At 40.6% G+C, this 144,179-nt stretch overlaps 4 protein-coding genes across 14 annotated transcripts; 2 read left to right on the forward strand and 2 right to left on the reverse strand.

Annotated features, from left to right (window-relative positions):
- The first annotated feature begins 2,802 nt into the window (after positions 1–2,802).
- Positions 2,803–48,174, forward strand: tp53bp1 (tumor protein p53 binding protein, 1). 8 transcript variants are annotated; one of them, XM_049471391.1, is made up of 29 exons: positions 2,803–2,908; positions 5,476–5,684; positions 6,094–6,175; positions 6,655–6,736; positions 7,933–7,994; positions 8,099–8,245; positions 9,632–9,686; positions 9,773–9,936; positions 13,155–13,278; positions 17,482–17,576; positions 17,658–17,851; positions 19,211–20,486; positions 20,620–20,736; positions 20,906–21,106; positions 21,423–21,489; positions 22,214–22,297; positions 30,241–30,550; positions 30,628–30,708; positions 31,315–31,464; positions 32,489–32,709; positions 34,423–34,566; positions 35,350–35,741; positions 36,367–36,558; positions 39,563–39,733; positions 40,328–40,516; positions 44,695–44,789; positions 44,874–45,070; positions 45,581–45,717; positions 47,862–48,174. In XM_049471391.1, the coding sequence occupies exons 2-29, from the start codon at positions 5,505–5,507 to the stop codon at positions 48,044–48,046; spliced, it is 5,394 nt and encodes a 1,797-aa protein (XP_049327348.1). In that variant the 5' UTR covers positions 2,803–2,908; positions 5,476–5,504; the 3' UTR covers positions 48,047–48,174. The 8 variants fall into 8 exon arrangements, with proteins under 8 accessions (XP_049327348.1, XP_022520853.2, XP_049327345.1 ...); XM_022665132.2 differs by having other exon boundaries at positions 2,808–2,908; positions 5,434–5,684; XM_049471388.1 differs by lacking the exon at positions 2,803–2,908 and adding an exon at positions 4,784–4,891 and having other exon boundaries at positions 5,434–5,684.
- Positions 48,175–48,226: 52 nt separating this feature from the next.
- Positions 48,227–69,364, reverse strand: tubgcp4 (tubulin, gamma complex associated protein 4). Of its 3 annotated transcripts, none has more exons than XM_049471396.1 (18): positions 69,340–69,364; positions 65,170–65,298; positions 64,450–64,572; positions 64,316–64,369; positions 64,165–64,221; positions 63,989–64,068; positions 62,436–62,637; positions 61,465–61,630; positions 60,272–60,396; positions 60,141–60,191; positions 59,942–60,047; positions 59,747–59,854; positions 56,173–56,317; positions 55,485–55,662; positions 54,339–54,473; positions 54,137–54,253; positions 52,916–53,055; positions 48,227–48,367 (listed from the first exon to the last, which is right to left on the reverse strand). In XM_049471396.1, the coding sequence occupies exons 2-18, from the start codon at positions 65,233–65,235 to the stop codon at positions 48,355–48,357; spliced, it is 1,866 nt and encodes a 621-aa protein (XP_049327353.1). In that variant the 5' UTR covers positions 65,236–65,298; positions 69,340–69,364; the 3' UTR covers positions 48,227–48,354. The 3 variants fall into 3 exon arrangements, with proteins under 3 accessions (XP_049327353.1, XP_022520854.2, XP_049327352.1); XM_022665133.2 differs by lacking the exon at positions 69,340–69,364 and adding an exon at positions 68,445–68,634; XM_049471395.1 differs by lacking the exons at positions 48,227–48,367; positions 52,916–53,055; positions 69,340–69,364 and adding exons at positions 53,065–53,420; positions 68,445–68,634.
- LOC111191138 (CDKN2A interacting protein) lies at positions 69,268–76,833 on the forward strand. Of its 2 annotated transcripts, none has more exons than XM_022665134.2 (4): positions 69,268–69,376; positions 71,299–71,539; positions 72,203–72,330; positions 74,179–76,833. In XM_022665134.2, the coding sequence occupies exons 2-4, from the start codon at positions 71,301–71,303 to the stop codon at positions 74,757–74,759; spliced, it is 948 nt and encodes a 315-aa protein (XP_022520855.2). In that variant the 5' UTR covers positions 69,268–69,376; positions 71,299–71,300; the 3' UTR covers positions 74,760–76,833. The 2 variants fall into 2 exon arrangements, with proteins under 2 accessions (XP_022520855.2, XP_022520856.2); XM_022665135.2 differs by lacking the exon at positions 69,268–69,376 and adding an exon at positions 69,423–69,567.
- A 26,816-nt stretch (positions 76,834–103,649) lies between these two features.
- LOC111191146 (cocaine- and amphetamine-regulated transcript protein) lies at positions 103,650–105,247 on the reverse strand. Its single transcript, XM_022665164.2, has 3 exons — positions 104,998–105,247; positions 104,799–104,882; positions 103,650–103,951 (listed from the first exon to the last, which is right to left on the reverse strand). Exons 1-3 carry the CDS (start codon positions 105,175–105,177, stop codon positions 103,844–103,846), a joined length of 372 nt encoding a protein of 123 aa, XP_022520885.2. The 5' UTR covers positions 105,178–105,247; the 3' UTR covers positions 103,650–103,843.
- Positions 105,248–144,179: the final 38,932 nt, after the last annotated feature.

Genomic DNA, 144,179 nt, shown 5'->3' on the forward strand with positions numbered 1-144,179 from the left:
TATTCCAAACTTCTCCTGCTTACATCTTGTTGATGCTAAAAATTTACATTTTTAGGTATTAAACGTGATGTGGAGCTTGATGTGAAGCCAACACTAGCACTAGTGACTATCGAATTCATTCTATGACAGAGTTAAAGTAACTCTTTTCTGAGAGTCGGCCTTTTAACTCTGTTCAGGAGTTAAATCTGAACATTTATCCCATCTAGAGTGAAATACAGCTCTCAGTTGGAGTTAATTTTAACCTAAACTTTTTTACAGCAAAAATGTGTTATTACTAACATTATTAATATTATTTAAAAAAAACATTGTAATATTTTAAACCCTTGAACATTTAGTATGTCAGATTATTTTTCCGTTGCATAGCAACATCAGTCCTGTATTGCAGTTCTTAATACGTTGCCAGCACTAAGAACACATTATACAGTGCAGAAGATGGTAACTTGCTCTTACAGCCAACAACACATTGGCTAGGCAAACGACCATTATATAAAATATAACGAAACACCCCATGGAAGGTTGCTCTGGTGGGCAAGACTACACACACAGCAAATTTCTATACTTTGAAAATCTGGAGTTAAACAAAAAAGTTTTAGAGTGTATTCCAAGGTGTTGAGGAGCATGACTGAACTCTATAATCGTGTCCCCCCAGTCCCAGATTACCATCATTGTGTAATCATGCACACAAGAGCTCCTTCCATGGGGTGTTTCATTATATTTTATATAATGGTCGTTTGCCTAGCCAATTTGTTGTTGCCTGTAAGAGCAAGTTACCATCTTCTGCACTGTAAAGTGTGATAAAGTGCTGGCAATGCACTGAGAACTGCAATACAGGACTGGAGTTGCTATGCAATGGAAAAATACTCTGACATACTAAATGTTCCAGAGTTTAAAAATATTCTGACTCCCAAAAAAGAGTTACTTTAACTCATAGAGTGTATTCAATAGTCACGCATATACACTTGAAATGTGTTGATATTAACTCTCAAGTAATTTATTCCAAAAACAAAATTAGCTGTCTTGTAGTTTAAGTTGGAGAATAAACTCACACAGTTTGACACTTTCACATGTTTTTGTTCAACTCCAGACCAGCAGAATGAAACTGGTGTAACAGCAGGACCAAATATGACCAAAATCAACTACAGCATACACTTTGTGGCTCAAAATCAAATAAAATGTATTTACAGTGCCTTGCAAAACTTTTTTTTTTAACCTTTTGCCACATTTCAGGCTTCAAACTTAAAGATATGAAATTGTAATTTTTGTGAAGAATCAACAACAAGCGGGACACAATTGTGAAGTGAAACAACATTTATTGGATATTTTTAACTTTTGTTAGAAATAAAAAACTGAAAAGTGGGGCGTGCAATATTATTCGGCCTCTTTACTTTCAGTGCAGAAAACTGACTTTAGAACTTCACAGAAGATCTTTAAATGATCCAATGTTGATCTAAATGACTGATGGTGATAAATAGAATCCACCTGTGTGTGATCAAGTCTCCGTATAAATGCACCTGCTCTGTGATCAGAGTCTCAGAGTTCTGTTTAAAGCTCAGAGAGCATCATGAAGACCAAGAAACACACCAGGCAGGTCAGAGATACTGTTGTGGAGAAGTTTAAAGCTGGATTTGGATACAAAAAGATTTCTCAAGCTTTCAACATCTCAAGGAGCACTGTGCAAGCGATCATATTGAAATGGAAGGAGCACTGTAAGACCACTGTAACTCTACCAAGACCCGGCCGTCCCTCTAAACCTTCAGCTCAAACAAGGGGAAGACTGATCAGAGATGCAGCCAAGAGGCCCATAATCTAGGGTGACCAAACGTCCGTATTTCCCGGGACATGTCTGTATTTCATGTCCTGTCCGGGGCCTCCTGGGTTTTTTTCAAAAAGTGAGGAAATGTCCTGGTTTTTAAATTACCTTCATTGGACCATTAAATTTACAGGCACCAGGGCACTAGGTGTTCGAATGGCCAAGTCAAAGTCCAGACCTGAATCCAATCGAGAATCTGTGGAAAGAGCTGAAAACTGCTGTTCACAAACATCTCCATTCAACCTCACTAAGCTCCATCTGTTTTGCCAGGAAGAATGGGCAAAAATTTCAGTCTCTCAATGTGCAAAACTGAGAGACTTGCAGCTGTAATCGCAGCAAAAGGTGGCGCTACAAAGTATTAAAGCAAGGGGGGCGAATAATATTGCACGCCCCACTTTTCAGTTAAAAAAAATAAATAAATATCCAATAAATTTCTTCACGATTGTGCCCCATTTGTTGTTGATTCTTCACTGGTCTTTAGCTGGATTTATTAACCAGACTTATTACTGTTTATCTCTCTCCACCTCATCCACATAATCACCTCTTCACAAAAGCAGCAGCAGCAGCAGGGGGCGCAGTTCCCCTGATTTATATTATTTTCAGCAAAGCTCAGACATGAGCAGTTTCTCCAGTAGGAAGAATGGGTGGTGTGGTTTAAACCCTGCTGCTGCTGGACTTTATTACCTATATAATATATGTAAGCATAGTTTCAGTCTATCAATCCTGTGTTAGTTGTGATAAATGAATAAAGCGCGAGGCACACTGAGCTCTCACTGATGTGTTATAATGCAATAATAAACCTTGAGCGATTTTTCATTTGCATTTTGCACTTGTTAAATGCTTTGTTGTGCAGCATAGTGCGCACGCGCGCGCACGAGCACATCATACAAATAAATAAATAAATTCAAAATGCCAATGCATCTTTAACTGGCACCCATGCAGCCTGTCCCACACCCCATCATCACCATCATCATCATCACCACCATCATCATCCTCATCACCATCCGGCACAGCAAAGGGCAGAGCGCGCGGTGCTCCTGGTCCCTGCAGAGATTTAACAGAGGAAAATCAGCAGCCCTGAGGGTCTCAGCTTCTCAGGTAACGTTAAGCTGATGTTTCTTCGTCATCGTCTGTCTGTCTGTCTGTCTGTCTGTGTCTGTCTCTGAGGACATGTATTCTCTGCTGCGTAATGGCTGTATCTGAGCTGATGATGAGCTTGAATGTACTTTAATAATAAAATTTGTGGATGAAACTATGGGTTGAGATGCGTTGAATTTAAATCAGTAATAAAGAAAAGCTCCACTAAGTCTAATCATGTGCTCCATCGGATCATCAGTTCAGCATATTGCTAATTACACAGACTGCTATCAGTCATCACTGTCAGTCAAATGCCATGACACGTGGGTGCAGTGCCTCATCACCTCCATCATCATCACCATCATCATCAAAATCATCATCATCACCATTATCAAAATCATCATCACCATCAATGGTGATGTAACCTTGGTTATAAGGCTTTAAAATTTTACCAAACACATTCCCTTTTCATGAACTTTACAATAAAGGGCCAATACCATGGAACATATCAGAGTTTTATTATATGACAGTATTAATATGTAAAAAAATCAATTTGTAAATATCAGTATGTAAAAACTGCTGAAGTTTCCAAAACAACAAAAGTCTTAAACTGCTTTGATCCATATCCAGATCATTAAATGACAATATTTGTTAATTTGATTTTAGTGGTGTATTAGTTAATATAATGGACAATGATGATAATAAAAAAATCTAAATTTCAGTGTTGACTAATCGTTAATTTATAACAGCACCGCAATACACACACAGAAACGCAGTGGGGAAAGAGGTCATGGACTCACTTAACTCAGTCTGTGTCTCCAAAAGTACTCAAAAACAACAGATTACATATTTACATTTAAATATCTCATGGGCATTTAAAGGACATCCCATCCCATGGAGGGCATGGCAAAATAATCACAGACTAATTGATTAATTGAAAGATTAATCATCAGATTAGTCGAGTTCCAAATACGCATTAGTTGTAGCCCTAAGCATTGCCTTACATGAATCCCCACACACAGTAGCTGCATTCAAAAGTCTAGACTGTTGTAGAGGTAGAAGGCGAGAACTGTAACAAAACTTTGTTGGTGGCGTCACATGTGAAAAGCTCTATCTGGACAAGATTAGTCTATTAGGGGGACATTTGTGAAAATATTTCACACTTCTTGGTGATAAAACTCATGCATAGGCTATAGACTGAAATTGAAAAAACAGGAGGAGTGAGTTTTTTGGCTTTTTCGGTCACATGACATCACGTTCAGTAGCTCCTCCATTTCCTCTCACTCGTTGTGTTTACGTGGATCTCTGTGGAAACACGTGCTTAAAGTGTAATTATGGTGCATGGCAGTAAACAAATAGCTATTTTATTAAACGTGAGGTGATGAAACTCAGAGATGTGCGTCTGGACGGGTTTAAAAACACATACATGGTCGTTCCGGATGGAAATAAAATCACAGAGGACCCCCTTAAAAGAGAAAATGACCTCAGGATAGAAAAAAAGTCACATGATGACATGATGAGGTATGAAATGTGTACTTTTCATCAGATAAGGTTACATTTGAAATGTATTTGAGTCTTAAAAATTCAATTTAAAAAATAACTTTTTAAAACAGACTTGAATTACTTTTTTTAAAGGACTACACAGGCGAAGTGAGCTGGTTTAATTGTCTAGTTTAATTCTCTGGTTTGCTTGGCTGTTTTAATTTTCTGGTTATTTAATAGTTATAATAATATTATAAAATAAAATAATATAATATAAAAATAAACTACAGTTCAGATTAACAAAAAGGGGTTTCAACACTTTTTGGTGCCTAGATGAGTTCCTAGCCAATCAATGTCTATTCAATGCAGTTTCTATCCAATGAGCGTCTTCCTTGTAGATCTCTGACCAATCAGAGGGCGCCTGTGCGGGTGTTTTGGCGCTTGGTGAGTGTGCGCGGGGAGCAGGGCGAGGACGGCACGGCGCTGCGGGAGCTGCAGCCGAAGAGAGCGAGCGAGACCCGGGTAAAGAAGCACAAAGCGGCTGGGGGCAGCGGGAACGGCGGGAGCGGAGGGTTACCGGGGCTGGGGGAACATGTGGAGAAGTGCCGGGGGCCGGGTCTGCGGAATTACCGCTGCGTGCTCACTTAGCCAACTGTGCTAACCGGCTACTAGCATTAGCAGCCCGGCCGCGTTTCAGCCAGTGGGGGGTACTGAGAGAGGTATAGGGGGAGCTTTGTTTGTTATATGTTATTTAAAAGAGGGTTATTTAACAAAAATGATATAAAGAGCCCGTTCTGGCTGCTGCGTGAACTATATCGTTAGATGCAGTGTCTGTTGTTTAAGTCGCAGTGTGCAGTTCTGGATTTGATAGGGTTAAAACTCTGCATCACTTTATACTGTTTACCTGTATCTACCTGTATCTACATTTCCTTCACCATGTGTGTGTGTGTGTGTGTGTATGTATGTGTGTGTGTGTGTGTGTGTATGTATGTGTGTGTGTGTGTACTGAATAAAGCCTGATTTGTGTGTAAAGAGGTATTTTTTTTTGGACTGCACCTCCTCAGCCATGTGACCCAGGCCTGTGCCACTCCCCCTCTGTGCTCCAGCTCTGGCCTGCTGACCCTGATGCTGCCTTATGGATCCTGGTGGGAGTGATCTGGAGTCGAGTCTGCCTCAGGCTGAGAACCCGTGCCTCATCGTTGAAGATTCCCAGCCAGACAGCGTGGCCCTGGAAGACGACCCGGATAGCAGCTACCGTGCCCTGCTCGCCCGCCGCCTCTCCAACCTGCAGCCCACCTCCCACAGCCCTGTTCTGGTGAGCCTGCTGCTGTAGGAGCTTAGAGTGAGGCAGGGCTGCACAGTACTGAAGTACACTGTATTGTCTACAGTATGTACTTCATCCAAATCACTATTCAGGTGTTCTAATCACTTCAATGGCCACAGGTGTATAAAAGCAAGTATCTAGTCATGCAGACTGTTGTCAAAAAGCAGCTGTATAGTCTTTGAATTTTATATGATAATAATATAATAATATTTGATGATAATGTTTATTGTGTTTATTTTTTCACATATGTAACAGTAAACAGTTTTTTAGGCAATCATGCAATCACCAATGCTTTAACTGCAGTAGCTTTGATAGTAGACCGTTGTCTCTTTTCCCAGATCTACGGTCAGATAAGAGATGATCTTTTAACCTTTTTCTTCTTTTTTTCCTTCTACCCCAGGAGCTGATCTCTTCTCCTTCCAAAAGCAGATGCTCACAAAGTGACAGCCAGGCTGACAAGATTGACGTTGAATCACAAGCTGGTATGAAAATTTTCAGACACAGTTGAATTTGATGTTCAGTATCATGCATTAATGTAAATAAGTGTGTAATAAAGTGTATATTAGTAACTTGTCATCTCAGAGTATACACACACATGCAAAAATTAATAGTTTGTATTTTTATCTTTCACAAGTTAATGTGCATACACACTAGATTAAACAAGTTGTACCAATTCTCAGACAGATTTGCAAACACACACACACAGCATACTGCCAATGGAGTAGATCTGTCTGTAGCACATAAAGATGAGTGTATTGACATCCCCTAAGTCCCCTAGTATTGAGCTGTGGAGCTGTGGAACTGTGCTCTTTGAAATGAGGAAGCTCCATCCAATACTTTTGTTGGGGATGTCCCCTGATTTTGAAAAGCAATGAAAGGTGTTTCATTACCTTTGCTCATATATTTTTTTCATGTATTTTTTTATATATTGTAATAAATAAAATTTTCTGTTGTCTTGTAGATAATTTCCAGCCTAATCTGAGTTCAGCAGCTTCAAAGCATAGTCAGGTGTTTGAAGTGTGCTCTGGTCCCAACTCCAAAAGGTATGTTATCAGATCTATTCCAGTAATTTGAAACTAAATTCTAATCCTGTGCTGAAATCCTGTGAATGTTAAGGGAATGTGACAACTCTTTATTGTTCCACTGTGTGATAGAGCCTCTATTGTTCTAACTGTTCTAGTTGTCAGGTCAGAGTAGGGCTGCATTTTCACCGGATTTCTACAGAAGTCAGTGATCCAATATAGAATGCTGATAATGTGCTCAGTGTGTTAAAGATTGGAGTAAAACAAATGACACTGGGCCAATATAATCTTAAAAATGTAATGGTAAAATGGGAACAGATTTTCCTATTTATGTTTTAGGTTGTTTATGCCATATATTAAATTAGCCTCAGTTGAGATTAGACCTCCTGCGATGTGTACATTGGGATGATGATCATAATAAAAGTATTTTAGATATTATTTGTGTTGGTGTGCTTTAACATAGAAAATAAAGTATAAAATATATGCCAGGAGTCAGTGCTGGGCTGTGTAACGGTTTATCCGGTATATCGAAGGGGAAATTAAAACCGGTTGAAATTTTCACATACTGGCATAATGCTGTAGGTTTAAGCTACGCTGTGTAGAACCACCAAAGAAGCACACTAACGGAGCTCGCTAGCTAATGCTAGCCAGTTAGCATAACAAGCCAATACACTGGAAGCTCAGTTCTGTGGAGTCAAACGCTCGTCTCGCTCTGTCCTGCCTGGAGAGAAATGAGATCAGCACTTTATCAGAGGAGCTCCTGCTGCTGTTTCTCGCAATATGAGTAATTATAGCTTATGTTTATATATATATTAATACTGTAGCATGAAGGATAATTTTAATGCACATTAAATTTTATGTATTTGTTAACTGAAGAAAAAAGAGAATTGTGGCTGATTTCAATACTATAATGCTTCTAATTGCTTCAATAATACATTGTAAATTCATAAAATCTGTGTCTGATAATAAAGTCTGATTTCTATTTATATTGTATAATTTTGTAGGACAAAGTAAACCTAATACTAATCAAAGCCTTCATTTAAAGCCGTAGTGTTTTATATTATATGCACTCCTAACATTAGAGTCATAAACCTATATATAAAAACCCATTCATACAAAAAAACATTAGAATCCTGAAAAATACCATGATATGCATTTTTGGTCATACCACCCAGCACTACCAGGAGTAAACAGGCCTCTATTGTCTCTTCCTTTAGAAGTCAACAAGAAGACATGGAGACGGGAGCTGATTCCACCACTCACTGTGCTCAGACTGAAGGTGAGAATAAAAGAAAACAATAAAAAAAAAGCTTGTAGGATGTTACTGAGACTAAACGTAGCCCTCTTTCTGTCTGTGTGTGTGTGTGGATCATGTTTCTGCAGAGGGCACGTCTCAGTTTGGCCTTCTGGAGCTGTCGGAGAGTCAGGGTGTGTTTGATGAAGAGCGAAACAGAGAGAGCTGTGATGGGGATGTGGAGGTTACACCTGCCAACCTTTTGCCTGCAGAGGGCCAGAAAACAGCCAGCCAATGTAAATCAAACCACTATAACAGTTTATAACTATTATGTTAGATAGTAAAATTATTACAGCACATCATTTTATCCTAAAATTACACCAGTGAAACCAGTCCTAACGCAGTTTTGTTACCAAATTCATAATCTCTGTAATGTAGTTTATACTTGTACAAACCTCTTATTTTAGATATATGTTCTTAAAATCATTAATCATATCAGATCGACAGTATCAACATTATTATATCAAAATACTTTTACTAGTTATGTGTTTTCATTGATATTACTTTTCACTCTAATATCTATAATTACATGTTTACTTGTTGAAACTCTAGATAATTTCAAATATCTCTTGTGTAATTCTGAGCAGTTAAACATTTACATACAGTGGTGTGAGAAAGTCCTTCATGATTTCTTGTTTTTTGCCGGTTTGTCATTAAATGTTTCTGATCATCAATCAAATTGAAATATTATTCAAAAACAGCCCAAGTAAACACAAAATGCAGTTTTTAAATGAAGGTTTTTATTATAAAGGGAGAAGCCTACATGGCCCTGTGTGGAAAAAGTGTTTGCCCCCCCCCCCAGTTAAAACATAACTGTTGTGTATCACACCTGAGTTAAACCACAGTAACCACAGTGAACCACAGTAATGATCACACAAATGGTGAAAATGTGGAACAGTGGTGAACCTTCCCAGGAGAGGTCGGCCAAAAATTACCCCAAGAGCTCAACGACGCCTCATCCAAGTCACAAAAGATCCCACAACAAGAAAGAGACAGGGCCATGTAGGTTTTTTTTTTTTTTTCTTATTGATAAAACCTTCATTTAAAAATTACATTTTGTGTTGTCTTTGACTAATATTTAAATGTGTTTGATGATCTGAAACATTTAAAAATGACCAAAAATAATAAATTGTGAAGAGCCAGTTTAAAAAATTGCCAATTTTATTTTATTTATTTACTAGTAGTAATATGCATTTGTGCAGTTTTAGATCTCTACATCATTATCAGATATCTACAATATACAAGTTTTGAGTAGTAATGATGATAATACAAATATCTATAACTAGGGTTTTTACTAGTCAGATATACAGTGGAAGTATCTGGAACTATTTTCTTTTTACCTTTTACTAGTAATATTTTAATTATAGGTAACGTTAGTCATGTTTATACTGTGTGGGGGTGCCGTGTGGTCCAGTGGACTGAGGCACTGCCACTGTGATTGGAATCATCCTGTTTATGTAGCTTGTAAAAATGCTATGTGAAAATTGCATTACAAAGATCTATAGTTTGAGTTAAGGCTTGACCAACTGGTGTGATTTTAGGTTAAAATAAATGATCAGATAATGGCATTATAATAGAGAACCTTGTAAAACTTTAATTGTATGATTTATATTGTATTTTAGCTGGACTGAAGAGCTCTTTTAGAGAATCGGGCAGTCAGGAAGGCATGTCGAGAAGGTAAAATAATCATAAGAAGGATAAATAATGCCCAGTTCTTACACAGCCTTCCTGTATAGTCTTGTAAAACCCCTCTCTGCCTTCAGGGCAGAGGTGAGCTCCAGCAGCGCGTCTGAGCCTCTGAGGAAAGAGGGCAGGGAGCTGAGTGTTCAGGCCATTCTGCACTCTCAGGTCCTTGAGTCTGAGGAGGCTGAAGATGATGAGGAGATCATATCCTCTCAGGATGATCTGTTTGATGGAGAAAGGAATGGTGAGCATTGTGTTAACCTGCTTTGTACTTGTTACAAAATGTTATGGAAGTACACTGTGCTAGGAGTGTCTTGGGAAGTAGGACTGTTTACAGGTTTAAAAATTATGAGTTTCTTTGATTTAACCAAATTGTAATATATAATCAATAGGAAGATGGTAGAGCTTAGATTCTCTGCCCAAACCCGACCTGACCCGAGGCCCGACCCGAAATTGTGTCGGTTCGGGCCGAGATTTCCCACCACATTCCTCGGGCCGAGTCGGGTCGGGCTCCAGAAAATAGTCTGAGATGTAGGCATCTGTTTTTTAATTATATAGTTTATTTTAAAATAAAATAACGAAAACTGAAAGTGAAACTAAACTAATTTATTTATAAGCGCTGTTTTCACTCCCGCAGTTGTACAGCGGGGGGTGTTGTGCCGATTCTGTCCGCGAAGCGGGAGTCGGATTCAGCAGCAGATTTGGCACAAGCGCGGCGGCACCTCGCGGTCCGCGGTGTTAGTTGTAAGCGCTCGCGCTAGCCGCAAAATACGACAGAAAACACTGAGGGAGCTGCAGAATTATGTGTGGGACTAGAATATGAGCACGAGGAGATAAAAGAGAACCTTTACCTGTGAATAGCTCACACCAGAACACGCAAATCTTTCTCTCTCTCTCTCTCTCTCTCTCTTTCTGTCTCTGTGTCTCTCTCTGTCTCTCTCTCTCTCTCGCACGTGAACTCCTCCGCGTTTGACTTGCAGCACTGTGTTTAGCTGCTCTTAAAAATCTTTTTAATTAAATAATAGTTTTATGCTATGTTTCAGTGTTAATTAACATAATTCTGATCATATTTCGCTCATTCAAACAGCCCGAAAACAGACAGTTTATGGGGCGGGGCGGATCGGGTCGGGCTCATGATGACGGTTTATGGGTCGGGTCGGGCTCGGGCAGAACGTGCACGGGCTCGGGCTGGGTCGGGTCGGAATTTTGGGCCCGATCTAACCTCTAGAAGACGGATGATCACAAGCCATCAAACCAAACTGAACTGCTTGAACTTTTGCACCAGGAGATGCGTAAAGTTATCAAAAAGACTGGTGGAGGGGAGCATGTCAAGATGCATGGAAACTGTGATTAAAAACAGGATTATTCCACCAAATATTGATTATTTCTGAACTCTTAAAACTTTATGAATATGAACTTGTTTTCTTTGCATTATTTGAGGTCAGTAGAGGTTAGATCGGGCCCAAAAAATCCCACCCAGCCCGAGCCCGTGCACGTTCTGCCCGAGCCCGACCCAACCCGAACCATAAACTGCCGTTATGAGCCCGACCCCGGCCCGATCCGCCTCTTTTTTTCTGGGCTGTTTAAATGAGCGAAATATGATCAGAATTATGTTAATTAACACCGTAACATAGAAGCATAGAACTATTATTTAATTAAAATGATTTTTAAGAACAGCTAAACACAGTGCTGCAGGTCAAATGCGGAGGAGAGAAAGAGAGATTTGCGTGTTCTGGTGTGAGCTATTCACAGGTAAAGGTTCTCTTTTATCTCCTCGTGCTCATATTCTAGTCCCATACAGAATTCTGCAGCTCCCTCAGTGTTTTCTGTCGTATTTTGCGGCTAGCGCGAGCTCTTACAACTAACACCGCGGACCGCGAGGCGCCGCTGCGCTACCGCTGTTGTGCCGAATCCAACTCCCTGCTGAATCCGGCTCCCGCTTCGCGGACAGAATCGGCACAACACCCCCCGCTGTACAACTGCGGGAGTGAAAACAGCGCTTATAAATAAATTCTTTTTTTCAGTTTTCGTTATTTGGTTAGTTTTCGTTAACAATAATAATTGGTCACTTAGCAACATTGTGATTATCACACCAGAGCTTTATTTCAAAATAAAAATATAATTAAAAAACAGATGCCTACATCTCAGACTATTTTCTGGAGCCCGACCTGACCCCGCCCGAGGAATGAGGTGGGAAATCTCGGCCCGAACCGACTCGATTTCGGGTTGAGCCTCGGGTCAGGTCGGGTTCGGGCAGACAACCTAAGCTCTAGTCTGAAGGCTCATCTTGTTTGTTATTTCAGCCATTTCTCATTTTCTGCAAATAAATGTTTTTGTGCAGCCTCTTATCAAAAAGAAAACTATTGATCCTTCTGTACTGTCTAATTTCAGCCCTATTTTTAAACTGCCATTTTTATCCAAAATTTTAGAGAAAGGTTTTTTTTTTAATCAGGTTAAATCATCCTTAGCGGCCAATGATATCTATGAGAAGTTTCATTCTGGCTTCAAACCTTCATACAGCTCTGAAACAGCACTGCTGAGAGTTTGTAATGACCTAATGGTAACCATTGACTCAGGAAACCCAGCTATGTTAGTGCTTCTTGACATGACAGATGCTTTTGACACTGTGGATCATGGGATCCTTTTAGCACAACTAGAGCAGTGGGTGGGCATTACAGGCTCTGCTCTCTCATGGTTCCAGTCTTACTTGACTGATCAGAGTTTTTCTGTGCAGCTATGGGAATGCTCCTCATCATCAGGCCCTCTCTCTTTTGGGATCTCCCAAAGCTCCATCCTTGGGCCAATTATCTTCTTGCTCTATATGTTATCTTGCTCTATATGTCAATTTTTAAGAAACGCAATCTTTCTTTTCACTGTTATGCCGATGATGTCCAGATCTACCTGCCTTTGAAATCTAAATCCCTTATCTACACTACTTGATTGTCTGAATGATGGTCTGAAACCTGGTTGTCCGCAAACTTTTTGAATCCTAATGAAAAGAAGACTGAAATCATGGGGTTATTTATGAGGTAGATTCAAGAGTCTGGTAGCAGTGGGGAAGAAGACGTTCTTTAGCCTGGTGCTCTTGCATTTCACACTTCTGTACCTCCGACCTGAAGGCAACTAGGTCACACTTAAGATTTCCTTTTTAAGACTGGTGGTTAACTTAAAGCATTACAAACTAATAGTAATGTACTTTTATAGTGTAAATGTAACTCAATGTGTTTTAACAGAAACTGACTTTTCTCATTTAATTTAATTGAAGTTTTTCTCTGGTGTTCTGTACGGCTTACTGAACTATTGAACATTCACTGAACTGCCTTTATTAACATATAACTGCCGTTATAAACGTTCCAGACTTGGGTTGACTTGAGTTGTAGCTTACATTACCAAACTGTCTCTGTAACTCAGTGAAACTGTAGATGCATGTGTAACACTGTTAATTAGCTTTGTTTATGCTAGGCTATAAGGTTGACAGCACAGTGGAAGAGCCTGAGAATCAGCAGCAGAAGCCAACGTCCACTCCTGCTCACAGCCTCCGCCTGCTGCATCTGTCTGGAACACTGGTGCAGGAAAGCCTTTCACAGTAAGATAGATGCCTTTATAGGAACTTTTCCTAAAGATAAGCTTGCATTGTGAGGAGGAAATTACATAGTTATTTTGTTATTCTAGTTATGAGTCATACTGTGTCATAGGAATAAATAGGGTGCAATTATTTGATGATAGTGGGATACTATGCATGGTCTCTTCAGATCCTTAAAACCTCAATTTGTTTAGGTAAAAAAGGCTTAAAGTAGTCTTTAAATTTAAAGTAGTCTTTAAATAGTCTCCAAATATTATTTTTGTTTTATAATAGCTGATCTACTGGTTTAACTGCGGGCTGTATTAAGACGATACTGTAGGAATGGGGATGCAGAAATGTAAAGTTTGATGACTCCAGTTTTGCACGATATGTTATATTTGGTTAATTGTAATAAAAAAGTCTTAAGAAGTCTTGAATTTAGTTATCCCATAGCTGCATATACCCTCACCATAGCAACAAGCTAGCTGCCATTTAGGAACACTTGGGGTGGGTATCACCACTGATTTCCTTTGCTTTGATTATTAACAGTTCACAAGGTCCTGATTCCATTCAAAATAAATTTATTTAAAGTATTTAAAAAATATTTGTTTAACATATTAGTGTTTATATTATGAAGACTTTACACAACAGTTGCAATCCTTTTTAATATAATTTAATGTAGCTTAGTTAATTGCAACACCATGCTCTCATCTCTATACAGGTTTGGAATGGCCACTTTACTCAAATGTTATATTTCACATAATGTGATTCCAGAACATTAATGAGGCTTCAGAAGACATCCTTTTCAACAACACTGTGAGGACGTATATATTGATATTTTAGTATATACAAAAGCATCAACATGCTTCATAAATTTCTTATTTATTTGCAAATAAAAGTGTAAAATTTACTTACTGGTTCTGATGTGATATTACAAAAAGCATAGTGACAATCAAAGGACAACAAGAAAAATGACTAATGTTAAGAGAGAAAACCTTATTACATTTAAATTTATTAAACTCATAAAAGGAGCTAACGCTGCCTCCAGCCGGTCTGAGCGGAGCTCTTCTTCTCTGTTATACGAGCCTTTTCCCCGGCCTGGTAATCGAGTTCATCCCTGGGGACAAAATAATCTGAATTAGTAACAGCGCTCCATAGAGAACACAATCATAATTCCACTATTTACATATAAAATCAGGTTAATCTACAATTTTCCTTCTAACAGTTAAACTATTTACACTGTACGGCCGCCTGAAGCTGCTAGCGCACCAGCGGGGGTTAGCTTAGCGCACCAGCCGCTAACCCGCTAAGCTACCGATATTTTCAGCCCGTCAGGTCTTTCTTTAAATTAAGTACAGGTGAAAACACAGTGTAAACACAGTTAAAACAGTGCAAAATGTACTAGTTGTACATTTTGTACATACAATGTAAAATGTACTAGTGAACACAGGCAGCAGTAAAAGAAAATACAGAAGAAAATTACTTACATGTGTATAGAAATTCCCCCGCAGTGCCAAATCCTGGGCGCCGCCACTCGTGCTTCAGCCATGCTTAACTGATCACCCCAGCCAGAGGACGGTGCTCAAAAAAGGATGGTCTCGCAAGATAAAACCAGTGATGTCAGTAACGCGTTAATTAGTAACGCGTTACTCTAATCTGACCCTTTTTTTCAGTAACGAGTAATCTAACGCGTTACTATTTCCAATCCAGTAATCAGATTAAAGTTACTTATTTAAGTCACTGTGCGTTACTCTCTCTCTCTCTCTCTCTCTCCACCTCATCTCCTCCACACACACACACACACACACACACACACACACACCGCTCCCTTACCCATTCCCCCTCCGCTCTTCCCCAATCACACGCGTCTCGCTTTCTCCCCTGTCTCTCTCTCTCGCGCGCTCCGCGTGTCTTTAGTTTCCGCCCGTTTTCGTTTTTCGCCCGTCCTCGGGTTCCCTATCTCTTTATAAAGGCGTTTTTTTTGCGGCCGCGTCCCAATTCACTAGCCAGGGCAGCGGTCTGCCACAAATTTGATTGGCAGAGGAGAGCGTTTGAAGATTTTACACCACACGTGATTGGAAGTTCACTGTGGCGCAGAGCTCACATACCGTAAAGACAAGAAAAGTTCCGGTGCTTTAAATGAACACTGTCAGAATTACATCCTTCTCAGTAGTTGGGTCCGGTATGGGTCCATATTGGACAACGTCTGGGTCCGGACCCGGACCGCAGTCTGCAAATATGTGATCCCTGGTCTAGACCATATACACGGTTCTGTTTTATAAAACCACTCCTTGCTGCCCTGCAGAGAACAACAAGTTCAATGTTCAGTTTTACAGTGTTAAATATGTCAGGTCAAGAAAGACTTTCTTTATTTTATATATTTTTTTTATAAAAACAAGTATTTATGTTTAGTAAAATCAAGAAAGACCATATTTTATTTTATTTTTTTTAAATATGTTAAGTTAATTATTTTATTTTTATTAAAAATATATATATTTTTAGGAAATAGTTTAACCTAATAGAGATACATTGTTGCTGTTAAAAATGCATTTTCCAATAAAGGGAGTATTGGTAAAACTGGTTATAATGTTTATGTTAAGGCGGCGGGAGGTGGTGTCTGCAGCTGCTTAAAGTAACTAATAAAGTAATTGTAAAGTAACTTAGTTACTTTTAAAATCAAGTAATCCATAAAGTAACTAAGTTACTTTTTAAAGGAGTAATCAGTAATCGGATTACTTTTTCAAAGTAACTATACCATCACTGGATAAAACGCAAGATGTTAAAACTGTACTCATATACGGGGAAATTGGCTAATTCTAAGGATCGATCTGGGTTTTATATAAGTCTATATTGGATCACTCAAATGAGGATCAATTTCAATCTAAAGATCGATTTTTTTAAACACACCACTAAGGAACACCATAGCAGTATACAGTCGTGTGAAAAAGTGTTTGCCCCTTCCTGATTTCCTCATTTTTTTTTGCATGTTTGTCACACTTAAATGTTTTGGAACATCAAATCAATTTAAATATTAGTCAAAGACAACACAGGTAAACACAAAATGCTATTTTTAAATGAAGGTGTTTATTATTAAGAAAGAAAAAAAAATCCAAACCTACATGGCCCTGTGTGAAAAAGTGATTGCCCCCTAAACCTAATAGCAGGTCGGGCCGCATTAGCAGCAACAACTGCATCCAAGCGTTTACGATAACCTGCAATGAGTCTTTTACAGCGCTGTGGAGGACTTTTGCTCGGCAGGATGTGCAGCTTTTAAGGATCTTTTGGTGGACTTCACTTTGTCAGGCAGGTTCTATTTAAGTGGTGTCTTGATTGAGAACAGGTGTGGTAATAATCAGGCCTGGGTGTGGCTAGAGACAGTGTACTCAGGTGTCAGAAACCACAGTGACGGTATGTTTTAACAAGGGGCCAATCACTTTTTCACACAGGGCCATGTAGGTTTGGATTTTTTTTCTCCCTTAATAATAAAAAATGTAAATTTAAAAATAGCATTTTATGTTTACCTGTGTTGTCTTTGACTAATATCTAAATTGGTTTGATGTTTCGAAACATTTAAGTGTGACAAGCATACAAAAAAATCAGGAAGGGGGAAAACACTTTTTCACACCACTATAATTAAAGAGAACATCTTTTTGATAGTCATCTATATTACTAGAAGCTGTATTGAGATACATGGCTGTAACTCAGTGAACACTCAGTAACTGAAGAACACACAATATATACATACATACATGCTGCCTTCCATCTAAGCTCCTCCTGTTAAGAGGATAGCAGATGAGATGAAATTACTCCCTCTAATTGAGTTCTGACACCTTTATAGTTCCCTCTGTCTGTGATTGTTAAATATGCTTCATTACACAGAGAGACCTGTTGTGACCCTTCCTGCTTTGACTTTCATATGCTAAATACTTAATACATCAAATGGTCTTCCCCACTTTGGGGAGAGACACCATGGTATGTACCTTAATTATACTACTAAAGCCACAGAGTACTGTGAGTTAAGGCAGTCACTTTTTGGTCAATGTTGCAAGTCTTACTGCAGCCACCTGAGAATCTGTAGCAATCAGTTAGCTACCTAAGGGATACCATAACATCCACATATATATTAACACATGTGAATTACTAGCTTTCAGCTTTGTGTTAGTCTGTCTAATGCTGAACCAGCCCATCTATTCACTGAAAACTTAACTCATTTTTCTGTTACAAAAGGCAGTCTGTTGACTTTGTGGCAGCCACCCAGGACAACTTAAGCCAGACTCCCTTAATTGTTCCCAACTCGCCTACAGGACCAGACAATGAGCAAGGTACAGCTCTTAGATATGGAAATAAGGTCTGTGCTGGAAACCTCTCTCTCTCTAATAACTCCCCTTAATGTTAATATTCAGATTGTAATGAGGCTGCAGGATCACCTATGGACACTTCAGGCCCCCCTGAGGACCAGGCAGAGAGAAAGGAGGAGGAGCCTATGGAGATGGATCCTGTGCCAAAGCCTGTAGCATCAACTCCAGTATCCCAGAATTCCCCTGGGTTTACGCTGGAGAAGAGCCTCTCTCTGCCAACACAGCCTGAATTTTCACATGTGAGAATTTCACTTTTCAATGTTTTCATTAGGGATGTCCCGATCTGATCCATTACATTAGGATCCCTATCCAGTTCAAAGTCTTATTTTAACCGTGATGTCCAACATGCTGCAGTCTGCAGTGTGAAACAGTCAAGCATGAAAACATTTCATAATATCTGAAACTATATAATATTTTTTTAATAAGTGTGTTGTTAAAGCTGGTTTAAAAAAAAGTGGATGCTAATGCTAATACACACATGCTAGTGCTGGGTGGTATGACCAAAAATGTATATCACAGTATTTTTCAAGATTCTGGCGGTTTCCAGTATATCAAAGCATTTTTATTATTATTAAAAATTAAAATAAGTATATAACACCTAAGGGTTTAAATAAAGTCTTTTATTGATTCATTTGGAATTTACTTTGTCCCAAAAATTACACAATATATGAAGTTAAACCTAATTAGCAGAAAAACAGCTGAAGTACAATACACCTTAAAAAGAGATAAGCTTGCAACTTTAACACGGCTTCCTTTACAAAACTAAATACTTTAAATAGTTCCATAAACACTAAATGGACCTAAAATACTCCTGTTTAAGTATTCAAGAGATATTTCTCAAACGATCTGTTGCATACGACTGATAAGTTTAATATCAATTTACAGTCTATTATTATTGTATCTATTAGAGGAAATACAGTATTATAATCAGTCACAATTCCCTTCTTTCTTTAGTAAACAAATACATTCAATTCAGTGTGCATTAATAATATCCTTTAAGGTGCAGTATTAATGTATTTAAAAGGGCTATAATTACTTTTTATTTTTCCTTTGATAAAAACACTCATACAGTAAGAAACAGCAGCAGGAGATCCTCAGATAAAGTCCTGTTCTCATTTCTCTCCAGGCAGCACAGAGCGAGATGAGCATTTGGCTCCACAGAGTTAAGCTTCCAGTGTGTTAGCTTGTTATGCTAACTGGTTAAACCGGTATACCGCCCAGCACTAACACACGCTATACAAACACTATTCATAGCACATCCGTTAACTGTAAAATGATTTTACAGTCATATCAACACTTACACACACACACACACACACACACACACACAAAGTGACTCGACTGCATTGTTTTAAAGGAACTGGATTATAAGATATTAAACACCATAGTCTTTAAATAAATGAATCATATTTTCATTCCTATCTTATCTAAACTTTGTATGAGCATAATTTGTAACGAACACAGAAATTAAATTGGATCAGTCTCAGCTGATGTTTAGCATTAATGATAATCGAATCGGGACATCCTTGTATTTTGAATGTGTCTTGGTTTAGTGGAGTAAAATGATTATTATTTTATTTTTTTTATTTTTAAAATAGGATGTATTTGTTCCTACGCCGTGCTTAGAATCTGCAGACTGCAGTGAAGCTCTGGACTCTTCAAAAAGAAAAGAACCACAGAAAGAACTCCCGTCTACATCAGCTGATGCAGAAACCTTCAAAAAACCTGTCGAGAGCCATCCTTCTGAAGTGGCGGCATCATTCCAGTTGGGGATTGATAGTGAAAACAGTGTTTTTGAAAGGAAGACTCAGTCATTTTTGGGGGATGATGACAGCCAGGCCACACAGATAGAGGAGCCTGAAGAATCTGCAGGACTGCAGAAAGGAGAGTCTGGCCCTTCACAGTGCAGTGAGAAGGCAGAGAAAAATGGAGTGGACCTCAGCCTTAATAAAAGCTCTAATTCACAACAGATTTCCCAGGAGTCTGACCTGAAAAGCACACAGGCTTCATGCAGAAGGAAGGAAGAAAGCTCTGAAAAGCTGCTCTCTCAGTCTGCAAATGGACAGAACATGAACACCAGCAACAGCGTGACTGAAGCGCAGCAGTCTCAGGAGGTGCAGTGCATTTCCAACTCCCCGCAGATGTCCCAGCAGATGGGTAAAAGTGTGTCGGGTAAAGATCCGACTAACAGCGGCTGTTCCCAGAGTGCAGGAACAGCTGGAGAACCTGCTACCTCCACTGCTGTTGGCGCCCCATCTCAGACTCTGTCCCAATCTGTCATATCTTCTCACAAGGATGTAAATGAAGGAGGACAAGGACACTTGAGCCAGCAGAGACTAAGCCAGCCCGTCTCTCAGAGCCACAGGCTTGACAGCACCAAGGATGCTGAAGATTTGAATGAAGAAGAAGAAGAAGAGGAGAAAATGGATGAAGGTGGGATTCAAAGCACCAATAAGACTGAAGTTGCCTCTGTGTTTGGCCTGGAACTTTCTCAAAGCCAGGCTTGCTCTCCAGAGCCTATGGAGGAGGAAGGAGAGGTTGACCCCCAGCCGGACCCCCAGCCAGTCTCTAGCAAAGGTGAGGGCAGCTATAGTATAACGGTGCTGGAGGAGAGCCAGCGAGTATCGCAGGAGATTAAGGAGAAGGCAGTGAGGTTGCAGACATTAAAAAGTGCCTCGCAGCCAGAGAGCAGCTCCCCGAATGAGAAATTTGAGCCTGACAGGAAGATCAGCAGCTCCCAGCCAGGCAGTTCACGCCAGCCCACGATATCTGGCCCACAGAACACTAAGGCCACTCATGCTGGACTCAGCAAAGGGTCGCAGGGCCTGAATGTGGACAATGCGCCCAACAAAAGCCTGAGTGACAGCTCTGGAGGTAGGATTAGCAGCCGAAATAATGATCTATTCTCTTTATCTGTTATATAATGGGGATGTATTAAATCACCCTGAGGAATAGTGGTTTGTGTTCCACTATCATTTATAAAAATGATATTTTGTTATTGTTGCAGATATTCCATTCCACTTCACGCTGCCCAGAGAGGGGGAGCTGATCGGGGCTGCGGTGAGCGCGACGCCCCCGCACATCAGACAGCTGAAGAACACCCCGCTCCACAGCACTCCTATTGGTGGGAATACTGGTTGTTGCTTTATAGCTTTAAATGCTGGAGAGGGATTCAGAGGAGAACGCATACAAAAACTCACATGCACACATGCACACCCTCCCTCTGTGACTGGCCTGGCCGTACTGTAGTGTTTCTTGCTTGTGATTTTAAAGGCATTTTTTGCCTTTTGCAGAAATGAGTTCGTTCCGTGAGCCGTCTGAGCACGACATTACTAGGGAGACACCGATGGCGGCCAGCGAGATCTCTGTGGAGGAGAGCAGAGAGGGAGAGGAGCAGGCCGCTGAGGGGGCTGATGGGAAACTGAGTCTCAGGATGAAGGTGATCACCCCTGTGGAGGATAGCAGCCCTGGGTCTGACCGCTTCAGCCTACAGAGTAAGATCACCCCCCACTCATACATCTCTCATCTCTCATCTCTCAAAAGGAGTCTCTCATTACTCTCACTCTCCACCTCATTTCATCTCTCTCTCTCTCTCTCTCTCTCTCTCTGTCTCTCTGTCTCTCTCTCTCTGTGTCTCTCCTATTTCCCTGCTGTCTTATCACTTTTTTGTACAAATAATAATATATAAATAATTATGTAATTAATTAGTGTTAAACCTGTTTATTTATAAATAAATTGAAATACTCTTTAAAATTCGCACTGATCCTTATTACAGTGACTGATGCAGCCGTTTTTGTCATTCTCTTCCAGAACCACCATTTTCAGAAGAAGAAGGCTCTGTTTCCAAGGCTACCACTGTTGCCAAGGCTGTAACCAGGTAACGTGGAATGGTTGCTATGCAAGAAAGCTCATTTGTGTGAGTGTGGGCTCTCACAGCTGCTGATTCATCGCAGCTTAATGCTTTAGCACATTCCTGAAATAAAGCCCTGCTCATTACCGCACAGCTGCTGCCTTTATTGTTTTTCTGCTTTGTTTCAAGTCTGGTTTGTAAATTGACAGACCAAAATAATTAGGAGAACAATTCGGAATGTGGAACAAAAAACATTTAAAATAAAAAAAAAAATCTGATGTGGTATTGTTTTTTTCTGTACAGTGAGTGGATCAGGTACAGCAGTGCTGCTGGAGTTTTTAAACACTTACTGCTTAATCACTCCTACCTACAGCTGCTCCACCTTGTAGATAAAGTAAAGTCAGAGACAGAAGCTCATCTAATTCTTTATCAGTGCTCACCAGTTGCTGCACACAAGCTGTTGAATGTTGGCTGGATATTTTTGTTGGTGGACTATTCTCAGTCCAGGCGTGACACTGAGGTGTTTAAAAACTCCAGCAGCACTGCTGTATCTGTATCAAATATACGAATAATGGGTCTAGTAACAAGAAGATGGTCATAATGTCATGCTTGACCGGTGTTTTTAAGTATGTATATTAAGAATAAAATCTTGCATAGACCAGTACAAATGTTCCTGCTTAATGAGTTTTTGGAGATGCAAGGTTTTTGCATGCCAGTGTGTGATGTATAAAAATGTGTATCTGTCCTCTAGTTCGTCTGTGTTTAGCCGGGTGCGAGAGGTTCACAGGCAGCTGCAGGCGGAGGAGGAGGAGGAGTCCAGTGATTCACCTGTCAGGTGCTTTTCTTTAACACAGACACAGATATTCAGCCTGAGGAAAACTACCATCATTATTCAAGTTTGGATTTACAGACGGGGCTGGTTTAAAACAAATGAAAAACTAATCAACATCCTAAGTAAATCTTAAATTAAAAGATATCATAACGTTTAAAGAAATAAATTAATAAGCAAAACATCTTTTCCTTCTCTTTCAGAGAAATCAGTTTATAAGGTCCCTTATAAATGAAGAACAGTGAGTCTAAATAAAGCACATTTTAATGTAAGGAATAAGTGATTTAAAAAATAAGGGAGAAATTATCCTATCTCTAACTTAGTGCTGGACGATATGGCCAAAATTTATATCACGATATATTCCTTAAATTTCGGTCGATACGATATAATTTCGATATCGATAAATACTTTGAAGGCCTCAGAAAAAGAATCCCTGCACTCTCTGCAGCTTGCACTGCAAATTTAAATTATTATTTAACTGTGTATTTGCACTTTTTGTATCAATCTATCTAATGGAAATCTGTACCTACTACTGTATGAAAATGTTTTTTAAGTCTTTGAAACCTCCTTTCACAAAAACTTTAATACTTTAGAAATAAAAGTAGTCAAAATAAATCAATGCTCAATTTTATTTGCATATAGCAAAATAATAACATGACATCCCTGTCAAACATAAGCCTATATAACTATTACAAATAAAAATAACTTTAAATGACAAAAGAGGCAGAGCTTCTTATTCATTGTAAACAAATTTAACAGATTAAAACAAAAGTGTTTTAACTAGGATATATAATACAAGAAGCCTTTATATACATAAAAGCAACAAGATTTTCCCGTCAAATAAACAAACCTATAGGATTTTTCAACTATAAATAACTTAGTGACAACATAATCTATTAAAGTGCTTCAGCCAGAATACAAGAGGTATTCAACATGATATCCACGTCAAATAAACAAACCTAAAGGATTCATAAACTTTAAATAACTTAGTTTCAACATAATCTATTAAAGTGCTTCAGTCAGTATAAGGAAAATATTGTATGTAGGGAAGATGCTTGAGGTGGTGGAACAGATTAGATGTATTAACGTTACGCTGCTTGTCGGCTCCACTCACCGGCACAATTTGCAGCAAAGCGGCAAGCGAGCGGACCCGCGGCTGGGCGAGCGGACCCGCGGCTGGGCCAGCGGAGCCGCGGATGAGCGAGCGGAGCCGCGAATGAGCGAGCGGACGCGCGAATGGGCGAGCGAAACAGCGGCTGACCGAACCGAGTCTACCCTAGCCTTGGATCCGCTCGTCCCGGCTCCGTTTCGAGACATTTTAGATGCGTAGCGGAGCGGACCTGAACCTAACCTAGCCTAACCTAGCCTAACCTAGCCTAGCCTAGCCTATCTGGCTACGTGCCTGTGTGATTGCGTCATCACGCACTGAGGTAGCACAGCTATGGGGGCTGAATGTGTTTGGCTCTGCGGCGAGCTGACGCCAGTAAAAAACGCCTGTCCGTGACAGATTCTGTACATAATACATATCGATATACCACAAAAGTGATATCACCGTTATTGAAACATTTCTTATTGCGATAAATACCGAATTACCGAATTATTGTCCAGGCCTACTCTAACTTGTTGGAAAGGTTTAAGTAATACAATTTTAAACAACAGATGTATTTTTATAGAAGAACAGAAAAAGAAAGACTGTGGAAATAAATATATATTTAAAACCGTACAGTATCACTGGTGCCTGATAACACAATAGGATTTTTCCAAGTTCAGTAAATTCTCAGAGAACATCTAGTGTGTTCTTTATAGTCAGCATGTAGGTTCTATAATCTGGCTCCTGACTGATTATAGCCTTCAGATAAAATTATTCTACAGTGATCATATTGTAATATCGTGTGTGTGTGTTTTAGTTACTAAAACAGATACAGGTGAGTGTACAGGTCAGTTGTTTGGAAATTGTGTTAGGACTTGTGTTAGAACTAGGGGTGGGTAGCTCCACTGATTTCCCAGTTCGATTTGATTCCGATTCACAAGGTCCCGATTCTATTCAAAATTGATTTATTTAGGGAAATTTCAGTTACAGTAAAAATTTTAGTTTGCATATTAAATATTGTAATTATACGAGGAACACAAACTTCAATTATTATTATTATTATTACATTGTTTTCATCGTTTCCGCTGTACGGATGTATATACTGACATTTGAGTTTTTAGTTACATAAAACTAAAACATAACATGCTTCATAACTTCTTATTCATGTGCATGTGAAATTACCCATACCCACTAGTTCATATGTGACACTATAATAAGCAAAGTGACAAAAAGACAACAAGCTAAATTAATAATGTTTATAGAGAAAACTTTATTGAATTCAAAGGAAAAACAGCCGGTCTGAGTGGAGCTCTTCTCCCCCGTTATAAGAGCCTTTTCCCGCGTCCTCTGGGGACTAAATTAACAGTTAAACCTGTTTGGGTTAGCTTAGCGCACCAGATGTGTTTGGTGCTCGGAAATCTGGCTAAAGGGGTTTTAGCTTTCCATGTGATTTGGCTAACACGCTAAAACAGTCAGGTCTTACTTTAAATTAAGTACAGGCAAAAACAACACTCTAAAACTAACTAAAACAGTGTAAAATTAACTAGTTTGATAAACACAGGCAGCAGTGAGTGGAAATACAGAAGAAAATTACTTACATTTGTACAGAAACTCCCCAGAGAGCTGACTCCTGGGCACCGTCCCTCATACCCCAGCCAGAGGATGGTGCTCGAAAACGGATGGTCTCGCAAGATAAAACGTGAGACGTTAAAACTGTACGCATATACAGGAAAAACAGGATAATTTTAAAGATCAATCTTGGGTTTATATGAATCGATATTGAATCACTCAAATGAAGGTCAATTTAAATAAAAAAAATCAATATTTTTAAACACACCCGTACTTAGAACATGGCTTTATTTCACCAGCTCAAACATTTATCATTTTGTCCTACAAATCATTGGTTGTTTGGATCAGCGATTTCAGGTAAATATATCATATAGCAGAAGAACACAGTAATATTTGAGAAGTGAAATGAAGTTTATAGGATTTACAGAAAGTGTGCAATAATTTTTCAAACTAAATTAGGCAGGTGCATAAATTTGGGCAACCTTGTTGATTTATTGATTTGAATACATTTAGCACTAAATATTGGAAAAGGAAATTGCAAGTTTTTCTCCTCTTTGCATCTTCTCTGAAGAATGGAAACATTGGAGCCTCAAAACAAAACTCTTAAATAATCATGCTTTAGTAAAAGAATCAGTGATAAAGTTGAAGTTGTGCCGGAGATGGGTACTTTAACAAGACAACGACCCTAAACACTAAACACTGCTCACAATCTAGAAACAAGTACAACATTCTGGAATGATCATCTCAGTCCCCAGACCTGAATATTATTGAAAATCTGTGGTGTGATTTAAAGTGGGCTGTTCATGATCAGAAACCTGAATCAAACCTGCCTGAACTGGAGATGTTTTATAAAGACGAATGATCCAAAATACCTTCAATCAGAAGCCAGACTCTCATTAGAAGCTATAGGAAGCATTTAGAAGCTGTTATTTTTGTAAAAGGAGGATCTACTAAATACTGATGTAATTTTTCTGTAGGGGTGCCCAAATTTATACACCTGCCTAATTTAGTTTAAATAATTATTACACACTTTCTGTAAAACCTATAAACTTAATTTCACTTCTCAAATATCACGGTGTTCTTCTGCTACGGAATATTTAACTAAAATTGCTGATCCCAACAACCAATGATTAATAAAGGAAAATCCTGACAATTATCAGAGGTGCCAAAACTTTGTAATACCACTGTATGATACTTTACATTATACTCTGTTGAGGTTTTCCATCATATCTTGTCTTCATATCTATATTGCCCCATTTCTCTTAACCCCATTAAGGTGAGTTTTACTATCTGTTGTAAAGACGGTGAGAAGTATGTCAGATGTAGGAGTTCACTATATATTCTCTCTCTCTTTAATGCGCTGGTATTGTGTGAGTGTGGGGCGTGACTCTGATTTCCTGCTGGTGTCTTCAGTCTGCCTGTCCTTGGGATTTTTGTGGAGGTTATTAATAGCACTCCCTCAGTAGAGAGGGTATTTTGGGAAGGCATTAAGCGGGTTTGCTAGTGGCCCGTTTATTTGGGCAGAGTAGTAGTGTGCCCTACTTCCACCATCAGAGCAGCTCATCAGGAGGCTATTCTGGGCTGGAGCCAGCAGCCCACAGAGAGACTGGAGGACCTGCTGGTTTTAGGTTGTTACAGGGCTGTTGTAGAGAGACCTTCTTCAAGGTCTCCCTCTCCTCTTCTGTCCTCTCAACCCCTAAATATTCTCCTTCAATGGTGAACAAATTAGGGTTTTACTGATACCGTATTGGTATCGGCGCCTATACTGGTATCGATATTGCCAATGGGTATCGGCCAGATGTACAGACAAAACAAAGTAGCATAGCAAGTGCTAACCTACTGCAGCGTGCCTTTCTGCTCAAACAGCAAACTAAACAATCAAACCAGACTAACCTGCTAACTGAACGCTAATGCTAACCGAGCCAGACGCGAACCGAACTAGATGCTAACGCTATGGAGCAGGATTAAGGGTGCTTTCACACATGAAAGTCCGGACTGTGGTCCGAACCGAGGTTCATGTGTTGCTACATTGTATATATTTGGTCCCCTTATTTTTGTTTTCACACTGCAGTTTAGGGAGCGCACCAAAGAGCTTTGTGTGATACTCCTACATCCTTTCATCATCACTTACGAATCGATGTGTTTTCCTTAACTTGATGCTGATTGGTTTTAGAAGGACATGCGTCTGACATTGGCGTGTTGATAATTCAGAGGGGGGTTCATTCGGTGGAAAGCCTTTCCAGGTTCAGGATAAAATGAATGAACAGATATATTTCGTCTCCATAGTAGAGCTGCTGCTATTTTGTTTTTATACCAGCAGCAGCAACTTCAGCACAGTACTCTAGATTAGTTCAAATCTTTCAAACGAACGAGCTCGTCCTGAAGCAGCTGTATCCACGCCTCATTTTTCCTGCTTGTCCGGTTATTTTTCTTCTTCTGCTGCCATTGCTGAGGAACGCCTGCTCAGCTTCCTGTAATTGGTCCGAAAGTTCGAACAATCCAGAAAAGCGATTTCACACTGCAGGAGAACCGGATCATGGTTCAGAAGATCCGGACTGAGACCACCTTTCTTGGTTGGACCAAAATCTGGTCCTTTGGTCCAGACCGTGGTTCGCGACCCCTTTCACACCTGCTACTTTGGTTCGGACCAAACTGAAAAGTCAGAAAGTCCGGATCAAACGTGGCAGGTGTGAAAGCACCCTAATACTTGCCTGAGTAACAGTCTTATCCTCTTAACGTGCTCTGGCCCACCGGCAGGCCAGAAAAATATAATTATTATCTGGCTGTATTTATGAATGATTATAGGCTCAATATAGACACCCAATATGCCAATTTAAAGCTTAAAATGTCTGCTTTTCAGTTATCTAGAATATCTGGCTGTATTTCCTTTCAGAAAATAAACATTTAGGGCGACATATGCTTTTTTTATTAGAAATATTAATCATAATTTTAATATGGTTTTTTTTTCGTACGTTCCTATTTGATCCAATGTGGACATGTTCTTCATCATTCAAACCATCTAACTCTCAGGATTACAGAACCATTTTACTATAGGATGCACGGTTCCTGAATTAGAACCGGAAGAGTGCGTTAGACTTTTTCACCGCAGCGTTTTTTACAGGTCTCTACTCGGCGCACGCTTGCCCGCACACCCAGCCCCCATCCAGCGCTCACCTCAGACTTCTGCCTTCAAAATCGCTCCACATATCAGAATATCCATCAAACCAGTCCCCAGTAATCCTGATTTTGCTCCAAAGAGTGCTTGAAAATTGAGCCACAAAAATATATTTGTTTTAAAGCTTTATTAAAACCATCTGATTACTGCGTTCTATTGTGAAGTGAATAAAATCTGTCGGTCAATCGGATGGCGCGTTATGCTGAGAGAGAGGTTTGGCGGGATAAAAAAAAAAAAAGATGAAAACTTCGGAGCAGCCAATCAGGTTATTATATCTCATTCAGCATAAGACAGTTGGTATCGGTATCGGTACTCGGTATCGGCAGATACCAGAAAAGCTGTTATCGGTATCTGTATCAGTAAGGAAAAAGTGGTAGTCTGTAGTGAAAATAAAGTATTAAATGATGCATCACAATGTTTTACACATCTGTTGCTGTGTGTTTGCAAGTATTTATAATAGTAAGTATAATGCTATAGTGTTGCTATGGAGATGCTGTTGTGTTGCTGGACTGTTGCTATGGTATCCTTGGTAGTTTCTAGGGTGTTCGCAAGTGAATGAAAGTTGGTTGCTAGGTGCTGTGGTTGCTAGGCAGATTTTTACCAGATTTCTGTGAAGCTGCTTTGTAAAATAATTTGTTACATAAACTGTTTTCCTTAAAACATATCCTAATCTATTCTCATCTTAGGTTAATATTTATTATTGTTCTCATCGTATCAACACCTGGTTTGGTAAACTGATACATTTGGTAAATCAGGTGAGCTGCTAATGGAACTGAACATAATATACACATGCTGGCTAAGGGCATCCAGGAGAAATCTGGAACTACACTGTTCTTCAGCTCGGCTCACAGGATATAACGTAGTTAAAAATGAGAATTCCTTGTGTGCATGTGTTTTTGCATCTGTTTAAATCATATGGGGTCCTTTTTTCTGGTAAAAACACTCATATTGCTGACATAAATTAATTAGTGTTTGTGTGTATATGTATGTATGTATGTATATATATATATATATATATATATATATATATATATATATATATATATATATATATATATATATAATTAGATTTGGTTTCCATGGTGGTGTGTTTGTAGCATTCACCCATGCCACCACAGCAACAAAGAGTTTGGTACGGTAATTATATCTTTAGTATTGCAGTGTACCTGCTGCGTTGTTGCTAGGGGGTTGCTAGGCAGTTGTATCCCATATGCCATATGAACGGAATAGTGTCTCAGGTGTTGTCCCATAGTTGCTGTGCTATTCCATGGTAATGCTTAGTGTTGCAGATGTTTGTATTATTGTTACGAAGGTGCAAGGACTTTGCACCATATTTATTACATTCATACCGCATACCATTTATACCACATTTATTTATCTGCTGCTCTATGTCCAATCAGAAATGTGTATAGATGCACATACGCAATCATAGAGTCTGGAGTTGGAATGGTCGAAATTTACACAACAAGAAATAATAAGAAGAAAATGAATAAAATATAATATACATCTGATAACAATACAGTATAATATAAGCATGGTGGCTTCATTAACACTTCTAGGATTGACATCTGGTTCCCATTACCACCACTAAAAATAAATTAAGCAGAGCTCTGCAGAAAGTTATGCACGTTATTTTGACATTAAGTACATTTATTTCTTGTTTTCATTGTTAACTAACAGCATTAATTATTATTAGGGATAGTGCAATATTGTTTTGCCGAACTGTATTGACTTTCAAAAAGTGTTAATTTTTATTTATTAATTTAGATGAAAAGATTTACTGTTTGAACCCTGTCAACTAAATATCTGTTATACGCTTGTCTTTGGATTCTTCTTTTCTGATGGGATTAAAAATAAACTTGTCTTTAATCAGTTTTTTCAAATTGTTATAGTATGAGAGTATTAAAATTAGATTTAACAATCACACTATATTGCCTTCTTAACCCCTGTATTGATACACACTGAATGCGTACCAACCCCCCAACCCCCCCCCCCCCCCCTCCACCGCACTGTTTACTGTAAATTAAAGTTACACTGTTTCACAGCCTCTCCAGTATGAGTTGTAACACAGGACTGAAACTTGTGTAATGAGCTGTTCCTCCATTCCTCCACTAGGTGTCAGAGCCAGACCGTCCAGAGTCTCCCGAGTACCGCCGACTCTCCTGAGCGCCCCCTGGAGGCAGTACGTAACGGTGCAGCTGATGAACTCGATGGGGTCGTTCGCCAGCCGGCACAGCCCAACGGCACAGCTGTGGACCCGGACCCTGTGGCCACTCCTCTAGCTGATGTTCTGCCCTCAGTGGACCGTGAGCAGGAGGTCCCCAGCACTTCTGCACAGGCCCAGTGTAGGACACCAGTACGACAGAAGGCCGTGTCTCAGCAGACCAGTGTTGACCTGGCCTCGACCCCCAGCCCCTTCAGTAAGGTGAGAGTATGATAATTGAGGCTGTAGGGAATTTTTTATTAGTGTTAAAAGATGAAATTTACACTTCTGTTATGCAGCCTCTTTCTCCACTTCAGCAGAGAGCTGTATCCCAGCAGACCAGCTTTGATGCTTCTGGACCACAGGAATCCTCAGGCAGGGTGAGAAAGAGAGTATATATATTTCTTATTTATTTTTTATTTTTCTTTATTTTTCTTTATTTTAATGCTAATTTTTCATTCTAGTTTTAAGTTCTATTATTTATTTAATCACTTCATCATTTTTAACATTTTGCTTTACTTTTACTATTATCTATTTACTTATTTTATATTTTATACATTTTTTACCTTTTGTGTCAAATTAGTTTTTGTGTTGATATAAAATGAGTACTTTTATTTCTTATTATTTCTAAATTATTATTAAATGTGTTCAATCCCTTTGATGTTATAAAGGCAACATTGTAGATGAGGGTCACCCTCAATGTTTTTTTTCCCGAGTGAAAATGAAGGTTAATTGATTATCAAAGGTAATTTTAGGTGCTGCATAGAAACATATTCCATGAAAATCTGTGTACAAATGAGTGTAACTTTTTTGCTACCTGTAGTAAATTATAGAGCAGTGATGGGTCCAATTCAACATTAGCTGTTACGTTACTGTTAGATGAACACCGAAATGTGTATGAATCCATTAAGCTCAGGAACTGGAAGTAAGGTTGCTTTGTGCGGTTTAACCAGATTAATCAATTTAGTGCTGTTCCATTTTGAAAGGGTGAGCCAGTGACCCCGACCCGCTCCCAGCCAGGACCTTCTCACCGCCGGCACATCCGCACCATTCAGGAGGTGCGCACCACCATCACCCGCATCATTACTGATGTGTACTATGAAGACGGGAAGGAGGTGGACCGCAAAGTGGTTGAGGTAAGGAATGACTCCAGTGTGTGCTCTGGTGTTTCAGGGTCATGGACAGTAGTTGGTACTGAGTATGTGCAAATTTTATGTTTATTTTGCTGCTTGAGGTCCAGTGAATAACCTTATATGGTGCAACTCCACTTAACATAAATAGTACAAGTGTAAGCAGTAAAGTGCCAGGGCCTTTAATGATAAAAAAAAATGGAAGTAAAATGGAAAAAAGTGTATTGTGACTAAAGAAACTGTGTAAAAAAAAAAAAAAAAAAAAAAAAAAAAAAATTTAAATAAAGGAAAACATTGCAACAATATTTAGGAACACTTAGTAGTCATTAGTTAAGAACTTACAGCTGGTAAGTAGCAATTTACACAACACACAGCACATTCACACTTTCATAACTATAACTAGACAAAGACACAGCAACAAAGTTTAAAATCAAGTTTTTCTTGATCTTTTTCAGTAATCGATGTTATCGATATGGTACATAATAGGAGATACATGTTGCATATATTCAGGACTAAGCTTATGTAGGGCTTTATACGTCAGTCAATGGAGTATTTGACTGGAATCCAGTGCAGTGCTGATGGGACTGGACTAATATGGTAAAATTTTCTAGTTTTAGTAAGGTGCTGCATTGAAGTTTATTTTAAGTTACTGCTGGATCGTCCTGACAGTAGTGCATCACAGTAGTCTAGCCTTAATTAAAAGTCTTTTCTTTAGAGAAATTACAGATGAAGCCAGAGAGTGAAAAGTTTCATGCACCTTTAAATGACTTGAAAACTGGAGAAAACTAATGCAAGAGGAGATCTGGCTGACCCACATGGGGATGCCTTTAGCTCAGCTTATCGTAATTAGGGGTCTGACTCGTGAAGTGTAGTAATAAAGTAATTGCTAAGATGAGAACATAATAAAGCAGGTTGTCAGGGTCATGCATCACTGCTACTGGGCTACTGAACAGTAAGGGTGTTCTAAAACTTTTGAATGTTAGTGTATACTGTGCAGCTTTAACCTTTTAACATTAAGTCGTGTTCTCAGGAGTCTGAGGAGCCGGTAGTGGATCGCTGCGTGATGGACAGTGACATCTCCCCGTCCCGTACAGGAAGCTCCATGACCTCAGGAGATCTAGCAGATGTCAGCTCACTCTCGTCTAAGGCCTTGTCTCACCACAGCTCGAGTGGGACTAGCAGCACAGGAGTGGTTCCCGGCAGGACGCCTGACTTTATCGTGCCTCCTGTCCGAGGAGCTAAATCTGGCAGGTGTGTCCTCGTGCAGATCCGTAGAGTTTATTTTTTAATAACCTCTGCATGACCTCTACTAACACACAGCTCACTCTGATCAGCATTCCTGCTCCCTGCTGGAACCTGTGCACACACACACTGGACTTACACATAGATACTCTACAGAGATCTGAGAGTGTCTGCAGTGATGGAGGTCAGCTATGTGGCTGTGGTGGTCCCTGTACAGCCCAATACAAACAGATTATAATGTAGATGATGATGGGTGTCTACCATTAAACTTTGGGGACAGTAGCAGCAACTACCTGGCACACCATAGCATCCCTATAGCAATGACCCTGCGGGACTGTACTACTCATCCTGTCAGCACAACATCGTAGCACCATGAACATCATATTTTTCCCCATAGCTCCAAAACATTAATCTGGGATACTATAGCGATTTATCTAGCAAAACCATACCAACTACCATATATTTCGCACTATAAGGCACACCAGATTATAATAGATTCCCAGATTTCCACTAAGGCTGGGTGCAGCAGCATTAGCATCTATTGCTGGGTGATATGGGTAAAAATCATGTATCACGATATGGAATTTTTTATATCACGATAACAATATATAACAAACACAAAAATGAAGGTATTGAATCTGTAATTTTAGTTAAGTTTTTATTAGTTTCAGTTAAGGAGAATTTTCACTTTCAGTTTTCCTTATTTCGTTCGTTTCATTAACAATTATACTTGGTTACTTAGCTATATGGTGATTATCATGCCATAGATTTAAAACGAAATAGTAAACACACAGATGTGCATGAATAATTAATGAAATTACTGTAGAAACGATATGTATCGTTTTAGCAGCTAATGCAGCCTGTCAGCACTACAAGTGTTCTGGTAAGCCCGGGCAATATCAGCTAGCGGTCTGTCCCACATAGCTTGTTTTAACACTGTTAACACAAAGACTACAGCCTGATATACTGGCCTCTGAACGGTGAAAGAGCTAGCGCTTAGTGTGGTTAGCGGCTTATGCTAATGCTGTTCAAGTCTCGATACTGGAGAAACTTTACTGAAACTCCTGTATAACGCTGTACTTAATCTGACTGGCTTTACTTCTCCTTACAACCTAACTGATAAAATTCATACATAAGGAGCACCTGATTATAAAGCACACTGTCAATTTTTGGGAAAATTTAAAGGATTTTAAGTGCACCTTACAGCGCGAAAAATATGGTGTATCTTGGCCAACAAATCACAACCACTCAGCGAACTATAGTTTCCCCATAGCCAACATAGTAACTCCATAGCCTCCACTTGTTATACCATCGTGTATACCATAGCACTACTAAAGCCTCCACCAGGAAAAGCAAAGCAACACCACCAGTCATTTATCACAACTATACCAACCTCCATAGAGAGCTTACATTGTTTGACATGGGAATGCCAACTTTATATTTTGGAAAATTACAGTCTTGATCGCGCTTTATTTGCATCGCCTATTAAACAAATAGTGTACCTAAATAATAGCACAGAATTTGTTGCTAATATTGACACCATGTTTAATGATGGCAGTGCTACACTGATGGCTGTACACACACACACACACACTCTCTCACACACTCACACAAGAGAACAGACTTGGTCTACACAGCTTCCTCTCCGCCGCTGCTGCTCTACACTGGCTGGTTAGGGGCGTGTCCGCTGACCGTTTTCTGTCCGTGTGTGTGTGTCCTCAGCCCCAGGAGAGGGGGCAAGCAGCAGCCCCGGGCCGGTGTGGCGGTGGGGTCAGAAGTCACGTTTATACGGGGCTCTCCAGCTGCTGCACCACTAAGCCCCCGCGGCCACGCCCGGCGCGGACGGCCTCCGTCACGCAGCCCCAGGTGAGGGTGCTCTGCTGGCAGGGTCCTCACAGTCACCACAACCCCCCACCCACTCAGTCCCGTCACTTTACCTAACCTATAAACTCTTTAATTCTCTTCACTTCTCTTCTTCCTTCATTTTCTTTACAGTAGTTTTATTAGTTGTAGTAGACCTTTAATCTAAACTAACCCTTATTTTACCAGGTACTTTTTTTTATAAATAGGATGGATATGAATAAGGTATTTCACCTTTTAAAATTTTTAGAAACATATGAATACCCTGTGTTTATTACGGGACAGAGTCTAATCTTTTTGGGTTTTTTTTTAAGCATGTCATGATGGCCAAGACTAAGCAAATACAGATTTTTTTATTACAGATTTAAATATTAATAATAAAATAATATTTGATAAAAATAATGGTTAATATTTATTTTTACATTAGAACAAGTTTATAATTTATTTGTTTCTGTATACAACATTTGAACAAGTAACTAAGCTAGATTGTATAAGTATATTTGTAATCATAAATGTTCATTTTATTATATTCTTTTTACATCTACTTTCTAATTACACCTACTTTAAAACCCTCTTTAAAAGAGTGTAATTACATCATTATGCTTTTATCATTATAATATCAGTATAAAAATCTCTTGATATAACAGTAATATTTAGTAAAACAATTTCTTGGACAGTATCTTTTGTGTAAATATAAAGGCCTAATGTTGTTACTATAAGAGGACGGACGCTGCAGGCAGGGTGTATGAGCAGGTATTCTCAGGGTCTTCCTCTGCTGGTCTTTCTCAGAGGCGTGCGGGCAGGGCAGAGGGGTGGCACCCACGGGCAGCCTGGCTCATCTTCGGAGGAGGAGCCCTTTCCCCGTGTGAACGCTCAGGTCCCGGGCAGCCCGCCAGCTCGCAGCAGCAGTTCCAGCCACTCGGACTCCCTAAACACCTCACTCTCGGAGCACGGTGGGGGGGCCAGCAGCTTCGTGGGACTACGTGTGATGGCCAAGTGGTCCTCCAACTCCTTTTACTACTCCGGGACCATCACCCGGGACCTGGGCGAGAACCGCTTCGGGCTGCTGTTCGACGATAACCAGGAGTGCGAGGTACAGGGGAAGGACATCCTGCTGTGTGACCCCATCCCCACGGAAACAGAGGTCACAGCGCTGACGGAGGAGGAGTACTTTAACACAGGTGAGGAGAACAGCACTGGTTAACAACACCAAGTAAATATTTATTTATATAGCACATTAATGGAGATTGGGCGATCAGTCGGCTTTTTAAAACCATGTAAAACTGAGGAGTTTATTAAACTAAGCAGTTAATTGCTGAACTTGTTGTGCGTTCGATCATGTAGGTTCAGTGGCCTCAGCCTGGCAACCCGCGTGAGCTTCCTGTCTGTGAAGGGGTGGGCGGGTTAGACAACTCTCTCCCTCATCACGCACCCTTATTTCCTACAGATTACTCTTTTAATTCATTTATTTTCTTGTTTTGCGAATAAATTGCTGACAATGTATATCATTAATGTAATTTACACTATATGAAGGACACTGCCTTTTTCTATTATATAAGCTGCTCAGTTTGCTTAGTGTTTTAGGTTCATATTGCTCCCATGTCGAAGATTCGACACGGCAGAAAGTACTAATAAAATAGTCGATGTGTTGATTATTCCTAGTCCTAAGGGTGGTAAACACTGCAGACAGAAATACTCTGTACAGAGAAACATACAGATTATATTATTATAATATAATACATTGATTAAGTAGTAATCATAATAAATCTTAACCTTTCTTGTTTATGAACTTTGTGTGTGTATCAGGTCTGGTGAAGGGTCATAAGATGCAGGGCTCTGAGCTGCTGTACTGTGTGGAGAAGGATGGGCACAGCGTGTGGTACAGCAGGAACGCTGTGATTCTCACGATGGAGCAGGGAAATCGCCTGAGGGAGCAGTTCGCTCTGGGACCGTATGAACCCTCCACCCCTCAGACCATGGCCTCTGATATCAGCCTGGGTGAGTTCCCAGTCTTCTCTTTGTAAATCTTTATTTTTTCCTGGAAAAGTGATTATAATGGTGAAATGTTTTGATAAGTCTAAACCCTCAGTATCAGCTGATCTGATTTCTCTCAGTAGTTCATTAGTTTGGAAAAAGACACGTTGGGGATTAATATGAGTATGTGTCATTGGGGCAAAATGTCAGTCAGAGGCTTTTCTGCAACATGTCATAAAGGTTCTCAAACTGCTAGAAAGCACAGGGGAAATCCTCTATTTGAGGCAGAGTTTGTAAAGGGTGTATGTGTCAATCTTTTTGTAGAGACATTATTTTACTTTACTTTATAAAGCTAGGGAAGCAAAAAAAATAGACAGAATACTTGTATTCCTTTAACAGTTTAATTTAGTTATTTCGGACATGAGGATATTGTATTTTGACTTTTTATGTAAAAATACATTTTAGGAGAACGAACACACCCTGAACTCCTCTTCAGCTCTCTATATACAAACAGCTCCACACTTTTTCTCCATGTTTCCCTCAGCTATGAGGGGGTTTGGCTCTCGCTCCCTGTCTTCTTAATGTTAATAAACAATACAATTAAACAGTCATATTTATGTATGTGGTGGCACGCAATTAAACTGTTTTAAATGCTAGTTTCTCTGTATTTTTGTGAGGGAGACAGATAATGAGCCTTTATACTTTTAATGTTTGTGTGAAAGCAAGAGAAGAAATATAGCCGCAAGCGGCAATCATCGGGTTCAAGCACCAACTTGCACAATGGTGCCTACTGGAGCATTGAATGGTGATGTGTAAGAAGGTCTAATATGATTGGAGATGCCCTGTCACATTTAGAAATTATCAAGTTTTTCACCTGTTATTAATGTTGAGCAGAGGCCTTTCAACCTGATCAGTGCTTAAACTCACATGTACATCTAGTGAACTTTGTAGGATATTCATTAAGTGAGTTAGAACTAGTCAAAAGGTGTCTACATGTTATTGGTATTGATCAGGTGGCTTCAACCAGAATGTTCACAAAGTGGTATTCAGATTGACCTTTGAACCTTTGCAGAACAAGCTGAAATGTTTGACCAAACAAGTTTAAATTAACACAAAGGAGTGAATGTTCTGATATGACATGTAATTACGAAGTTATTATAAATCTAGTTCTGAATTAAATGGCGCTTCATCAAGCACCAACTAGCACAATGGTGCCTACTAGAGCATAGGATGGTGATGTGTAAGAAGGTCTAACACAATTGGAGACATTCTGTCACATTTAAAATGATCAAAAGTCTTTCACCTGTTATTAATGTTGAGAAGAGGCACAAAGGAGTGAATGTTCTGATATGACATGTAATGTCAAGTTATTCTTAATCTAGTTCTGTATTAAATGGCGCTTCATCAGAGTGATATTGTAAATGTCTTTAACATTGTGAGATTACAGCAAATACTGCAGAGTTACAGCAATTTAGGTTAGAAATTCCAAGGACGCACAGATTGCTTGATGCCTGGAGAGTATTGTATGTGAAATTTTCACAAATGTTTTTAATGAACATTTACCTAGAGACTCTACAGTGTGCAGCAAGACTGAAATGGAGGTGATAGGCCAAATATCCAGAGAGTAGTTTCAATATAGCTATTTTCAAACAATTAGCAATTATGAATGAACAAAGCACTTTTTAAACATAGTTGTATTGAGAAATTTGTCAGAGCCACTGTACTAAATATGGCAAAAACAATTAGATGTCAAAATAGTACAGCATGATTGACATATACTCGTTTTTTTGGAACAGCGCCCCCCAGTGGGCGGATTGTTTCAGCACTTTGCAGGTCACTACAGTGTCTCCACCTGAACATAACTGCCAAATATCATCCAGATTGGGCAACATTCAGCCTGCCAAAATGTCTGCTGAATGCTGATGGTGTTCAGCCATGTTGATTGATTAAGTTGCCCTTTGAACATCCTTTAGAGGCTGTATGATTCTGCATGCAAAGTTTCAACTTGCTAGGTTGCACGGTTGCTGAGAAACAGTGCTCCAAATTTACCTCTTGAAGTGAATGGGGCATATATCCGGAAGGACTAATTTGCATATGGCGGCCATATTGTTTACATATTTCAACTTTTTCTTAATGAATATTGAAGCGCATGCTCTCACGAGTGTTTTGATACCAAACATGCCAGGATTGGTCAAAATTCCTAGGACTAGTTTGCAAAAGTAGGTTTTGCATATTATGCAAATTAGCACAAAATCTATATAGACGGAAGTGCATGGTCCAAATTGGAAAGTTGTTGGTATTGACCCAAGGAATCCATCAAAAAAAGAATTTTGAATGTAGGTCTTATGGTTTTTGAGTTATTGAGAAAATTGTGAAAAATGAATTTCCTTGTTTATAGCGCCACCACTTGACCAATCGGTGCCATTTTTGTTGTCCACCGAGATGCACTGATCCTACATCTACCTACCAAGTTTCATTTCTCTATGACTTACGGTTTAGGCTGCACAACTGTTTTTACAGGAGAAAAAGAATAATAATAATAAGAAGAAGAAGAAGAAGAAAAATCTTAGCAAAAACAATAGGGTTCTACGCACCTTCGGTGCTTGAACCCTAATAAGTAGTTTTGAGATTTGTTTCATACTGTTTTAGACAAATAATAATTTTGTACCCTAAAACTGAACTCGAGTACTGACACAGTGTTTACATCACTAAATAAAACTGCTAATGCGTGGATTACTGGAGGATGTTCTGCCAAACTTGGCGTTTCCAAATCACGTGTGTTAAAGCGTTAAAGCTGACAGCACTAATTATATGAGTACCGGGATTCATCAGTTCTCGAGGACTGTGATTGGCCTTGATGCTCACAACAAACAGTAAAGCAAAAATAACTGGCTAATGTTTCATTAAAAATCGTTACAGGAACCCTCATCAGTGCAGTGTTTATGTAAACGGAGGGTCCACTCTGTCCTTCAGCTGTGAAACTGTGCTGGTAGTGTTGAGTGTTGAGTAGTGTGGATTATCTCTGTAGATAACCTGGTGGAGGGAAAGCGAAGGCGTCGGGGAAACGGGAACACGGCAGGAACTCCGACCCGCAGCGCCACCGACAGCCCCAGAACCCCAGGCAAGAGGAAGCAGAGCTCCACAGAGGACGAGAAGACCCCCGCCAAAAGAGGACGCAGAGGGGGCGGGGCCAAAGCGGGTACGGGCGCTGCTGTTTGTGTGGACAGAAATGAATAATTTCAGAAGAACATTTTGGACTTAAGAACATTTTATTATTAAAACACTCCTCTTACTGTGCTTTTAATAATACTGTACTTGTAATAGTACTGTGCTTTTTTAAATAATGGATTAATTTTTATATTCATAAAGGGTCCTATTTTTATGTACTATAATTTACATCATACATCTTAGTATTAATGAACTGCATACTTATATATTACTTATATTTTATCCTGTTTAAAGCTGTATTTTTTACTTGATTGAAATGACTTTTTAACCTGATGCTGAAATATATTTAGTGGTATAATGTGAAGCTGTTTATTATAAATCTGTGATGAACTGTTTAAAAGGGTTGACTGAGATCCCTGTGTTATAATGAGCTGCAGATCCTGTTCTCTTGTGGACGTTGGTATGTTACTGATTGTGTTTATTTGTGTCTTGGGAGCTCTGTGGTTATGGTCACTCTTGCACGTGCTATTTTTATTGTTGGCCCTAAACTTGGTGATTGTAGTCTATTATAAACTCAGTATTATCATCTATACACCCTTATTCTAGCTGTATTTGCGCATTGCAGGCTCTCGGCTGGCAGCGTGCAACACATCTGGGAGCGGAGTAGAGATGCCTTCTGACCCCAACGATCTGCTGGTGTCTCATGGTCCTCTGCCTGAGAGCAGTGACCTCTTCATGGGGTTTGTTTTCATGCTGACCACCTCCTCAGAGAATGACCGGGAGACCAACCAGATGACCAGTGATGGCGAGGAAGGTGAGAGACACTGTTATTTGACTGAGCTGTAGAATTAAGCTGTGGGTGAGTCCCTCTGCAATGGAAGTGCAAAGGTTGCAGCAACATGACCAAACAACAAGATTCAATTTACTAACGATTTACTTTAATGAGTTTAATCAGTTAATCGATTTGGTGTCAAATGAGAGATAGATAGATAAAGTTACTGCTTCATTACTCCACATGGTGGCGCTAATTAAATTAATAGAGTAAACCTCCGGAGAAGAATATATATACCAATAAATCCATAATTGCTGGTATTTGATTTAGGAGTATTTTATCCTCTTCAGAAACACAGATGCTGTGAAGTATCGTAGAGAATTGTCTTGTAAAGAAGCTAAGAACCACCAAGGAACCAATTATATCTTTGTTATGTAAGCTATACTGCCAGTACCATTAATGAGGCATTTGTACAGATAAAAAAAAAAAGATATATTTAATTATATCTCACTTAGGTTTGTTTTGCACAGTTAATTTTGTCCACAATAAAACTTAGTGTTAAACTGCAACATGTTAACACGTTAATCCAAACTGGACCAGCAGAAGAATTTGGTTTTATGGACAACACACATTTTTAAATCATTTTGGTATAGACGGTCCTTTGATTGGAGTGATGCTGTAGAACAGGGCTCGTCAGCTGTACTAAGATTTCTGATGCTTTGTAGAGTGTATCACAAACGTGAGTACACCCCACACATTTTCGCAGATATTTAAGTTTATCTTTTCATGGGAAAACTCTGACAAAATGACACTCTGACACATTGAAAAGTGTACATTTATTCTTCATTTAAAATAACTCAATTTACAGCCATAAATGTCTAAACCACCGGCAACAAAAGTGAGTACACCCCTTAGTGAAAGTCCAGAACTGCCTTAACTCTCCTGGGCATGGAGTTTACCAGAGCTTCACAGGTTGCCACTGGAATGCTTTTCCACTCATGGAGCTGGTGGATATTCGAGACTTTGCGCTCCTCCTTCCGCTTGAGGATGCCCCAAAGATGTTCTACTGGGTTTAGGTCTGGGAACATGCTTGGCCTTTACCCTCAGCCTCTTCAATAAAGCAGTGGTCGTCTTAGAGCTGTGTTTGGGGTCATTATTATACTGGACCACTGCCCTGTGACCCAGTTTCCAAAGGGAGGGGATCATGCTCTGCTTCAGTATTTTACAGAACATATTGGAGTTCATGTGTCCCTCAATGAAATGTAACTTTCCAACACCTGTTGCACTCATGCAGACCCAGACCATGCTACTCCCACCACCATGCTTAACTGTAGGCATGACACACTTATCTTTGTACTCCTCACCTAATTGCAGCAACACATACTTGAGACCATCTGAACCAAACAAATAATCTTGGTCTTTAGCAAAGCTTTCTTGTGTACATACTTCAGAAGAGGCTATCTTCTGGGGTGACAGCCATGCAGACCAATTTGATCTAGTGTGCAGCGTATGGTCTGAGCACTGACAGGCTGACCCTCCACCTCTTCGAATGCTGACAGCACTCCTGCGCCTGTCTTTCAAAGACAGCATTTGGATGTAACGCTGAGCATGTGCACTCAGCTTCCTTGGACGACCAACACAAGGTTGGTTCTGAGTGGATCCTGTGCTTTTACAATGCTGGATGATCTTGGCCAAAGCTGCAAGAAGATTGCCAACACCCTGAAACTGAGCTGCAGCAGAATGGCCATCTTCATCTAGTGCAACAATTCATATTTTAGGATCCTCCGAGAGTTCTTTGCCATGAGGTGCATTCAGTGACCAATATGAGAGTGTATGAGAGCTGTACTACTAAATTGAACACATCTGCTACCTATGCACACCTGAGACCTAGTAACACTAACAAGTCACATGACATTTTGGACAATTTGGACATTGAGTGGTGTAGTCTCTTAGGGGTGTACTCACTTTCTCTCCGGCTGTCTATCTCTGATGCTTACTTGTGCACTCTCTCCCTCTCTCGGGCTGTCTATCTCTCTCTTGCTTACTCATGCTCCCTCTCTCCGGCTGTCTATCTCTCTCTTGCTTACTCATGCTCTCCCTCTCTCTGGCTGTCTATCTCTCTCTTGCTTACTTGTGCTCTCTTTCTCTCCCTCTCTCCGGCTGTCTATCTCTCTCTTGCTTACTGGTGCTCTCTCTCTCTTTCTCCGGCTGTCTATCTCTCTCTTGCTTACTCGTGCTCTCTCTCCCTCTCTCCGGCTGTCTGTCTCTCTTGCTTACTCGTGCTCTCTCTCTCCCTCTCTGCGGCTGTCTATCTCTCTCTTGCTTACTGGTGCTCTTTCTACCTCTCTCCGGCTGTCTATCTCTCTTGCTTAGTGTTGCTCTCTCTACCTCTCTCCGGCTGTCTATCTCTCTCTTGCTTACTCGTGCTTTCTCTCTCTCTCTCTCTCTCCGGCTGTCTATCTCTCTCTTGCTTACTCGTGCTCTCTTTCTCTCCCTCTCTCCGGCTGTATATCTCTCTCTTGCTTACTGGTGCTCTCTCTCTCTTTCTCCGGCTGTCTATCTCTCTCTTACTTACTCATGCTCTCTCTCTCTCTCTCTCTCTCTCTCTCTCTCTCTCCGGCTGTCTATCTCTCTGTTGCTTACTCGTGCTCTCTCTCTCTCTTTCTCCGGCTGTCTATCTCTCTTGCTTACTCGTGCTCTCTTTTTCTCCCTCTCTCCGGCTGTCTATCTCTCTTGCTTAATCATGCTCTCTCTCTCTTTCTCCGGCTGTCTGTCTCTCTCTTGCTTACTGGTGCTCTCTCTCTCTTTCTCCGGCTGTCTATCTCTCTCTTGCTTACTGGTGCTCTCTCTCTCTTTCTCCGGCTGTCTATCTCTCTCTTGCTTAATCGTGCTCTCTCTCCCTCTCTCCAGCTGTCTATCTCTCTCTTGCTTACTCGTGCTCTCTCTCCCTCTCTCCGGCTGTCTATCTCTCTCTTGCTTACTCGTGCTCTCTCTCCCTCTCTCCGGCTGTCTATCTCTCTTGCTTACTCGTGCTCTCTATCCCTCTCTCCAGTTGTCTATCTCTCTGTTGCTTAATCGTGCTTTCTCACCCTCTATCTGTCTATCTCTCTCTTGCTTACTCTTGCTCTCCCTCTCTCCGGCTGTCTATCTCTATGTTGCTTACTCGTGCTCTCTCTCCCTCTCTCCAGCTGTCTATCTCTCTCTTGCTTACTCGTGCTCTCTCTTTCTCTGGCTGTCTCTCTCTCTCTCTTGCTTACTCGTGCTCTCCCTCTCTCCGGCTGTCTATCTTTCTCTTGCTTACTCATGCTCTCTCTCTCCCTCTCTCTGGATGTCTGTCTCTCTCTTGCTTATTCGTGCTCTCCCTCTCTCCGGCTGTCTATCTCTCTCTTGCTTACTCATGCTCTCTCTCTCCCTCTCTCTGGATGTCTGTCTCTCTCTTGCTTACTCATGCTCTCTCTCTCCCTCTCTCTGGCTGTCTATCCCACTCTTACTTACTGTTATTAATTATTATTATTAGTAGTAGTATTATTATTGTTATTATTACTGCAGGCTGGTAAATAACTATGTTGTGTCAGAATAATTATTATTTTTTGTTGTTTTTGGTTACAGTTTAGAAAAAGTTATCAAAAATTTTAAAACTATGCCCTAGCGATCATGCTAGGCTAAGTGCAGTCCTCTGATTAGCTGTGCTGAACATTGTTTAATGGTCAGACCGATGGTGATTTGATGTTATTATAGCCACTTAAACACAGTACTTAAGCAGTTTAACGCAAATCCCTGCTGCTGGTATTACCATATACTGCTCTAATGTTTAGATATGGTGTAAAAAAAAGTGAATAATAAAATTCTACTGTATATTTTCAGAGCTTAAAAACACATTGTACTAATTATGGTTTTAGAGTAATTGAATATATATATATATTTTAATCTGCTGCTAGTGAAGCCTCTCACTTATTTAATTATCTAACACTTGTGAGGGACAGCTGAAAGTTATTGCCATCATAAGGGTGGTAAGAATAACGAAAGTAATAATAATACTAATAATAATAGAAAATTGTTCATGTAAACTTGAGTATATGAGGCAGTAGTAGAGCGTCTGCCGATCTGTGGCGAGTGACAGGAGAGTGTTAAAACAGCAAGATGATAAAAATTCTAATATTGTATCAGTATTTTCCCATATTGCCACTCTGTATAATGTGCTTTTCTCTCCGTATGTTCAGAGTACGTTCAGACAGCCCCGTATAATAAACACTACACCGAGAGGCAGCTGGAGGCCGGCGGAGGGATGATCCTGCCTGCGTTTAATGAAGAGCAGGTAAGATCTGATGACCTTTAATGACCTCCTCCTCTTATTACAGAAGGTCTCTGCAGCCTGTAACCGCTTCCTTTCCCTTCACAGTGCAAAGCAGCCTATCAGAGCCTGCTGATAGCCGACCAGCACTGCCGCACCAGGACGTACCTGCTATGTGTGGCCGGCGGGGTGCCCTGCGTGTCTCAGGTCTGGGTGAGGGATTGCTGTCAGGAAAAGAAGCTGATGAATTACAGGAACTACCTGCTGCCAGCTGGTCTGGGGCCAGAGAAACGAGTCATCGAATGGTGAGGGTCTCAGTTTAGCGTTATTTTTTATTTGTGATCATTTTATTTTATTTATTAGGTTTTAGTTGAAACATCTAAGCATATTTTTAATTTAGTGTTTAAAAAATATCCAAACTGTACAGGACACGGCCACCTTAGGATTTTCTAGAGAATATAAATGTATAAAATATGTGTAAAGATTTTACAGAACTGAACTCCCAACTCCCACTGTCCAAACAAAGATTTATTTAGATACCAGTTTTCTTTTTTTTTTTAAACTGTAGGTGGGTATTTGTGCAGAAAACTTGTGGAAGATGTTGCTCAGGTTCCTAAATCTAATTCAGAGCTGTTTGTTTATCTTATGCAGTTAATAAATGAACAGGTTTACTGCCACATGCTCAGTTAAACCCCTCTCATGACGAATGATCAAACGGTGAAGTTCTGGTTTAAGTTTGGTTTAAATGTATTTGTGATCATTAATATTGATAAGGTTTGAGTTGAAATATCTCAGCATTGTTAATTTCCCCTCAGGCACTCACGCAGCAGCCCTTTTAAAGCACTGAAGGTGCTGCTGATCTCAGAGGATCGTGTAGATGTGTGGACTGCTCTGCTCACCATGTGCGGTGCAACGAAGGTCCATCAGCATAAAACAAATGGGAACAGTTCTGGTGAGTTTCTGAACTTTTCTGAGTTTCTTCAGGACTGAAACCTGTCTAGACTGTGATTGGTCTCTTTAGAGCTACACTATGTTCAAATATTTGTGGATTTTGGGATGAGGAGGTTGATGAACTCACTAACACTCATGTTGTGAATGCAGTCAGATCCTCACAGCAATTCACAAATGTCGATACTGATCAGTGTTGTCTGACCTGGGATATGTTCAGTTTATGAGGACTGTTTGCATGGTATCTGCGTGGTATCTTAACTCGTGTAATCCCAAAGCTCTTAAAACCAAAACTTTATTTAATGTCTGTGGCATTTTATGTCCATTTCCAAATTTGATATAGACACCTGCCTAAAATAATCATGTTAAAATACAAACCACTGATCATTTTTAAATAACAATTTGTTTAAAAGGTATTTTATAATAAAGTTAAGCAGCAAAACCAACCAAAACAATTCTAATTAAAAAATTAGTTTTTCTGTCTTTCAAATTGTCAAATTTTAACAGCCACAAATTGTAGAGTATTTCTAGCTAGCATTATGGATTTAGCTATTTTACTGACTAAAGTGCAGAGTAAAAACTCAACAAGAAACAACTAACAATGATATAAAAACGTTTGGGTACCCTTGAAATGTTTTTATATTTTTTCTTTATAAATCATTGGTTGTTTCAGCAATTTCAGTTAAATATGTCATATAACAGACAAACACAGTGATATTTGGAATGATTATCTCAAATCATCTCAGTCCCCAGAACTGAATATTATTGAAAATCTGTGGTGTGATTTAAAGATCAGAAACCATCAAACCTGACTGAACTGGAGATGATTTGTAAAGAGGATCCAAAATACCTTCAATCAGATTCCAGACTCTCACTGGAAGCTTTATGAAGCGTTTAGAGGCTGTTATTTCTGCAAAAGGAGGATCTACTAACTCCTATAAACTTTATTTCACTTTTCAAATATCACTGTGTTTGTCTCCTGTATGATATATATAACTGAAATGGCTGATCCAAACAACCAATGATTACAAAGAAAATAATGAAAATAATCAGGGGTGCCCAAACTTTTTTTATACAACTGTGTGCATTATTTATAGCCTGTAACCTTAATTAATAAGAACTTGAAACTATAGTAAAATCTCATCACTTACTGATGAGGGATGAGTCTTGAATAGTGGAGATGCGTTCAGTGAAGGAGTCTACTCATGGAAAGCTAATAAAATAGTCTAGTTTTATTGTGGCTCATAGCTGATTTTCAGCTTCTCTCTCTCTCAATGACAGAATGAGCTAAACAGAACCAGCAGTATTATTATGACTCTTTTTCAGAAAAATATATATTATGTTTTTAGGTAGTGGAGAGCTGCTGTAAGCATAGGTGTTAGAAAACCCTATAATTTCTCCGTGTTTTTTGTAATTAAAGTTTGTCAGAAGATACAGGAATAACAAGTCAGTAAATTTAACGCGTCAGTAAACGTAAACTCACTCATTTCTGAATATTGATGCCAAACATCGGATGAATTTAATGAGCAGCTCAATCATGTTTGTTTCTTATTGTGACTAAATAAATCATGTAACACAAATGACAGTTTCCTAACTATTAATAACATTTTAATATAGAAATCAGTTCAGAAGCAGTTGGATCGTTAAAACCTTTAATTAAAGATTAGAAGCACAATAACCCAGCACTTCTACGTTCTGTAAATCAGATCAGATGAACAAACAGATTCACACACTGTCCTGTATTGATGCTTTTAGGATTTTCAGTATATGGCATTAGGGGAACTGCCTGAGTTAAAGTGAAGGACAGACCGTGCTGTAAACTTCCACATCTTTTACAGGGTCTGTGACACACACACACACACACACACGTCACCATGGGTTCTTTAGGATTAAAACTGCGTTGTGAAAAATTTCCCTTTACCTACAGATATCTTGTGTCAGATTCATTATTATAAGAGCAGTGAACGATTCTGTGGATGCAAAATCAGTGTAGACTTCTTAAAGAAAACTATTCTTCTTAAGATGAAAACTCGTTTGATGAAAATGAACTCGTTTGATTAAGATGAAAAGGAGCGTTTGGGTTAACGAAGTCTCACATTAGGATGAACTGTTCTCATGCTGTTCCTTTGTGTGTGTGTGTTTTTGAAGATGTTCCAGCTGAGAAGTTTGACGTGGTGGTGTCTGCTCACCCGTGTCCTCCGGAGGTGCTGAAGTCGGCCAGCACCGCGGAGACCCCGGTGGTGTCTCTGGAGTGGCTCATCCAGAGTGTGATCTGCGGGGAGCGCCTGGCGTACGACGGTCAGCCCGAGTACCGTCACGACTCCTCCCCATAAGCCGTGCCCCTCGGGCACTCCACTCTCTCCGTCTTTTAAACGTCCTCGTCTGTTTTAGTGCATGCCTGCCTTTTACTGTATATAGTTTTAAGCTCTGTTTTTATGAAGTAATAAACTGTGTCTCTTTTTCTGCTTAGTTGTTTATTTTTGGAGCAGGAACACATGCAGCAAACCAACATATTTACAACAGTAATACAGCACAGATTTATTTACAGCATGAAGCAGTAAACTCCACAGTACAGTTTAGTTTAAGTGCTCAGATAAATCATATACAGGGTGCTTGGTTGGGAGATTCCACCAGGATCAGTTTAAGGTCCGAAACTGTAAAGATGGGGACAAAAAAAAGAAAATGTTTCTGTGATGAAGGGAAACTTTAAGGACTAGTCCACATGCACACACACACACACACACACACACAGGTATTCAAACATGTTTCCCTTCGTCTGCTCAGAAATGCAGTCAGCAGTGCAGGTGAGAGCAGTCGGGGCAGTATACCTCAATAACTATGGCTGCACAATACTGGGGGAAAACTGATATTCTGTTGAGTTACAAAATATATATATATATATATATATATATATATATATATATAAAATATACAGGGACTTATTACAGTTCTTTTAAAAGTTAATGAGCCAGCATGTCCTACTACTACAGTGGCCCTGAAGTGCAAAACAAATTAACATGTCAAATAAAAAAATAAAAAAATTTTAGTCAGGCTGCTTCACGATGAGAGAGTGGAGTTATGGACACTAAACTATGTTTTGTGGCACGTATTTTAGCAGCAGCAGTAAATACATAAACTATCCCTGTCCTGTTGCTACTGCCCCCGCCGCGGGTTCAGCTAATGCCCCATGGTCATCAGCCACTGCCCCGCGGAGTTTAGCCACTGCCCTGGCCATCAGCCACTGCACCGCAGTGCTCAGCTACAATACAGTACAGGAGTGGCTGAACCCCGCGGGTTTGTAAAAGTGTTTCAGTGCTGGTAAATTTTTTATTTAAGTTTTGTAAATGTGTTTTCTGACATGTTAATTTGTTTTGCACTTCAGTGCCACCGTATAATACCCTCTGATGGGGTATTAGTTTTAGTGTAGTAAAATAAATTAGTGTAGTAAAATAAATGACGCTGGGCAGATACAGTATAATCTGCCTCTGGTAGAAACGTCATGGAAAATGTAAAAGTGGGATAATTGATCCGTTTGTATCAAAAAAACAACTTGCACATGCACATGCCCCACTGCACCTCAGCTCATAAGCACCCCTGTAAATAAACACACCCAGCAAAGACAAAACCAGCAGTAGCTATCTGATGATACCTAAGCATCAGCATTTCTTCAAGTTTTAACTTTAATCAAATTGGATTTCCTCTTCAGATCATGACTGTGTCTGATGTTGCATTTGACTACACAGTACACAGACTACACAGTGGTTTAAATGTATAAATTCAAGTTTAAACTACAGATTAAATCTTAACATAAGTTGTACTTCTTTGTATTTAAATTAGAACAGGGGTGGATGATCCCCGTCCTGCAGAGGGAACAGATTCTGCTTTGTAAACATGTGTTTTGTTTACATTTACAACTCATGCTTTGGTTTAAGCAATCATATTTTTTGCACTATAAAGTGCACTTAAAATCTTTACATCTTCCCAAAGATAGATTGAAGTGCTTCTTATAATCCGGTGCTCCTTATGTATGAATTCTATCAGTCAGGTATGAAGGAGCAGTAAAGTCACTCTGCTGAAGTACAGAGTTATACAGGAGCTTCAGTTTAGTTCTCCAGCAGTATTAGCGTTAGCTGCTGAGTTTTGTTTACTTAGGTGCCCCCAGTGGTGAGACCTGGGGGGTATTCCAGAAAGCAGGTTAAGTGACAAAACCGGGTAAGTAAACTCAGAGTTAACGGAAACTCAGAGTTTTCCGTTCCAGAAACCGAGCTTCGAGAGAACCTGAGTCAGTTACTATAGCAACTTACGCTCTGGGGCCAGTTGTTCAAAAAATGTAATCCGGATCAAAATTATCCAGATTTGGTAATCACATTTTTTGCTATCCAGGATCAGGTGATCTGTCTTACTTTTAAGCCAGTTTTTCAAAGCAATTTTGGATTGGATCAACCTCATCCAGAAACACAGTTTTCAGGATTACCTAATCCGGATTACTAGCCATGTAAAAGAACCAACAGGGGTTGATGACTCCTTTTCTTGCAGTAACAAGATACTGCTTATTGCAAAACAATACGAGCAATTGAGCGCTCTGCAGAGACGCTTTGCATGACTTAACTATTTGCGAGTCGAACCACAGGGAGCATGCAACATAACACTTGCATGTATTGTCCTGCACAACGTTGCTACCAGACGCAATGTCCCTCTCTGTGATGTTTATGATGCACCTGAGCCTGTTGAAGAACCAGAACAAACTCTGGTGTTCTTTTCAATTGTTCGAAATTATTTTTGACAGCTTCATATCTGATGAATGTTTCCTTGACATTAATATACAGTGATGAATGACAGTGACGTAGATGAAAAAATGAATATATTATTTTTGTTTGTTATTGAAATCTTTTGGGGGGTTTATTTCATGGGGTCAAGATTGTTTTTATTTTTACTTTACTACAGTAAAAGGCTTAATTGGAAGCCTATGTCTACTTTATCACTGTAACGGTTAAACAGGTCAAGTGCAAAATAGAAATAAAAGTATATACACTAAATTGTACAAATACATTTTTTTTTACTTTAAAACTTTGATTTTAAAGTTTTACTACATTTTCTTCCTGAAATCCTACCCCTTGTTGGGATCAGGGTAATCCTGTTTTTTTGGATCAAAGTTATCCAAATCCTACTGGAAAGTTTTGAACAACAGAAACTGAAGGTTTGATCCATTTACAAACTAGGATTGGATTACATGATCTGATCCGATTTCAGATTGCTTCTTTCCCTTTTGAACAACCCGTTTTCCAGATTTGATCCAATCCGATAACCAAAATCCGATCAGATTACCTTTGAACAACCGGCCCCTGAAGCTAACCTGCTCGCTGGCAGGTTAACTTACTCCGAACTCAGGGTTACGCCCACTTTTCTAATGCAAACGGATCCAGTTGATATTAAAGCGCAAATTATTCGCAGAGCTCTCCGTCCTGAAGGAGTAATTAGACCCAGATTAGACGTGTTTTTTAGTTTCTCCTCAAACGTTACCGTTTTTCCTCACAGTCAATGTTATACCTAAACAATATTTTAAAGCCACACATTTAAAATATCCCACATCGTGGATCAATCTTTTAAAGTATGCCTAACTTTAAAACAGTTGTTGTCCAGTTTTGTGGTGTTCCTGGGCATAAACCTTTAATGAACATTAAAGAGGAATTCCACAGAATTGCAGGGTTGTCTTTATAACAAAGATTACAAAATTATCAGACAAATGGGAAGTGGAAGATAAGTACCTCTGCAAAATTATATTTATAAAATTAATAAATAAATAAATAATACATTTATTATTATAATTATATTATGAAAATAATATTTTAGGATTTCCAAGAGTCATTGGATGCATGGATGGAACCCACGTTCCAATTAAAGCACCTGCCTTAAATGAAGGGGATTATGTAAACAAAATCCTTCCACAGCATTAATATACAATACTGATAAAATAAAAATGTTTAAATAATAATAACAACTAAACAATTACATTAAACAACAATTAAAATATTTTCCATGTTTTTTGACTAAGTGCATTGTTGTGAGTTTTTAATTTTTATGTTAACTCACGCATTGACTCTGTCACTATTTTTGCCCAAACTGACTCCCTTTGCTTTGCTGCTTTTATGCCTGAATATGATTTCACACTATGATTTAATACTTTGCATACGCAGATATTAATATTTCCTGCTCAATGGGGGTGAAATATGATGCCTTGTTCTTTCCCTCATTCATTTTCATGGTCAATCCCTGTTTCAGCGCTCCGTTGAGAATGCCTGTTTGTAGGTAGCCGTGAACGCGCTTCAGCTGAGTTTAACCTAATCAGTGTTGAGTAACCTAACTCTGATCAGCTGCTGTGGAACTGAAAACTCGGAGTATGACGCGGTGAGGTGAGTCAACTCGGAGTTCAGGGTTAGGTTTGGAGTTTGTTGAACCAGCTTTCTGGAATACCCCCCTGCTGAATTAGAAGGGAAACAGGGCATCACCCTTGTTCTCTACTAGTGTTGCTTAAAATGCACCTTATGTATGGACCAGAAAATAGACATTCATTGATAGGAGCACCGGACTATAAGACGCACTAATACTCCATAAAATACAATAACTCAAAGTTGTATTAATAAATAATGGATAGAAATATATAACTTGTATGTACAGAGCAACAAATCACTAAAGTTCTTAAATTAATTTAATAAAAACCTGATGTGAAACACTGAGAACTCAAACTCTAGTTAAGAGTTAACATAAATAATAAAAAAATAAAACGATCTTAGTGCTGATATATTTTACAGTGTATAACAACACAGAAAAATGAGTTTACTGTATAAGGCAGGCACTACAGTGTCCAAAAACATCTTTACTTAATCACAACCTCCACCGCCACTGATTCAGCCTCACAGTGCGCTCGGGCACATCAGTATCACTACGGGAGTGCTGAGGGGAGAGAGCGCCACCTACTGTACCCACCCAGAGACAAGCAGCATGACCTGGATTCAAATTTGTCATTCTAGAGCCAAAGATTCAGCGTCTCATTTTGTCGAGCCACTCAAAGTTTTATATACAGAACCCTAAAATAGTGCACTACATAGTGAACAGGCCAGTTTAACACAGCTATATAAAAAGCTCTGTTAAAAAGATACCTGTGTTTGTGTGGACAAGACAAAAAATTCATTAGCCACATTTACCTTCCCAGAGTGCCTCCAGACTGCGTGTAGTATTTATTATAATCCAGTCGCAGCAGCAGCTGAGCCAGATCTGAGTTGATCTGATGGTTCCGAACACTAGACAGGATCTTAAAGAGCAGGAAAGACTGGCGACTAAAACCCTGCAAATGTAGGACATGGAAGAATGTTACTCTGTGGGTCTGGAATCCATGTGTGATAAATGATGATCTCACGCTCCCTGAATCACTCTTTTACAATTCCAGCACCATGAATCCTGATATTGTTATCTTGGAATATGTTCGTGTTCATCAGGGAAGAAAAAATCCATTGATGGAATAACCTGGTCTATATTCAGTATATTCAGGTAGAGTCAGCTGACCTCATTCTTTCAGCACATACTGTTGCTGAACCTAAACCTGCAGAACAACTGCAGCATCAACCAACCCCACATCCTTTACTTACTTACATCCAGGTGGAGACTTTTGTCTTGGCCAGGCAGTGCATTAGAAACTTCTGACAATTTATACTGCAAAAACACCCAGTAGAAAAATAATGAAACGTTTGGTTTTGAAGAATGGTTTTGTGATGTACAGTCAACAGAGATAACTCTTGCTCTTCCTTTCCTGGGCTGTCCTGATGAGAGCCAGTTTCATCATAATGTTGTCTTGATGGTCTCTGTTACTGTACTTGAGGATACTTTCTAAGTTTCAAATGTTTCAGTAACTGACCTTTATTTCTTAGTCATTTTTTCTTACCTTAGTTGAGCTTCTCATAATCTGGATTAGAACATTATTAAAATATTCACTATTCACTGTATACCTGTAACTCTACCTCTTCACTACTTTACTTTAACTGATGCTCTCAAACCTTAACATTAAGAGGCAAAAAATATAAGTATAAGTAATTAACTCTTGATGAGTTCAGCACAGCTGTTAACTGAAAGCCTGAATTCCAGGAGACTCTAACTCATAAAACTGACTGAGAAAATGCCAACGCAAGAGGTGTAGTCTTTGAAGAAAGTATAAAACATATTGTGGTTTACTAACTAATTACATATGTTCATCTTCATAGTTTGGATCACTTGATTAAGGTGTGAATAGTACTAGTACTGTATTTAATTCTTAAGGAAGTAAGATCATCCTGATTCATCACAAAACCTCAAATTACTGAAAAATACACTTAATATATTCATGGAAATGTATAAAGATGTATAGAGTGTAGAACACAACAGAAGAGGCTAACCTTCACCATTATGTCCAGCTGTGCTGCTCCTCTCTCATCCAGTGGTGCCAAATTCTGACTCACCAGTGAACAAAAGTTGTGACACAGATCCAAAATCTCATTTAAACAGTGAAAAACCTGCAAAAATATAGATGTTTTTATTTACATTTAGGAAAAAAAACTTAACTACATACTAAAGGGGTCTGTACTGTCTGATACTCACTGGTTTGAGGAGGATGAAGGACTGGGCCAGGAGATTACTGAGGAAATGGTCGTGAGCCAGACGAATGCTCTCGAAGTCTCGTGTAGAGTTGATCTGCTGTAGAAGCTGTGAAAACTGCGACTCCAACACGTCCACCTGAACAGAGTGCAGATTGTGAAAATGGTGAGTAAGGGAGGGCACCAATCCAACAAACATTCACACACTAGTAGTGGTGTAACGAAGCCACGTGACACGCTGCAGGTGATGGAGAAATGTGAGGATGTGTATCATGGGAACAGAGGATTCTCCATTTAGTTTATTATTATTATCCCGCCTCAGGCAGTTGCACTTAAACACCAGAAGTGGAAATCCCTTCAGTGCAGACCGGAGGAGCAGTAGGTGTGAGAAAAGGGCGGAAGATTCGTCAATCATTTTAGACTGAAGCCAAGCTGCTCTTTGACGTCAGTCCCTTCTTATTAAGCCAATCAGCAGTGAGAGTTAACAATCTCTTAAAGGGATGTTACGCGGCGGAGTTACGACCCACATACCGACACACTCCAAACTCCAACTGTGACTGGAGGATAACTTAATTAAGTGTAATTGGGGGGGTCAAGTCTTAGGGATTTTAGAGGGCCTATGTTTCAATAAATATGTCCATATTTGACAGCGCATATCAATGAAGTATTGCAAAAAAAAAAAAAAAAAAAATAAGTTATATCGCAATATACTGCAATATTTTTCCACCTAAACCTTACAAGCCAAAAGTAATGACAGAATTCTAATAGGTATGTACTGAAAAGTAAGAATTGAATTTGAAATGCAGTCAAGTTAAAGTAAAATTTACATAAATGGAAATATTTCATAAAGATACATGATAAACTATATTTCCTTTAGTACTCTTCACCACAGCTTAGCTCAGACACCTTCACTACAGCTCGTTTAAAAAACAAGTCAATAATTAAGAAATTAAACAGCACAGTAGATTATTGAGGCTTAAAACTATACTTATAAAATAACAGGTAGTACGTCCTCCAATATTTCTGAATAGATCGTGAAGAGGCTTAAAAAAGGCATTACATTATAAAAAAAAAAAAAAAAAAAATCATGAATCAAATGTCTTAAGTCTTGTGCAGCGTCACACTGTGTGCTAGACTTGTAGTGTGATACCTGTAGGTAATACTGCAGGTTGTCTACCAGGAAGGCCATGTGGTTGCGCAGTCTCCATTTGACTGCATCTGTCTGGTTTGACTTTAAGTGCTTCCGCTGCATCTGCAGAGCCCAGCAGTGCTGCAGCTCAGACTGCACCCGGCGTACACTCAGCAGGTAACGAAACACCACGTTGTACCTATGAGAGGAAAAGAAACAGAGCAAAGCACAGGATCAGCTCTTACCCAATATAAACTCCTGGTGTTTCTGTTCTTAAACTAACCTCTCATGCTGACAGTAATCAGATTACTCATGTCGATTGTTAAATAAATATAATGTGTAAGAATTATTATCGCTTTTTGTATTTTTTTTGTACGTATCAAAAAAAGTACTGTTTGGGTATTAGTACCAATATTAAACATTTTTAAACGATACTCAGCCCTACTCAGCCCTGTGGACATCTAACCTGTATCTGAACAATACAGAGAGACGGCTATAACTAAACAGCTTATATAATTTAAACAACATATACAAAATACAATTCAATAATACAGATGAACAAGAATGAGCCTGGAGTCAGAATGAGGAGCAGCACATCAGCTGCAGATGATTAGCACACGGTTAGAGGGGATTCTGGAGGAGCCTGTCCTCAGTTCATCTGAAGAGCGTTCTGGGGCCTGCAGAAAGAAGGAAGTGGGAGGAGACTTACTTTTCCAGCACAGCCGGAGTGAAGAGAATGTGCAGGGGCCACTGCACCTTGTAGGCCAACCCCAGCGCCGCCCAGCCAGTGGACGGGGCCTCTCGAGGAGACGACTCCTGAGGAGGTGTGGTGCCCTCACGACTGCCAGACGCCTCTGTAAGCACAGGCAGTCAGTGAGCACTGAGCACTGCCCTATGTTCTACAGAGAAACAGACTCCAGCTGGAGGTAAGAGGTTTGGTGATTTAAGAGCATCTACAGTTCTGAATACACGGCATTAAGCTGCTGGCTGGGTACCACCTGGTGTGTGTGTATTCACATTAGAAATACTGTAAAATAAAAAAGGTAATTTGATGCATATAGAAATATAACATGCACTATGTGTAAGAATGTTTGTGGACTCCTCTAATGAATGCATTCAGATACTTTAAGCTGCAGCTATAGCTAACAGAGATGTACAACAGAACTAGAACTCTCTGGAGAAGATATACCTTAACTGTGTCTAATATCAGCACAGGCTAGAAAAGTGGGTCTTAAACTGGTTTAGTTGAGGCTCTTTATTGGATGGTAAGTGGCACTGTGCCCCCAACCAACCCCGGGTACAACGCACGGCAAGGCAAGTTTATTTATTCAGCACCTTTCATAAAGGTCTTTACAAATTAGAAAATACAGAGAAGAGTTCAATTAGAAACATGTAAAAGAACAACAAAAAATGGAAAAAGAAAATTAAATAAAACTAAAGCATGAAAAAAACATCATTCAAACATGAAGGAAAAAAATTAAAAAATGAATTGAAATAAAAGTGCTGTTACAGAATAAAAGTAGGCGGAGCTGCAGTGTTTTAAGCTGGGCTGAAACCTGATCAAACATTAAGGTTTTCAGTCTGGATTTAAAAGTGTCTAGTGCTCTTCTAACCCTCTCTGTTTAGTTTTTAGATAGGAGTCCATTACAGTAATCAATCCTACTAGAAATAAAGGCGTGGATGAGTTTCTCCAGAAATGATAAAGATGAGCTTTAGCCAGAAAATGTCTGATATATATATTTTTTAATCAACACAAAATCATCTCTACTCATCAGACAGCCAAACTGGATAATGATAAAAGGATATGACAAGAAATCATCACAGTTATAGTTACATCATGAAGCACCAAATAATCAGATAACATTTATGTTATGTAAGAAGGAAAAATAAGAATTTAAAGGCAGTTCTGGCTGTGGCCAGTAAGTGGCGCTGTGCACCTGTCTGTGGACTCCAAAACACATCAAATAAGATTTTTATTTAGTTAACAAAAGAACAGTAGTATATTTCTATAATGATGAGCTACTTGAACAATGTATTTCCATTATAATAATTATAATAAGCCTTTTTAATATTTATATTAAACCTTTAATATTAATCTTTAATTGGCTGTGCTAATAATGGGGATATACTTAATGAAAATATATACTATAGTAAACGTTTTTTTTTATAAGAAAACTTTTAATGAAATGTGTTAAAATTTCTTCTACTGAAGGTATAACATATTTTTTTTACTTTTACATGTAATTAAATAAGGACAACCAAGCAAAGATAAAACGATCATTATTGTAATTGTTTATGTCCTGTACAGATTTTACATGTATTGGTGTTGTTTGAATGACCACAGGCTGTTGAAGCTGTTAAACATAACGTATATTTTAAACACATTCAAATTTAATATTCCTAAAAAAAAATATTCTGAAAGTTCAAAAAAGAAACATAAAATTCCTGCATGTGCATCAACTTTATTAATCAAACTCACCCCAAGGATAACGAGAGGGTTATAACATATAATGAAGATTTACTACCTTACAGAAAGAGCTAAAATTCTTAAATGATTTTATAAATATACAATGTTCCCTTCTCTTATTACTATTAATTTACTTTTTTATTCATATTTATTTATTGATTAATTTATTTATAGAGACTACACAACTGAATATATTATGTGACTGATAAGGACAGTGATCAAATTTAATGTGTTTTAATATGTTTAATCTGGCAGCTCACACAAAAATACATACATTGTATTAGAAAAGCGGAAAATACAACATATATCGAGTATATTTTATATATTAAGTGTACCGTATTTTTTGCACAAATCCTTACATTTTCCCAAAAATCATTAGCGCACCTTATATATGAAACAGTTGTAAGGAGCAGTAAAGCCACTCCGCTGAAGTGCAGCTTTATACAGCAGTTTCAGTGAAGTTTCTCCAGTACTGAGGCTGGAGCAGTATTAGCATTAGCCGCTAACCGCACTAAGTGCTAGCTCTTTTGGCGTTCAGAGGTGAGTATATCAGACTGTAGTCTGCGTGTTTCCCATTTTAAAAACAAGCTACGTGGGACGAAGTGTTAACTCAGCTACCCACCACCACCATCCAGCAGTGAGATCTGCTGAATTGGAAGCAAAACATGGCGACACCCCTGTTCCTTACTAGTGCTGCATAATGCGCCTTATAATGCAGTGCAATTTATAGTTCCACAAATATGGTAAATTTGTATAATTTTAATTGCATATTAGTGGTGAATTATTTCAAAATAAGAGAACTTTTGTTCAAAACTGGCACAACTTTTCATCAGAAAAATTCGACCATCAGAAAAATTTGACCTTTTCTGACGCAACAGGCCACCCAACTCCTGGTACAAGCAGTCGTCATCACACGCCTCGACTACTGCAATGCCCTGCTAACTGGCCTCCCGGCCTGCGTAGTAAAACCACTCCACATGATCCAGAATGCAGCAGCACGTCTGGTCTTCAACCAGCCAAAACGGGCACATGTCACCCCGCTGCTCATTGAGCTCTATTGGCTACCAGTTGATGCTCGCATCAAATTCAAAGCTCTTACAATCGCCTACAAGGTGATACAGAACAGCTCCTTCCTACCTGCACTCACTCCTGAAGGCTTACCCTACCTCCCGGCCGCTGCGCTCCTCCAATGAACGTCGCCTCGCTTTGCCAAACATTCACACAAAGCAATCCAGACTGTTCTCATACAGAGTTCCCCAATGGTGGAACAAACTACCTTCCACTACCAGATCAGGAGAATCTCTCACTATCTTTAAGAGACTCCTGAAGACAGAGCTTTTCAAAGAGCACTTACTCTCTTAACACCTCTAACTAACTACCTTCTACTACCAGATCAGGAGAATCTCTCACTATCTTTAATAAACTCCTGAAGACTGAGCTCTTCAAAGAGCACTTACTCTCCTAACACCTCTAACACACTACCTACTTCTAACCTCATTTCCTTCTTCCCCTCCTTCACTTCTCTATCCTAATATTTCCCTCTGACCTTGACCTCATTTAAGCCCTATCTAAAGATGTTTTTACTTTAACTTCTATTACTTTTGTACTTCATTATTGTAAGTTGATTTAGACAAAAGCGTCTGCCAAATGTAATGTAATGTAATGTAAACAATTCGGCACAATTTCAATACAAGGAAATTTATGGAGAAGTTCATAAACATCAGATTCTCCTAAAAATGAAATGTGAACATTTGAAGGAGCTGTTCCTAAATCAGCACAAAATAAAATGAATTTGGTTAGAATTGGGAGAGAATACCTTTGTTTTCTTTCCCCTGATAATCGATGGTGAGGTGAAGGAGGGGTAGAAGGTTGTCATCATCGAGCAGGACTTTGTGGGCAGCCTGCTGAAACGCCACGTTAACATCTGTATAAAAAAAACAAAAAAACCTTCTGAACCTTTCTTCATTTCTTCTCTAATTCTTGAGAACATAGAGAACAATCAGGTATTTACCATGTTCTGTCACAGCCGAGGGCGGAGTTTTAAGCATATGCTGGGCAAGGTCAATGAAGACCTGGTATAGTTCACCACGTCCCAACAAATAAAAGTCTTTTATGATCTATGAAGGTCAGAAACACAACGTTACACAATATAAAACAAAAGTGTACGATACAATACATCCACAAAGCCTGTAATACTTCCACTCGTTTACCTTCAGCTGTCCCAGAAGATCCGATTCCTCCACCATCAGAGTCCAGAGATGCTGATGGAGGAGAAGTGAAGCAGGTCAGTTTATGATAAAAGGAGGAAGTGAGAATTAAATCACTGAAGCTCATAACCGACCTCAGCGACTGTGCTCCGAATGCCATCGATCACATTCTCGAAGTCCACCAGGCTGAAGAGAGGCTGCTGTTTGAGTCTGTGGAGCTCCGCAGCGAACGTGTCCTCCTGGTGCTTCAGTATAGATCCTGCAGAGGACATGCCAAAACAGGACATGAAACAGGCAGTTAAAGACTTTAGTTTTATTTAAAATAACAGCATTATCCATCCTGATATTAATATCTCATTGGTTTTAACTTTAATACTGTTTAATACTGTTTGTCTTAACTATACATTAATTGTATCACACTAGGTCTGTTGCAATAATTACACTATTGACCTAATGTATGATAAATTAACACATTGTCTATAATTAGTTTGCTCTCCATGTTACTTGTGGTCTTCACTGCTGTACAGTTTTACTGTAGTATTTTACACTGTTTGATTCATTTAAACTGGCTTTCTTTGCATTATTTAAGATCTTGTCTTTTTTTGATTTTCTGCAAATAAATGCTCTAAATGACAATATGTGTATTTGTGAATTGAGAGAAATATCAGTAGTTAAAACAACAATGTTTATTTAACTCTATTTCTTAATTTGTTGTTAATGTCGCTGCTAACAGTGGTGTTAAAGTGTTAAAGCCTCCTTCATGATTTATTATTCTTTCTGCACGTTTATCACTCTTAACCCTTTCAGATCAACAAACTAATTTAAATACTAGTCGAAGACAACACAAGTAAATACAAAATGCATTTTTTAAATAAAGGTTTTTATTATTAAGGGAGAAAAAAAGCCAAACCTACATGACCCTGTGTGAAAAATAGTTTGTCCCCCCAGTTAAAACATAACTTTACTGTACGACACCTGAGTTCAGTTTCACTAGCCACACTTCTATTATCTGCCTAATCCAGTTAGAGGTGGTTGCAGCAGCATCATCAACTTCCACCAGCTAGTCTTTTGAGAGGATCCAAACCAGGAGCTTCCAGACCAGTCAGGAGAATGAATCACTACTCCAGCGCTCCGGGACCTCAGCACTCCAAACTCCTCCTTTATACAACAGCTATTTATCCTATTCCAGAAAGTGAGTGCAGCTAGTGAGGGTGTAGACCGGCTGGTAAATAGAGCGATTTGTCCTGTGGCCAGTAAACAGTAATTGGAGAGAATTTGCAGGTAGAAGATCTGATCATGTGTTTTATTCTTAATATCAGACTCTCACCAGCTCTGGATGGACTCTGGTTGTGGTTCTCAAACATCTGGACCGACTCTCCAACAAAGAGGATTTTTTCAGCCACTCTGACAGGAATGTAGGAGGGAAGCATCTCAACGCGCAGGGAGAACTGCTGCAGTGACGGAGCGAGCATGTTCTCCTCCTCTATCAGCCTCTGCAGAGCAGAAAAACAAAACAATTAATCAATAAGGCACTGAATTCAAATTCAAATTCAAAAATTCAAAGATTAAGCTTATTTTTGCTTTAGCACAAGATCAGCAAACATAAAAAAATGCATTTTATTACTTTATAGCACATTAATTTAGGCAAATGACATCACAAAACAACTCATTTCTAAATTGACACTAATTAAGACATTATTAATCATTGGCAATGTTTTACTAATATCTCAATTCAATAGTTGAAACACTACTTTTAACATTTTAACAATGTTTATTACTGTAATAATTATTGTTATTTGTGATCCTTCTTGTAAACTATTACCAAATATTTAAATATTCCTATTAATAAAGTCAAATCAGCAAACAGTAAAAAGTAAATTTCTGACAGTTCATTTAATTTGAATAATGTTTCAGAGCAGGGTTTTAACAGGAGTCATGCATTTACGCTGCTGATAATAATCTCAGTGGTGAATGCAGGGCTTAATGCTGATGCTGAACTGCCCCGGAGCTACGAGAGGATCTCGCTCTTTAATCTGACCCCAAGTTGAAAAGCTGAAATAACCTTTATTTCTGCAGAATCTGAACTTATTTCAGATAACTGCAGCCTTCAGAGCATCTGCGGTCACTCTGGCCAGCGATGAGCACAACTCCAGCCAGGCTGAAGGAATGAGGATTCTGCTCGGGGGAGACGCTCAGGCTGAGGTTATGCTGAATGTGAGCGTTTTCATTATAAAACAGCTCAGGAAGTGACAGTTCTGTATATGGGAACTGAAGCAGAGCGTGTGATTGGCTCCTCACCAAGTCCTGCAGCTCTCTGAGCTGTTTCCCGCTCAGACCCCCGATGCCCAGGTCCTCCTCCTCCTCCTCCTGCACTGCTGCAGCTCCTCCTGCGCTGGGACCCTGCTTCACGAAGAACTCCTCGCTCTGGTCCAGCAGCAGCCCGTGCAGCATCCACGCAGCCAGCTGCTTATACATCACCCCATGACACACCGCCAGAATCCTGTTCAAAAAAAGTTACATTTTATTTCTTAAATTTAGAATAATTTCCACTTTAATTCTGGAAGGAGCAACTATTGATTATTCTGCTAGTCAATTAATCTGTGGTTTATTTATTCTGTAAGTCAGCGACCATTTCTGCCACATGCCTTATCTCTGCTTTCTGTAGACACAGATCAAACAAATATCAAACTCAAGTTTCAAGTGAACATAATGTGCAAAAAAAGCTCTGAAAAAAAAATAAGTTGCTTTGATTTTACCAAATTGAAAACCTCTGGAATATAATCAAGAGGAAGATGGATGATCACAAACCATCAAACCACCAAACTGAACTGCTTGAATTTTTACACCAGGAGTAAAGCAGCATAAAGTTATCCAAAAGCAGTGTGTAAGACTGGTGGAGGAGAACATGATGCCGAGATGCATGAAAACTGTGATTAGAAAGCAGGGTTATTCCTCCAAATATTAATTTTCTAAACTCTTAAAACTTTATGAATATGAATTTGTTATTTGGCATTATTTGAGGACTGAAAGCTCTGAATTTTTTCTTTCTAAATGACATTTTATTTTATTATTATAAATATTTTATTTATTATATTTTACTCAAATATAGATCTATGAATAGCAAACTCAGAGAAACTGATTCAGAAACTGAGGTGGTTTCCAGAGCTGTAGAACTCTGCAGTCTCCTCTCCAGCACTGAGTTGCAGAACAGTCATTAAGGCTATGTAGAAATCACAGATAGTGTGCTGGTTATGGCTTTACATAGCAAAACAATGTAAACGAAGGGATAAATAGAGGCTACACTACTCTATGTAGTGCACTGAGGTTATGTTATATGTAGTTATTGTAGATTATGTTGACTAATTGCTGCAAGCATAATGCTTGTATACATTACTTCTAGTAATTAAAATATTTAAATCAGTAAATCAGTATGTCCTCAGGAAAATTTATTCCAGATCATATTTTTTGTAAAAATAACATTTGTTCTTTAATAGAAAAACAGAACTGAGTAACAAAATATTTATACTTTATCTAAACATTTTTAAAGTTAGAAGAGAAAAAAAAACAATTAAGAAGAATTTGGCCATGTTCCCAAAACAGATAAAAATGGTGCATATGCAAATTCCACCAAAGCTCAGACTAAGCAGAGTTAACTGAGTAGCTTTAAATAAATTAAATATGTATCAGATATCAGTGTTCCATATTGAAAATATCAGAATCAATGTGTTTTTGAAAAATTTGCGAAGAAGACTCGAGCTACGTTTACCTGCTGAGTGAACGTAGGAATATTTGGGAAGCTCTGTCTGGTATAGAAGCATGCAAGCATTTTCAAAAATTACATTCATGCTCACTTTTCTAAGGCCATCCGAACGGGTGGTAGTCCTCCACAGCTGTGCTTGTAAACAGTCTCTAGAATCTGGCAACCGTGAATCTGTTCAGGAGAGAAAACAGAGGATGTTTTTTATATTTTTGTCATGTTAATCACTTACTGATCCACCAAACTGCTAAAGCACTTCTGAGTTCTCACCTTCTGAGATCTGATAGTCTCCACAACAACCATCACGGACGGGAAGAGCAGCTGGAACTAAGGAGCAGGAAGAACAAAGAGACAGTCTGTTATCAAATCTGTATAAATCAGTTGAATTAATCTGAGCTGCTTCAGACTGAAGGCTGATTACCTGCTCCAGCATGTAGTTCACATGTGAAATAGAGAGATGTGGATCACCGAGGAACTGCAACACAGAGATTAAGAGATTTAACATGAAACCTGAAAGTAAAACTCGTATCAGAGGACAATCACTAATGTCCAAACCTCTTGCTCCAGGTCCAGGAGTGCTTGTCGGTAGGGCTGCAGTATGGAATGCAGGCCGGTGCAGAAGGCCCGCAGGTAGATCCCATAAAGACCAGTCTGGCTCGGCTGGTTCGAGTAGTGCTCCTGAGAGACCAATACAGAGTGCAGGACAGTGCTGAGAGGTTAATCAAACTGCTTTAATGTGATTTTTAAAATGGGATAATGGAGATTACATACTCTTATGTGGCAGTGATTTTCATATTTCACACTTTTCCTTTATAGGTTATTTTTGCACCATGTGCAAATATTTTTTGAGTTTTTTTTTTATATTTAATACTTAAAAAAAAAAACTTTGGTTTTTATTTTGAGTTCATTATAATTATAAAATAAACAAAATTTGCATTTTCCATAGCTCTACATAGATCTGTTTTTATCTACAAATTAAACAATGAGTAAGTAGGGTTGAGCAATATGGTAATAATATTATAAACACTTATAAACACAATATTTAGTTCAATCATTTTTGACATGCAGACAAAATGCATCAGACTTCCTGCACAGCTTTTAATAAAAAATGTGCTCATCCAGTTATTCAACAGTACAGCATTTATTACATTACATACAGTGGTCTTTAAGGACTGAAGATAACCACAATATACTCAGATATGTTAAAGATATAGAATAATATTGATCACAATTTAATAAAATGCTCTCATATTGTTCAGTCTTAATAATGCACACCTGCTGGTGGACATGGCCTGTGTGTTGCTCTATAAACTCTGTGAAACGCATGTAGTCGGTGCCCATTTTACACAGCCGGTTCAGGACACTGGTTTCACTGGGATGGAGAAACGGCAGGTCCTGTGACACCTGCAACAAGCAAATCAGAGTTACTGACAGTCCATAGATACCATAATTATACATATACAGTCTATTTTTCACACTGTATGTCCTACACACGTGGACCAAATTGAAGGTACCCCTTGGTTAATGAAAGAAAAACCCACAATGCTCACAGAAATACCTTCAATCTGAAAAAAGTAATAATAAATAAAAATACTATAAAAACGAAGGAATGAAAATTCGACATTTGACGGTTCAACTAAATTATTGATGGTACCCCTGAAAATAATGTGACCACAGGGACAAGTTAAATCAAAGGTGTGTCCACTAATTAGCATCACAGGTGTCTTACAATATTGTAATCAGTCAGTGGGCCTATATACAGGGCTACAGGTAGTCACTGCGCTGTTTGACGACATGAGCTGTCTCAGGAGATTAGAAGGAAAAGTAAAAACAAGCATGTTAAAGGTAAAGGGTTTAAGACCATCTCCAAGCAGCTAGAAGTTCCAGTGACTACAGTTACTTATATTATTCAGAAATTTAAGATCCATGGGACTGTAGCCAACCTCCCTGGACATGGCGGCAGGAGGATAATTGATGACAACTGATGACAGATAATACGAATGGTAATAAAAGAGTCAAGAAAAAACAGTAAAGAGATTAAAGGTGAACTTTAAGCTCAGGAAACAGTCAGTGTCAGATCGGGAAACAACCAAGGAGACGTCATTGCTGAAAACAAAACATAAAAAAAGCCAGACTGGAATTTGCCACACTACATGTTGACAAGCCAAAAAGCTTCTAGGGGAATGTCATATGGACTGAAAAATGGAAGACAGACAGAATACAGACAGAAAAATGTAGCATATGAAGAAAAGAACACTGTCCCTACTGTGAAACATGGTGGAGGCTGCTTTACTGCATCTGGCACAGGGTGCCTTGAATCTGTGCAGGGTACAATGAAATCTTAAGACTATTAAAGGATTCTAGAGAGAAATGTGTTGCTCAGAAAGCTTGGTCTCAGTCGCAGGTCATGGGCCTTGCAACCAGATATTAGCCCAAAACACAGCTTAAAAACACCAAAGAATGGCTAAGAGGAAAACATTCGACTATTCTGAAGTGGCTTTCTATTAACCCTGACCTAAACTGAGCATCTTTGAAAGAAGCTGAAACAGGCTGTCTAGAAAAAACACCCTTCAAACCTGAGAAAACTGAAGCAGTTTGTTCATGAAATACCTGCTGAGAGGTGCAGAAGTCTTAGGAATCAATTGATTGCAGTGATTGCCTTAAATGGTTGTGCAAGCAAATATTAAGTTAAAGGTATTATAATTTCTGTCCAGCCTGTTTTATGAGCTTATTTGTTTTTAAATAAATCTGTTGAAGCATGGTTGCAAACAATGTCTGACCTTCGTTTGTTCATTTTCATAACATTTTAATTATTATTACTTCTATCAGATTCAAATTTTCTGTGACCATTGTGTGTTTTTCTTTTATTAACTGAGGGTACCAACAATTTTGTCCATGTCTGTACATATGGAGAGCAAACAGCCATGCTTCTTTATCTTAGGAGCTACAATTTAAACTTTGTAAGAAAACACTTCGTTTTCTATCACAGGCGATGATAGTGACTCACGGCACACCATCTTAATGAAGCAGAGGAGTGTACTCAGTGTCAGACTCCTGCTCAACAGACAGACTGGGTCAGTCACCCACAGGTATGGATGATCAGGGGCGGATTTGGAAGTTCTGGGGCCACAAGCAATGTTTTTTTTCCGGGGGCCCTGATCAAATGGATTCTTTTGTATAGCAAAATGCAATATTGACTCTGACGACCTAGCTGTCTCTGGTGCCTCATCCTCACCAGACGATTCTTTTCTTGCTGCTGTGAAAAAAATTGGTGAGCTTTGTTAAGCTTTCTGTGCTGGACTTCCTTTGCTTAATTTTCTTTCTTTTTTTGGGCACCAATGGGATAAGACCAATTTATGGTTGTGCCGAAGCTACCTTAGTCTACCTCGCCTAGCTAAACTTGCATGTACAAAAAATATATATATATTTTTTTCGTTTTTGCTTTGCGTGTTGGTAAAATCCACCCGTGTTAAGTATATGCACCTATGGGTACATGCACATGATTAATATACATTTTGTTACATGTATATTAGCACACCTAGTAACTTTATTCCAAATACAGTGTCATCTGCAACTTCCACTTTTGCTGTATGGATTATTTATTGGCTGATTGATTTACTGCACTGTTCTACCAAAGTTTTATATATCTATACTTCCTGTGTGTTTATGACTGTACAATGTGTTGTTTAAGCTACTGGATGCCCTAATTTCCTTTGGGATCAATTTAATGATCTATCTTTCTACACATATATTACTAAAATGACTAATACTGTAGTGTTTTGAGAAACACCGCCAAACATAAATCCAAAAGATGTAGTAATGTGAATGTAAGTGAATGAATAGTACCAACACACTACTGAACTTAATGCAGGATTTAACACAGTACTGAAACTTAGTACTGGAACTATTATGCACTCGTTTTACTTTCTGAGCCTTTAGCTTTATACCTCTATAGTTGCATTACTGTTATATGGGTTCTGTTTACAACAGTACGATAATTCCCTCTTTAATCCCCCATCACTGTTGCACTATTGTCTCTTGTCTCACGTATGTCTATATATGTGACCTTGTTATATTGTGCATTTAGTATCTCTCATTCTTTTATGATTCATATTTGTATATGAATATATTTGCTTTACTTGTTGTAACTTTGGGAAGGAGAGTATGTACCTGTACATATGCAGTATTGACAATAAAACTACTTGACTTGACTTTAAGTGCAGTGTATAGAAGAAGTCAGTGTGGCCTGGTCTGTGCACTATAAACAGCAGACAACAGTGCAACAATTACTGTTATTACCAATATTTCATAGTTTTTAGTGATTATATCTGAATAACTAGTTGAATATGATCAATAATTATATTCAGTATGATGAATGAATGAGATGATCGATCTCTTCTACACTAAGGGTTTCCACACAGCTGTGAATTAGGACACAAATATCACACTGGACTAAATTAATATTTATCTACAGCAGCTTACTATAGAGTAATATTTAATAACACAGAGTACTGGTTAACGGGTAAGTTATCTCATGCACATCTCGTTACCTGTAATCCATTCCTCTTATTCCATGTAAAAACAGTGCCGGGATATCCACTTAAAGCGAGCAGAAGCTCGTGGATCATGGTTACAGGTGATTATTAATATTTACAGTAATAACCGGTTACTCCACTGCATCCATTAACTTAAACCAGCGCGAGCTAAAGCAGCTAACACCAACACCGCCAAAACAGCCTCCCGGCGCCGGGAAATGTAGTCCTTCTGCCCAACGCAGCTAGGGAAATGTAGTCATTTAGCTCATCATAACTAGGGAATTGTAGTATTTTAGCTCAACGTAGCTAGGAGTTCGTCCCTTTTTGCTTTTGCAAAAACACATATTTAATAATAACCCGTTTTTAATGTTAGATCAAAGCAGGTTATGCTGCGTTTGAGCAGTGCTGCAAATAGGAAAGAACTATTAGTAAAAAAAATGAAATTGCACTGGAACAACGAGTTGTATTTACAAGTGGGAAGCTCGAAATTAGATTTTTTTTAATTCTTATTTTATTCTTATTATTCTTATATGTTGTGCAGAAATAATTAATTTTACGACAGTACAACACTTACATAGAAATAAAAACTCGAAAGGCTTCCTCATTTTCTTTACAGATTTTTTTTTTTTGGCAGAAATGCAATCTATATTTAAAAGAATACATTTTTGCAAAATATCTTAGGATCTATTCTATTTTGTATGTTTTTTTTATTTAAAATGGTCAAATATGCATTAAATATGAGGTCAAAGTTATAATTAGAATTCATAAAAGATAAACATTTAAAACATTAAAAACAAAGTTTTTTATAAATACGGGAAATGTAGTCCTTTGGCTCAAGCGAAACATGGGAAATGTAGTCCTGTAGCTCCAGGTTTCCTTAATATTGTTTTGGCTGGTACTTAATCCTCACCTGTTATGTGGACTCGACGAAAAGAGGCTCTCTAAAGGTTCTGGTTTTACCTTCTGCTTTTCCGGACTCGGATAACCTACTGCTGCTGGTTTTACTCTCAGCTCAGCGCTGTATATAATATAGTAATCACAGGCGCCTCTAATCACACACACTGGCGAACAGATAGCCTAGCCTGCCGCTGCTAACGCGCTGTACTGAGAATAAAGGGGACCAGCAGCTGCTGATGTGGTATTATGGGCTGTAATTAATATATGTGTATAGTTTACTGTATTTATCTGTCTGGGCGCTTATTTAGCTTCGCTGTGTTTTTACAGTTTTTACAGCTGGACAGATGGAGGCAGATGGTTAAAGATGGTTAAAGCGGTTTAAACTGTAGGGAACTCAGTTAGCTAACTAAAATAAACTAATCTATCTGTCTGTAATCTGGACCTGAATAACTGTGTGTGGGGGGGGGGGGGGAGTGGGGGGGAGACAGTCATATAGGTAACGTTATTAATCACAGCTGGTTTAATGGGAGCAACAGGAAGCTGAGCTTCATGTTTACAGATTACTTTACCCGGCTGTTCTGTCAGCAGTGCTGAGTGAATTACACGGACAGTTTTACCTGGATATTACAGATAATGTACAGATACACTGCAGAAACAGATTCCAGTATCTTTGTTTATTATAGCTTTAATGTCTTCGCATTTTTAAAACATGACTTTTCTTTTAAATAAGTTAAAAATGGATCTACAGTAAATCCAGTTCTTGCTGAACTTTCTTTTACCCCTTGTGTTAACATGACTGAGTCAATATATCAGCTTTGTTTAAACTGTGTTTTTATCAGTATTCACATCCCAATGTATGAATATTTGCCTGTTAACTATTCTTTACAAGAGACGAGATGGATTATCTTATATTATTTTATTAATGACATAATTTGTCTCTAAAACTGTCAATAGTATTGTTTATCTCAATAATTATCTCAAACAATTGATCATCCAAAATATATCAGATTAGAGGTGTGCTGTATTGCATTGAACAAAATAATATCGCCAACATTTTTGAATATCGTGAACTATATAAGACCCTGAAATATGGTGCCATATCACCCACCCATAAATATCACATCAGGGTACTAGTTTATTACTATTTTTAAGACAGAAAATATCACACTGTTCTCATTTTCAATTGTATATATACTAGACAAAGATTACATCTGTCCAGTATCATTTATTTTACTTTAATCCTGGATATATGGAGATATATGGAGTGTATTATTAGTATCATCACATTCTGGATCATTGATTTCTGTTACAAACCTGATAAAATTTGTGTATTATTTAATATCTCAGTTAGGGGTGTTCTATGTAATATCATATGCAATAATAAAATGTTATTTTCTTTTTGTTGCAGTAATGTATTTTTGAATTTTTATTTTAATATCAATGTTTTGTCATATCGGCAAAAGTATCGTTATAGCAAAAATACCAACAGGTCAAAACACAGTTTAGAACTAATTGATGGAATGATTGGTGTTTTCCTTTATGCTTCATTCGTTTTTTTTATGTTATGATTAGTGGTGTTACACGATTAAAAAAAATATTCTGTTTAAGCATGATGAATTTCGCCTTTTCTTTTTTTAAAGACTATTTTTTAAATAGTTAATTAAATGTAAACAAAAGAAGCATTTATAGATTTGCAAAATAAAATTATACTTATGTAAGTGGTGTTATTAAAAACAAAATCTGTATTGATCAAAACAGTAATTAATTATAAGAATTAATTGCTGGTAGCTCTATATTCCACATGTAACAACCTGGAAAGAGGAAATGGGCTTTTGAGAAAGAGAGAAGGACTGGCTGTGTTTGTGTGTATATAGTTGTGGGTGTGAGAGAAAGAGTAGATAAAAAAAATAATAATAATAAGTTGACAGTCATTTTGTGCTTTAACTAAAGTATTCTTTACCCACTTTTTTAGGGATGGCAGAAGGGAATGGAGATGTTTCTGAGTTCCTTAGTCAAAACCCGCACCTGGCACAATGGGTGGAGTCTTTAAAAGAGCACAATGAGACCAGTAAGCAGTGGCTCGCCAGGCGTGAATTTGTCCTTCGCAACTTGGAGACGTTTCCAAACCTCCAGCCGGGCACCATGAGCCCTAGCCTCGATAAACTCCTCTCTCTGTCCAAGGTTTGGGCCAACTCTGTGTTCCTAGGCTGTCGGTAAGCATTCTGTCCTTGTATGCAATCTTTATAGAAACACAAAGGGAGGGGGTTAATGAACTCACTCATACAGTTTACACTCAACTTGGTCTCCATAAGGGACAAAACACAACAGATTACATATTTACTCACTAAATACCAGAACATTTTGTATGTAAATGTCTTCTAGACAATTTGAGGTAATTTATAATCCCTCATTCAGCTGTTTCTATCATTTTGAAATGATGAAGAAAGGTAGGATTAGCAGCTGTACCTACAAGAAGCAGAAATAGATAACATGGCACAGATAGCAGATCACAGGGATCACGATTCAATACATCACAATATATTGCCGCACTCTAAACAAAGTGACATTGTGATTAAATGATTAGATTAAATCAAATATAAGGAAAAAATCATATAGAATGAAAACATTGTTATTATAAAATAAAACATGAATAAGAATAGTTAATTTTTCATTCAATCAGATCCGGTTTAAATTAACTACTGTGTGACACCAAACTTTACACCTAAACCACTTATTAATATTCAAGTCTGTGTTTTTGAAAGTAATCGCAAACAATATAGTGTGAAATGGTATTGATATTTTCTTACACCCTTATTATCTGCTAAAGTGCATTAGCTACACAGTGCTGTTGTTTTAAACATGTGCTTTTGTTGTAGATACCCCCAGCCTGTGGTGAACAAGGTGAATGAGATGGCAGAGGGGATCACTGTGAACGAAGCTGATGTTTGTGTTCACAAGACGAGAGGTGAAATCGTAGGGAAGGGGAAAAGACCTTTAACTTCAGGTGAGACAGACAGTGTGGCCTGTATACAGTCATGGGACCGCACTGTGCAAACTAATCGTAAAAAGGGGACGGCTTAAGGATGCCTACACCTTTATACCGTATTTTTTGGACCATAAGGCGCATTGGATCATAAGGCACACTAAGCGACCCTAGTAGGGATGCCTACATCAAAGTGAGCAAGGGTGCATGTTTCCCTTCTAATGGGGAAGCTGGGGAAGCGCAGTTAACAAAACCGCCTTAAAAAAAAAAATAAGAAAAATGTTACCCTGAATACCTTATATTTGGGTGAGTAAAGTGCTTTTGTTCATTTGCAGTAAGCTTAGATTTCCAATATTTTGTGTAAGGATGAGTTTTCAGTGAAGATTCTCCAGCACTAAGGCTGAGTGCAGCAGCATTAGCATTGGCAGCTAACCGCAGCGCTAGAACCCTGAGTGTTCCGGTAACCCATGATGCTATTAGCTTGCGGTTCATCTCACATAGCTTGTTTTAACACGGCAAACACACAGAATACAGTCCAATATACTCACCTCTGAACGGTAAAAGAGCTAGTGCTGAGGTTAGCGGTTAATGCTAATGCTTATAGTGCTGCACTTCAGTGGAGTGGCTTTACTGCTCCTTAATACCTGACTGGTAAAATTTATACATAAAGCACACTGCCAATTTTTGGGAAAATGAAAGGATTTTAATTTAAATAAATACAGTATGTTTTTTGTTGTTTGTGTGTGTGTGTGTGTGTGGGGGGGGGGGTGTTAATCATGGTGAGCAATGGCCAAAAATACTGTTATCGTGATATCATATTATTTCCTTTTTGCTACATAATCAATATGTGGTGTCAAACATGAATATTTTTATTGAAACTAAACACCCACTTCATTAATCCACATGGTGGCGCTTAAGTCCACTGAATAAGGTAAACCTTCAGTGAAGAATATTGGTTGTTAAGCTCTGTGAATCTGACACTAATAAATCCATAATTCCTGATATTTGCTTATTTAGGAGTATTTTATCCTCTTCAATAATACACTTTGTCCCACCTGAGTCTGTAGGCACACCAGTAGTGTGTGTGTGTGTGTGTGTGTGTGTGTGTGTGTGTGTGTGTGTGTGAGAGAGAGAGAGAGAGAGAGAGAGAGAGAGAGATTGTGTCCTGTATTGCTGCCCTCAGGGATTAAAGCTGAGTTTTGGTTATTATACTGGCTGGCTTTGTGTTACTGGTATTGCTGTGTATTATAAATGTGATGCGCTTCAGTGTGTTATTATCATACATGGATATTTGCATGAATTGGATCATTTGAATGCGATGATTTATCAAAACATCCATATTGAGAAAAAAACAAACACTCATGATCTCAGTCCGTGATTGGTCAGGACGCTTACAGCACAAAGTAAAGAGGGTTTATTTACATATCACGTAAAACTGTATTTATTAATCTTATCTGTCCTGCTGTTTATTAATTTATCTATTAATCTGTGTGTATTTTTGTCTGTCTATCTATCTATCTATCTATCTATCTTTCTGTCTGTTCATTTGCCTGACTTTGTCTCTGTCTACTTATCTTTACCTCTCTGTTTGTCTGTTTATTCACCTGTCTCTTTGTCTGTCTGTCTATGTATCGGTATTTTTATCTTTACGTTTCTTTCTGTCTGTCTGTCTGTTTGCCTTTCTCTTTGTATGTTTGTGTGTCTATTTATCTGTCTAATTATCTTTACGTTTCTGTCTCTGTCTGTCTTTTTGTCCATCTGTCTCTCTGTCTGTTTACTTGTCTGTCTCTTTGTCTGTATGTCTGTCTGTCTATGTTTAGTTATCAGTGCAAATATTTTACACTTGTTTTCTTTTAATGTTTCCTGCAGGCCCAGATGCCGAGAGCTGTGTTAAGAAAGGCAGAACTGGCCCAAATGACACTGAGAGTAAAGCTGCAGAGCGGAACAGCGGACGTCCAGTCGCTGCCGCCGCCACTAAATCTGGCCCCCCGCCGGGGGCCGTCTCAGAACAGCAGCCTTTTTTCAACCGTCTTTACAAAACCGTGGCCTGGAAACTGGTGTCTGCTGGAGGTTTCGGACCCAACCTGGACCACTTTGAGATCCTGCGTGCCTGCGTGGAGTCCTGCAAGGCCAACCTCAGCTGCGTGTTCGTTCCACTGAAAGACATTCCCGACCTGCCCGCCGGCTGCACACAGAAGGAGGGCCAGGTATGCGAACTGCGCTGCCAGACTGTCTACATGGGCACAGGCTACGGCCGCGACGACTGTGCAGCCAGGGCCATGGCCTCAAAAGAGGCCCTCAAAATATTCCAAGGCCGGAAGGTTACGGTGAAGCTGGCCCGGCGCAGGTTTCGTGGAAGAGACGTGGAGGACTTGGTGCTGCTGGATGAGCAGCCACGAAGCTCAATTCTGCCCCCTGCCCTAAGCTATCCTTTCCAGGCTGATCAGTGATCAGTAGTGCCAGTAAAACTGCTACCATCACACGTTAACCTCATGTTATGAGTTTTACCTTTTTAGAATTACTCTAAATTGCCAGTTTGTTGGAAACACCTACATCGCGTAGGCAATCATTGGCCATTTCATTAGAAACAGCTGCCATATATATGTGTTTGGGCTACAGACAGAACATGTAAACCTACAAAGTGCACCTGTACTGGAGAAGCTCTCAAATCTGTGCAAAGTTGCAGTTGTATACCAGTTGGCCGTAACATTAACACCACCCCTTTGTTCATGTAATCAGCTCCACTGATCATAGAGTACACATTGTATAACAGACTGAAGGTCTGTATCTGTTTCTCTGTTTACTTTATTATCCTCCTTTCACCCTGTTCTTCAATACTCAGAAGCTCTCAGGACCACCAGTGTTTATTTATTTTTTAAACACTGTGTTTAATCACTCACTGTCCTCCACTCTATTACACACTCCTACCTACAGCTGAAACACCCTGTAGATAAAGTAAAGTCAGATAGAGAAGCGCTGAACAGTTTGTGTTTTTCATCCTTTATTTCATCAGTGGGTAAAGTACGCCGCCCACAGGACACCGCCTACAGGACACTGCTCACAGGGCGCTGTCTAGATATTTCTGGTTGGTGGCCTATTCTCACTGAGGTGTTTAAAAACTCCAGCAACTCTGCTGTGTCTGTCTTTGTTTTTTAATGGCCAGAACTACCACTGAGTAAAAGGAGGATAATAATGTATACAGTGAAACAAAAGGACTACAGTCTGTAATTATTTATAGAACTAGGAATTGCTCTTTCGTGGTGGAGAGTGAGTGTAAAAACAAGAAGGTGGTGTTAATGTTATATCAGTTTGTTTAGAACTTGCAGTTACTCTATACAATTAATATTAGGTTTAGAAGGAAAAATGGATCAGTTTTCTAAGCGAAACCATAAGATAAGGCAAATGAAACAAATGCAAAGCTGTTTTTGTTGCAGCCTCATTTCTGTAAATGACTTTTGAAAGGCTGCTGTTTTATTATAATTTTTTACATTTTATATCAGTGCATTGCATTTGCTGTATCTATCATCCGAGTGTTGTCTTAACCAAATCAGCAGAACTCCACCCGACAGCTGCCAGTTCTCATGTGAGTATTTCTGTAAGGCAACACATAATTCAGATTATTTCGCTCAGATTGGATTTATCTTGATGACTCATTCATTACTATAAGTGACTGTATCTGACTGATGTATGCGCACATGAATGTGTGTATGTACATCATCTCTGGTTTTGCTGTGAGCTGCTGGTGCTGGTGTTGTGATGATTTCTGACTTCCCTCAAGAATCCCTCAAGAACGTGATGTTCTGCTGTTTGTTCGAAGGAAAACATAAACATTGTACTAGTTGTTCATAAACAGAAACAACAGGAATTGCCTGCACACAGGAAGTGCAGCTCAACACTGGTTCTGACTGCTGACAGAACAAAGCACATTTATAAAGCCAAAAAATATACATGCAATCTGATCTGAGCATACACATTCATGGCACTTTAAATCAGATGTATTTCATTCTAGAAGCCCATATTGAGGTGTCTCTGATTTTGTGCAGAAAGTTTGAATTTAATTTAAGATCTGTGTCACATTAAGAAAATCAGATTTAAATTCCTTCAGCCTGGAAATATAAAAAAAAACTAAAGAGATCACACTCAGTACAGAATTAACTTCATTACAGTACTAAGCTTAGGTTCATGTGTGTGGTCCTTCACAAATTTAGAGGTTCTCTATACATTTCCAGTTTAAACTGAAAACAGAAAGGTTGTGGTTATTTATTTGCTATTTTACGGAAAGTCATGTCTCTAAGTGTATATGATTTTGAAGGGGCAGATCTGAATCTGTAATAAGTTATTAACTTTAGGGCTGTATTAGTTACTGGCTTTCTATTTGAAATCGGTTTTACAGGCTTGTTATTGTGAATGTGTGTCATCACTCTAGGTTGGTTTGAAACGCTACTCATTTATTGTTTCTGCAGCTCTTTTTCATTTGGACTCCTTTTAATTCTAACATTAAAACTTTACTTCTCTTTTCTTGAAGTATTGATTGATTTGCATCTTCACTCAGTCACATGGTGTACTCTGTGTTTACTGCAAGTGTGTGTGTGTGTGTGTGTTTTAAGCAGTTTATAACATTGTTTCATATATTAAATACTGAATTTGTCTGATAACAGATCAGAATTAAATTCACTTTTACCAAAATGAGCAAGGTGCTAAAAAAAACACCCAGCTAGGGAAAAACTGAGACAAGCTTAATCCAGTAATGTTTGCGTTTAAGTGCAGTATGGAGAAATAGAGCTTATTCAGAATAATGATTAGCATACACTGCATGACTTTGAAAAGACTCTGGAAAGACTTTTAATAGAGGAAAGTCTGAAGCCTCTCACATCTAAAGACAATCACAGACTTTTTACTCACACACTTATAAAGACTGGGGATCTTGCAGAGTCAGAATTTCTAGGTGCAGCGGAGGTGTTGAGGAGATCCTTTTTGGTGGCCTTAGGATAGCATCCCTGCGCTGGAGGGACCATGTCTCTCCGCTGGCCTGGGAACGCCTCGGGATTCCCCCGGACAAGCTGGCCCAAGTGGCTGGGAGGAGGGAAGTCTGGGTTTCCCTGCTTAGGCTGCTGCCCCCGCGACCCGACCCCAGATAGGTGGAAGAAAATGGATGGATGGATGGATGGATGGATGGATGGATGGATGGATGGATGTGGACACACCCCTGGTTGAGTGAATGAAAACGTTCCTGTTCTTGCCTTGCGGCTTCCTGTAGCTCTCCTATTGGTTGTTGACATTGTTCACATCAGTATTTGCGTGAGCCAAGACCTACGATAATATTAAACACGGTTGATTTTAATTTAACACGGGACCAGAAAAAGACTGACTTAAACTTTCAATCCCAACCTCCTTACACTGAATCATTGAGATGACTCGACCGCAGCTCGACTCTAGCAAGACTCTCATGATTTTATCCTGACACTGGAAATTTGTCAGCGACAGTGAAATTACTTGAAAATCGTTTGATGAATAGTCGACATACGTGTATACATATGCTGAGAAATCTAATTACTGACATAATCCATCTCTCTTTATCAGACATCTTAATCAGATTTCTAGGGCCCTAAATCAAGCTGCGTGCTGCACAGCTGATGGCTCACTCATAGATGGTTAAAATATGCCCTAAGTGCCCGACTGGCTGCCCTTCTTCTTTTGGGGAAAAAGAGATTGAGTGTCCCCTCTTACAATACATGACAATGTTTCTCTAGATCAAGACATTTTGGTAATGTGTCTCAATGAGTTCCATCTATGGAGGCCTCTCCTCCCTTCCTGTATTTAAGGGTCTCATTATAAAGTGCCTTCTATGCCACCCCTAATACATGGTGTCTCAGTGGCTGTTCTTTCCAGTGAAGTAAATGAGATTAAGTGCTGTATAGCTGTTCTTTTGCCTACACAGTGTAGTTGTAATATAGTAGAATAGAATACATAAGCCAGTGTTGGGTAGAGGAGTTTAAATGCCTCAACACCACAGTATTGAGCATCAGAACTGTGTTCTCTGGAACCTTAGAGCTCCATCCAGAACTTTTGGGACTTTTGAGTCTGGGTGGTCTTAAACTAATCATCCAGTATCAGTTCCTGACCTCACTGATGCTTTTGTGTAAGGCAAATCCACACAATAATGTTCAAAAGGGATGCAGAAGGTTTGTTTTTTTACTATTTTTACTATACTCTTACTATGTGGTTGTCCTGTGATATGTGTTTTAAACATCATGGGTAAACGGTTAAAAACAGGGTCTTTAACATCAAAAGACCCTGAGCCTGGACCATATACAAGTGAAGTCAGCACTGTATCTCTGACAGAGAGAAGCAAGTAAAGACAGCTTAGATCCAAAAAAAATATATAAAAATACAGTACCTACACTCTAAAAAGTAATTCAGTGTTTTAGTCAGGAGAACTAATATTATTAAGTTGAGTAAACTTACCAGCCAGTACAACTTAATGAAATGAGTTCAGAGAACTTCAACCTGAAAACTTAAAAATGTTCATTGAGCCAGTAAAAAAAATGTGATTTGAACCAACTTTTTGTAACTACACGTGTCAGTGCTCTCTCTACAGTGTTCACACAGCTTTCCCATAAGGCTCATGGCACCATATATTTGCATATACCATCTTTGTATTGTCTGTTGGCCAAAGCTACCTTATCCTGGGTGTGTAATGGTATAATATATGTGTTGATTGCCAGGCCTCAGTGTTGTAGTGCTGTAACAGTTTGTTGGCTTTGAGCTACAGAGTTCCCTCTTTACGGAGTTTACTCCTATACTGCTCCAGTATTATACTGTCAGTATTTGCAGTTAAATAATAATAATATACTAAATATATTGAGAATGCCTGTGTTTATTGAGTTGTACTGGCCGGTAAGTTTACTCAACTTAATAATATTAGTTCTCCTGACTAAAACACAGAATTACTTTTTAGAGTATAGCAATAGCAAACACATGCACATGAAAAGAAATCAATGAAGTTGATGGTTGTGAGTTAAGTGGGCTGTGACCTTTAAAAATAAACCATGATCCAGTTTAAAGACTTTACAGAAGAGTAGAGGCTTTCATTGGCTGGATGAACTCCCTGCTAGTCCCCTTGATTTCAGAAGAGATGTTTACTAGATGTCTACTGGGTCTTTGAACAATGCCATTAAGTTAAAGAAAAGATTATTTTTCTACTTATAAAGAACCTTATCATCAAAAGAAGAATGTTAGTGGACACCCCCTCTAATGAAGGACTTCAGTTACTTTTAACCCCACCCATTGCTGACACAGATGTAGAGAAGCCAGTGGAATAGGACTCTCTGTTACAGTTTTTACAGCTGTTTACACACATTTTCCAAGCTTCGTGTCTATTTTTCACAACTCTACACACAAAACCCACAATTGCTCACACAAAATGCAAAATGCCTCAAAATGACACAACATTCAAAATGTCATCAACACATCTCAAACAAGCAATGACCTCACATTGCCAACACCTTTGTCATAATATGACATTTTGGATTCATCATGCACACACTGTTGATCAAAACCTAAAGCTCTTCTTTCATTTATAGGATTCTATGTTTATTTCCATACAAAAGTGCAGAGAGAAGGTGAAATACTTACAACACACATAAACAGTTTTCAAACCCAAAATATTTATTTTTTTCCAAATCATTTGCTGCTGTTAATACAATATTTGTACAGCGCAGAAAATAAAATCCACCCTCCACATAAAGTTGGACAGACACCAAACACATGTCTGAAAAAGCTGGGGGTGTGGCTGTGGTGAGAGTATGGGTTGGGAGGTTAAGTGTGTGTGTCTAGGCTTCATCTCTCCTCCGGGCTGGATCTGGCCACTATACTTCATCCACATCGCAAGCTATGTCCTCTCTCGCTAAACACAGAGGAAAGAACCTCCTTGCGTGGCGCATCCATCCTTGAATAGAGGCAACATCAATGTCGCCACATGTTTCCTCCATAGCCTCAAGAAGTGGAATGCGAGCATAGGGACGACGATCATATACCCGCCAGCGCCAGGTGGAGAAGAATTCCTTGTCTTGAGAAAAGGCGAATATGGAGGCAGGTACAGAACAGAGAAGTGAGGATGGGTCACAAACCAGTTCTGGACCAGATGTGCCCGATGAAAACTGACATTGTCCCATATGACCACAAATCTTTGTTGATCTAGATTCTGCCGACCTTGGATAAGAATGTTGAGAATTGCATTCAGAAAAGTTATGATGTGAGCAGTGTTGTAAGGACCAAGTGTTGCAGGGTGATGCAGGACACCGTTATTGGTAATGGCGGCACACATTGTAATGTTTCCCCCACGTTGTCCTGGGACATTCACAATGGCCCTTTGACCAATGACATTTCTCCCCCTTCTCCTGGTCTTAGTGAGGTTAAAGCCCACCTCATCTATATAAATATACTCATGGCGGACATTTGCATCTCATCCATCTCCAAAATTCTCTGTAAGAGACAAGAATATATATTTACACACATGTGCACAACCCAACAATCTTGATAAGTCTAATGAGTGCATACATCCACAAAGTCATCATGCAGGTTCTTCACTCTGATGCTGTTCCTTTCAAATGGGACCCTGTATAGCTGCTTCATATCTAAGTGATTATTCTGCAGGACACGATTTGATAGTGGACAAGCTTACTGTGTCGATGTTATGAAAAACAGCTGCATCGTTCACTATGTGGTGCTGGATCTCGTGGATTCGAATGGCATTATTTGCTAAAACCATATTTATAATCGTGGTCTCACAATTGTATGCATTTTACCGTTGTGCTGAAATAGTTATTATGTTTATATGAGATAGCTGCATACCTGTTCTCATTTGGGAATGTTCAGATTATGGCTGTCACCGTGAATCGACTCAAGTTTGCCTGGACCCGCAGTCCAGCCTCTCTCATGGTCAACCCATGGTTGATCACATGATCAAACAATATAGCCCTAATCTCATCTGAGACAGCTCTCCTTGCTTCCCTTCTTTGCCCTTTCCTCTTCCCTGTCCAACTCGTCCTCTTCCTCCCCGTCCAACTCCTCCTCCTCGAACCCGAACTCCTCGTGGATGTCCTCTGCCTCTACCAATTCTCCCGGCTCTCTCTTTGTTGTCATTCATGGTTCAAATCAGACATCTTAAGCAACATGAGTTAGGAAGTTGGACATCATGAATTATATCCTGACCTCACTAATGCTCTCATCACTGACTGCAATCAAATCCTAACAGCAATGCTCCTTTGCATCCATATCCATATTTCATTTAGTAAAAAGTCTTTCCTGGACAGTAGAAACAGTTACTCAAACAAAAGCAGAATAAAAACTAGTAATACTCTTAATTTCAGAACAGAGATTAAACAAGTAGCTGTTCCATTACTTTTGTCCATATAGTGTAGTTCTGGAGATGCAGGATGATGGAAAAATAGACTGTTGTTTTAAGTAATAGCAGAAGATGCAGAAGTTTTGCTGAGGTTGTTTGATGAAGCACTTTTCTCACACTATGCCTGAAGCATCTGCAATTCCTGCTGCTTTTTCGCGTCTGTTTTTGACCCGTAATTGTCAAGTAGAGTCATCGTCTTCAGAGCATCGACGTATTCAGTCAGTGTGACATTTAAGAGTTGCGGGTTTGAGTGCTTAGTCACTTTGTGTATTTCATTCTCACCATTACAGCTGAGCAGATTCCACACTCCTCTCATCACCTGGTACCAGCAGGAAAAAGCTGTAAAATATTAGCCCACCATTTCAACTGTCAGCAGTCCTCACACACTTCTAGGTCGAGTGTTTTCTTCAGATAAGCCCAGAAAACCCAGTGTGTGACTGGAATCACGTCCCAGACATGCACTGACGTCCTCCGGCCTCCTCTGGCACTTTGTTAAATATTAATAAACATAAATGAAACTAATGCGGAGTGAAGGCACACAGTCGGATGGCTCGTTTGATGGACAGCTCAGGCAATTTAGAAGTGTGTCCTGGAGCTCAGTTGTGTGCTGCCCTCCATAAATGGGTAGCCTTGGAGGTACACCTCGTTTTGGGCTGGGTAGACTGTGTAAACATTTTCCAGCACACTTTTATGAGTCTGATGAGTCAGAAATATCACAGATTTCACAAAGCACCATACTAGGCCCTGTGTCTGAACACACACTCATTCATGCAATTATCTAATCAGCCAATAGTTAAGGCAGCACTGCTGTGAAAAAGTGTTTACCCCTTCATGATTCCTCCTTTTTTACATGTTTTTTACTCTTTAGTATTTCAGACCATCAAACTAATTTAAACATTAGTCAAAGACAACACAAGTAAACACAAAATGCAGTTTTTAAATTAATGTTTTTATTATTAAGGGAGAAAAAACAACATGTCCTCTTTGTAAAAGTGTTAAACATAATAACTGGTTGGGCCACTCTTGGGCCACACTCCAAAGTCTTTTCTTAAGACTGGCTGGTGTGTTTTGGATCATTGTCCTGCTGCAGAACCCAAGTGCGTTTCAGCTTAAGGTCAACAATGGGCAAATATATTTACTAAAAAATTTCTTTGCTAGAGAGCAGAATTCATGGTTCCATTTATCACCGCAAGTCTCCCAGGCCCTGAAGCAGCCAAACAGCCCCAGGCCATCATCACACTACCACCACCATGTTTTACTGTAGGTATTGTAAATGCATCGTGCTGCTCACTAATCTTGAACCTCAAAGTTCCCTTCACAGGCGACAAAGGTCTTGAATCCAAAACTTTTCTTTGTTGTTTTATTTTTAACTTTGAACTTCGTACATACAAAACACAAAAGATGAATTCCTAACTGAATAAAGTTACATTCCTGTTACAGTAAAGCCTTGAGGCTTCTGGAGTCTTCTATGTGTCATTACGCTTTTATAGTGGAGTTAGTAGCCAATCAGATTACAGCATCACATTAAAGCAATTACAAAATCTACAAATATTTAGAAATATAGGAATGAAACTAAAACTTCTGTTAAATATTAACTAAGTATTAATTCCACATCAACAATATACAACTTTAACCAAACCAAAGGAACGGCTCTAACAGGTATGTGCTTTTTGTGACATACACCTTTCAAAAAGTTCAACTTTTATTCTCGAGAGTACACAGAGTATTTTACCAAAAGTCTTTGGGACCATCAAGATTTTTTTTTTTAAATTAACATATGTTCTCTTGTCCAATCACTTTTTTTTATGGTGGAGTCATGAACTTTGTCCTTAACTAAGGAAAGTGAGGACTTCAGTTGTTTGGATGTTGTTGTGGGGGAGTCGTCTCTGTGGGGTAATTTTGGTCAGCTGGCAACTCCTGAAAAGGTTCACCACTGTTCCACGTTTTTAAATGTTGTGGAAAATGCTTTTAGCTTTTGAGTAACTTTGGGTCTACTTCACTTTGTCAGGCAGGTCCTATTTAAGGGATTTCTTGATTCAGAAACGGTGTGGCAGTAATTAAGCCTAGGTGTATCTAAAAACCTGAACTCAGGTATGACAAATCATAGTTCATTTAAATTATGGGTAACACTTTATAATAAGGGTACAAGTCATGACATTAATTAAGGGATTCATTAAGGATGAACTCATCAGTAAGTAAGGATGAATTAAGCAGGAACAAACATATTAATAACTGCAAGGTTAAATTCCTCACCATTAACTAATGTGTGTATGAATGAATGAATATGAGGGTAATGAAGGCTTTGTACACTATATGAATATACCAGTAATTAATATGTTAATTAAGCATGTGGTTTTTTAGTTCCATACTTTCATATTTTATAGAATGAAAACATTTAAAATCACACATACAAAAATACACTTATATTTTTGAGTATACAACACAGACACCTGCATGTCCATCCTGTCATCTTTTCCAGAATGCTGGCACTTCTATTACTACTGTATATACATACCTGTAGATGACTTACTGCTAATTCCAATAAGCTTATTTGGCAGGAGAGTTTAATACTCTTTATTGTTTTTTTGTTATGTCATATTTATTTGTAAAAGCAACAAAACATCTGAGGCTGTTACATTGGTAAAAGGGAAAATAGCACATCCTTTAACTTGTTTTTATATGTGAGTGCATTATGTTATTTTCCTTCGTGTATTTGTAATAATTAATAAGTTATATAAACATGACTGAAAGTGATTGTAAATGCATTATATGTTAAGCATTTATTGCTGATACTTCATAAGTAATATATCATGTTTGTGGACCCTAAAGTAAAGTCATGAACAATTCCCTCTTTATTACTGATGAAATACTGCCAAATATATCTATGAGTTTCTGTAGCATTCCCATTAGAATAACGGCGTGAGTCTTTACTGATGATTCAGTGACAATTTATTGCCGACAAGCTTGAAGACAACTTGAAGAAACAACAACAACAAAATAGTAAAACCAGAGTAAGAGCTTGTGCCTCAACGAACAAAAATAAAAAATAAACTAACAAAAAACAACATAAGAGCTCCTGCCTCAACAATCAGGGGCTAAACTGAGAGCTGAGCTCAGTGGCTGCTGCTCCTGCTTTACCCAGTAACTCCGTGGGCCTTCAAATTAAAAGTCCCGTTTTTACAAACTAAATAACATGCCTTAAGGTTCTTAGAAAATGCATTGGAACTCAGAAACAATACATTCTAACAAGAATAAACCTATTTATAAATTCAGTATATGTTTTTAATACACCTTTAGGGTTATTAACAGTTTTTTTTTTACCAGCATACTGAAGTACTTCACTTATGGTGAATGATAGTAAAAAAAAGAAAAAGGCAAAGAAACAAAACATTACCTTATAATTTATATATATAGTTTATTACACAATTTATAGTTACTGTTACACCTTAGCCCATGTCTGTGTTATGTTTCTCCCTCATTTGTTCCCTAGTGCTCCTGCCCCTCTGTTTACCTGTCATGTGTTCCCTGCCATGTGCTTGTGTTGTGTTTTTGTACCTGTTTCCGCCCTAGTCCCGCCCTAACCATTAGTGTTCTCACCTGTGTCTTGTTTGTAACCCTGCCCCCTCGTCATCCTAGCCCAGGTGTTTCTCACTCTCCTCCTGTATATAAGCCCCTCTGTTTGTACGTGCTGTGTCGAGTCTTTTGTATTTTGTATCCTGTATATTTTGTATCCTGTATCCGAGATCCTTAGTCTGTATGTATCCTTGCTGCCCGTATGTTTCCTAGTTTCTTAGTCTGTGTTTCTTAGTTTGTTATCCCAAGTCTTGTTGTTTTGCGTTACCCGCGTTTTATTTGTTTTGATTTATCTTGTTTGTTTAAAAATAAATATCTTTGCACTTACGTCCTCCTCCATCCCTCCGTCACCCGCGTAACATAAGACTCGACCGAAAATGGACGTAGCAAAGTGGAATGCCACGAGGAAGGCGGACCTGGAGTATCTCCGGTTCCTCGCGGAGCTAATTCGGGGGGATGAACCGCTCCCGGCGCCTCTCCTTGGGGTGGAGAGTGTCGGCCCAGCTCCAGCTAAGCTAACTAGCATGTTAGCTCCACCGCACTCTCCAGCCCGGCCGACTTCCAGCACTCCAGCTCGGCCGGCTTCCAGCTCTCCAGCGCGGCCAGCTTTCAGCTCTCCAGCCCGGCCGACTTTCAGCACTCCAGCTCGGCCGGCGTCCAGCTCTCCAGCGCGGCCGACTTCCAGCTCTCCAGCGCGGCCGACTTCCAGCTCTCTAGCCCGGCCGGCTTCCAGCTCACCAGCCCGGCCGGCTTCCAGATCGTCGACTCCGGCTCCGGAAGCAAGCTCCGGTCCGGTGTTTACAACCACGCCCTCTGCTGAATCTGCGGCTCCAGTCCGGATCTTGGCGGCAGCCGCACTCTCAGCTCCCGCTGAAGCGGCTTCTTCGCCAGCGGTGCCAGCCGCCTCCAAGCTCGCGGTGGCAGCCGCCTTCACGTCAGCGGTGCCTGCCGCGCTCACGCCAGCAGGACCCACCGCCTCTGTTTCAGCGCTGCCCGCGGCTCCGGCCGCCTCTGGATCAGCGCTGCCCGCGGCTCCGGCCGCCTCTGGATCAGCGCTGCCCGCGGCTCCGGCCGCCTCTGACTCTGTGCCCGCGGCTCCGGCCGCCTCTGACTTTGTACCCGCGGTGCCTGCCGCGCTCACGCCAGCAGGACCCACCGCCTCTGTTTCAGCGCTGCCCGCGGCTCCCGCCGCCTCTGTTTCAGCGCTGCCCGCGGCTCCGGCCGCCTCTGACTCTGTGCCCGCGGCTCCGGCCGCCTCTGACTCTGTGCCCGCGGCTCCGGCCGCCTCTGACTCTGTGCCCGCGGCTCCGGCCGCCTCTGACTCTGTGCCCGCGGCCCCGGCCGCCTCTGACCCAGTTCCCGCGGCCCCGGCCGCCTCTGACCCAGTTCCCGCGGCCCCGGCCGCCTCTGACCCAGTTCCCGCGGCCCCGGCCGCCTCTGACCCAGTTCCCGCGGCCCCGGCCGCCTCTGACCCAGTTCCCGCGGCCCCGGCCGCCTCTGACCCAGTTCCCGCGGCCCCGGCCGCCTCTGACTCTGTGCCCGCTGTTACCCCAGTTCATGTGCATGGGGGTCCAGCCTCTGCTCCTGTACCTACTCCCAGGTCACGAGCTCCTAGACCCGCCGCGCCTGCTCAAGCTGCACCCGCCGCGCCTGCTCAAGCTGCACCCGCCGCGCCTGCTCAAGCTGCACCCGCCGCGCCTGCTCAAGCTGCACCCGCCGCGCCTGCTCAAGCAGCACCCACTGCTCCAGCCTCAGCTCCAGCTCAAGCACCAGCAGCACCCACTGCTCCAGCCTCAGCTCCAGCTCAAGCACCAGCAGCACCCACTGCTCCAGCCTCAGCTCCAGCTCAAGCACCAGCAGCACCCACTGCTCCAGCCTCAGCTCCAGCTCAAGCACCAGCAGCACCCACTGCTCCAGCCTCAGCTCCAGCTCAAGCACCAGCAGCACCCACTGCTCCAGCCTCAGCTCCAGCTCAAGCACCAGCAGCACCCACTGCTCCAGCCTCAGCTCCAGCTCAAGCACCAGCAGCACCCACTGCTCCAGCCTCAGCTCCAGCTCAAGCACCAGCAGCACCCACTGCTCCAGCCTCAGCTCCAGCTCAAGCACCTGCTGCCACAGCTCCAGTTCCAGCACCTGCTGCCCCAGCTCCAGCTCCAGCACCTGCTGCCCCAGCTCCAGCTCCAGCACCTGCTGCCACAGCTCCAGTTCCAGCACCTGCTGCCCCAGCTCCAGCTCCAGCACCTGCTGCCCCAGCTCCAGCACCTGCTGCCCCAGCTCCAGCTCCAGCACCTGCTGCCCCAGCTCCAGCTCCAGCACCTGCTGCCACAGCTCCAGCTCCAGCACCGGCTGCCACAGCTCCAGCTCCAGCACCGGCTGCCACAGCTCCAGCACCTGCTGCCACAGCTCCAGCTCCAGCACCTGCTGCCACAGCTCCAGCTCCAGCACCTGCTGCCCCAGCTCCAGCACCAGCAGCACCCGCTGCTACAGCTCCAGCTCCAGCACCAGCAGCACCCGCTGCTACAGCCTCAGCTCCAGCACCAGCAGCTCCCGCTGCTACAGCCTCAGCTCCAGCACCAGCAGCTCCCGCTGCTACAGCCTCAGCTCCAGCACCAGCAGCTCCCGCTGCTACAGCCTCAGCTCCAGCACCAGCAGCTCCCGCTGCTACAGCCTCAGCTCAAGCACCAGCAGTGCCTGCCACCCATGTGGTACCCACTGCCCCTGACCCGGTACCTGCTCCCAGAACTTTGTACACCCCCAAGCCTACTCCCAGAACAATGCTTGGTCCCAAGCCCCGTGATTCCCGGCCTGCCCCGAGGCCTTCTGACTTTGCCCCCAGGGCTGTGTTTGTACCCATGTCTCTCCCTGTCCTGGTCCCCGTGTCTGTGTTTGTTCCCGTTCCTGTCCCCGGTGGTTTTCCTGTTCCTGTCCCTGTCACTGTGTTTGTGTCCGTCCCTGTCCATGTATTTGTTCCAGTACCCCTGTCCAGTTTTATCCAGCCCCCTGTCCAGTCTCAGCCCCGTGTCCAGTCCCAGTCTCCGTTCCCTGTCCAGTCTCCGTCTCCTGTTCGGTCCCCTGTCCAGTCTCCGTCTCCTGTTCGGTCCCCTGTCCAGTCTCTGTCTCCTGTCCAGTCCCCTGTTCAGCCATGTGTCCTGTCCCCGTCCCATGTCAAGTTCCCTGTCCGGTCTACGTCTCCTGTCCAGTTTCCATTCCCTGTCCAGTCCCCTGTCCCGTCTCCGTTCCAGGTCCTGTCCCCGTTTCGTGTCCAGTCTCAGCCCCTGTTCGGTCGTTAGTCCCGTCTGTTCCCTTCCTCTGTTCCCTCTCTCTCGGCGCCCCTGGTAGTGGCGCCGTTGAAGGGGGGTTATGTTACACCTTAGCCCATGTCTGTGTTATGTTTCTCCCTCATTTGTTCCCTAGTGCTCCTGCCCCTCTGTTTACCTGTCATGTGTTCCCTGCCATGTGCTTGTGTTGTGTTTTTGTACCTGTTTCCGCCCTAGTCCCGCCCTAACCATTAGTGTTCTCACCTGTGTCTTGTTTGTAACCCCGCCCCCTCGTCATCCTAGCCCAGGTGTTTCTCACTCTCCTCCTGTATATAAGCCCCTCTGTTTGTACGTGCTGTGTCGAGTCTTTTGTATTTTGTATCCTGTATATTTTGTATCCTGTATCCGAGATCCTTAGTCTGTATGTATCCTTGCTGCCCGTATGTTTCCTAGTTTCTTAGTCTGTGTTTCTTAGTTTGTTATCCCAAGTCTTGTTGTTTTGCGTTACCCGCGTTTTATTTGTTTTGATTTATCTTGTTTGTTTAAAAATAAATATCTTTGCACTTACGTCCTCCTCCATCCCTCCGTCACCCGCGTAACAGTTACATAGTAACTCAGAAACAATACACTTTAATGAGGATACCTTATTTTTAAATTCAATAGATTAGGGTTAACCTTCAGGGTTATTCACAGTGTATTTTTTTTACCAACATACTGAAGTACTTGAATTATGGTGAATGATAGTACAAAATAAGCAAAAAAACAAAACAAAAAAACGTTATCTTATAAATATTACACATTTTTTTAATGAAATGTCCCTTAGCTAACTCAAATTCTGTATGTACACATTTTATACGAATTAGTACTGAGCTCGAAAGACTCTTAATGGATGAGTTCTACTGAGTGGGTTGGGTAATAGCATGGCCTTCTAAATTGTGGAGAAAATCGTAAATTAAATGATAAATAACAGAGTTTTTAAAGCTCTGTGCTGATAAACTGTGAATAACCCTAAAGGTGTATTAATATCATTTATTGAGTTAATAAATAGGTTTATTCTCATTAAAATGTATTGTTTCTGAGTTGCATTGCATTTTCTATGAACCTTAAGGCATGTTATTTAGTTTGTAAAAAGGGGACTTTTATTTTGAAGGCCCACGGAGTTACTGGGTAAAGCAGGAACAGGAAGCAGCAGCCACTGAGCTCAGCTCTCAGTTTAGCCCCTGATTGTTGAGGCAGGAGCTCTTATGTTGTTTTTTGTTAGTTTATTTTTTATTTTTGTTCGTTGAGGCACAAGCTCTTACTCTGGTTTTACTTTTTTGTTGTTGTTGTTTCTTCAAGTTGTCTTCAAGCTTGTCGGCAATAAATTGTCACTGAATCATCAGTAAATCAAATCAAATCAAATCAAATTTATTTGTATAGCGCTTTTTACAACTGGTGTTGGCACAAAGCAGCTTTACAGAAACATGATTACAGGACAAAGAGTCAGGCAAAACATTACACATAGAAAATACAGAATACAGAACCCCCAGTGAGCGCGGAGGCAAGGAAAAACTCCCTCAGAGCTGCAGGAGGAGGAAGAAACCTTGGGAGGACCAAGACTCACATTTGAGGGGGGGACCATCCTACCACTCGTCAAACGGCTTTTAAATTAAAATTTAAAAAGTCTTTTATACATCCATATAGGTTTTATGTACTCAGGAGTGTAATAGCGCCACTAATGGCTTGGATGTAATCTGTAGTGGAGAGTAAGATGGTCGATGAGCAGCTGATCTGTGGTGGTGGTGGAGAAGAGCTGACTTCAGAAACTTCCATCAGTCTGGCCGGACAGGAGACGCGAGAGCCTGAGGGTCCAACATCGGTATCGGGTCAGACAGGTGGGCAGTCAGTAACTCGGAGGAAAGCAGAGAGATGGAATTAGTTTTGACTGGATTTATGCAAAACTGAGAATATTAAAACATTATCAGAGTGTGGCAAATGACTCCGGCAGAACTGAATAAAACAGCCTAACTAAAGGCAGAGAGCCAGAAGGTAACATAGACATGGAGGCACCCTGAAACACCAGCATCCACCCACTTCACCGTCCACAAACCTGAGTGACCGTGTGCAGTGGGAGAACAACAGCACCAGCATCTCAGTTTACCACAATTCCCTCTGTCCATGAACCCCTGAATCTGCAGCCTTATCTAAAGGAAAAAACATTAATTACCAAAAGCTAAACTAAACAAGTAAGTTTTCAGTCTAGATTTAAAGATTGAGACTGTGTCTGAGTCCCGAACATATTGGGGGAGATTATTCCAGAGTTGAGGCGCTTTATAAGAGAAAGCTCTTCCTCCTGCAGAGCTCCTCTGAATTGTAGGAACTATTAAGAAACCAGCACCCTGAGATCTAAGTAATCGCGGTGGTTCATAACAGGAGATGAGGTCTTGTAAATACTCAGGAGCAAGCCCGTGTAGGGCTTTATACGTTAACAGGAGAATTTTATAGTCTATGCGGAATTTGACTGGAAGCCAGTGCAGTGCTGATAGTACTGGACTAATATGGTCAAATTTTCTCGTTTTAGTAAGGACCCTGGCTGCAGCATTTTGAACTAGCTGAAGTTTATTTAAGTTACTGCCGGAACATCCAGACAGTAGCGCATTACAATAATCTAGCCTTGAGGTAATAAAGGCATGTACTAATTTTTCTGCGTCATGCAGTGATAGGGCATTTCTTAGCTTGGCAATATTACGGAGGTGTAGAAAAGCTGTTCTAGTAACATTAGATATGTGTTTATCGAATGCTAGATCTGAATCTATGATAACTCCAAGGTTTTTAGCTGCTGAACTAGGGGTGGCTGAGAAGTCAGCCAGATTTAGCATTAAGTCTGATAATTTATTTCTAGCAGCTTTGGGGCCTAATAGGAGAACTTCTGTTTTATCACTATTTAATAGTAGGAAGTTGTGCGACATCCATGATTTTACATCTTCTACACAATCCTCGATTTTCTTTAATCTCACTCTGTCATCAGGTTTGGCTGATATGAAGAGCTGCGTGTCATCCGCATAACAATGAAAATTCACATTGTGTTTTCTAATAACTTTGCCCAGTGGGAGCATATATAATGTAAATAATAACGGTCCTAATATAGAGCCTTGTGGAATTCCATATCTTACCTTGGTATAACTGGAACACATATCATTTATCCTCACAAACTGATAGCGATCGGTTAAGTACGATTTAAACCATGCTAAGGCAGTTCCGGTTACACCGACCATGTTCTCTAGTCTTTCTAAAAGGATAGTATGATCTATTGTATCAAAGGCTGCGCTCAGATCCAGAAGTACGAGTAGGGAAACACAGCCTTGGTCGGCGGCTATAAGTAGATCGTTTGTTATTCTAACTAAAGCTGTCTCAGTGCTATGATAAGGCCTAAATCCAGATTGAAATTTTTCATAGATCTGGTTTCTTTGCAGGTAAGAGCAAAGTTGTTGGGCTACAGCTTTTTCTAAAATCTTAGAAATAAAGGGTAAGTTTGAAATAGGTCTATAGTTAGACAGTACACTAGGATCAAGATTTGGTTTCTTGATCAGAGGTTTAATTACAGCTGTTTTAAAGGCTTTGGGTACATGGCCCAGGGCGAGCGATGAGTTTACTATCATTAACAGAGGTTTAATTATATCTGGTAGTACCTGTTTTAATAATTTTGTGGGAACTGCATCAAGTGTGCAGGTTGTGCTGTTTGAAGAGGAGATCATTTTCTCTAGTTCTAGCTGTGGAAGTGGGTTAAAGACTTCCAACCTAACTTCAGTAACAGGGTTTTGTTCTAGATCAGCCAGACCAGATGACAGAGAGGATGTAATATTTATCTGTTTAATTTTATCCCGAATGTTTTAAATTTTCCTATCGAAGAAGTCCATAAAATCGTTGCTGGTGTAAATGGCTGGAATCTGAGGTTCAGTACCTGCCTGGTTTTTAGTTAATTTGGAAATAACACTAAAGAGAACTCTAGGATTATTTTTATTTATCTCGATCTGTGAGGCCAGATACGCTGAGCGGGCTTTATTAAGTTATTTTCTATATTTTACAAGACTGTCTTTCCACGCAGAGTGAAACACTTCCAGTTTAGTTGATCGATATTTACGCTCTAAATTTCGTACTAACTGCTTTAAGGTACGAGTTTGATCATTGTACCACGGTGTGAGCTTTTTCTGTCTCTCTATTTTATGTTTAAGGGGTGCTACAACATCTAAGGTAGAGCGAAAGGTATTTTCTAAACCTTTGGTTAGTTTGTCTAGTTCTACTGGGTCTATAGGAGAATATATTAGAGTTGATAAGTCTGGAAGCTTATCTGTAAATTGTTGGGCTGTAATAGAAGTGCCAGCATTCTGGAAAAGATGACAGGATGGACATGCAGGTGTCTGTGTTGTATACTCAAAAATATAAGTGTATTTTTGTATGTGTGATTTTAAATGTTTTCATTCTATAAAATATGAAAGTATGGAACTAAAAAAACCACATGCTTAATTAACATATTAATTACTGGTATATTCATATAGTGTACAAAGCCTTCATTACCCTCATATTCATTCATTCATACACACATTAGTTAATGGTGAGGAATTTAACCTTGCAGTTATTAATATGTTTGTTCCTGCTTAATTCATCCTTACTTACTGATGAGTTCATCCTTAATGAATCCCTTAATTAATGTCATGACTTGTACCCTTATTATAAAGTGTTACCAAATGATGTTTTAACTATGTAGTTTCCATTTTTTCTCCATTAATAATAAAATCTTCATGCCTTGTCACGGCCTCATCCTTTTTTCCTACTACAGTTTTTGGATGCTGGTTTCCGGCCTCATCTCTTATCTCTACTGCAGCATAAACCAGACAATGTAAGGTTAACCAGCTGATTCATTTGCACAGTGCAATTTGAGGATTGTCTATTTTGCTGTTAATTTTCCTACTGAACAGATCTCCTTGGACAGATCACAACAGCTTCGGCAGAAGATGTCACTGGCATTAATGCTGCGCCACAGAAATGTACAGACACGCCTCCATACCATGACAGAACCTGACTTCTGGACCTGTTATTGAGGACAATCTCCATGTCTTTTGTTCTTGGCCCAGGGCTTATTATTTTCTTCCACTAAAGATCTAAAATACTGATCTGGTCTGACCAGATTATTCCACTGTGTTTCCACTGTGTGATGGTTGATTATCCCGGACTCCTCCGAGTCCAGTAGAGAAGTGGGCGGAGCTTCTGGAAATGGTGAACCTTGTGTACAGTAAAGTTGTAAAGGGTAAGCGGCCCGTGTGAACAGGACCTACACAGTCACTCACATCCTCTGGTGCCCTTGTTTTAACATTGACAGCCCTAATTTTTAATAATGGTAGATTGAGTGTTCCTCAATTACAACATTTCTCTGATCATTTATTTCATACATGAACAAAACCTGCAATTTTAACTAAAATATTCCTAAAATAATCCATATTGAATAGATAAGAATCAAGTTGAATCAGATATTGAATTGGGACCTTCTAAATCGCAGGTGATACCCAGCGTTACAGCTTAGGCTTGTGCTTTTGCCCTTTACAGAAAGAAATATACAAATACTTTCTTTTAATCATTGATTATTGCTTTTAATCATTACAATCATTTTATCACACATTTGTTACAAACTGGAGATCCCCTGCCCATTTTGCTCCTTAGAGACTCAGGCTTTCTGGAATAAATTACTGTTGAGCCTCTTAATACCAATGAATGATTGCTTGCATGCCACAGAATATTTGAGTATTGTTGAGACAATACTCCCACAAAGCAAATCATCTACAAACTAGTGTAATGAATATTACAATGAGGAAGATTTTTTTTTTCTCCAGCATTTCCCCTGTCATACATTGTTACCAGTGCTAGAAGGGTAAATGGTAGCTTGTCCTTTTTTCAAGTTACATGACACTCCACCACATCTTTTCATACTGCTACTAATGCAGCATCATTGGACACCTCAACATGCTTGGAGGAGAACACTGTTAGTTCTATTTCTGTACGTCAGCTAACAAATGTCCAAACTGATGGGTGAGACATCACCAGTAATCTTCCAATAATAGAACCAACACCCCCAAGCAAGTGATGAAGAATACGCTACAGAGACAAATGAATCAAAAGCCGCTCTGGCCATTTGGTCAGATTGTGCCTGCAGGGAGATGGCGGCGTAAAGGTTGGTCACACTGCATCAATCAAAGTGTCCCAGATGCCTGATGACAGAGTCTCTCACTCATTTTTTCATGCTGTGTGGCTTCAATAGATTTAATAACAAATTATGAAAACAGTTTCAGCAAGACAGTGTTTTCCATCAAGATCACGTTTGTGGCTGTAACTTTAATAAATATTATGATTATCACTTCCTGCAGCTCATACACACTCATACACACTTAAACATGCACACAAGGGTTCTTCGGAGTGATGTCAAAAAAGAACCATGACACACATGGTAACTCCACAACTCATCTCAACTCCAAAACTCATCTCAACTCCACAACTCCCAAATTCACAACTAATCATATCTCCACCACTAATCGGAACTCCACAACTAATCTCAACTCCACAACTAATCATAACTCCACAAATCATCATAACTCCACAATTTATCATAACTCCACAAATCACCACAACTCCACAAATCATCTAAACTCCACAAATCATCCCAACTCCACAATTTATCATAACTCCACAAATCATCACAGCTCCACAAATCATCCCAACTCCACAATTTATCATAACTCCACAAATCATCACAGCTCCACAAATCATCCCAACTCCACAATTTATCATAACTCCACAAATCATCACAACTCCACAAATCATCCCAACTCCACAAATCAACCCAACTCCACAATTTATCATAACTCCACAAATCATCTAAACTCCACAAATCATCCCAACTCCACAAATCATCACAACTCCACAAATCATCACAACTCCACAAATCATCCCAACTCCACAAATCATCACAACTCCACAAATCATCTAAACTCCACAAATCATCCCAACTCCACAATTTATCATAACTCCACAAATCATCACAACTCCACAAATCATCACAACTCCACAAATCATCTAAACTCCACAAATCATCCCAACTCCACAATTTATCATAACTCCACAAATCATCACAACTCCAAAAATTATCCCAACTCCACAACTCATCACAACTCCACAATTTATCATAACTCCACAAATCATCACAACTCCACAAATCATCACAACTCCACAATTTATCATAACTCCACAAATCATCACAACTCCACAAATCATCTAAACTCCACAAATCATCCCAACTCCACAATTTATCATAACTCCACAAATCATCCCAACTCCACAATTTATCATAACTCCACAAATCATAACTCCACAAATCATCACAACTCCTCAACTAATCACAACTCCACAATTTATCATAACTCCACAAATCATCACAACTCCACAAATCATAACTCCACAAATCATCACAACTCCTCAACTAATCACAACTCCACAATTTATCATAACTCCACAAATCATCACAACTCCACAAATCATCACAACTCCACAATTTATCATAACTCCACAAATCATCACAACTCCACAAATCATCTAAACTCCACAAATCATCCCAACTGCACAATTTATCATAACTCCACAAATCATCACAACTCCACAAATCATCTAAACTCCACAAATCATCCCAACTCCACAATTTATCATAACTCCACAAATCATCACAACTCCACAACTAATCATAACTCTACAAATCATCCCAACTCCACAATTTATCATAACTCCACAAATCATCACAACTCCAAAAATTATCCCAACTCCACAACTCATCACAACTCCACAATTTATCATAACTCCACAAATCATCACAACTCCACAAATCATCACAACTCCACAATTTATCATAACTCCACAAATCATCACAACTCCACAAATCATCTAAACTCCACAAATCATCCCAACTCCACAATTTATCATAACTCCACAAATCATCCCAACTCCACAATTTATCATAACTCCACAAATCATAACTCCACAAATCATCACAACTCCTCAACTAATCACAACTCCACAATTTATCATAACTCCACAAATCATCACAACTCCACAAATCATCACAACTCCACAATTTATCATAACTCCACAAATCATCACAACTCCACAAATCATCTAAACTCCACAAATCATCCCAACTGCACAATTTATCATAACTCCACAAATCATCACAGCTCCACAAATCATCCCAACTCCACAATTTATCATAACTCCACAAATCATCACAACTCCACAAATCATCCCAACTCCACAATTTATCATAACTCCACAAATCATCATAACTCCACAAATCATCACAACTCCACAAATCATCCCAACTCCACAAATCAACCCAACTCCACAATTTATCATAACTCCACAAATCATCACAACTCCACAAATCATCACAACTCCACAAATCATCTAAACTCCACAAATCATTCCAACTCCACAATTTATCATAACTCCACAAATAATCACAACTCCACAAATCATCACAACTCCACAAATCATCCCAACTCCACAAATCATCTAAACTCCACAAATCATCCCAACTCCACAATTTATCATAACTCCACAAATCATCACAACTCCACAAATCATCCCAACTCCACAAATCATCCCAACTCCACAATTTATCATAACTCCACAAATCATCACAACTCCACAAATAATCTAAACTCCACAAATCATCCCAACTCCACAATTTATCATAACTCCACAAATCATCACAACTCCACAAATCATCCCAACTCCACAAATCAACCCAACTCCACAATTTATCATAACTCCACAAATCATCACAACTCCACAAATCATCCCAACTCCACAATTTATCATAACTCCACAAATCATCACAACTCCACAAATAATCTAAACTCCACAATTTATCATAACTCCACAAAACATCACAACTCCACAAATCATCCCAACTCCACAATTTATCATAACTCCACAAATCATCACAACTCCACAAATCATCCCAACTCCACAAATCATCCCAACTCCACAACTCATCACAACTCCACAACTAATCATATCTCCACCACTAATCGGAACTCCACAACTAATCTCAACTCCTCAACTAATCACAACTTCACAATTTATCATAACTCCACAATTTATCATAACTCCACAAATCATCACAACTCCACAAATCATCACAACTCCACAATTTATCATAACTCCACAAATCATCATAACTCCACAAATCATCACAACTCCACAAATCATCCCAACTCCACAACTCATTCCAACTCCACAACTAACCATAACTCCAAAAATTATCCCAACTCCACAACTGGGTGATTCTCATGAAGCTGCAGGGAACATGTCCATGACATTTTTTTTTTAAATCAATACTTAATTCATAAAAACTCTGATATTGTGTGTAAAGTGAATAGGGAGTACTGTATGGATCAATTGTTTTCATCATCATATAAAATGATTTTTATATAAATTAAATAAAAAATATATGGAAATTCTCATTACCGTTATGTGTCCGTATCCCTTCTTTCTAATTTTAAGTTAAACCATATTAAAAGTACTAAGCATATCGAATCAATAAAATAGGGTAAAGTCATTTAAAATATCTATATTTATACATGATATAAACATTTTTTGTGTTGAACAAAAAAATGTACTTGATTTTAAACAAAATATCTGTGTCCGAACAATTTTTTTCTCATTACCGTTTCATGATTTTACCCCCCCTATAAAAATTACACTGTGCCTTTAAATTGATCAGCTATCCCATGATGCATCACTTCAGAGACAAGCTTCAAAATGGAGATAAGGTCAGTTGGTCACTCTTCTCTCCCTTTGAGAAATCTGTGTTAATATTGCTAAAACCTCAGTTACACTGTCTATTATCATTACCGTTATGGTTTAATACTCATTACTTTAAAAAATATAAAAATAAATTATTTCATGAATATTATCACAATATAAGGCTTTGACATCTGGCAAAGTTATAGGTTGTTAGCATATTAGCATTTTAAGTTATTTGTGAAATTAGCCAAGAGCATCTCATTACCGTTACTCAATATTCTCATTACCATGCATTGTGAGGGCCATAACTGTAAAAAGAACCATTGAGCTGGTAATGAGATTCTTATGTAAGACTGCTAAAAGAGTCATTTAACAGAGTTTATTTGATCATTTATGGTAATTCATTATATATCATTATATATATATATATATATATATATATATATATATATATATATATATATATATATATATATATATATATTTATATATATTATAAATATATATATAGATGATGATTGTAATTATAATTATTTTCGTGTGATTTTTACTTTCTGATGGAAAAAGTAGCTTACATGCAGGTGGATTTTCCACTATTTATGTAGTACATAACAGTCTACTATTTACTATATATAAAATAAAATAAATATATATATATATATATATATATATATATATATATATATATAACAATGTCATTGATGTTTATACTCTTTTGATTAGTCTAATGATTATATTCAATTTTTGAAGACTGACAGAGATTGAACGCAAGAAGGCAGCAGCCAAGGCTAGAGTTTCTTGAGATTTGCTTGTTTTTCTGGTTCCATGGTTTGTTATACAATTGCCTTAACCCTTGTGTGGTGTTCATATTTTTGCTACTCGTTTACTTTGTTACTTGTATTTAATTCAGCAAAATTAAGCAATTCTACATTAAAATGCTTTACACATGCTTGCTTCACCTAAATTGCAAGCAATATAAACAGCTTACATGGTTAATATTTGTCCTTCACCTTTCTTATGTTACATTTCTTTTAAAAAGTGCTACTCTTTTTTTATTAGTTTTTTAATAAAATGTAAAAGAAAATGAATTAAACTCAAGATATGAGTAGAAAATTTGTTTAGTTTCAAATTTACAAATGTAAATGTGTGTACAGTGTGTGTTTATCAAAAATGTTTTTCACAAAATGAGCCAATGCCAATGAGTTTGAGTTAGAAAAAATATTTTTTTTCAGTTTCATTTGATGAAAAATGAAAACGGGTCCCACAGACCCGAACACCACACAAGGGTTAACTAAGTTTCATTACCGTTACATTTATTCTCATTACCGTTTAATTGTGTTCTCATTACCGTTCTGAATCTAAAATGTTATTTTTTTTTCAAATGTTTCACATCTTATCATAACTTTCCTTCATTTTATTATAGTATATCCCTCACCTGTTGTCCACATGAGTTTTTGATCAAACATATTCTAAAATAATTTCCATTAATTAAAAAATTAAAAGATATTTTACAAATGTTGTATCGGTAATGAGAGTTGCTTAACTATAAATAAATAAATAAATAAAAAAGATCAAAGTAATTGTCAAGGACTGTGCTGTTAAGTTGATGGAATTTGTTGTGGAAATATGAAATTAATCATCAAAAAAAGTTTTGAACCGTTGATCTAGCTTCGTCATTTACTATAACGGTAATGAGAATTATTCTGGATCATATCAGATTCAAATGATAATAAAATTCCATTTAAAAAAAATATATGAAAAAATAATCAATATAGTAAAATACACATTCTATTTTAGCTTCTCAACTTGAAAAAATGCTGCAATGAGGTGAAAAACTTTTTTATGTTAATGTGAAGGTCTTCGTGAGAATCACCCAACTAATCATAACTCCACAAATCATCCCAACTCCACAACTCATTACAACTCCACAACTAATCACAACTCCACAACTAATCACAACTCCACAACTAATCATAACTCCACAAATCATTACAACCCCAGAACTGATCGTAATTCCAAAACTCATCCCAACTTTACAACTTATCTCAACTCATTACAACTCTGCAACTAATCATAACTCCACAACTAACCATAACTCCACAACTCCACAACTAATCATAACTCCACAACTCATCACAACTCCACAACTAATCATAACCCCACAAATCATCCCAACTCCACAACTTATCATAACTCCACAAATCATCCCAGCTCCACAACTAATCACAACTCCACAACTAATCATAACTCCACAACTCATCACAACTCCACAACTAATCATAACTCCACAACTCATCACAACTCCACAACTAATCATAACCCCACAAATCATCCCAACTCCACAACTAATCACAACTCCACAACTAACCATAACTCCACAACTCATCACAACTCCACAATTAATCATAACCCCACAAATCATCACAACTCCACAACTAATCATAACCCCACAAATCATCCCAACTCCACAACTAATCACAACTCCACAACTAATCATAACTCCACAACTCATCACAACTCCACAACTAATCATAACCCCACAAATCATCCCAACTCCACAACTAATCACAACTCCACAACTAACCATAACTCCACAACTCATCCCAGCTCCACAACTAATCACAACTCCACAACTAACCATAACTCCACAACTCATCACAACTCCACAACTAACCATAACTCCACAACTAATCACAACTCCACAACTAATCATAACTCCACAACTAATCACAACTCCACAACTAATCACAACTCCACAACTCATCATAAGTCCACAAATCATCCGAACTCAACAACTAATCATAACTTTACAAATCATCCCAACTCCACAACTAGTCATAACTCCACAGCTCATTACAACTCCACAACTAACCATAACTCCACAACTAATCATAACTCCACAAATCATTCCAACTCCACAACTCATTACAACTCCACAATTAATCATAACTCCACAACTAATCACAACTCCACAACTAATCATAACTCCACAAATCATCCCAGTGTCACACCTTTAGTCTGTCTGCTTCTCATGTCTGTGTTATTCTCAGGTCTGCGTTACTTCCCTGGTGTTTTTCCACTCACCTGTGTCCATTTGTAGCTCCGCCCCTCATTAGTCACTCCCCAGGTGTAGCCTGTTCTTGTTGCTGCCATGTGTGTGTATTTAGGTGTCTCTGTCGTTAGTGTTGGGGTCGGTTCTTGTGCGTTTACACGTCTGTCACGGCTGTGTTAATCCCGTCTGTTAGTTAGTCTCCCTGTCTATGAGTTTCTGTTTGGTTTATGTTTTGTTTTCAGTTCTTAAATAAATATTACTTGCATTACCGTCCGCTCTCCTCGTCCTGTCTTCACACTCAGCGTTACACCCAGCTCCACAACTCATTACAACTCCACAACTAATCATAACTACGCAACTAATCATAACTCCATAGCTCATTACAACTCCACAACTAATCATAACTCCATAGCTCATTACAACTCCACAACTAATCATAACTACGCAACTAATCATAACTCCATAGCTCATTACAACTCCACAACTAATCATATCTCCGCAACTAATCATAACTCCATAGCTCATTACAACTCCACAACTAATCATATCGCCGCAACTAATCATAACTCCATAGCTCATTACAACTCCACAACTAATCATAACTACGCAACTAATCATAACTCCATAGCTCATTACAACTCCACAACTAATCATAACTATGCAACTAATCATAACTCCATAGCTCATTACAACTCCACAACTAATCATAACTACGCAACTAATCATAACTCCATAGCTCATTACAACTCCACAACTAATCATAACTCCATAGCTCATTACAACTCCACAACTCATTACAACTCCACAACTAATCATATCTCCGCAACTAATCATAACTCCACAACTAATCATAACTCCACAACTAATCATAACTCCATAGCTCATTACAACTCCACAACTCATTACAACTCCACAACTAATCATATCTCCGCAACTAATCATAACTCCACAACTAATCATATCTCCGCAACTAATCATAACTCTACAACTCATTACAACTCCACAACTAATCCTAACTTTAGAACTTATCCCAAATCCACAATTTATTAAAAAGTATTTGATGGTGCTTCATCATTCCAGAGAACACAGTTCCACTGCGCTACAGCTCAGTAACTTTATGCCGCTCTAGCCCACTACTGACATTAGGCATGGTGTCAATAGGGTCATGTTAATTAGCTCCAGAGTCACTAACTAAAAATTACCTCTTTCTCTGACTGATAAACTCAGCCATGCTACTGACTTACTGACTAAAACTCATCTTCTCTGAGCAATTATATCATATTCATAATTCTCACAATTCTCCACCTTTGTTAGCTAACATATCTGACGAACATCTGATTGGTTATGCCAATTAGTTTCAGTTTGACTCGTTTGATTTGTTCTTCCTTTCTTTCTGGTAAAAAAAAAATATATATATTATTCTAATTGTTTCTGTGTCAGAGTGAGAGATTCTGATTGGCTTTCCCTCTACGTTTGCTTTCTGTTGTCCCACCCCGTCTGTAATAGAGATTCTGATTGATTATGCCCAGGAAATGGATTTTCTGAATTGTTCTGCCTCTGGGTTTGACTCTTTTGACTTGCCTTCAGCTAAAAGGAATTTCTGATTGGTCCTGTTGACCCACTCCTAACTAAAGTAGCGATTTTATTGGTTCTGCCTCTAAGATGAGTCCCTGATTTTTATTTTCCACCAGCAAACTGAAATGAAGATTCTGATGCAGAGTTTAACTCTCTTGTTGTGCTATAGATCAGTGTCAGTGCGGTGAGAATAAATGGATTTTAATAAAGTAGCTACATACAATAAAAAACTGGATTGCAAAGAAATATTTGAACTACTTTTTAGGTTCAGGTCATGGCCATTTCTATACAGACTCTGATTTAGAACAAACTCAGGCCATTGTAATAATAGCAGCCAGTAAGTCAAGTCAATGCGTTTTCAGTCCTTTAAGTCAGTATAGAAGCAAAAATCTACAGCATCATTATAAATATTGTTATTTTAATTGAATTATATTAGATTATATCTACGTATAATCTGAAGCTAATTATAATCTGAAGTTAATTTTCTCTTTTAAAAACTATATTTTCCTAATTACACATTACCAACTGGTACTATTCTCAGTGTGCAATGAGTTCACCCAGATCCAGATAACCATCATCACCACCCATCTTTCCTCCTCAAAAGTTTATTAACACCAAACTCTCCTGCAAAACACTAACCACTTAGACTGCCTTAGAAAACAAGATTTAACACACTTTATTCAGATTTACTTACATGTATACATCAAAAGCAGCAAAGAACTGTAACAATTGTTCACATTCAACCATTCATGACAACACGTGTCCATGTAGGCATGAAAAAAGGACTGGCAGTAGAAATGTGGGTGGAGTTCTAGATGTGAAATTGACTCCAGTGGATGATGACCATTACAAGCACTTCAGAAGAAAGAAGTTACAGACGGCTCCTCGAGGACAGTCGCACATCTTCCCGATCCGAGCTCCTTTTCTGATGGCACACTGCTCACCAACGTCACACTGGAGGACCAAACAAAAGCCATAACCTTAATATATTAAAGGTAAGACATGGCTTTAGAGAGATGCTGGAGAAGAAGAAGAGTGTGTACTAACTGTAAAGAGCTTTTATCCACAGGTTAACAGAGCCTTTATAAACACGGCTCTACAGAGGATTAACGGTGGCTGCTCTATGGCTTCTCTCACAGAATCATTTTAATCCCCAGCACGTCTATTTTTCAAGCCTGGTGATGCATTACTGGTTTTTAGACATGTAAACACAGCATTGCGCAGATTACTCTCTCTCTCTCTTTCTCTCTCTCTCTCTCACACAGACTTGTTGCTGAGTCTGTAAAGTTAGCTATTTTCTCCTCTCCTGTCTGTTTAATCCCCCATTTATTTCTTAAAAAGAAATCTTCCATTCTTTTTTTTATATTCTATATTGTGAAGTTAATTCTATGTCACAAGTTCTATATTACTTAAACAAAGATCCCAAATATCTGTGCACACAAATAAAGACAATTAAACTCACATATATTAAACTCCATATATTAAACACACATATAATAAACTCACATAGATAAACCTCACATATATTAAACTATTATACTACTATATAAAACACACATATTAAAATATGAATAACATCCCAATGGGATTATCTTTATCACTGACATTTAAATATTCAAGTAAAAACATTAAAGAAATAAAGGCAGCTCTCCTGTGTTTTAGATCATAAGTCATCTTAATTAACTGTGTGTGTGTGTGTGTGTGTGTGTGTGTGTGTGTTTTTGTTTGTGTGTGTGTTTGTGTTCTGTGTGTGTTTTTGTTTGTGTGTGTGTTTGTGTGTGTGTGTGCTGGTTCTGCTCACCGTGGGAACCCGTCCGAACTTCTTCTCCCAGAGTGAGATTCGTTTACTCTGCAACTTCTCCAGAACCTCCTGCAGAGCACCGAGCTGCACGCGCACACACACACACACACACACACACACACACACACACACACTGTTATAAACACCGCACTATGCTGAGCTGTGGGCTGTGGCAGAGGGGCAGCAGGGGGGCACTCACCAGCTCCTTCTGGTTGGTGAGGTTCGGGTCTTTGGGATAGAAGTCTCTCAGGGCTCGGGTGTCCCGGTCCGGGTCCTGATCCGGGTACTGGTCTTGGTCCTGCTGTCGGGTTTCTGCAGCGCACGAGATAAGCAGCAGCAGGGCGCACGCGGCCGCCCGCGTCCATACGGAGCTCTCCATGGTCCTGCAGCACGCGGGGTTCTACTTCATCCACGCGCTCCCGCCGCGCGAGCCCCGCGCTTTATACCGGCCTCAGTGCGCGACTGATTCCCAGCCCCGCCCCGCCCCCAACACACCCCCACCACCTATACCATCGATACACCGCGTGCGTAACAGAGACGCAGCACATGAGTCATACGCAGCACATGAGTTTACGCAGCCGCACTGAGAGCCCCGCGATGTGAGGAGCAGTGTTTATATACAGAATAAAGAGTTCCTAAAGTTTACAAAGTTTCTGAACTGTAATAACTGAAGTTAAACATTTTGATCAAGTAAATTCAGTGCAGGAGCTGTTTGATCAACTCTTATGGTCCTGAGGGTCTATGGATGGTCAAGATTCCACACTGATGGTGAATAAGGGTTGGTGGGACACAACTAGTTTGTAATTAAAAGATGCCTGGATCAAAAAGGAGAAATATGGACGGCTTTGTGTAAAATAATCGTTTTTTCGTTTTTGTATGAAAATCAAGACAACTCTTCACACTACCAGTGTTCATCACCAAGCAGCTAATCTCTCTGTTTGCAGGTACTTAATTAGAAAACTCTTTTGTGGGGGTGTTATGTTATGTATTTGCAAGGGCGTAGGAGTGGGTTTGATATTGGGGGGGACACATTTGCTAATATGAACCAAAGCCCACCCTATAGTTTCCTAGAAAAACATTTGCGGAATTACTTTTAATCCCAAATAATATTTTTTTTCTATATTCTGTTTATTATTAGTTACACCCAAGTAAAGGTGATTTAACAACCTAAACATGTTACTCCACATTACATTTACTGTTGCCAGAAAACATTATACGTGGAAGGTCTGAATTATATACATATGACAAAAACTGATCAGTTATCACCTAATATTTAAAATAATATAACAGATTTGATTATTATTATTATTAATTATGCACTGTATGTTGTATATTTACATGTTCTCCAAACTGACTAGCATTGTGTTCCGCACTTTCAATTGTTTCTACTGGGAGCTCTTCTTATGATGGTGTCCTTTTATGAAAAAGAATGTAACTTTACATTTCATAGGGATTTTTGTCAGAAGTTAATATAAACGTTAGATGTCAGGACATGTGTTCTTACTGTAAACTACAAATGAACAGAAGTCAGATTAGATCAGTGTTTCTTAACCCTGTTCTTACCTATTTTATTGCATACTCCCACTGTTCTGCATATTGTAGAGCTTTCTCTGTTTTAAATGCACATAATAAAGTAAGTATGATGTGTCTAATACACTGCTGGACATACATAATGACTGATTTATGATCCATAGGGGGCTAAGAGATTTAACAGGTACACTCAGTAAAGGACTGTTTATTAGCTAATCAGTTGGATCAGGTGAAAAACACAATTTTAAGGGCAGTGATCAGGGTTAAGAAACTGCTTTAAACTACCAACATAAAGTGTTGTACTAAATTCTAGCTATTATCTTCTAGCTGACTAGTTATCTAAATGAATGAAAATGAAATAGTTATTAGCTAGTTAGGTACAGGGTAAGCTGAACATTATATAGTTTTGTTTTTCTTAAACTAAGCTCATTCCAAAGTTAAGCTAACTGACTGTCACAGGCTGTATTTTATTAAGCGCAGAGTTGGTTTGATCTGTATGTTTTGATTAGTGCATTTTTAACCAGCTATCAGAAACATAGCAGTTAACATGGTTTACATGGTTAGCCTACCGTTACCTTTCTGTTAGAAAAATCGCTGTATATCCAGATCTGTTTTAAAATAATCTGCTGCATTCCGATCGCGCTGCTTAATCTCACAGCGGGGGAGGGGCTTCCCCCCCACCAGCACACTCTCCTGCGGACGCCGCAAAACCAGCAAGCTGATTGGCTGTTTCTACTGAGAGGCGGAACTTAATTCCTGAACCGGCTCCGTGATTGGCGTTAAGAGATTCCCCATTCACGCAGCGGTCACCTGTCTCCTCATTAATAGTACAGCTGATACGAGCGAAACCATTTTATTTTTGGGGGGACAAATCCACCTTTTTCTAATATTGGGTGGGACATGTCCCACCCATCCCCCCCGGTTCCTACGCCAATGTGTATTTGATTAAAACAGTAATTTAGTGTTAGGTTTTTTATATGTTGAAGAATATGCTGTTTATGGTGGATCACATGTGTCCAGATGATGGAAATATTCAAATCCAAAACAGAACAGATGTTAAGAAACTATGAACTGTGGAGAGTTGCTTACACTTACTTAATCTTTTTTTTTTTTAGCAGACAGCATGAACCCAAAATATTTAATGTTTGGTCAACTTCTTTTAATGTATCGATGTACATTATGTATATATAATTATAAATAATAATATAATATATTTATATAATATAATAATATAAAATAATAATATAATACAATAATAACATATGATATATATTTTAAATTACACTCAAAATCACAGTGTAAAATGCTAGGTATAATGTGTCTGCTATTTTCTTGTCGAGCTGTCCTTGTCTAAAATGACCTTGTCTGTGCTGAATTGCAGTCAAGCTGCCCTACATCACCTGCTTGTTAAAATCCTAACGTGAACTGATTGACAGGGTCTAAAGTCTGTCATCATGGCAGGTATCAATGCTGCCAGGTGTTGACAATTAGAACCATTCTTTAAAGAAGTTGTTTACTAAACTTCTTGAAGTGTTTCACTCTGCGTGGAAAGACAGTCTTGTTAAATATAGAAAAGAACTAAATAAAGCCCGCTCAGCGTATCTGGCCTCACAGATCGAGATAAATAAAAATAATCCTAGAGTTCTCTTTAGTGTTATTTCCAAATTAACTAAAAACCAGGCAGGTACTGAACCTCAGATCCCAGCCATTCACACCAGCAACGATTTTATGGACTTCTTCTATAGTAGAATTGAAAACATTCGGGATAAAATTAAACAGATAAATATTACATCCTCTCTGTCATCTGGTCTGGCTGATCTAGAACAAAACCCTGTTACTGAAGTTAGGTTGGAAGTCTTTAACCCACTTCCACAGCTAGAACTAGAGAAAATTATCTCCTCTGCAAACAACACAACCTGCACACTTGATGCTGTTCCCACAAAATTATTAAAACAGGTACTGCCAGATATAATTAAACCTCTGTTAATGATAGTAAACTCATCGCTCGCCCTGGGACATGTACCCAAAGCCTTTAAAACAGCTGTAATTAAACCTCTGATCAAGAAACCAAATCTTGATCCTAGTGTACTGTCTAACTATAGACCTATTTCAAACTTACCCTTTATTTCTAAGATTTTAGAAAAAGCTGTAGCCCAACAACTTTGCTCTTACCTGCAAAGAAACCAGATCTATGAAAAATTTCAATCTGGATTTAGGCCTTATCATAGCACTGAGACAGCTTTAGTTAGAATAACAAACGATCTACTTATAGCCGCCGACCAAGGCTGTGTTTCCCTACTCGTACTTCTGGATCTGAGCGCAGCCTTTGATACAATAGATCATACTATCCTTTTAGAAAGACTAGAGAACATGGTCGGTGTAACCGGAACTGCCTTAGCATGGTTTAAATCATACTTAACCGATCGCTATCAGTTTGTGAGGATAAATGATATGTGTTCCAGTTATACCAAGGTAAGATATGGAATTCCACAAGGCTCTATATTAGGACCGTTATTATTTACATTATATATGCTCCCACTGGGCAAAGTTATTAGAAAACACAATGTGAATTTTCATTGTTATGCGGATGACACGCAGCTCTTCATATCAGCCAAACCTGATGACAGAGTGAGATTAAAGAAAATCGAGGATTGTGTAGAAGATGTAAAATCATGGATGTCGCACAACTTCCTCCTATTAAATAGTGATAAAACAGAAGTTCTCCTATTAGGCCCCAAAGCTGCTAGAAATAAATTATCTTAATGCTAAATCTGGCTGACTTCTCAGCCACCCCTAGTTCAGCAGCTAAAAACCTTGGAGTTATCATAGATTCAGATCTAGCATTCGATAAACACATATCTAATGTTACTAGAACAGCTTTTCTACACCTCCGTAATATTGCCAAGCTAAGAAATGCCCGATCACTGCATGACGCAGAAAAATTAGTACATGCCTTTATTACCTCAAGGCTAGATTATTGTAATGCGCTACTGTCTGGATGTTCCGGCAGTAACTTAAATAAACTTCAGCTAGTTCAAAATGCTGCAGCCAGGGTCCTTACTAAAACGAGAAAATTTGACCATATTAGTCCAGTACTATCAGCACTGCACTGGCTTCCAGTCAAATTCCGCATAGACTATAAAATTCTCCTGTTAACGTATAAAGCCCTACACGGACTCGCTCCTGAGTATTTACAAGACCTCATCGCCTGTTATGAACCACCGCAATTACTCAGATCTCAGGGTGCTGGTTTATTAGTAGTTCCTAAAATTCAGAGGAGCTCTGCAGGAGGAAGAGCTTTCTCTTATAAAGCGCCTCAACTCTGGAATAATCTCCCCGAATATGTTCGGGACTCAGACACAGTCTCAATCTTTAAGTCTAGACTGAAAACTTACTTGTTCAGTTTAGCTTTTGGTAATTAATGTTTTTCCCTTTAGATAAGGCTGCAGATTCAGGGGTTCATGGACAGAGGGAATTGTGGTAAACTGAGATGCTGGTGCTGTTGTTCTCCCACTGCACACGGTCACTCAGGTTTGTGGACGGTGGAGTGGGTGGATGCTGGTGTTTCAGGGTGCCTCCATGTCTATGTTACCTTCTGGCTCTCTGCCTTTAGTTAGGCTGTTTTATTCAGTTCTGCCGGAGTCATTTGCCACACTCTGATAATGTTTTAATATTCTCAGTTTTGCATAAATCCAGTCAAAACTAATTCCATCTCTCTGCCTTCCTCCGAGTTACTGACTGCCCACCTGTCTGACCCGATACCGATGTTGGACCCTCAGGCTCTCGCGTCTCCTGTCCGGCCAGACTGATGGAAGTTTCTGAAGTCAGCTCTTCTCCATCCATCACCCACCACAGATCAGCTGCTCATCATCCATCTTACTCTCCACTACAGATTACATCCAAGCCATTAGTGGCGCTATTACACTCCTGAGTACATAAAACCTATATGGATGTATAAAAGACTTTTTAAATTTTAATTTAAAAGCCGTTTGACCAGTGGTAGGATGGTCCCCCCTCAAATGTGAGTCTTGGTCCTCCCAAGGTTTCTTCCTCCTCCTGCAGCTCTGAGGGAGTTTTTCCTTGCCTCCGCGCTCACTGGGGGTTTCTGTATTCTGTATTTTCTATGTGTAATGTTTTGCCTGATTCTTTGTCCTGTAATCATGTTTCTGTAAAGCTGCTTTGTGCCAACACCAGTTGTAAAAAGCGCTATACAAATAAATTTGATTTGATTTGATTTGAGTTTATATAAATAAAATCCTCATTTATTCCTGCCCAGAGACGGAAACTTCACTGTGTTGTTTTCCCATTGGATAAAGAAATCAAGGCTTTGATGCCTTATCGCCGGCTACATTCTCACCTCTATTCAGTGACAGATGCAGATCACAGCCGAGGAAAAAAAAGACCAGCTCTACTGCATGACTCATATGGTACCAATTACTCCATAAAGTCCTCATCAGAACTTCACCGCTACAGACCAGCTCATTACAGCCACAGCAACAACAGTGCTTCACACTCTGTCCTAAATCACTAATTCATTCATTCACTAATGCTGGTTCTTATCTAACTGCTAAACAAATCAATGTTCCTCAAAATAATCCCCCATTCTTCTCTCAGCAGACATTGCCCACGCTAATAATGCACATGTGTAGGCTGACGAACTTCACAGTGATCACAATATATGCTTTTTTGTTTTTTTGTCTCTTGGCATTTCAGTTGGTCTTTTACAGCTTGTCCAGGTAATTTCCTTTCTTTTCAAACACATGTATGAATACACAAAACAGGTCCACAACACAAAACAGTGGTTAAAGGGTGTTAAATGCCTTAAGAGAAGACTACAGATCGGGACGACGGTATTGAAAGGCAACGAAAGCAGGAATGACTAAGTTCAACAGATGTTTTCTAGTATATTATTGACATCATAGGAAGCATGGGACCTAAATTAGTATAAAAGTGTCCCATGACATTTGCCATATCGCATCAAAGCTATGGAATTCTTCACTGTCCTCACTCCAACTCCCATAATTCACCTGCGCCCACCATCAGACCTCACTCCAACTCCCATAATTCACCTGCACCCGCTATCAGCCCTCACTCCAACTCCCATAATTCACCTGCGCCCACCATCAGACCTCACTCCAACTCCCATAATTCACCTGCGCCCACCATCAGACCTCACTCCAACTCCCATAATTCACCTGCACCCACTATCAACCCTCACTCCAACTCCCATAATTCACCTGCACCCACTATCAGCCCTCACTATAACTCCCATAATTCACCTGCACCCACTATCAACCCTCACTCCAACTCCCATAATTCACCTGCACCCACTATCAGACCCTCACTACAACTCCCATAATTCACCTGCACCCACTATCAGCCCTCACTCCAACTCCCATAATTCACCTGCGCCCACCATCAGACCTCACTCCAACTCCCATAATTCACCTGCGCCCACCATCAGACCTCACTCCAACTCCCATAATTCACCTGCACCCGCTATCAGCCCTCACTCCAACTCCCATAATTCACCTGCGCCCACCATCAGACCTCACTCCAACTCCCATAATTCACCTGCATCCGCTATCAGCCCTCACTCCAACTCCCATAATTCAGCTGCACCCGCTATCAGACCTCACTCCAACTCCCATAATTCACCTGCACACACTATCAGCTCTCACTCCAACTCCCATAATTCACCTGCACCCACTATCAGCCCTCACTCCAACTCCCATAATTCACCTGCACCCACTATCAGCCCTCACTCCAACTCCCATAATTCACCTGCACCCGCTATCAGCCCTCACTACAACTCCCATAATTCACCTGCACCCGCTATCAACCTTCACTCGCTATCAGACCCTCACTCCAACTCCCATAATTCACTTGCACCCGCTATCAACCCTCACTCTAACTCCCATAATTCACCTGCACCCACTATCAGCCCTCACTACAACTCCCATAATTCACCTGCACCCACTATCAGCCCTCACTCCAACTCCCATAATTCACCTGCACCCACTATCAGCCCTCACTACAAATCCAATAATTCACCTGCACCCGCTATCAGCCCTCACTACAACTCCCATAATTCACCTGCACCCGCTATCAACCCTCACTCGCTATCAGACCCTCACTCCAACTCCCATAATTCACCTGCACCCGCTATCAACCCTCACTACAACTCCCATAATTCACCTGCACCCGCTATCAGCCCTCACTACAACTCCCATAATTCACCTGCACCCACTATCAGCCCTCACTCCAACTCCCATAATTCACCTGCACCCACTATCAGCCCTCACTACAACTCCCATAATTCACCTGCACCCACTATCAGCCCTCACTCCAACTCCCATAATTCACCTGCACCCACTATCAGCCCTCACTCCAACTCCCATAATTCACCTGCACCCACTATCAACCCTCACTCCAACTCCCATAATTCACCTGCACCCACTATCAGCCCTCACTCCAACTCCCATAATTCACCTGCACCCACTATCAGCCCTCACTCCAACTCCCATAATTCACCTGCACCCACTATCAACCCTCACTCCAACTCCCATAATTCACCTGCACCCACTATCAGACCCTCACTACAACTCCCATAATTCACCTGCACCCACTATCAGACCCTCACTACAACTCCCATAATTCACCTGCGCCCACTATCAACCCTCACTCCAACTCCCATAATTCACCTGCACCCACTATCAACCCTCACTCCAACTCCCATAATTCACCTGCACCCACTATCAACCCTCACTACAACTCCCATAATTCACCTGCACCCACTATCAGCCCTCACTCCAACTCCCATAATTCACCTGCGCCCACCATCAGACCTCACTCCAACTCCCATAATTCACCTGCATCCGCTATCAGCCCTCACTCCAACTCCCATAATTCACCTGCACCCACTATCAACCCTCACTCCAACTCCCATAATTTACATGCACTCATTATCAGACCTCACTCCAACTCCCATAATTCACCTGCACCCACTATCAACCCTCACTCCAACTCCCATAATTTACATGCACTCATTATCAGACCTCACTCCAACTCCCATAATTCACCTGCACCCACTATCAACCCTCACTCCAACTCCCATAATTTACATGCACTCATTATCAGACCTCACTCCAACTCCCATAATTCACCTGCGCCCACTATCAACCCTCACTCCAACTCCCATAATTTACATGCACTCATTATCAGACCTCACTCCAACTCCCATAATTCACCTGCACCCACTATCAACACTCACTCCAACTCCCATAATTCACCTGCACCTACTATCACCCCTCACTTCAACTCCCATAATTTACATGCACTCATTATCAGACCTCACTCCAACTCCCATAATTCACCTGCACCTACTATCACCCCTCACTTCAACTCCCATAATTTACATGCACTCATTATCAGACCTCACTACAGCTCCCATAATTCACCTGACCTCACCATGAGCCTGTTGACTTCAGTCAACCTTACTGATAACTCCTTAAAACTTATGCAGGTGTGGACGTTACCAAGCTGGCCCCTAAGAAAACACATCACAGTCATATTAGGCAACTTCTTAACAGTCAGTTGTTGATGGTGATGTGATACAGATACTTCTTGAAGAATCTGGGCAAAATTGCATTGGCTACAGGACTGAAATAGAACATCTCCAGAACATCTTGTGGTGTATTCCTGCTATGCAGTTGTGGTGCACCACAGTAACACAACTGATGTACGGGTGAACTGGTAAACAGGTAAACTCAGTAATACTCATATTGGACCCACTTTAAAACTTACAAGCCTCTTCTTTTAAAGTCTTGGTGTCAAACAACACTGGCAGAGCCGGTGGACTTTCATGGGGGCCCTAAGCATTATTCTGATTAGCAGCCTCCCTACCTGAATCATTTGAGGAAGAAAATGACCATTTTAAAGCTGATATACAGTAAAAATGTAATGAAGTGCAATCACCCATCACTTCTATATACTGTCAAAGTTATTGCTTTAAAGTGCCAGAGTTTCATTTAATGTTGACTTTTGGTTTGTGTAGGTTTAGAATAGCTCTATGGGCTATAAAAACTTGTTCTAGAAGTACTTTGCACAAAATCACTCTCACAAAAAGAAATTTCAGAAGGAAGTCACAAACAAGCTAGTTCATGCTTAACAACGATAGGAGCAGTGTTGGGCATGTTACTTTTAAAAAGTATTTAATTATAGTTACTAGTTACTTCTCCAAAAAAGTAACTGAGTTACTAACTGAGTTACTACACCATAAAAGTACCTATTGCATTACGATTGCATTACGACCCCCCCCCCCCCCCCTGTGACGTTTTTATTTATTTAAATGAACTGTGTCCCTCTGAGGATGAGCCTGCAGACCCCTAGAGAAACCCTGGTCTCATCCTCCCCTCCCTTGTTACTCACACACACACACACACACACACACACTTGCGCCGTTGTCTGCATGCGCGAAGTTCATTCAGCTGCTAAAGTAACGTGTAGTAACGGGGTGTCGGAAATGGTAACGGTGTTATAGATACAGTCAGAGTAATAAGTTCGATTACTCGTTACTGAAAAAAGGAACGCCGTTACTCCCATAACTGGATAGGAGCACAAAACAGTTCTTACATCTTCCTTATCAGCTCACTTGCCACGTACAGTAGGTACAAATCCCTTCCTCAGACGAAGTCTGCTGGTTAATCCTGCTGTTTACTGTCTGAGGTTCTCAAACAGCAGACCAAAATGGTGGATCTTCAACTTATCTAGTGCATGGGGCTCTGCATAGTGGTTCACAGGACATCTTAAGATGTCTTGACGAGTTGGAGTTGTTTTGCCATCACTGTGGTGACATTGTAATACACTGTAACCTGTGATACATCTAAAGCCAGACTCTGTCAGACTTTTCCAACTGCCACCAATGCAGCATTAATAAACAGCCAATGTGTTTGGACTAAAACACCAGATTAATTTAAGCACCTTCAACCACAGACACATGTCCCCTTCCTTAAAATTAATTAATATAAATTGAATATACAGTAAATTCTATAGAGCTTCACTATGATATTTTAGACAAATAAGATAAAACCATGTTTTATGATAGCCGCATGTACAGCAGAGCTGGGGAAAAGCTGCCTCTTGTGCAGAGACTATACTACTGTCATGTCCTGTCTGTCCTCGTGCCTGTGTGTGATCCACGTGACCTGTGCCCCTGTGTTCTGTCCCAGTACTTTTCCACCTGTGTCAATTTGTAGCTCCGCCCCCTAGCCCCAAGTGTTTCCACTTCCCTTGTGTGTTAAATACTCCTCTGTCACTTGTCCTTCGTCGGTCTTTGCACTAACCCCTGTTGTTTGTCGTACCTCTGTTTCTTGTGTTCATTCCTGCGCTCCTTGGTTTCCTGCTCTGTGTTTATCCCGTCTTGTTTTGGTTCCTTGTTTTTCTTGTTTATTCCTGGTAATTGTCTCTGCTTTGTTTTGTTCATAGTCTTGTTTCATTATTCATTTGTTTTCCTTGTATAGCCTCCCTCTTTGTTTTGTAGTTGATATTTATCTTGTTTATTCTCGTGCTCCTTAGTTCCCTCCTTAGTGTATATCTTTGTATATCTTTTGTTTATCCTTTGTTATTTTTAAGTTCCCTGTGTTTTCACTAGTTTATTCCCTTGCCCTGTTTTAGTTTATCCTGCCTAGTTTTATAGTATCTCTTGTTTGTTTATGTTAGTTTTATATCACGTTAGTTTTCTTATTCATTTCATTGTTCTGTGTTTACCCGTCTATTTGTTTATTTGTTGTTTAGTTATTAAATTCCTATTCTTACCTGCACTTAGGTTGTCTCCTCGTCTCCCTACCTGGGTCAATCCTGACAACTACCTAGCATTTGTGCTTAGGGCTCCCACATGGCTAATGCTGGCCCTGGAGCTATAGAACAGGGGTGGGCAATTCTGGTGCAAGAGCTTCCTGCATAGTTTTGTCGATTTCCTGTTCAAGCACATGATTCAACTCACCTGTTCATTACCTGGACTAGCTGCTCTATTAGAACAGGACTATCAGTAAAGTGGGTTGCACTCTATCACTGCAGAAACGGAATTGCTTTCACAGGATTTTTTTACACAGGTAATTTCCCAGTGTTAAGTCAATGTTTAGTGTTAAACAGTATGCCTATTAAGACTGAAAACTCAGTGTTTTATCATCTTAACTTTGTTCCTCCAACATAGTAGAACCCCTTTTAGAACCTTTTAATTACCATAATATAAAGGAGCAAGGCAATGATAATTTGTCTGTAGAATTTAACTTGTTTCCTTATAAAATTTCCACAGATTAAGGGACTAATGGAAACTTTTTGCTTCTCTTTAAACTTCTTTAAGCTTCTCTGTTTTTCCTCTGGAATCATCTGGCTTTCAGACACCCTCTTTGTAGCTGAAGGTGACTGGTTTGAAGTTCACTTCCGAGGCTTAATTTGAGCCTGAAGACCTTTTATTACTCAAGCAGCCATAATCTCCTGAACAAAGGCGAGGCAGACAGCTTCGATTTTTAAGATTCACAATTAGCTGGTGTTTAGATAATTGGCGTGTATAAAGCAGGGATTCCAGGAGTCGGCTGTTTGTGTTTGCCTCCACAGTGTTGCGGATGAAGAGGGTGGTAGTGCCTTTGAAGTCAGCCCTCAGATGAGATGCAGCCTGGTGTGTGGGAGAGATCTGAATTCATTATCTCTCACAATTTACATCTTTCCCCCTCTTAAACTTCCTCAACCCAGTGCGGAGTCATCTGTTTCCTTCTTGAGCCGTTCCTGACCATGTGATGTCCGACCCCTGCTCCCCCTCACTCCCATTTCCTGCCTTATAGATCCTTCCTAGAGAGTTCAATTTCATCAGCTGGGCTGCAATTGATTTAATGTGGGTGTGTAATTATATTCCTCTCCTGTCAGATAATGGTAATGATATCCCCCAAAATATCTTCACTGATCTATAATCCCCACTCGCTGACCTTCTAATAAACATGGATTTAGGTACTTTGTGGAGCGACAACATTCCAAAGAACACTCAGGCATTGGGCAATGTGACCTTAGACTTATGACCTTAAAATTATGATTTTTATTTTTACTTTCTGATAGACCAACGACCGGTGGTTAGGGTGGGCAGCATCACATCTTCCTCACTGACCCTCAACAACAGAGCCCCTCAGGACTTGTGTTCCATCCGCTCCTTTACTCCCTGCACACCCACGACTGCACAGCCAGACACAGCTCCAGTGTCATCAACAAGTGTGTTGACGTCATGAATCGGCCTACGGAGAAAAGGTTAACATCCTGGAAAACGTGCCAGACAAATAACCTCTCTCTAAATGTCGTTAAGACCAAGGAGACTGTAGGTGAAGAGGGTCAGCAGCTTCAAGTTCCTTGGTGTTCACAACAACACCTCTTCTTCCTCTATATATTCAGTTATATTTTACCTTAAACCTACAGTGCAGTAGTGTACGATAGTGTGTAAATCGTTTAAGTTGATTTATTGTATTCTATTTTGTAAATATTGTTCTCTGCACACAAGTGATTTTATTTGATTTACTGTGTTTACTGCATTCACCATATTCATTGCGTTTAGACATTACAGGACTACATTACCCATAATTCATTACACGTCTAACACAGTGTAAATCACTATTGTGTTTCCTGTAGAGCAGGGGTCTCAAACTCATTTTTGCCGAGGGCCACATTGGCATATTGGCTGTCCTCTGAGGGCCAGATGTAACTTAAATATAAGAAAATGTAACCAAATGTAATACAAAATGAATGTAATTACTCCTTAATGTTAAATAACTCTCAATATACTATTTATTCAATCAAATATTACAGTTGCATGGAAAAATGTTTGCTTGTTGCTCTATTAACATAAATCCTTTTAATTTATAAGTTATATTAACTTTGATCAAAACGTTTGATACTGAAATAAGGCTTAATAAATATAAAATCAAAAATTGTGAGCTGTGACAGATTTAGCATTTCCTCAGATTTAGCAGTTCCTCATCCAACCACTAGTCGGAGCTGCAGCTGCAGCACCACAAGCCCGCAGTCTTTGCTTAGTCAGAGCTGCAGCCCAGCCACGGGCTACAGGGCTCAGCTGAGCCAGTCTGGAGCGTTTTTAAAAATTTGTAAGTTCTTCTGTGTATGAAATAAAATAACCCCACTAACCGGATAATACAGCTCTCTACAGTTCATCTTTCAGCCCAAGCAGCTAACAGCAGCAGTTTAGAGCAGCGTCACGGAGGCACTGCTCGGATTACATTATAAACAGGTCAGTTAGCGCTGCTAACCTCAGGATGTTTATAACGTTACGGAGTTTAGTGGAAACACCACGGCTGCAAGGTTAGACTGTTGAAGGCTACTGAAGACTACTAAAGCAGGCAACGCAGCGTAAGCAAAAAAAAAAAAAAAAACCACACACACACACCAAAATACAAGTTAAGATAAAATATGAAAACGAACATAATAAAGCATAAATAATTAAATTGAATTGCGGGCCAGATGTATGTTTATTTTGTTAACCCGTGAGGGGCCGTATGAAACCGCGTCGCGGGCCGCATATGGCCCGCGGGCCGCTACTTTGAGACCCCTGCTGTAGAGGGTCTTGTTTTGGTGAACGCTGCACAGTAAAGACGTCTGCTCTAGACTTTCTGCATCTACCTCTTTATTTTGAGTTTAGCAAGTGATTTAACACTTCATAAAACATTACATGACTCCAAACCCAAACGGTAGATGGTCCATGGGGGTTTCCGATGCTGACCATGGACTTGGAATCCTTAAGTCTGCCAGATGCGTGGAAGAGATTTCGCAGCACACTGAATTAATGTTTAAGGGTCCCCTCAGCCAGAAAACGGAGGAAGAGCAGTGCAGCTCCCTTCTTCTCTGTGTAGGCGAAAAAGGGAGAGATGTGTATAATACATGGGCACTAACTACAGAGAATGCAAAAATGCTTAAGACGTACGATGAGAATTTTGAGGAGTACATAATGCCAAAGAAAAAACACATCTTTGCTCGATATAAGTTTCAGGAGAAAGTGCAGGGAGCTAGCGAGTGCTTCGACCATTTTGTGACTGAATTAAAGCTGCTTGTGAAAGATTGTGGCTATGTTAACAGTGATGAGATGGTGCGTGACCGCATTGTGTTTGCTACCAATTCACCACAAGTCAGAGAGAAACTGCTAAGCCTTGGAGCAGATTTAACGTTGGAAAAGGCTCTTGATATAGCACGCTCGCATTGAAATTGCAAAGGAGCAGATAAAAACCATGGTTAATCTACGCACTGTAGCACAAACACCCCAAATTGCACATGCAGTGTTCAAAAGCAGCAGCTGCATTCAAAACAGCACCAAGCTACCCAGAGTGACCAGAGAAAAGGCTGCTAAAGCTAACGCAGCATATCCCAGAGCTAAAGTTTGTGGCCGGTGTGCACACGAGTACAAAGAAAAACACCTGTGTCCAGCAAAAGGGCGCCAGTGCAAAAAGTGTGGCAAATTTAAACACTTTGCCAAAGCATGCAGATCTCAGCAGATGCACAGGCCAAAAATAGTGCATGCAATTGAAAACGCCAATTCAGAAGACCCAGGGGATTTATGTATTGATGCAATTACAAAACACCACAGTGGTACAAATGAACACGCATATGCAGAGGTGGAAGTTGGTTCTCAAACCAAAATAACATTCAAATTAGACACTGGTGCTCAGGTGAACATAATACCAGCATGCAGATTCAGAAAACTGTACAGCAATGTTGAACTACATCACACCTCACGCCACCTATCAGGTAATGGTGGAGAGCCACTAGATGTAAAAGGCATGTGCAAGCTCAGATGCAAATACAGAGATGTTACAGCTACAGTATGCTGGAATTCTATATCGTTGACACACAGGCACCTTCTATACTTGGTTTAAAGGTTTGTCTTGACATAGATCTAATCAAGCTTGTTCTGTCAGTTCACACATAATCAGATGAGCACACTGACATAATGAGTTTGTAGATATCTTTGAAGGATTAGGGGAGTTCCCAGGTGAATGCAGCATACATCTCGACCCATCAGCTGTTCCTGTGGTTTAATTTAGAATGTTATCTGTATTTACTGTATATAGAATGTTATCTGTATTCACTATATATAGAATATTATCTGTATTTACTGTATATAGAATATTATCTGTATTTACTGTATATAGAATATTATCTGTATTCACCGTATATAGAATATTATCTGTATTTACTGTATATAGAATATTATCTGTATTTACTGTATATAGAATATTATCTGTATTTACTGTATATAGAATATTATCTGTATTTACTGTATATAGAATATTATCTGTATTTACTGTATATAGAATATTATCTGTATTCACTGTATATAGAATATTATCTGTATTCACTGTATATAGAATGTTATCTGTATTTACTGTATATAGAATATTATCTGTATTCACCGTATATAGAATATTATCTGTATTTACTGTATATAGAATATTATCTGTATTTACTGTATATAGAATGTTATCTGTATTCACTGTATATAAAATATTATCTGTATTCACTGTATATAGAATGTTATCTGTATTCACTGTATATAGAATATTATCTGTATTTACTGTATATAAAATATTATCTGTATTCACTGTATATAGAATGTTATCTGTATTCACTGTATATAGAATGTTATATGTATTCACTGTATATAGAATGTTATATGTATTTACTGTATATAGAATATTATCTGTATTCACTGTATATAGAATATTATCTGTATTCACTGTATATAGAATATTATCTGTATTTACTGTATATAGAATATTATCTGTATTCACTGTATATAGAATATTATCTGTATTTACTGTATATAGAATATTATCTGTATTCACCGTATATAGAATATTATCTGTATTTACTGTATATAGAATATTATCTGTATTTACTGTATATAGAATATTATCTGTATTCACTGTATATAGAATATTATCTGTATTTACTGTATATAGAATATTATCTGTATTCACTGTATATAGAATATTATCTGTATTTACTGTATATAGAATATTATCTGTATTCACCGTATATAGAATATTATCTGTATTTACTGTATATAGAATATTATCTGTATTCACTGTATATAGAATGTTATATGTATTTACTGTATATAGAATATTATCTGTATTCACCGTATATAGAATATTATCTGTATTTACTGTATATAGAATATTATCTGTATTTACTGTATATAGAATGTTATCTGTATTCACTGTATATAGAATGTTATCTGTATTCACTGTATATAGAATGTTATCTGTATTCACTGTATATAGAATGTTATCTGTATTCACTGTATATAGAATGTTATCTGTATTCACTGTATATAGAATATTATCTGTATTCACTGTATATAGAATATTATCTGTATTCACTGTATATAGAATATTATCTGTATTTACTGTATATAGAATATTATCTGTATTTACTGTATATAGAATGTTATCTGTATTTACTGTATATAGAATATTATCTGTATTCACTGTATATAGAATATTATCTGTATTCACTGTATATAGAATATTATCTGTATTCACTGTATATAGAATATTATCTGTATTTACTGCATATAGAATATTATCTGTATTCACTGTATATAGAATATTATCTGTATTTACTGTATATAGAATATTATCTGTATTCACTGTATATAGAATATTATCTGTATTCACTGTATATAGAATATTATCTGTATTCACTGTATATAGAATATTATCTGTATTTACTGTATATAGAATATTATCTGTATTCACTGTATATAGAATATTATCTGTATTCACTGTATATAGAATATTATCTGTATTCACTGTATATAGAATGTTATCTGTATTCACTGTATTAAGAATGTTATCTGTATTCACTGTATTCAGAATGTTATCTGTATTCACTGTATTCACTCTTTTCTGAGTGTTATCTGTATTTAGGGTATTTAGTGTATTCATTGTATTTACAGTGTTCACTGTATTCTAGACTATTTCTATTGATCTATGTTAAAAAAGCAAAATAAAATGTTTAGGTTCCAGAATGTCACTGACACTCCTGATCATCACATGACCCTCACTCAGTCTTAGTCACCTGACCTATTAATTGTTTTCACCTGCTAATCTGTCTTTATATACCCTCTCCTTTGTTCAGTTCCTTGCCAAGTTTTGACTAGCCACATAGCATTACTAGCATTCCTGTCGCTCTTCCTATGCACTGGAGTTTCGCACATTAGCTGCTGCTAGTGGGTGGAACGAACCAGCCCTCCTGAATGTTTTTCGGCAAGGCCTTAATCCAAATGTACTTACCGAACTAGCTTGTCGCAATGATGAACTCTCGCTGGACTCTCTTATTTCGTTATCCATACGTTTGGATCAGCTACTATGTAAACGTCCTAAGGAGCGTGTTAAGCAGTCTGGTTCAATGAATCTGAAGGCTCAGTCTACTAATTCCAGTCCAGTCTCCAGAGCAGGTCTTGATCCAGAGCCCATGCAGTGCGACTCCTACAGGCTGTCGAGGGAGGAACGTCTCCGGCGGCTCCGTGACGGTCTTTGCCTATACTGTGGAGGATCGAATCACGTACGGCGTGACTGTGAACACAGAACCCAGGCACCGACCCCGGGAAAGCACGTGGATTACACTCCACGTGCTAATGTGGTGAGCATTCCCACAAAGGGGTTGGTTTCTAAATCAGCTGAGGGTAACTTTATCCATCAAGACATCGTTACCCAACTCAACATTCCAGTGGAGCCACTCTCTCATCATCTCACTGTCTTTGCCCTTGATGGACTGCCTGTTGGACAATCACCTATTACACATAGAACTGACTCCATTCAGTTACAAGCTAGCTTTTTACACACTGAGGAACTCTCCTTTCTAGTCCTCCCATCATCAGATTACTCACTCATTTTGGGTTTGCCATGGTTGGAGAAGCACAACCCTGTAATATCTTGGTCCCAGCGTGACATTTTGTCTTGGTCCCCTTTTTGCTTTTTGCTCATTGTCTACAGCACCGTAAAATCTCAGTAGGATCCACCACAGTAGAAAGCCCTAATGCTTCTTATCCAGTCAATATCCCAGAGGTTTACACTCATTTATTAGAAGTGTTCAGTAAGGACAAGGCCACCAAATTGCCACCACATCGCTCACACGATTGTGCCATAGATCTCATAGAGAATGCGTCTCTGCCCAAGTCCCTCATATATCCTTTCACATTAGAAGAGGAGAAGGCTATGGAAGAGTATATAGAGGAAGCTCTAGCACAAGGGTTTATAAGGCTGTCTAAATCCCCTGCTGCTTCTGTTTTTTTTTTGTGAAAAAGAAAGATGGTGGGTTGAGACCATGCATTGACTATCGTGCCCTCAATGATGTAACCGAAAAATTTGCTTACCCGCTTCCCCTGATACCAGTGGCTCTAGAGCAACTGAGAGGTGCACAATATTTCACAAAATTAGATCTGCGCAGTGCTTACAATTTGGTCCGTATTCGTGAGGGAGACGAATGGAAGACTGCCTTTGTCACCACTAGAGGCCATTACGAGTACCAGGTCAGGAGTTAGCATGGGTTAGCAAACGCCCCGTCAGTGTTCCAATCATTCATTAATGAGGTCCTACGGGATATGATTGGTAAATTCGTCATTGCATTTATAGACGACATTTTGATATACTCCCCTGATCTAGAGTCACATGTCGAACAAGTACGCCAGGTGTTACAACGCCTGTTAGAGAATAATCTGTATGTCAAAGGTGAGAAATGTGAATTTCACCTCAAGTCTGTCTCCTTCTTGGGGTTTGTTATTGGCCCTACTGGAGTAGTTATGAATGACCAAAAGGTAGAAGCCATAACGAGTTGGCCCATCCCTAAGTCTGTCAAGGATCTACAATGTTATCTAGGTTTTGCTAACTTCTACCGCCGTTTTATTTGCAACTTCAGCTCTATTGCAGCCCCGCTTTCTGCCCTTCTTAAGGGATCCCCTAAGAAACTCGCCTGGTCTGCTCAAGCTGAGTCTGCCTTTAATAAGCTTAAACAAGCCTTCACCACAGCCCCCATCTTGAAACATCCCGATCCTGGTTCTCCTTTTGTTGTAGAAGTAGATGCTTCTGAGACAGGGGTAGGGGCCATACTATCCCAGCGGAGTGGATCCTCACCTTAGCTTCACCCAGTAGCTTTCTATTCCCACAAGTTATCACCCACAGAACAGAACTATGGCATAGGAGATAGGGAGCTTCTTGCAGTTAAGTTGGCCTTAGAAGAATGGCGCCATTGGTTGGAGGGGGCTGCACACCCATTCCAGGTCCTTACTGATCATAAGAATCTCGAGTATCTTCGCACTGCGAAGCGTATGAACTCCCGTCAGGCTCACTGGTCCCTCTTCTTTTCTCGGTTTAGGTTCTCCATTACTGATCGTCCTGGTACTCGTAACACTAAGGCTGATGCTCTCTCTAGAGTGTATCAGGAAGACAGTAGGGAGGAGGTTCAGAAAGAAACAGAATTTATCCTTCCTTCTTCTGTAACAGTCGCACCCATCCATTGGGAGCTAGATGAGAACATCGAGCAGTCTCTCGCTGAGGTACCTTCACCAGTAAGTAGCCCTGAGGGTAAGCTTTATGTCCCAGAGAGGTTTAGAGAAAGGTTAATCACATGGGCACATTCTTCGTTGATGTCTGGTCACCCTGGAGAGACACACGCACAGCAGCTTATATCTGCCCGTTACTGGTGGGAGTCCCTTAAGGACGACGTACATAGATTTGTTGCTTCGTGCTCTACATGTGCTCAAAGCAAGACACCCAAAACCTTACCTGCAGGGAAGCTTATGCCTTTACCCATTCCAACCCGTCCATGGTCACATTTAGCTGTAGACTTCATTACTGATCTACCTCCTTCTGAGGGTTTTACTACGGTACTCACCATTGTTGATCGGTTCTCTCGGAGTGTTAAATTCATTCCCTTTCCATCTCTGCCGAGTGCTATGGACACTGCTTTAGCCCTTTACATGCACATTTTCAGACATTTCGGTATTCCAGAAGACATTCTGTCCGATCGGGGAGCTCAGTTTACGTCTAGAGTCTGGAGGGCTTTCTTTGAGCATTTGGGAGTAAGTATTAGTCTCTCCTCAGGCTATCATCCTCAAACTAATGGCCAATGTGAGAGAACCAATCAGAAACTGGGAAAATTTCTGTGCCTATACTGTCATAGGAACCCTAGAGACTGGTCTCAGTATCTGCTGTGGGCTGAGATAGCCCAAAATTCCCTGATCAATTCAACCACAGGTATTACCCCTTTTCAGTGTGTCTTAGGTTATCAACCACCCATGGCACCCTGGACGGCCATTTGTTCTGATGTTCCTGCCATTGATGAATGGATGCAACGGAGTGAGAAGGTGTGGGAGGAGACTCACCTGCGCATAGAAGAAGCTCTTCAGAGTTACAAGAACCAAGCTGATAAACACCGTGGTGAGACTCCATCCTATCAGCCAGGCGACCGTGTGTGGCTTTCAACCAGGGATTTCAGGTTTGAGGGGGGCTGCAGAAAGTTGCAGCCTAAGTATGTTGGTCCGTATTATCCGTAGTATCTAAAAAGATTAATGATGTTACTTATCAATTGGACTTACCTGCTCAATACTGTATTTCTAATGCTTTTCATGTATCTCTCCTCAAGCCTGTTGTCCCTGGCCCACTGGAGGGAGTGCTTCCCGGTGACTCGCCCCCCGCTCCGGTAGAGGTGGATGGTTCTCTTGTGTATGCTGTGCGTGAGGTGCTGGACTCCCAGAGATATGGCGGAGTTTTGCAGTATCTCATTGACTGGGAGGGCTATGGTCCGGAGGAACGCTCCTGGGTTCTGGCCAAGGATGTGTTGGATCCTGGTCTTATCGCAGACTTTCATGCTCGGTTTTCAGATAAGCCTGCTCGCAGACCAAGGGGTTGTCCCAGGGGTTCTGTTTCCAGGTCCTGCACAGTTCGTCTTTTGTCTCACTCCCTGAGTCCTCGTCCTGTCCAGTCCTCCGCTGGTCCGGGGATTCCATCCGCCTACCCTGCTGGTTCCTCCGGTTGTGTGGGTGTGAGTCGCCATGGTCAGCCTCCTTTCAGGGCCACTCCTGTCTCCTAGGAAGGGGGTACTGTCACGCTTTCCTCTGTCTTCCAAGCTGATCCGGACTCCATTTCCCAGAATGTCACTGACACTCCTGATCATCATCACATGACCCTCACTCAGTCTTAGTCACCTGACCTATTAATTGTTTTCACCTGCTAATCTGTCTTTATATACCCTCTCCTTTGTTCAGTTCCTTGCCAAGTTTTGACTAGCCACATAGCATTACTAGCATTCCTGTTGCTCTTGTTAGATTTTTCGTGTATGACCTTTGCTACTCTATTTTTGACTTTGAATTTTTGTCTAGCCCTTATTTGCTAAGTTGTCCGGCCTTGCATTCTTGGGTATGTACCTGTTTTTGCATTTATCCTAGTCTTGTAAATAAAGCCTCTCTCTTTTTTAATCTGCATGTGTCTGACTTCTGTCCAGTCCTGACAGGCTTCATGATTAAGAAAGATATGATTTATTGGGGTTTTTAAGGGGTTAAAAACTCATCAACAATTCAAGTTTAGCCTGTTTTGATCAAATATGCTCCAGTTCGGTTGGAGATTAAATCATGGGATTGAGGGTTGTGGCATATTTACTACATTTGCTACATTTGGACAGTAATCTAATGGCTCATCAGAATCATAATACTGATTGTATTAGTGTTAGTGGGATGGAAAATAAGATATATATAGTTGTATAATATCTTATATTGTCAATTGTCAGATTAATGTGAGACTATTTAAACAGAGACAAATGAAATTATCTTACTGGCAGATAAAGGTGTTTGCTAAAGGAAAAAATGAACATTAATAATTTTTGTAATTATATATTTTTATTTATTGTAAATTCTCACCAGCTGGCCAACTCTCATTAATCACTAACTGCAGTCTTGTAATACAAAAAATATGACCCAAAATTTATAAAACCATAATTCATGCCAATATGGATCAGGATAACAATTTGACTTAAAATATAAAGAAATATCCAACATTACCTTTAAGAAAGTACTTAAGTATCTTTATTTGGAAATACTTAACATAGTAAATGTTTTTATATTCTTAAATATTATTATTTATTTTAATTGTAATAGTCTTAAAATGGGATGACTGGTTGTTTTCAGTGGTGAGTACCTCTATGATCTGCAGTGTGAAAATGAAAAGTCAGAGACAACTGAGAAACTGCCCTGTAGGATTTCCTCTCGCCCTTTCACCCTGTCACAGCCTGTCAGTGTAGGCCGAGGGGAGAGAGAACACTGATTAACACATCACGCAGGGTGTGTGTGTGTGTGTGTGTGTGTGTGTGTCTTTGGCTATCATGGGCTCCTCACTCCATCGGTTGGTTGGTGGCAGGAAGGACTTACTTCCAGAAACTTTCATCAGTGTCAGGCTGGACAGGTGACAGGAGAACCTGAAGGTCCACTTCCATCAGTATCAGAGTGTGGCTAATGACTCCAGCAGATCTGAATAAACACTAGCTTAAATAAAGGGAGAGAGACATAAGGTAACATAGACACTCGCAGAAAAGTGTCCACCATCAGCACACCTGAGTGACCGTGTGCAGAGGACGAACAACAGCACCTGCAATTCAGTTTACCGCAATGTCCATTAATCCCTGGATCTGCAGCCTTATCTAATGAAACAACATTAATCTTTAAAAGCTCAACGAAATCAGTACATTTTTTAGGCTGGACATAACGACTTTATCTGAGCTCTGAACATTTTTGGTAAAGTCTTTCTAGAGTTGGAAGCTGTATCTGAGTGTGAGTGTTGTATATAAGTGCTGTATCTGAGTGTGAGTGCTGTATATAAGTGCGGTATATGAGTGTGAGTGCTGTATCTAAATGTGAGTGCTGTATCTGAGTGTGAGTGCTGTATATGAGTGTGAGTGCTGTATCTAAGTGTGAGTGCTGTATCTAAGTGTGAGTGCTGTATGTGAGTGTGAGTGCTGTATGTGAGTGTAAGTGCTGTATATGAGTGTGAGTGCTGCATGTGAGTGCTGCATGTGAGTGTGAGTGCTGTATATGAGTGTGACTGCTGTATGTGAGTGCTGTACCTAAGTGTGAGTGCTATATGTGAGCGTGAGTGCTGTATGTTAGTGTGAGTGCTGTATATGAGTGTGAGTGCTGTATGCGAGTGTGAGTGCTGTATCTAAGTGTGAGTGCTGTATCTGAGTGTGAGTGCTGTATCTGAGTGTGAGTGCTGTATGTGAGTGTGAGTGCTGTATGTGAGTGTGAGTGCTATACATGAGTGTGAGTGCTGCATGTGAGCGTGAGTGCTGCATGTGAGTGTGAGTGCTGTATATGAATGTGAGTGCTGCATGTGAACGTGAGTGCTGTATATGAGTGTGAGTGCTGTATTTGAGCGTGAGTGCTGCATGTGAGTGCTGCATGTGAGTGTGAGTGCTGTATATGAGTGTGACTGCTGTATGTGAGTGCTGTACCTAAGTGTGAGTGCTATATGTGAGCGTGAGTGCTGTATGTTAGTGTGAGTGCTGTACATGAGTGTGAGTGCTGTATGCAAGTGCTGTATGTGAGTGCTGTATCTGAGGGTGAGTGCTGTATCTGAGTGTGAGTGCTGTATGCGAGTGTGAGTGCTGTATGTGAGTGTGAGTGCTGCATGTGAGTGTGAGTGCTGCATGTGAGTGTGAGTGCTGTATATGAGTGTGAGTGCTGCATGTGAACGTGAGTGCTGTATATGAGTGTGAGTGCTGTATTTGAGCGTGAGTGCTGCATGTGAGTGCTGTATCTGAGTGTGATTGATGTATGTGAGTGTGAGTGCTGTATGTGAGTGCTGTATCTAAGTGTGAGTGCTATATGTGAGTGTGAGTGCTGTACATGAGTGTGAGTGCTGTATGCGAGTGTGAGTGCTGTATGTGAGTGCTGTATCTGAGTGCTGTATCTGAGTGTGAGTGCTGTATGTGAGTGTCAGTGCTGTACATGAGTGTGAGTGCTGCATGTGAGCGTGAGTGCTGCATCTGAGTGTGAGTGCTGCATGTGAGTGCTGTATATGAGTGTGAGTGCTGTATTTGAGTGTGAGTGCTGCATTCGAGTGCTGTATGTGAGTGCTTTATCTGAGTGTGAAAGCTGTATCTAAGTGTGAGTGCTGAATGTGAGTGTGAGTGCTGTATGTGAGTGTGAGTGCTGTATATGAGTGTGAGTGCTGTATGCGAGTGTGAGTGCTGTATATAAGTGTGAGTGCTGTATGTGAGTGATGTATCTAAATGTGAGTGCTGTATGTGAGTGTGAGTGCTGTATGTGAGTGTGAGTGCTGTACATGAGTGTGAGTGCTGTATGCGAGTGTGAGTGCTGTATCTAAGTGTGAGTGCTTTATGTGAGTGCTGTATGTGAGTGTGAGTGCTGTATATGAGTGTGAAGGCTGCATGTTAGCGTGAGTGCTGCATGTGAGTGCTGTATCTAAGTGTGAGTGCTATGTGAGTGTGAGTGCTGTACATGAGTGTGAGTGCTGTATGCGAATGTGAGTGCTGTATGTGAGTGCTGTATCTGAGTGCTGTATCTGAGTGTGAGTGCTGTATGTGAGTGTGAGTGCTGTACATGAGTGTGAGTGCTGCATGTGAGCGTGAGTGCTGTATGTGAGTGTGAGTGCTGTATACGAGTGTGAGTGCTGCATCTGAGTGCTGTATATGAGTGTGAGTGCTGTATTTGAGCGTGAGTGCTGCATTCGAGTGCTGTATGTGAGTGCTTTATCTGAGTGTGAAAGCTGTATCTAAGTGTGAGTGCTGTATGTGAGTGTGAGTGCTGTATATGAGTGTGAGTGCTGTATTTGAGCGTGAGTGCTGCATTCGAGTGCTGTATGTGAGTGCTTTATCTGAGTGTGAAAGCTGTATCTAAGTGTGAGTGCTGTATGTGAGTGTGAGTGCTGTATGTGAGTGTGAGTGCTGTATATGAGTGTGAGTGCTGTATATAAGTGTGAGTGCTGTATGTGAGTGATGTATCTAAATGTGAGTGCTGTATGTGAGTGTGAGTGCTGTATGCGAGTGTGAGTGCTGTATCTAAGTGTGAGTGCTGTATGTGAGTGCTGTATGTGAGTGTGAGTGCTGTATATGAGTGTGAAGGCTGCATGTGAGCGTGAGTGCTGCATGTGAGTGTGAGTGCTGTATATGAGTGTGAGTGCTGTATCTGAGTGTGAGTGCTCTATCTAAGTGTGAGTGCTCTATGTGAGTGCTGTATCTGAATGTGAGTGCTGTACGTGAGTGTGAGTGCTGTACATGAGTGTGAGTGCTGTATGCGAGTGTGAGTGCTGTATGTGAGTGTTGTATCTGAGTGTGAGTGCTGTATGTGAGTGTGAGTGCTGTATGTGAGTGTAAGTGCTGTATATGAGTGTGAGTGCTGCATGTGAGCGTGAGTGCTGTATATGAGTGTGAGGGCTGCATGTGAGCGTGAGTGCTGTATATGAGTGAGTGCTGCATGTGAGTGTGAGTGCTGTATATGAGTGTGAGTGCTGTATTTGAGCGTGAGTGCTGCATTCGAGTGCTGTATGTGAGTGCTTTATCTGAGTGTGAAAGCTGTATGTGAGTGTGAGTGCTGTATGCGAGTGTGAGTGCTGTATCTAAGTGTGAGTGCTGTATGTGAGTGCTGTATCTGAGTGTGAGTGCTGTATGTGAGTGTGAGTGCTGTACATGAGTGTGAGTGCTGCATGTGAGCGTGAGTGCTAAATGTGAGTGTGAGTGCTGTATGTGAGTGTAAGTGCTGTATATGAGTGAGTGCTGCGTGTGAGTGTGAGTGCTGTATATGAGTGTGACTGCTGTATATGAGTGTGACTGCTGTATCTAAGTGTGAGTGCTGTATGTGAGTGCTGTACCTAAGTGTGAGTGCTAAATGTGAGTGTGAGTGCTGTATGTGACTGTGAGTGCTGTACATGAGTGTGAGTGCTGTATGAGAGTGCTGTATCTGAGTGTGAGTGCTGTATGTGAGTGTGAGTGCTGTATGTGAGTGTGAGTGCTATACATGAGTGTGAGTGCTGCATGTGAGCGTGAGTGCTGCATGTGAGTGTGAGTGCGGTATATGAGTGTGAGTGCTGCGTGTGAGTGTGAGTGCTGTATATGAGTGTGAGTGCTGTATTTGAGCGTGAGTGCTGCATGTGAGTGCTGTATCTGAGTGTGAGGGCTGTATATGAGTGTGATTGCTGAATGTGAGTGCTGTATCTAAGTGTGAGTGCTATATGTGAGTGTGAGTGCTGTATGTGAGTGTGAGTGCTGTACATGAGTGTGAGTGCTGTATGCGAGTGTGAGTGCTGTATCTAAGTGTGAGTGCTGTATGTGAGTGTGAGTGCTGTACATGAGTGTGAGTGCTGCATGTGAGCGTGAGTGCTATATGTGAGTGTGAGTGCTGTATGTGAGTGCTGTATATGAGTGAGTGCTGCGTGTGAGTGTGAGTGCTGTATATGAGTGTGACTGCTGTATATGAGTGTGACTGCTGTATCTAAGTGTGAGTGCTGTATGTGAGTGCTGTACCTAAGTGTGAGTGCTATATGTGAGTGTGAGTGCTGTATGTGACTGTGAGTGCTGTACATGAGTGTGAGTGCTGTATGTGAGTGCTGTATCTGAGTGTGAGTGCTGTATGTGAGTGTGAGTGCTATACATGAGTGTGAGTGCTGCATGTGAGCGTGAGTGCTGCATGTGAGTGTGAGTGCTGTATATGAGTGTGAGTGCTGCATGTGAGTGTGAGTGCTGTATATGAGTGTGAGTGCTGTATTTGAGCGTGAGTGCTGCATGTGAGTGCTGTATCTGAGTGTGAGGGCTGTATATGAGTGTGATTGCTGAATGTGAGTGCTGTATCTAAGTGTGAGTGATATATGTGAGTGTGACTGCTGTATGTGAGTGTGAGTGCTGTACATGAGTGTGAGTGCTGTATGCGAGTGTGAGTGCTGTATCTAAGTGTGAGTGCTGTATGTGAGTGCTGTATCTGAGTGTGAGTGCTGCATGTGAGCGTGAGTGCTGCATGTGAGTGTGAGTGCTGTATATGAGTGTGAGTGCTGCATCTGAGTGTGAGTGCTGTATATGAGTGTGAGTGCTGCATGTGAGTGCTGTATCTGAGTGTGAGTGCTGTATCTAAATGTGAGTGCTGTATGTGAGTGTGACTGCTGTATATGAGTGTGAGTGCTGTATGCGAGTGTGAGTGCTGTATGCGAGTGTGAGTGCTGTATCTAAGTGTGAGTGCTGTATGTGAGTGCTGTATCTGAGTGTAAGTGCTGTATGTGAGTGTGAGTGCTGTATGTGAGTGTGAGTGCTGTACATGAGTGTGAGTGCTGTATGCGAGTGTGAGTGCTGTATCTAAGTGTGAGTGCTGTATGTGAGTGCTGTATGTGAGTGCTGTATGTGAGTGTGAGTGCTGTATGTGAGCGTGAGTGCTGCATGTGAGTGTGAATGCTGTATATGAGTGTGAGTGCTGTATGTGAGTGTAAGTGCTGTATATGAGTGTGAGTGCTGCATGTGAGTGCTGTATCTGAGTGTGAGTGCTGTATCTAAGTGTGAGTGCTGTATGTGAGAGCTGTATCTAAGTGTGAGTGCTATATGTGAGTGTGAGTGCTGTATGTGAGTGTGAGTGCTGTACATGAGTGTGAGTGCTGTATGCGAGTGTGAGTGCTGTATGTGAGTGCTGTATCTTAGTGCTGTATCTGAGTGTGAGTGCTGTATGTAAGTGTGAGTGCTGTATGTGAGCGTGAGTGCTGTACATGAGTGTGAGTGCTGCATGTGAGCGTGAGTGCTGCATCTGAGTGTGAGTGCTGTATGTGAGTGTGAGTGCTGTATATGAGTGTGAGTACTGCATGTGAGTGCTGTATCTGAGTGTGAGTGCTGTATGTAAGTGTGAGTGCTGTATGTGAGTGTGAGTGCTGTACATGAGTGTGAGTGCTGCATGTGAGCGTGAGTGCTGTATGTGAGTGTGAGTGCTGTATCTAAGTGTGAGTGCTGTATGTGAGTGTGAGTGCTGTATATGAGTGTGAGTGCTGTATCTAAGCGTGAGTGCTGTATGTGAGTGCTGTATCAAAGTGTGAGTGCTATATGTGAGTGTGAGTGCTGCATGTGAGCGTGAGTGCTGTATATGAGTGTGAGTGCTGTATCTAAGCGTGAGTGCTGTATGTGAGTGCTGTATCAAAGTGTGACTGCTATATGTGAGTGTGAGTGCTGTATGTGAGTGTGAGTGCTGTACATGAGTGTGAGTGCTGTATGCGAGTGTGAGTGCTGTATCTAAGTGTGAGTGCTGTATGTGAGTGCTGTATGTGAGTGTGAGTGCTGTATGTGAGTGTAAGTGCTGTATATGAGTGTGAGTGCTGCATGTGAGTGTTGCATGTAAGTGTGAGTGCTGTATATGAGTGTGACTGCTGTATCTAAGTGTGAGTGCTGTATGTGAGTGCTGTACCTAAGTGTGAGTGCTATATTTGAGTGTGAGTGCTGTATGTCAGTGTGAGTGCTTTGTGAGGGTCAGTGTGAGTGTTGTTTTTGATTGTGAGTGCTTTGTGAGAGTGGAAGGGGGTCAGTGTGAGAGCTGTTTGTGAGTGTAAATGATGTATTTGAGTGGAAGGGGGTCAGTGTGAGAGCTGTTTGTGAGTGTAAATGATGTATTTGAGTGGAAGGGGGTCAGTGTGAGAGCTGTTTGTGTCTGTGGTTGCTGCATGTGAGTGTAACGGGGTCAAGGTCAGTGTTGTTTTTGATTGTGAGTGCTGTATGTAAGTGGAACAGGGTCAGCGTGAGTGCTGTTTGTAATTGTGAGTGCTGTATGTGTGTGGAAGGGGGTCAGTGTGAGTGCTGTTTGTGAGTGTGAATGCTGTATGTGAGTGGAAGGGGGTCAGTGTGAGTGCTGTTTGTGATTGTGAGTGCTGTATGTGAGTGGAAGGGGGTCAGTTTGAGTGCTGTTTGTGAGTGTGACTGCTGTATGTGAGCGGAAGAGGGTCAGTGTGAGTGTTGTTTTTGATTGTGAGTGCTTTGTGAGAGTGGAAGTGGCTCAGTGTGAGAGCTGTTTGTGAGTGTAAATGATGTATGTGAGTAGAAGAGGGTCAGTGTGATTCCTGTATTTGATTGTGAGTGCTGTGTGAGAGTGGAAGGGGGTCAGTGTGAGAGCTGTTTGTGAGTGTAAATGCTGTATTTGAGTGGAAGGGGGTCAGTGTGAGAGCTGTTTGTGTCTGTGGTTGCTGCATGTGAGTGTAACGGGGTCAGTGTGAGTGTTGTTTGTGATTGTGAGTGCTGTATGTCAGTGGAAGGGGGTCAGTGTGAGTGCTGTTTGTGAGTGTGAATGCTGTATGTGAGTGGAAGGGGGACAGTGTGAGTGCTGTTTCTGATTGTGAGTGCTGTATGTCAGTGGAAGGGGGTCAGTGTGAGTGCTGTTTGTGAGTGTGAATGCTGTATGTGAGTGGAAGGGGGTCAGTGTGAGTGTTGTTTGTGATTGTGAGTGCTGTATGTCAGTGGAAGGGGGTCAGTGTGAGTGCTGTTTGTGAGTGGAAGGGGGTCAGTGTGAGGGCTGTTTGTGATTGTGAGTGCTGTATGTGAGTGGAAGGGGGTTATTGTGAGTGCTGTATCTGAGTGTGAGTGCTGTATGTGAGTGTGAGTGCTGTATATGAGTGTGAGTGCTGTATGTGAGTGCTGTATCAAAGTGTGAGTGCTATATGTGAGTGTGAGTGCTGCTTGTGAGCGTGAGTGCTGTATATGAGTGTGAGTGCTGTATCTAAGCGTGAGTGCTGTATGTGAGTGCTGTATCAAAGTGTGAGTGCTATATGTGAGTGTGAGTGCTGTATGTGAGTGTGAGTGCTGTACATGAGTGTGAGTGCTGTATCTAAGTCTGAGTGCTGTATGTGAGTGCTGTATGTGAGTGTGAGTGCTGTATCAAAGTGTGAGTGCTATATGTGAGTGTGAGTGCTGTATGTGAGTGTGAGTGCTGTCCATGAGTGTGAGTGCTGTATGCGAGTGTGAGTGCTGTATCTAAGTGTGAGTGCTGTATGTGAGTGCTGTATGTGAGTGTGAGTGCTGTATGTGAGTGTGAGTGCTGTATATGAGTGTGAGTGCTGCATGTGAGTGTTGCATGTAAGTGTGAGTGCTGTATATGAGTGTGACTGCTGTATCTAAGTGTGAGTGCTGTATGTGAGTGCTGTACCTAAGTGTGAGTGCTATATTTGAGTGTGAGTGCTGTATGTGAGTGTGAGTGCTTTGTGAGGGTCAGTGTGAGTGTTGTTTTTGATTGTGAGTGCTTTGTGAGAGTGGAAGGGGGTCAGTGTGAGAGCTGTTTGTGAGTGTAAATGCTGTATTTGAGTGGAAGGGGGTCAGTGTGAGAGCTGTTTGTGTCTGTGGTTGCTGCATGTGAGTGTAACGGGGTCAGGGTCAGTGTTGTTTTTGATTGTGAGTGCTGTATGTAAGTGGAACAGGGTCAGCGTGAGTGCTGTTTGTAATTGTGAGTGCTGTATGTGTGTGGAAGGGGGTCAGCGTGAGTGCTGTTTGTAATTGTGAGTGCTGTATGTGTGTGGAAGGGGGTCAGTGTGAGTGCTGTTTGTGAGTGTGAATGCTGTATGTGAGTGGAAGGGGGTCAGTGTGAGTGTTGTTTGTGATTGTGAGTGCTGTATGTGAGTGGAAGGGGGTCAGTTTGAGTGCTGTTTGTGAGTGTGAATGCTGTATGTGAGTGGAAGGGGGACAGTGTGAGTGCTGTTTCTAATTGTGAGTGCTGTATGTGAGTGGAAGGGGGTCAGTGTGAGGGCTGTTTGTGATTGTGACTGCTGTATGTGAGCGGAAGAGGGTCAGTGTGAGTGTTGTTTTTGATTGTGAGTGCTTTGTGAGAGTGGAAGTGGCTCAGTGTGAGAGCTGTTTGTGAGTGTAAATGATGTATGTGAGTAGAAGAGGGTCAGTGTGAGTTCTGTATTTGATTGTGAGTGCTGTGTGAGAGTGGAAGGGGGTCAGTGTGAGAGCTGTTTGTGAGTGTAAATGCTGTATTTGAGTGGAAGGGGGTCAGCGTGAGTGCTGTTTGTGAGTGTGAGTGCTGTATGTGAGTCGAAGGGGGTCAGTGTGAGTTCTGTTTTTGATTGTGAGTGCTGTGTGAGAGTGGAAGGGGGTCAGTGTGAGTGTTGTTTGTGAGTGTGAATGCTGTATGTGAGTGGAAGGGGGTCAGTGTGAGTGTTCTTTGTGAGTGTAAATGCTGTATTTGAGTGGAAGGGGGTCAGTGTGAGAGCTGTTTCTGTCTGTGGTTGCTGCATGTGAGTGTAACGGGGTCAGGGTCAGAGTTGTTTTTGATTGTGAGTGCTGTATGTAAGTGGAACAGGGTCAGCGTGAGTGCTGTTTGTAATTGTGAGTGCTGTATGTGTGTGGAAGGGGGTCAGCGTGAGTGCTGTTTGTGAGTGTGAATGCTGTATGTGAGTGGAAGGGGGTCAGTGTGAGTGTTGTTTGTGATTGTGAGTGCTGTATGTCAGTGGAAGGGGGTCAGTGTGAGTGCTGTTTGTGAGTGGAAGGGGGTCAGTGTGAGGGCTGTTTGTGATTTTGAGTGCTGTATGTGAGTGGAAGGGGGTTATCGTGAGTGCTGTTTGTGAGTGCGAGTGCTGTATGTGAGTCGAAGGGGGTCAGTGTGAGGGCTGTTTGTGATTGTGAGTGCTGTATGTGAGTGGAAGGGGGTGAGCGTGAGTGCTGTTTGTGAGTGTGAGTGCTGTATGTGAGTCGAAGGGGGTTAGTGTGAGTGCTGTTTGTGATTGTGAGTGCCTTATGTGGTTGGAAGAGGGTCAGTGTGAGTGCTGTTTTTGATTGTGAGTGCTGTTTGTGAGTGGAAGAGGGTCAGTGTGAGTGTTGTTTGTGATTGTGAGTGCTGTATGTGAGTGGAAGAGGGTCAGCGTGAGTGCTGTTCGTGAGTGTAAATGCTGTATTTGAGTGGAAGGGGGTCAGTGTGAGAGCTGTTTCTGTCTGGTGTTGCTGCATGTGAGTGTAACGGGGTCAGGGTCAGAGTTGTTTTTGATTGTGAGTGCTGTATGTAAGTGGAACAGGGTCAGCGTGAGTGCTGTTTGTAATTGTGAGTGCTGTATGTGTGTGGAAGGGGGTCAGCGTGAGTGCTGTTTGTGAGTGTGAATGCTGTATGTGAGTGGAAGGGGGTCAGTGTGAGTGTTGTTTGTGATTGTGAGTGCTGTATGTCAGTGGAAGGGGGTCAGTGTGAGTGCTGTTTGTGAGTGGAAGGGGGTCAGTGTGAGGGCTGTTTGTGATTGTGAGTGCTGTATGTGAGTGGAAGGGGGTTATCGTGAGTGCTGTTTGTGAGTGTGAGTGCTGTATGTGAGTCGAAGGGGGTCAGTGTGAGGGCTGTTTGTGATTGTGAGTGCTGTATGTGAGTGGAAGGGGGTCAGCGTGAGTGCTGTTTGTGAGTGTGAGTGCTGTATGTGAGTCGAAGGGGGTTAGTGTGAGGGCTGTTTGTGATTGTGAGTGCTGTATGTGAGTGGAAGGGGGTCAGCGTGAGTGCTGTTTGTGAGTGTGAGTGCTGTATGTGAGTCGAAGGGGGTTAGTGTGAGTGCTGTTTGTGATTGTGAGTGCCTTATGTGGTTGGAAGAGGGTCAGTGTGAGTGCTGTTTTTGATTGTGAGTGCTGTTTGTGAGTGGAAGAGGGTCAGTGTGAGTGTTGTTTGTGATTGTGAGTGCTGTATGTGAGTGGAAGAGGGTCAGCGTGAGTGCTGTTCGTGAGTGTGAATGCTGTATGTGAGTGGTAGGGGATCAGTGTGTGTGCTGTTTGTGAGTGTGAGTGCTGTATGTGAGTGGAAGGGGGTCAGCGTGAGTGCTCTTTGTGAGTGTGAGTGCTGTATATGAGAGGAAGGGGGTCAGTGTTAGAACTGTTTGTGATTGGGAGTGCTGTATGTGAGTGGAAAGGAGGTCAGTGTGAGAGCTGTTTTGATAGTGAGTGCTGTATTTGAGTGGAAGGGGGTCAGTGTGAGTGCTGTTTGTGAGTGTGAGTGCTGTATGTGAGTAGATGGGGGTCATTGTGAGTGCTGTTTTTGAAAGTGAGTGCTGTATGTGAGTGGAAGGGGGTCAGTGTGAGTGCTGTTTGTGAGTGTGAATGCTGTATGTGAGTGGAAGGGGGTCAGTGTGAGTGTTGTTTGTGATTGTGAGTGCTGTATGTCAGTGGAAGGGGGTCAGTGTGAGTGCTGTTTGTGAGTGGAAGGGGGTCAGTGTGAGGGCTGTTTGTGATTGTGAGTGCTGTATGTGAGTGGAAGGGGGTTATCGTGAGTGCTGTTTGTGAGTGTGAGTGCTGTATGTGAGTCGAAGGGGGTCAGTGTGAGGGCTGTTTGTGATTGTGAGTGCTGTATGTGAGTGGAAGGGGGTCAGCGTGAGTGCTGTTTGTGAGTGTGAGTGCTGTATGTGAGTGGTAGGGGATCAGTGTGTGTGCTGTTTGTGAGTGTGAGTGCTGTATGTGAGTGGAAAGGAGGTCAGTGTGAGAGCTGTTTTGATAGTGAGTGCTGTATTTGAGTGGAAGGGGGTCAGTGTGAGTGCTGTTTGTGAGTGTGAGTGCTGTATGTGAGTAGATGGGGGTCATTGTGAGTGCTGTTTTTGAAAGTGAGTGCTGTATGTGAGTGGAAGGGGGTCAGTGTGAGTGCTGTTTGTGAGTGTGAATGCTGTATGTGAGTGGAAGGGGGTCAGTGTGAGTGTTGTTTGTGATTGTGAGTGCTGTATGTCAGTGGAAGGGGGTCAGTGTGAGTGCTGTTTGTGAGTGGAAGGGGGTCAGTGTGAGGGCTGTTTGTGATTGTGAGTGCTGTATGTGAGTGGAAGGGGGTTATCGTGAGTGCTGTTTGTGAGTGTGAGTGCTGTATGTGAGTCGAAGGGGGTCAGTGTGAGGGCTGTTTGTGATTGTGAGTGCTGTATGTGAGTGGAAGGGGGTCAGCGTGAGTGCTGTTTGTGAGTGTGAGTGCTGTATGTGAGTCGAAGGGGGTTAGTGTGAGGGCTGTTTGTGATTGTGAGTGCTGTATGTGAGTGGAAGGGGGTCAGCGTGAGTGCTGTTTGTGAGTGTGAGTGCTGTATGTGAGTCGAAGGGGGTTAGTGTGAGTGCTGTTTGTGATTGTGAGTGCCTTATGTGGTTGGAAGAGGGTCAGTGTGAGTGCTGTTTTTGATTGTGAGTGCTGTTTGTGAGTGGAAGAGGGTCAGTGTGAGTGTTGTTTGTGATTGTGAGTGCTGTATGTGAGTGGAAGAGGGTCAGCGTGAGTGCTGTTCGTGAGTGTGAATGCTGTATGTGAGTGGTAGGGGATCAGTGTGTGTGCTGTTTGTGAGTGTGAGTGCTGTATGTGAGTGGAAGGGGGTCAGCGTGAGTGCTCTTTGTGAGTGTGAGTGCTGTATATGAGAGGAAGGGGGTCAGTGTTAGAACTGTTTGTGATTGGGAGTGCTGTATGTGAGTGGAAAGGAGGTCAGTGTGAGAGCTGTTTTGATAGTGAGTGCTGTATTTGAGTGGAAGGGGGTCAGTGTGAGTGCTGTTTGTGAGTGTGAGTGCTGTATGTGAGTAGATGGGGGTCATTGTGAGTGCTGTTTTTGAAAGTGAGTGCTGTATGTGAGTGGAAGGGGGTCAGTGTGAGTGCTGTTTATGATTGTGAGTGCTGTATGTGAGTGGAAGGGGGTCAGTGTGAGTGCTGTTTGTGAGTGTGAATGCTGTATGTGAGTGGAAGGGGGACAGTGTGAGTGCTGTTTCTGATTGTGAGTGCTGTATGTGAGTGGAAGGGGGTCAGTGTGAGTGTTGTTTGTGATTGTGAGTGCTGTATGTGAGTGGAAGGGGGTCAGTGTGAGAGCTGTTTGTGTCTGTGGTTGCTGCATGTGAGTGTAACGGGGTCAGTGTGAGTGTTGTTTGTGATTGTGAGTGCTGTATGTGTGTGGAAGGGGGTCAGCGTGAGTGCTGTTTGTAATTGTGAGTGCTGTATGTGTGTGGAAGGGGGTCAGTGTGAGTGCTGTTTGTGAGTGTGAATGCTGTATGTGAGTGGAAGGGGGTCAGTGTGAGTGTTGTTTGTGATTGTGAGTGCTGTTTGTGAGTGGAAGGGGGTCAGTTTGAGTGCTGTTTGTGAGTGTGAATGCTGTATGTGAGTGGAAGGGGGACAGTGTGAGTGCTGTTTCTGATTGTGAGTGCTGTATGTGAGTGGAAGGGGGTCAGTGTGAGGGCTGTTTGTGATTGTGAGTGCTGTATGTGAGCGGAAGAGGGTCAGTGTGAGTGTTGTTTTTGATTGTGAGTGCTTTGTGAGAGTGGAAGTGGCTCAGTGTGAGAGCTGTTTGTGAGTGTAAATGATGTATGTGAGTAGAAGAGGGTCAGTGTGAGTTCTGTATTTGATTGTGAGTGCTGTGTGAGAGTGGAAGGGGGTCAGTGTGAGAGCTGTTTGTGAGTGTAAATGCTGTATTTGAGTGGAAGGGGGTCAGTGTGAGAGCTGTTTGTGTCTGTGGTTGCTGCATGTGAGTGTAACGGGGTCAGTGTGAGTGTTGTTTGTGATTGTGAGTGCTGTATGTCAGTGGAAGGGGGTCAGTGTGAGTGCTGTTTGTGAGTGTGAATGCTGTATGTGAGTGGAAGGGGGACAGTGTGAGTGCTGTTTCTGATTGTGAGTGCTGTATGTCAGTGGAAGGGGGTCAGTGTGAGTGCTGTTTGTGAGTGTGAATGCTGTATGTGAGTGGAAGGGGGACAGTGTGAGTGCTGTTTCTGATTGTGAGTGCTGTATGTGAGTGGAAGGGGGTCAGTGTGAGGGCTGTTTGTGATTGTGAGTGCTGTATGTGAGCGGAAGGGGGTCAGTGTGAGGGCTGTTTGTGATTGTGAGTGCTGTATGTGAGTGGAAGGGGGTCAGCGTGAGTGCTGTTTGTGAGTGTGAGTGCTGTATGTGAGTCGAAGGGGGTCAGTGTGAGTTCTGTTTTTGATTGTGAGTGCTGTGTGAGAGTGGAAGGGGGTCAGTGTGAGTGTTGTTTGTGAGTGTGAATGCTGTATGTGAGTGGAAGGGGGTCAGTGTGAGTGTTGTTTGTGAGTGTAAATGCTGTATTTCAGTGGAAGGGGGTCAGTGTGAGAGCTGTTTCTGTCTGTGGTTGCTGCATGTGAGTGTAGCGGGGTCAGGGTCAGTGTTGTTTTTGATTGTGAGTGCTGTATGTAAGTGGAACAGGGTCAGCGTGAGTGCTGTTTGTAATTGTGAGTGCTGTATGTGTGTGGAAGGGGGTCAGCGTGAGTGCTGTTTGTGAGTGTGAATGCTGTATGTGAGTGGAAGGGGGTCAGTGTGAGTGTTGTTTGTGATTGTGAGTGCTGTATGTCAGTGGAAAGGGGTCAGTGTGAGTGCTGTTTGTGAGTGTGAATGCTGTATGTGAGTGGAAGGGGGTCAGTGTGAGGGCTGTTTGTGATTGTGAGTGCTGTATGTGAGTGGAAGGGGGTTATCGTGAGTGCTGTTTGTGAGTGTGAGTGCTGTATGTGAGTCGAAGGGGGTCAGTGTGAGGGCTGTTTGTGATTGTGAGTGCTGTATGTGAGTGGAAGGGGGTCAGCGTGAGTGCTGTTTGTGAGTGTGAGTGCTGTATATGAGTCGAAGGGGGTTAGTGTGAGTGCTGTTTGTGATTGTGAGTGCCTTATGTGGTTGGAAGAGGGTCAGTGTGAGTGCTGTTTTTGATTGTGAGTGCTGTTTGTGAGTGGAAGAGGGTCAGTATGAGTGTTGTTTGTGATTGTGAGTGCTGTATGTGAGTGGAAGAGGGTCAGCGTGAGTGCTGTTCGTGAGTGTGAATGCTGTATGTGAGTGGTAGGGGATCAGTGTGTGTGCTGTTTGTGAGTGTGAGTGCTGTATGTGAGTGGAAGGGGGTCAGTGTGAGAGCTGTTTGTGTCTGTGGTTGCTGCATGTGAGTGTAACGGGGTCAGGGTCAGTGTTGTTTTTGATTGTGAGTGCTGTATGTAAGTGGAACAGGGTCAGCGTGAGTGCTGTTTGTAATTGTGAGTGCTGTATGTGTGTGGAAGGGGGTCAGCGTGAGTGTTGTTTGTGATTGTGAGTGCTGTATGTCAGTGGAAGGGGGTCAGTGTGAGTGCTGTTTGTGAGTGTGAATGTTGTATGTGAGTGGAAGGGGGTCAGTGTGAGGGCTGTTTGTGATTGTGAGTGCTGTATGTGAGTGGAAGGGGGTTAGCGTGAGTGCTGTTTGTGAGTGTGAGTGCTGTATGTGAGTCGAAGGGGGTCAGTGTGAGGGCTGTTTGTGATTGTGAGTGCTGTATGTGAGTGGAAGGGGGTCAGTTTGAGTGCTGTTTGTGAGTGTGAGTGCTGTATGTGAGTCGAAGGGGGTTAGTGTGAGTGCTGTTTGTGAGTGTGAATGCTGTATGTGAGTGTAACGGGGTCAGTGTGAGTGTTGTTTGTGATTGTGAGTGCTGTATGTCAGTGGAAGGGGGTCAGTGTGAGTGCTGTTTGTGAGTGTGAATGCTGTATGTGAGTGGAAGGGGGACAGTGTGAGTGCTGTTTCTGATTGTGAGTGCTGTATGTCAGTGGAAGGGGGTCAGTGTGAGTGCTGTTTGTGAGTGTGAATGCTGTATGTGAGTGGAAGGGGGACAGTGTGAGTGCTGTTTCTGATTGTGAGTGCTGTATGTGAGTGGAAGGGGGTCAGTGTGAGGGCTGTTTGTGATTGTGAGTGCTGTATGTGAGCGGAAGGGGGTCAGTGTGAGGGCTGTTTGTGATTGTGAGTGCTGTATGTGAGTGGAAGGGGGTCAGCGTGAGTGCTGTTTGTGAGTGTGAGTGCTGTATGTGAGTCGAAGGGGGTCAGTGTGAGTTCTGTTTTTGATTGTGAGTGCTGTGTGAGAGTGGAAGGGGGTCAGTGTGAGTGTTGTTTGTGAGTGTGAATGCTGTATGTGAGTGGAAGGGGGTCAGTGTGAGTGTTGTTTGTGAGTGTAAATGTTGTATTTGAGTGGAAGGGGGTCAGTGTGAGAGCTGTTTCTGTCTGTGGTTGCTGCATGTGAGTGTAACGGGTCAGGGTCAGTGTTGTTTTTGATTGTGAGTGCTGTATGTAAGTGGAACAGGGTCAGCGTGAGTGCTGTTTGTAATTGTGAGTGCTGTATGTTTGTGGAAGGGGGTCAGCGTGAGTGCTGTTTGTGAGTGTGAATGCTGTATGTGAGTGGAAGGGGGTCAGTGTGAGTGTTGTTTGTGATTGTGAGTGCTGTATGTCAGTGGAAAGGGGTCAGTGTGAGTGCTGTTTGTGAGTGTGAATGCTGTATGTGAGTGGAAGGGGGTCAGTGTGAGGGCTGTTTGTGATTGTGAGTGCTGTATGTGAGTGGAAGGGGGTTATCGTGAGTGCTGTTTGTGAGTGTGAGTGCTGTATGTGAGTCGAAGGGGGTCAGTGTGAGGGCTGTTTGTGATTGTGAGTGCTGTATGTGAGTGGAAGGGGGTCAGCGTGAGTGCTGTTTGTGAGTGTGAGTGCTGTATGTGAGTCGAAGGGGGTTAGTGTGAGTGCTGTTTGTGATTGTGAGTGCCTTATGTGGTTGGAAGAGGGTCAGTGTGAGTGCTGTTTTTGATTGTGAGTGCTGTTTGTGAGTGGAAGAGGGTCATTATGAGTGTTGTTTGTGATTGTGAGTGCTGTATGTGAGTGGAAGAGGGTCAGCGTGAGTGCTGTTCGTGAGTGTGAATGCTGTATGTGAGTGGTAGGGGATCAGTGTGTGTGCTGTTTGTGAGTGCTGTATGTGAGTGGAAGGGGGTCAGTGTGAGAGCTGTTTGTGTCTGTGGTTGCTGCATGTGAGTGTAACGGGGTCAGGGTCAGTGTTGTTTTTGATTGTGAGTGCTGTATGTAAGTGGAACAGGGTCAGCGTGAGTGCTGTTTGTAATTGTGA

The sequence above is a fragment of the Astyanax mexicanus genome, chromosome 23, assembly GCF_023375975.1.
Source record: "Astyanax mexicanus isolate ESR-SI-001 chromosome 23, AstMex3_surface, whole genome shotgun sequence".
NCBI classification, from domain to species: Eukaryota; Metazoa; Chordata; class Actinopteri; order Characiformes; family Acestrorhamphidae; genus Astyanax; species Astyanax mexicanus.

Coding starts and splice junctions, on each gene's coding strand:
- LOC111191138 (XM_022665134.2), top strand. CDS start 71,301: ATGGCAGAAGGGAATGGAGATGTTTCTGAGTTCCTTAGTCAAAACCCG. Junction 71,540..72,202: donor TCTGTGTTCCTAGGCTGTCG/GTAAGCATTCTG, acceptor CTTTTGTTGTAG/ATACCCCCAGCCTGTGGTGA. Junction 72,331..74,178: donor GAAAAGACCTTTAACTTCAG/GTGAGACAGACA, acceptor TGTTTCCTGCAG/GCCCAGATGCCGAGAGCTGT.
- tubgcp4 (XM_022665133.2), bottom strand. CDS start 68,522: ATGATCCACGAGCTTCTGCTCGCTTTAAGTGGATATCCCGGCACTGTT. Junction 59,855..59,941: donor CTCGGCTGTGACAGAACATG/GTAAATACCTGA, acceptor TTTTTTATACAG/ATGTTAACGTGGCGTTTCAG. Junction 56,318..59,746: donor TCAGGGGAAAGAAAACAAAG/GTATTCTCTCCC, acceptor CTGTGCTTACAG/AGGCGTCTGGCAGTCGTGAG.
- tp53bp1 (XM_049471391.1), top strand. CDS start 5,505: ATGGATCCTGGTGGGAGTGATCTGGAGTCGAGTCTGCCTCAGGCTGAG. Junction 8,246..9,631: donor CCAGAAAACAGCCAGCCAAT/GTAAATCAAACC, acceptor ATTGTATTTTAG/CTGGACTGAAGAGCTCTTTT. Junction 31,465..32,488: donor TGGACCGCAAAGTGGTTGAG/GTAAGGAATGAC, acceptor TCGTGTTCTCAG/GAGTCTGAGGAGCCGGTAGT.
- LOC111191146 (XM_022665164.2), bottom strand. CDS start 105,177: ATGGAGAGCTCCGTATGGACGCGGGCGGCCGCGTGCGCCCTGCTGCTG. Junction 104,883..104,997: donor TCACCAACCAGAAGGAGCTG/GTGAGTGCCCCC, acceptor GTGCGCGTGCAG/CTCGGTGCTCTGCAGGAGGT. Junction 103,952..104,798: donor AGTTCGGACGGGTTCCCACG/GTGAGCAGAACC, acceptor TTGGTCCTCCAG/TGTGACGTTGGTGAGCAGTG.